This window comes from Pinus tabuliformis, chromosome 3_1 (assembly GCF_031772625.1).
Source record: "Pinus tabuliformis cultivar Carrire ecotype Pingquan chromosome 3_1, CPIR1, whole genome shotgun sequence".
NCBI classification, from domain to species: Eukaryota; Viridiplantae; Streptophyta; class Pinopsida; order Pinales; family Pinaceae; genus Pinus; species Pinus tabuliformis.
This window is the reverse complement of record NC_142301.1, coordinates 762,128,172-762,271,441: the sequence shown is the minus strand read 5'-3', so window position 1 is coordinate 762,271,441 and position 143,270 is coordinate 762,128,172. Positions and strand designations below refer to the sequence as shown.

Genomic DNA, 143,270 nt, shown 5'->3' with positions numbered 1-143,270 from the left:
GAAAAAAGAGGTTGAAGAAATGGATGGAGACAATGACAATGAGGAAGATCCTTTTAGCTTTCCCATTCAAGAAACTAATATCAACGTTCATACAAAAAATATCCCTCCATCCGTACTTCCTAACTTCAAAGGTATGAGATTAGAAGACTTGGAAATTTTTGTTTTTGAATTTGAAGTACTTTGTAGATCTTATGGATACTCAATACACACTCAAAAATTGAATTTGTTTCTAGCAACATTGAAGGATAAAGCTCTTAGATGGTTCATGAATTTAGGAACAAATTCTATAAGGACATGGGATATGAAAAGAGTATTTTGGGAAAATATAAATATTATTGCATACACCATGACCTTAGAAATGAAGTCTTTAAGATGAACCAAAAAGAGGATGAAAGCCTAGAAGATTTAGTGGAGAGATTTACTTATAATGTCAAAAGATCTAAATTGCATAATTCAGGATTAGACACATTAAAAACTCTCCTAATAAATGTTATAATGGATTAATGAATTGATATTCTTAACCTAATCAGAAAAGGAGATGTCTCTCAATTGTCATTTCAAGATATTTGTGAACAGTGCAAGAACATATCAAGAGGAAAAACAAAGTATGTAAGATCCCCTCAGGATCTAGTTATGAAAAGAATAAGTAAGTCGACATAGTATTAGTAAGTCAAACTGAACTTAATAATTTTCTAGACATTATTGGTAATTTAAATGAACAAATTGATATGCTAAGAATGCAAAACAATCCAAAAGTTGAGATTGTTGCTTCATTTATATTTTTCCCTAAATGTAGAAAGAAACATGCTTTTCATTAATGTCCACTTGATAACATTAAAATTTGTGAAATTTTTGCAGGATCACATACTACTAAATATTTTCCATCATTACCAAGGTTAAAGACAATTTATCAAGGAGAAAATCAGACATTGGAACAATATTGTTATGTAGCTCTAAGAAGACCATGGTAGCCTCATCAACCTAGTATGATGCAAGATCTTATTTCATAATTTCAAGGTTATGCACAACAATCTCAAAGTAATTGGCAAACACTCTTGCCTTGGAAACCTTGGACATCTCAATCCCAACCTCAAAACAAACCTTGGCAACCTTGTCCATCTCAATCCCAACCTCAAAACCAATCTTGGAAACAGGGTTGACAAGAGCCTTATAGAGTAAATCCACCATATCCTCAATCTTTTCCTCAATATCTTCAATACCAATATCAATGTTACCCATACCACCTCCACAAAAACACCAATTTCAGCCTCAGTTGACCTCAATTCAACCTTTCCCATTACCCCCCACACAAGCACCCCAAAGATCTATTCCCACTCCACTACCTACACAATCATTTTAGATCCCCAACAATAAAATACCCCAATCCACTTACAATGTTGAGGTATTACAAAATTATTCTCTAGCTATCATTGAAGAACAACAACCAGAAGAATAGATTTAGATAAGGTCCAAGATTCATGGATGCATGTTGATAAAGATTAGTTGTTGGAACCTAAGATTGAAAAGTTTCTTGCATGCGTATCACCAGATTCAATAAATGGAGATCACATCTCTGAAGACTTGCATGGCATGATAGCCGGAAGACAAGATTACATTGAATCTTGGTTCAAGACAACCATTGGATCCCAGTTCTCCATTCTTCAGTATCTTCTGACATCATCTCAATCAAGGAAGTTGGTCTCTCATATACTAGTACATATCAAAGAGTATCTTTCAAACCTGCATATGAGTTTATCTATCATCTTGTTACACACATGGTTCCATTGGAAGTATTCATATACTTGAACAAGATTTATTTTTCAAGTAGAGTAGGACATATATTAAAAAATAAATAAAGAGAAAAATAAGTCTTATTGTGAAAACTTGCTTGCTGGCGTAATTGGACATGAGATTTGCTTGAAAACCAGGCAACTGGCGAGAAAATTTCACAATAAGTTTTTTCAATTTCATGATGGTTTCAATATTTTATTATGATTCTTCAAATAATTTTTAGTTCTATGCTCGAGTTGGCTGATGTGGGATTCCTTAAGGCCCACCTTCCAATATATCTTGTCCCATCGACCTCAACACCTTATCTCGAATCAATATCAAAGATTATTTGGAGTACCTTGGAACTTTCATACATCAATGGCAGGCCTCCTCATTGCAAACAATGGAAATACAACAATTTCTCTTGATTGTCATATCTTGTAGGTGACTCGAGTTCAACACATTCATTCATCCCTATCAAGATGCACTCAGGTACCTTGACACTCATTTACATTATCGGTGAGTTGTCTCACATTGGTTAACGATTTTTATCATTGATCGGTAATCCAATGATTTATTTCCATGCTCAACTTTGGCACATTCATTCGCATGGTAATAATTGTACCATGAATTTTGGTTTTGATGAAGACTATATGGTTTTATGGAATCAAAAACAACTTGCAACAATATATTTTATTAGTTTTTTTGTAGCAGCATGTTCATATTTTTGTCATTCAATAGTAGCATGATGAAGCACTACTACAACTCTTCTTCATTTCATTTCATTTTCCGAGAAAATTACATTAATTTCAGGTCATCATGCATTATGTTTCATGGTTTCCACTTAAACATACATCACATAGTCCAAATTGGAATATTAGACTCAGAGAAAACAATTTTCCAAAGAAAAACAGAGACAACTACAGAAAGTTGCAATTTCTGCAGCTATTGCTATAACAATCTATTTTTGGCTGTAGCATCTTGTTCCAGAGGTAGTTTTGGCACAAATATTACAAGAAATTGGAGAAGAAATTAAAAAAAAAAAAATCCGAGATACTTGTTTTTCTCAGAATATGATAAATTGATAAAGACGCGGACATAATTCAAAAAAGAGCAATTTTGAAGGGAATTTCAAGTGGGTTTCAAGGAAGATTTTCATTTTTCACCACTATGCGCACATCAAGATATCATTTAGTATTTTTGAAAAACGCCTTTTCTTCATCAAAATGGGATTCTGAAGGCTTGTGGCAGTAAAAAAAAGGTAAAAATACACCATTTCCCTTTTGAATCACTCAATTTGGTCTTAAAATGAGTTTGTGGCATATGTTTTTGTTGCAATATTGGGTAGCGTGAAGGGTGAAACAGGGCAGAAATTGATTTGACCGTATATTTCAAATCATGCATCCATTGGTTTTGAAATTTTTATGGTAAATGCATTGAGGTAGGGTAAATAAATAAATAAAATTTCAAGAAATTCCAGTGTGTATTTTTCAAGAAACTTGCAACTTTCACCTACAACCATTTCTCATTTTTCTCGATATCTGTGCACCCATTGGATGTGAGTTTTTGTGGGAAGATGCATAATATTAATGGTAACAACCTCAAAAATTTTCAGGAGAATTTGATTTACCATTTGAGAGAAATTGGAAAAACAAGTCTGCTACATGAAAAAGATACATTTTGTGGAGCAATGTCAAAGTAATGGTCAACGCATCATGGGGCAGAGTACCTAAGCCAAATCAACACCAAATCCGCCATTAGGTAATGTTCTGTTATTCAATTCCAACAAGCAAACTTGAGGTAAAACTATCCTTAAACTTTTTAATTTATTAAAAATTTTGGAAATTGTAATAAGAAAGTTATTGTAAAACACTTGATCTATGTATTTCACCCCATCATATCCACATTCTTCAAATCATTTTCTCAATCCTTCATTCCTATTCTACTTTTCATGCATAATCAATCCCACATAACTATTTCCAGCCCTCATACCTTATTGGATACTCTAGAAACCTTGTTATGGTTGAACTCCATACCATGAATGCATAATATTTTCCTTCATAAGGTCTTATGTTTTCCCTGGTAATAATGTTGTCTCCCACCATTCTCTTGTTTAACTTTCTCTTCTTACTGCAATATAAATTGATTCATACTTCCTTAATGAACATTTTGACCTTTTTGGCCTTCATATGAGACCAATTCAAAATATGGAGATGCTTTTATTCATGAACCATCATAGTACATGTTTGTAGCACATGATCAAAAAATACATGAAGCACTTAAATTATGTGTCATATTATTCATCTTCATATTTTTAATGGAAGCCAAGAAATGATGAGTACAAAGCCACAAGAAGAAGAAGGTTGCAACAAGGCTTTGTTCACACACTCTTGAAATCACTTGGAAGTATATTTTAGGCTTTGATAAATTGTACAACCCTCACCTACAACTCTCATTTTGTGTTCTGAGCAACTCATCTTGTCAAATATTCACAGTGGGAAGTCTTCTTCATTCATTAGTTGGTGAGTTCTTGAAGAAACTATTTGACAACATTGTTGAAGTAGGATTGGTTGCTTTGAAAAACCTTTCTATGCATGAATGATAAGAAGACAATCATTATGGGTTGCAACCTATGATCATTTCCAACCATGCTAATGGGATGAAATTCACAAGGATGGAAAGAAAATTCTATATATGGAGTAAATTTCTTGATGTGCTCTTCACAACATGGTATTCTACCAAGGATTGAACAATTTGAGCACAATTAAGTAGTGATAATATCTCTTGTAAGTTGTTTCCAAGTTATTGAAAGAGTTGTGTGCAAAGGCTTAAAAATAGTGACAAGTACGTAGATATGCTACTATGTGGGCATCCTTTCCTTTCACACAAATTGCATATAATAAATAATGAAGGGATGTTTTTATTAAGAAAAGAACAAATCAACAGGCATCACTTTTGCCTCTACAACATCCATGAGTAGCCTCGTATGTGAAGACTTCAAGATGTTTGACTTTCAAAAGAGGATGGGTAACTCTTCTTTCTTACTCTAATGACACAACAAGAAAATGTGGAAACAAAGAGTTATGCTACCATATCTGTAATTTTGAAAAATAAAGAGAAAAAAAGTGCATCTTATTGAGATAGATTGTCAATATTGATCTCTTAGAGATTTGGTCAAAGATTCAATTGAAATTCCAAAATAAATGAACATCAACAACCAGTTGGATTATGAAAAATATTTATTTGCATGAGGACATACAAAATCTCCAGTGTGGGGGAATGTTCGACCTCCAACTTATCATGATTTTGTTGATGAAATCCTCCATTTTCACATCATTCCATTCACCCATTGTCAACATTTTTAACCATATTTCTCCATAAACGGACCAAATTCCCACATACATGTTTACATGGGTTATTATTATTATTTCCATTATTTAATGAATTAAGAACTTTGTTTGGTTTTACTAATTATAGTTTGGCCAATTTAAGTTTCTACAGTTTAATCAAGTTTCCATAGCTATCTCCATGGTTGAGGTAGTAGCACCACTCTAGAAGGAAATATGACACTTGGACTTGGTTTCTAGAAGCTCCAACATGGATTTGTATTGGTCAAATTCCACCCAAATCAAACGTGTAGACCTCCAACAAAAGATTAAAGGAAAAACATAGCATTTTTGAAAAGTCAACTTCAAACACATTTTCTAAGCAAATAAAAATGAATTTCGAAAAACAAAAACATGAGTTTTTTCCAGCACTGGCCCAATTAGGTTCCAAATGAGATTTTTTCTCAAATTCATTACCATTTGAGCCATTTTTAGGGTTATTTGGAGCCATATTTGCAGATTGCGTGAGCAAATGGTTTGGTAATTTCACAGTCAATGCCCAGTCACCAAAAGGATTGGAACGAAATGTTCTTTAGAAAATTCGTGGCAAGGAGATAAGTGTGATCAAATATGGACTGATATTTGATCCTATAAACCTTCAAAATATATTCTATTTTATTTTCAAATTGATTTACTAAGATCTCATGGCCAGAATTCATGCAATTAAATTCTGAGTTTCTTGTTGCTTCAAAATGTAGGAATTTACAGGGTAAGTTCCACAGAAAGAATACCAAAAGGACACCGCTCACAACCAGATCTCAAATCAATACACCAGTATTTTTGACGTGGTTAAAACCCTCAGAGTGCAAGGAGGGAAACAGTCCACGGCCTGTCCCAACGTGGGTACTACAGGCAATTTATTAATCAAAGAATGAAAATTTACATAATCTTATCTCATGCACGGATTACCCGAACAATGACCCTCCATGCGCTTTAAATAGAACTCATGGACCAATCGGGTGTCAAGCCACGGATCAAGTGTCGGTAATACCGAGGTGAGAGTGAACCGTCGGATCACTACATATCGTGACCGTCGGATTGTAAGTTACAAAATGTACAACGGTAAAGAAACACACTTTACCTAACTCTAACCTAACTCTATACTAGACCAAGTTGAACTTAACTATATCCTATGTGTCGGAATATCCTAACATCCCCCCTTAAGAACAACTTGGGATAGGATTGAAGGATTTACAAATATGACACAATAGGAGAAGGAAGGAGGCACTAGAGCCTATCCCCCCTTAGTGACAACTTCCTGAACTCCAAGCATATATCGAAGTTTAGTGAACTTCGCCTCTGTGAGAGCCTTTGTGAAGATGTCTGCAACCTGATCATCTGTTGGACAATATTGCACTTCAAGAACATGGTCATGAATGAGCTTTCTGATGAAGTGCATCTGTAGTTCAATGTGTTTGCTGCGCTGATGCTGGACTGGATCTTTGCATAGCTGAATGGCACTTTGATTATCACACCAAAGTGTGGTTGGATGCTGCTGCTCAAAGCCAAACTCTGATAGGATCTGACGAAGCCACAAGTCTTCCTTACTAGCTTCCACGGCACCACGATACTCTGCTTCTGCTGACGAAAGAGAAATGGCAGCCTGTTTCTTACAAGCCCATGTAATAGGTCCTGAACCAAGAGTGAAGACATAACCGGCAGTAGACTTCCGATCATCATGGTCACCAGCCCAATCAGAATCAGTGAAACCAACTAACAGAGGAGCTGCTTTGGCACTGTAATGAATCCCAAACTGTACTGTACCTCGAACATAACGAAGTATTCTTTTAGCTGCTTTCCAATGACTTTCACGGGGGTTTTGCATAAAACGAGCAACAAGGCCAACAGCAAAGGAAAGATCAGGACGAGTATGGGTTAAATACAAGAGTTTTCCGACAAGTTGACGGTATAAGGTAGCATCAACTTCAGGAGAAGTACAAGAGACCGAAAGTTTGACTCCAGACTGAAAGGGAGAAGGGGCTGGCTTACAGTCTTCCATGTGAAAATGACGAAGAATATCACAAGCATACTTGGACTGGGAAAGGAAAATACCCTCCTGGGATTGCAAGACTTGAAGACCGAGAAAATAGTGTAAGTGTCCTAAGTCTGTCATTTCAAATTTCTTTTTAAGGCTGGACTTCACATGGTTTATAAGGTTGGGATCACTACCAGTAAGAATAAGATCATCAACATAAAGAACAAGGATGATAAGAGAGTTGCCCACTTTCTTGGTGTAGACAGTATTGTCAGAATGACACCTAGAAAAGCCAGATTCTAAAAGAAAGCTATCCATTTTGGCATACCAAGCCCGAGGAGCTTGCTTGAGGCCATAAAGGGATTTCTTAAGTCGACAAACAAGGCTGGAGTCTGTTTGTATGAAGCCAATGGGTTGTTCCATATAGATTTCTTCCTGCAAGTCCCCATGCAAGAAGGCAGATTTAACATCCATCTGATGGACTTCCCATTTTAAAGAGGCAGCAAGGGAAAGAACAAGGCGGATAGAGTTCATTTTGGCAACAGGGGAGAAGGTTTCAGTGTAGTCAATGCCTTCAACCTGTGAAAAGCCCTTAGCAACGAGACGAGCTTTATGTTTATCAACTTTCCCATCTGGTCCATACTTGGTTCTATAAACCCATTTACATCTAACAAGTTTGCGTCCCTTTGGTAGAGGAACAAGATCCCATGTATCATTTGTCATCAATGAATGATATTCTTCATTCATAGCTGCTTCCCAATGTGGATGGCCTGAAGCTTCTGCAAAAGTGTCAGGATCATGATTTACTGGAGCTTGAGCCAGTAAAGAAGAGGCTCTTTCAAACTGAGAACGTGTACGTCGTTGATCTGTAGGATCACCGGCAAGATCACCTGCTGCATCCCGAGTAGCACGGACCCATCGTGGAAGTTGAGGATCCTGAGAAGGTGGGGGAGGATTATCATCCTCGCTTTCATCATCTGAAGAAGAAATGTTTTCAAAAGTAGAAGAGATAGGAAGAGGTGGCACATCCGCCGGACTAGGCTCGCAGGCCGATTTATTTTCATCAAACTTTACATCTCTTCTAATGATAACATTTTTGGACTTAAATGGAATAAGTCTATAACCTTTTACATCTTCAGAATATCCAACAAAAGTACATTTCTCACTCTTAGGTTCTAAAGCTTTATGCTTTTCATCTGGAATATGGGCCCATGCTTCACTTCCAAACACACGAAAGTGACTTGCATCTGGTTTAATGGAACTCCAAGCTTCTTCTGGAGTGATATTCTCTAGAACCTTAGTAGGAGTGCGATTGATTATATAATTTGCACAATTAATTGCTTCGGCCCAAAAACTAAGACTGAGTCCTTTAGATTGCAGCATACAATTAGCCATTTCCTTTAAGGTGCGATTTTTCCTTTCAGCTACACCATTTTGTTGTGGAGTGTATGGAACAGTATGTTGCATTTGAATTCCATTTTCGGTGCAAAAGTTGATGAATGTGTTTTTAACATATTCTCCACCATTATCAGTTCTTAGCTTAAGAATTTGATGTCCAGATTGTTTTTCAACAAAGGCTTTGAAGGCCAAAAAAGTGTTAAATACTTCGCTCTTGGGTTTTAAGAAGTATACCCAAGTGCGTCTGGAGAAATCATCAATGAAAGTTAAGAAGTACTTGCAGCCAGAGAATGAAGCAACAGGAAGAGGACCACATAAATCACTGTGCACAAGCTGTAAAGGGGCTGAGGCGTGCCAAGAGGCACGTTTGTCAAAACTGTCCCGATGATGTTTTCCGAGTACACATCCGGAACAAACACCATCTCTGCAAGATACCATAGGAAGACCTGTCACCATATTTTCTTTACATAGATGCTGAAGGGAGCGATAGTTTAAGTGACCAAATCGCTCATGCCAAAGTTTGCTCACTTCATCATTATGAGCAACAAATACTGAGGGAAGATTGGATGACCCAAAGTTGTGAAACTTATACAACCTTTTGGAATCATCAGCAAGACCAGTAGCTAGAATCTGTTTAGGATCTTTTAGATCCTTGATTACAACATCATGAGGTGAAAATTCAACAATTTTACCTTCACCTGAATGAGTTATCTGATAGACAGATAGAAGGTTGCAGGATAAGGTTGGAACACATAATACATCATTAAACTGACCATTGTCTAGATGAACAGTTCCAGTCCCTACAACATTAAGAGATCTATCATCACCAATATATATATTTTTGGTGTTACAATCATTTAAAGAAGAAAACATGGCTTGGTTTTTGGCCATGTGACAAGAGGCTCCAGAATCAATGAGCCACTCATGAGAATGAGAAGAAGAAGAAGATACATTTAATGCATAACCAGACTGAGATGATTGACAATGACATGCAGAAAGTGCCATTCCGGAAGTTGAAGTTGAAGTAGGCTCCACATGGATGTTATGTTTCTTCATTGCGGCTTCCAAGGCTTCCATCTTCTTAAAGCATTTAGATTCTAAGTGGCCATCTCGATTACAAAAGTTACAATGTCTATCAGTCTTCTTCCATTTGTTTTTATTGGTCTTATCATTTTGCTGAAATGATCTTTCATTTTGAGGCTGAGATGGTTTAGGACCATTCTTTTGAGGATATGACTTCTTAGGATTCTTTGAATTTGGTTGCTGTTGGGCGGCTAACGCTTTCGTGGAAGAGTTTCCAAGATTAAGAAGACCAAGGTGTAAGAGTTTTTCTTGTTCTCTTATTAAGGAATCACAAAAGGAGTCAAAGGAAGGGGCCTTGTAGTCTTGTCCTTGACAAATGAAAGCTTCCCTTGTAGAATGGAAAGTGGAAACAAATACAGAGTAGGCTGGTCCCAACTTAGTAAGGATGGAATAAATAAGGTTACCATCGTCTTTCTTAACTTTAACACCTTCCAAGAGATATCTAAGGGTCTTGAATTTGGACAAGAAATCTTCAATGCAAGAAAAATTATTAGGATCCAAAGTAAGCAGCTCATTTTCAAGTTGATGGGCTCTAATTTCATTTTTAATCCCAAAAACTTTAGCAAGTTTTTCTAATGCTTCATGAGGAGTCTCAAGTCCTGCAATGTGGAATCTAAGATCAGGAGAAATAGACATCCCTATCAAACCACGTGCTTGATCTTGTCTATTTTCCCATTTTGCCGCCTTGTCTTCATCTTTTGGTTTCTTCTCTTGGTCTGTGGCTATTCTGAAGAGACCTTTACTTCTAAGTAAATCTTCCATGTATTCTACCCATTGGAAGTAGTTAGTGCTGTCAAGAATGACTTGGCATGGACTTTCCATTTTTTTTTTTTAAAACTGAAGCTGAAGATGCTGAAAGTAAGTGTTCCAATGGATAGATCTCGAAAAACTAGGCGGTTTTAAAAAAAACGGCTCTGAAAAAGGCTTCCGGATGAAGAAGTTATGGCTTTTTGAAAAAAAATTGTTGACGTTGCCGGCAAAGTGCGCGAATGTGCGGGAATGAAAAAGTCCGCCCCCACAAAAATGGAGACTTGAACCCAAGACCTCTACTCTCTTAAAATAGCTTTGAACCAATTGATCTATACAAAAAATTTGAGAGAGAGAGAGGGGGGGGGGGGGGCTTGGTTTGCGTGCTTGCCTTGAGAAAGCTCTTTTTCCCTACAAAACACAAAACACAAAACCCAACACAAATATGCAAAGAAAAACGAACCTTGCGGCTCGAAGTTAGCTTTAGCCAAAAAACTAGAAATTTTAAAAAAAAAATCTCAAAGTTAGCTTTAGCCGAAAAACTAAATATTTTTCTCAATGTTTCTGATTTTCCGAGATCACACTAAGGTGCAGGGAAAAGAGCATACGCATGAGAAAAATCCTTCCTTTCTGTTTCTGATTTGCCCAGATCGCACAGAGTCGCAGGGCAAAGAGCATACGCAGAAATGAAAGGTATAGATCCGGTTAAAAAAAAAGGCTAAATAAACTGAGACCGAAATAAGCAGAGAGAAAATAACAGTAAACTGCAAAAAAAAACATTGTATACCTCCCGATCTGAAAAATGACGCAGCTAGGGCTACCGGAAACCTTTTCGCGTGAAACGAAAGGGGTTCCTCACTGGAACAGATGCTCCGAACGCAACAGAGCAGTCCTCTCGGCCCGAAAGCAGTCAGAAAAAGCAGATCTAGGAAACGACAGCCGCATGCAGTTCTACCGGCTTCAGATTTGGATCACCAACGGACGCGGCCCTCAAATAGCTCTGATACCATGTAGGAATTTACAGGGTAAGTTCCACAGAAAGAATACCAAAAGGACACCGCTCACAACCAGATCTCAAATCAATACACCAGTATTTTTGACGTGGTTAAAACCCTCAGAGTGCAAGGAGGGAAACAGTCCACGGCCTGTCCCAACGTGGGTACTACAGGCAATTTATTAATCAAAGAATGAAAATTTACATAATCTTATCTCATGCACGGATTACCCGAACAATGACCCTCCATGCGCTTTAAATAGAACTCATGGACCAATCGGGTGTCAAGCCACGGATCAAGTGTCGGTAATACCGAGGTGAGAGTGAACCGTCAGATCACTACATATCGTGACCGTCGGATTGTAAGTTACAAAATGTACAACGGTAAAGAAACACACTTTACCTAACTCTAACCTAACTCTATACTAGACCAAGTTGAACTTAACTATATCCTATGTGTCGGAATATCCTAACACAAAACTCTATAAATTGCAGTCTCTTTGATGAGGGGGGGATCATATGTCAAGGATGAATATTAATTTGTAATTGTTGTTGCTGATTGAAGAAGAAAACTCTATTTTTTTTATTGAATGCAGTTTATGTTATGACGCAATTCTAAATGTGATTGGTGATTCTAGTCCTATGATATGAGTTTTTAAGCATCTCACACTCACTAGGAAGACCACCTGAGGATGTGTGAGAGATAGTATCGTTGTCTTTTATGATTTTATTTCAATTTATTATGCTTTTCAATTAGATCAAACTTTTCCTCTTTCAATTGTTCAATTTATTTAGATGCTCAGTTTCATGTCAATGCTCTATTGTTTTAAACTAAAATTGCACTCATTTTTCCTTGTTTCATTACAAGTCAAACATTTGATAATAAATCAAAAACACGAAAAGATTTACCTCATATTGCCTTTTTTAAGCTTAAGTCTCAGATTTATGCGTGATAGGATATGATTGACTTTGGTTTAGAGTGCACACATTAGTAATATTTTTGAGGCTTCCATAATTATTATTTCATTTCTCTTTGTTTGCTATACTCTAGAATAGTTTTTGATTTCAAAGTCTTGTAGTCTTTAGATCAACTTTACTTTCATGAATTGATAGACTTAGTTTTCTTTCCAAGTTGATTAGATTAAATTTCTCTTCAAAACAAAATAGAATAATCTTGCTTTTCAAGTTCATAGAATAATCTTGTCTTTCAAGTTCACTAGAATATAGATTTCCATTGTTAGAATAGATCTTGAAGTCCTTTCTTTAGAATAAATTTTCTTTGAATTCATTTCCAAGTCTTGAGTTGGAATTAAAAAAACATGTGCAATTAGTCATAGATAGATTTTCATTACATTTTTGCATCTTTCTTATTTTCTTATTTTCTTTTTCTTTGAATTGAAAGTAAATTGCCTAGAACATACATTGCATGTATACTTCACAAGCTCACATACCTAGATTGACATATAAATGCAAGTAATTTAACAATAAATTAAATTACCCAACACAACCCATAAAAGAATTCAAGTCATCTTCATGAAAAGACATGTCCATTCAACCTAAGGGAAAAACTATATAAGGGGCTTATTTTCTCTCCCATTAAGCCAAGATGTAGCTCACATCTCTTGAAGGTTTGAAGCAAAGAATTGGCTAAGTCCGAGGCAGCATTTGGTATATTTATGAGGCAAGGAGGTTCATAGATTCTAAGGTAGATAGGCTGAATTTATTAGGCTTGTCATGAGGCCATTGAAGGGATGACATGAGGCCAATGAAGGAGGCATGTTCTGAGGCCAACGAAGGGATGTTTCTAAGACATTTTGTGTATCTACTGTGAGGCATCTCACACCTAACTTCCGAGGAAAAACGAAGGCATTACTGAGGCATGCACAGGATAGTATTTGAGACAAGAGAAGGTCATTCTTAAGGTAGATAAGTTCTCTCTAAGGTCAACAGAGGTTGGCTTTTGAAACAGTGAAGAAGCAAGATCAGAGTATACTTGTGGGCCAAGTTGACTTGACTATGAGGATGTGCCAGAGACTATGTTTGGCCTAGTTGTTGACATAGACGTGTCTCTGTTGAATTAAAGAATTCTCTATTGAAAAGGTTGTTTAGTTTTTTCCAAGGTAAATCTTTATTCTCTTTGTGTGGATTGACTCTTTATGAATTAATGTTATATGGTTGATGTCCTTTTGTAAAAATATTGAATGATGGAATGCTAATAAGAATGCAATAAGATAAAAAATAATAACTTGTTTGAAAGACACTTTAAAGCTTAACATGGTATCAAAGCGAGGTTAAGATATGCAGTCCTATGAAGATTATCTCTTGATTGATTCAATTCTAAATTTATTCTTTGTGGTACTGGTCCGAAAGGAATGATCCTATAACTTGAAAATCTGATTCCATTTCTGTTGCAATCCAATCTTGGACTACTCCTATTAAAAGACACAATCCATGTTCAAACTCATGACCGAAGCTTCAATTTCAGAAGTCAAAATACCTTAGTTAAGGAGCCAACCTACCTCAATCAAGGTCTATCTTATAAGTGTTAAAGAAGGCTGAAAAAAATCGAAAGTTTGTATGTAGTATCTCCATAAGATTGAAAATCCATAGATCTAAATCTCTATGGTGTATATTTTGCAAGTATGGAAAAGTCTCAGATTCAAAACACACAATTACTCTTTAAAAGGGGATCAAATATCACAGTCAAAGGGTGTAAGCTAAAATCAAACTAACTCGAAAAATTCAAGGTTTCAAGGCCAAAGTTGTTATCTCATGAGGAAGCCAATAATCTATGGAAGTGTGGTGAAGAAGGGCACCTTCAATTCTTATGTTATTCAAAAAAATGGAAGCATAAATTTATCCACAAATACGAAAAGTTAAAGACACTAAGAAGTGCCAAGTCATCTAAATTTTCCATAGAGTCTACACACCTTGTATTTAAGTTATTGATCTCAGAACTTGTTCAGAAATCAAACTATGTAGAAAGAAGGATGAGATGTGTCGCCACGAACCAGCGTGATATGTTTAGAAGGTTAGAAATCCAATTTTCAATATGAAATTTGTCATACGAGGTATGTATTAATTCTTTTAAAAGCTCTATCTTGATGCAAGATTCCTTGAAGACAAACACGAAAATATTTGGCAAGGTAAAATAACATTTTTGTTGTAGTCACTAAATAATATATGAGACTTGTATAGGAGCTTGTTAAGAAATATTGTATGGAAGAATCGAATCTTTAAGATCCTGAAGTGACAAGTATATCTACCTTGAAAATTATCACAAAGTATTCTTGCAATGAAAAGATACATTTCTTGCATGTTTGAATGAATAAGCCTTGGGTAATTAGCAGAACCTATGTGTTTAAATTGAAAGGGTAGAATCTTGTAATATTGGAGCTATCAAGTATGGGTGGCATTTTGAAATGGTGAAATTTACTCCTTGTTAAATGTATTGAAGAGGTCGAGCTAATGATTTATGAAAACATGTCATATTTAGGGCATGCTAAAGAATTTATGGTATTGGAGTGAGAACTTCGCATCATCACTCAAATTCTTGCTTGAATTATTCTTGGAGGAATTTTGTGTACAAAAGTGCTAAAGGTATAAATCTAAAAAGTCATCAAACTCATTGGTCATGACAAGGTCACATTAGGGGAATTTTGAGGTCTAAAATGGACCTCCTAAGGAAATTATAAATTAATAGTGGAAATAATTAAATAAGATTAGATTACATCATCACATTTTAGAGGGAAAAATGAAAAAACTACTTTTTCAACTCGTATTTTCAACTTATCTCCCTATGATTTTACTCAAATTTCAAGTGGGAACACTCATTGGATGCAAAATTTGATTCATCATCCAAGCAGATCCCATATTGCATACTTTCAATGGACCCTACTACAAGAAAAATGAGAAATACATGAAAAACATTATTGCAATCACATTTTTTCATTATATTTCTCATTTTTCATGTAGCAGGGTCGATTGAAAGTATGCAACATGGGTAATCCTTGGATGAGGAATTAAATTTTACATCCAATGAGTACTCTCGCTCAAAATTTGAGTAAAACCTTAGGGAGATAAGTTGAATATACAAGTAGAAAAAGTAGTTTTATTATTTTATTTTATTTTATATTTTTATTTTTTTACCCCAAAAATGGTGAATCATCCCCAATGGTTGACATCATCATCTTGAATCCTATTAGTTCTTATAAAAATTATTTTGATTGTAAATTTTTCTTAGAAGGCCCATTTTAGACCTAAAAAATTCTCTAATGTTAGGTTGAATCCTTCCACAAGGTTAAGGATATAAGTACCCTCATATCCAGTATTGTCATGGGAAAGAACCTATTGATTGGAAAAATAAGTTGATGACATATGTGTTGATGATATGAGGGATTGATGCATCTCAATTGTAAAAAGGCAGATTTATTTGACAATGACGAGGTTCATCATTCTAGGGTTTTGGTATTTAATAATGATAGACTAGGGTTTATGAACAATATACAAAGAGGGTTGAACAAGAAAGCCCTTGTGTATTGAACATTTCCGTTGAAAAGGATAAAACCTAGCCTCTGCATGGAAGAATTGACGTTAGGATGATAACTTGGATAAGGTGCAAGATGAATGCAAGAAAGGCTAAATCCAAGAGGGAGCTGGCATGTCCTCAAAGATAAGTATTTTACATCTCTCTCATTTGATTATTCTTGTTACTGATTTTACTAGTAGTAGGTCTCTTGTCCTTCAATTATTTTCTTGGTTGTGATTTTTCTTGTATGACCTCCTGATGAGGTGTGCAGGTACATATTGAAGGCTACCAAGGTTTTTGGTAGCAGATGGAAGAACAAGATAAAAGTTGTGAATAAGAGACTCTCTGTGATGAGAGATATTGTAATAAACGAGATCTAGACTCCAAGGGAACACAATGCTTTTGATATAGCAAGAAGTACAAGGCAAAGGATTCCCTCAGCAAGGGAAAGAAGGATATGAAAGGAAATCTTATCAGCTACACTTATGTAGAGATCATGTTTCTTGACGAAAGAAGTAAATGACCTCAAGTTGGTGAGGTACATGAAGAATTCCTACATTTTTAAGCAAGAAATAAGTCTTAATAATAGTTGCACAGAGTTGATACACTTGGACTGATGGATCAAGGTTGATCCTATATGAATTTTTCTCTGACGAAAGAGGAAAAGCACATATGTCAAGGGATTTGCATCGACGGAAATATTTTCTCTAGAGGGTAAGTCAAAGCTTCACCAGGAACTCTTGCTCAACTTCATAGGAAGTTGACCTTGGATAAAGGATCTTGACTTGATTTCTGACAACAACGATGGGAAAGAGATAAAATCTAGATTGGTATAAAAGGACTTGTTTTAGGAGGAATCCTAGATATGATGATGAAAAAAAATCAACTTATGATTAAGCCAAGGAATGTAACTCAACATGTGTTGAAGTACAATGATGGTATGGTCGGTCCATGACATAGTTAGTTCATCTACATGGTAAGGAGTGTTGAAAACTGAGAACTTGTATACCACTTATGAACAAGCTCTAATGAGAAAGAAATGGACATATGTTGCACTATATGTTGTGTCATGGAAGGAAAGTAGTATGATTGTATCATACAAGATTGGTTGATCAGGTGTAGGTGATGAAAATATGACAAGTAAGAATACCTTGAGATAAATTATCACTACGTTTGTGACATGGTGCAGAGGAGAGAAATAAGGCTCAAGTATATCTCCATCAATGACAAGCCAATTGATTTTCTCACAAAGTTGTTTCCCATGGAAAAGTTAATGTATTTCAAAGACAAGTTGGGCCTCATGGAGATTCTCATATAGAGGGAGTGTTGATATGTCTGTAGCACGAATGGACATTATATCAGTAGGAAGAATGGGTCTAAGATGTTGAGAAATCAAGGCATGTAGACATTAGGGTTTGATTCCCCTTTTCTTGATAATTACTTGTGATGTGTGTTGGCTTATTTTAGTTCTTTATTATGTTATCTTTCATCAAGAAATTACCAAATCAAAAGTGCATGAATATCACAAGAACAAGGAACTTCCTCTTGAATTGTAGATTGAACTTGTGAATGAGATGATGCCAAATAGGTCGAGTTCCACTTCTATTTACACTTCTTTTGTTGGGTTGAATAACCCTAATCTGGGACAGCTTCTCTAGAAGGGTTGACTTGGTGACAAGGGAAAAAATGACTAATTTGACTCAAAAATCATTTTCTTTACATGATACAAATGTCCAATAAGGGTCTAATAAATGTGACATCGACTCTTATGACTCAAGGAAAAATCTAGAAGCCTTCAATGGAGGTTATGACCTAGAAAATAAATGAAAGAGCATGAAACCAATGCTTAAAATAATTATTTTACAATAAAAAATTATTTTTACATCACGAATCAATATACAATTATGAAGACCAACACTAGTTACATTCTTCAACGCTCCCTCTTAACTAGGGAGGTATTCATAATTACATATACAAAGGTACATGGATGATCTCAAAATGATATGAAGAGTCACAACACACACAATGCTACATATTAGATACTTGACCAAGTTATCTAATTGGTTATGACTAAGGTGTGTTCCAATATTTAGCCACTATAGTACCATCAAGCTTCAGATCTAACACCAACCCAGGGATCTAGGTATCGTATCTAAGGTCGGAGCTCCATAAGACCAACTTTACCCTCCCTACTTATGGATCTAGACATCATTACAAGCCAGCTAGATTTCCTCTCAAGCATCTTGTCACCCCAGGATGCTTCATCTCTCCCTATACTAAATTTGTAATGTCTGCTAATCCAAGCATGCTTCTGAAATATTGGAACTTCTTATTTGGAAGAGATTCCGTCAATATGTCAGCTACGTGTTCATCAATCAGAATGTATTGTAGCTTCTGTAGATTTTTTGAATAATATAACACTTATTCACAGAAATTATCTTGATTATACACTGTTTTCGGAATGCATGCATAATACATAACCTCCTCTACGTTGATCATCAATTTTGCGGAATTAAAAACATTGAAACATCAATCGCATGCGCACATTAACACAGTATGTATTGGGGAAAGCATACAGCTGAAAACCCCCAACTATCTGTATATTATAATGATACAGAACATGTAACAATACATAATACAATACTCCTCACAAGTACTCAGTACTATCTCCACCTGCTACACACAAACTAGCTCAGATCTGAATCAAGTCACAGGTTCAAATCTCCTCCGCTGTCTGCCTGCCTCTACTGCGCAATCCAAAGTGAGAATAGGAATGATCCAAGCTCGTTTTCCTTGGCTTGTACTATGCAATATTCATTGGCAATCTCAATCATTGATTGTGCAAATATCATGCACAACTATAGTCACAACTGATAGTAGTCTCCACCTCTAACACCTGTCTCCGCTGAACTATCCATGCACTAAGTTAACTTATGTATTCTTTAGTTGCTTTATGAGTTAATAATTAGTGAATTAATTAATAATTAATTCACATCACTCATCACTAGTGTATTTTGCAGTTAGACTAAATACAACTAGTTCAACTAAGTCAAACTGAACACAACTCCATCAACTCCCCAATCAACTCCACCAAACTCAATCACTTGAGTTCTAACTGAAGTCCATCATGCAATAGCTCAAATGACCCATAAGAAAAGCGTATTTCCTTTTGGCAATTGCATGTGCCACATCCGTAGCTCGAACTGAAGTGCTCCAAGAGGATAAGATAATGTTTATAGCCAAATATTATTAAGAGCTAATAATATTCGACTGTTCTATTTTTAGCCTAGCAGTCTAAAAATAGACTCCGCCCATATGTCTAAAAATAGAAGTCCATCTATTTTTACCAAAATGACCAATCATCCACAAATAGCATCATGCAACTCATAGACCATGATCCATATGTCTAAAAATGGACATAGTCTAAAAATAGACTTTGCGCCAAAAATAGCCTATGGGCCCACTTAGTGAAGGTGACTTCTTTTCACTAAGCTCCATCATCTTGTTGAATTTTCAACACTCCTCTCAACAAGATATGGATTATCTGCAACCCCTATCCTACAACTCTGGAATGTTCTGCATGCAACACATTTGCCCGGTCCACTTGCTCCAACAACACTTGGAACAAAAACACTCCCAACTGACCACTCTGTTGGGCTAGGAACATACTCTGATGCTGAAGCTCTACCTGCTGCTGACAAGTTCTCCCTCTCTGACATCTGCGCTACTGCAACATCTCCATGCATCTCGCACCATTGCACACTTCTCTGTGCCACCTAGCACTGTGCAAAACACTTGTGCCCCTCGCATTGATGCAGCCTGCTAGCTATGTGATGTCCTGGGATTCCCTGCACTGTCGCTCTCTCTGCCGCTCCATCCGCATCTGTCTCTACCCAATCAGTCAGTTCTTGCTACTCCACATCGGGGCTCCCGTAGCAAGGTCTCATCCAAGAGGTTGGGTACCTCAAGGATCCTGCCCCTCCTCCTTGGGACGATCAATCCACATCACCCCACCTCCTACCTAGAGGTATGGCTGCATGTGATCCCTATACCCACCTGGCTCGAAGTTTCCCCCTACTGGAGGTCTCTGCATGAGTAGATGTCTCTACTCGATCTCCTCTCTGCTTCCCTTGTTGTGGCTGCTCCACAACCTCCTGAAGCTGCTGCACCAATCGTGGCTCCTCCACAATCGTCTAAGACTTCTTCTGGCTCTGCATGTTGAGAGGTAATATACGCTCCCTCTCAACCACCAATTCTCCATCAGTTGCCTCACTGCTCAAGGCTTTGCATGCATCTTGAACCTCAAGAGCATACAGGTTCTTGACCCGTGAACCAATCTGCTTCACCTGTCTAGTGATGATGTGTCTAAGGAAAACCTTTCCCTTACTGAAGACTACATCATAGCCTCTATCTTCCAGCATCGCGATCGACACCAAGTTTCTCTTCAGTCCTGGTACATACTTGACATCGGTCAAAGTAAGGCAAGCTCCATGCTCTGAAAAATAACTGTGCCTACACCTAAGACACTATACTTCTCATCATTACCCATCGCTATGAGTATCTGGAGATCTTTCTCCTCCAAAGTACTGAAAAAACTCTTGTCACCGGTCATGTGGAAAGAAGCTCCACTGTCAAGAAACCAACCACTTCCCACCATGGATGAAACCATGCAAGCGAAGAGTGTGAAATCCAACTCAAACTGTGAAGCAAGTGCCTCACCTCCATATCCTTCCCCGGATCCCTTCTTGGATTTCCTCTGTGGACAATTTACAGCATAATGGCCCACCGCATGACAATGAAAGCATCGCACTTTTGATTTGTCAACCTTCTTCCCATCATTAGAAGAACTGGATTTAGAAAGAGAACCCTTCTCCTTTCCCTTCTTTGCTTTGGCAGCCAAAGCGCAATTTTCTTCATCAGATGCCTTTGATGAAGATCCGTCCCTGGTATTCCGCCTGATCTCCTCTTACACAAGATCTGACCAAAGTCTCTCCCATCCTGGCAATTTCTCCCAACCATTGACAGAGTCCTGATAGGAATTCCAACTCTTCGAAAGACCAAGGAGAGCCAAGCTCACCAAGTCCTCATCATCGACAGTCACCCCCACACTTCCCAGCGCATCCCGACATTGGGCGAACTTCGTGAGATACTTGGGCATATTGTCTCCATTCTCACACTTAATGTTTCTGAGTTTATCCTTGAGCGCCAACTTCCTTTGGTCGCTCTTGCTTTGGAATAAATCTATCAACGCTTTCCACATCAAGTATGGAGAAGCCTTTCCATGCAGGCTGGATACAATGTGATCCTTCACGCCCTCCAACAGAATCCTTCGACACTTGTTGTCTTCTTTTGCCAAACCTCAACGTGAGCAGCATCAATAGGCTTTGGGACCTCAGCCTTTATGAACTCCTTCAGCCCATTTTCATCTAACACCACCTCCATCATGTCTTTTCATGCAATATAATTCGAGCTGCCCTCAAGAGCATACTCCAATCGCAATCCGTTGAAAGACATTTCAACTTTGACACCAAGAAAACACTGCTGCACATTCGAATTCCACCAGCTCAAAACTCAACTGCTTATGATCTAAAATTCGTGAGAACACAGTATTTCTCGTACAGAGATTGACTGTATGGAATTTTACCAGATATCTCACCTTCCAAAGGAAGGATGAATCCAGAAGCTACCTGGCCTGATTACAGACTTTGCCTGAAGAAATAAAATGTAATCACTTTCTGAATAATAGATCTGATGATCAACTTTGCTCTGATACCATGTAGAAATTTTGAATAATATAACACTTATTCACAGAGATTATCATGATTATACACTGTTTGCGGAATGCATGCATAATACATAACCTCCTCTACGTTGATCATCAATTTTGCGGAATTAAAAATAATGAAACATCAATCGCATGCACACATTAACACAGTATGTACTGGGGAAAGCATACAGCTGAAAACCCCTAACTATCTATATATTATAATGATAGAGAACATGTAACAATACATAGTACAATACTCCTCACAAGTACTCAGTACTATCTCCACCTGCTACACACAAACTAGCTTAGATCTGAATCAAGTCACAGGTTCAAATCTCCTCTGTTGTCTGCCTGCCTCTACTGCGCAATCCAAAGTGAGAATAGGAATGATCCAAGCTCGTTTTCCTTGGCTTGTACTGCGCAATCCTCATTGGCAATCTCAATCATTGATTGTGCAAATCTCATGCACAGCTATAGTCACAACTGATAGTAGTCTCCACCTCTAACACCTGTCTCCACTGAACTGTCCATGCACTGAGTTAACTGATGTATTCTTTAGTTGCTTTATGAGTTAATAATTAGTGAATTAATTAATAATTAATTCACATCACTCATCACTAGTGTATTCTGCAATTAGAATAAATACAACTAGTTCAACGAAGTCAAACTGAACACAACTCCATCAACTCCTCAATCAACTCCACCAAACTCAATCACTTGAGTTCTAACTGAAGTCCATCATGCAATAGCTCAAATGACCCATAAGAAAAGCATATTTCCTTCTGGCAGTTGCATGTGCCACATCCGTAGCTCGAACTGAAGTGCTCCAAGAGGATAAGATAATGTTTATAGTCCAAATATTATTAAGAGCTAATAATATTCGACTATTCTATTTTTAGCCTGCAGTCTAAAAATAGACTTCGCCCATATGTCTAAAAATAGAAGTCCATCTATTTTTACCAACATGACCAATCATCCACAAATAGCATCCTGCAACTCATAGACCATGATCCATATGTCTAAAAATAGACTTTGGGCCAAAAATAGCCTGCGGGCCCACTTAGTGAAGGCGACTTCTTTTCACTAAGCTCCATCATCTTGTTGCATTTTCAACAGCTTCACCACCCCATCCTGCACCAAACTTCTAATATAGTGGTACTTGTTGTTGATATGCTTTGTTTTTGCATGGACCTCAGGGTCTTCAGACATCTTAATCAATAGTACAAATGGGGTGAAAATCTGACGGATATTCATCGGATATGCGACTTATTAGCGTCAACTATCCGACACATTGGAGCTGAGCCACCCATCGCTGGCATTGTGTTAAATAGTTGACACTTTATTAACCGTCGAATATTCAATGAGGCTGACGTTGATTATTTGATGCTAAAAATGGTCTAAATTGTCATTAAAAATATGACACTTTGAAGTTGATTTTGCGACGCTCACATCCATCGGATATCTGACGAAAAAAACATTGGTAGATATACCCACATGTGTCAAATATCTGATAGGACCCATGGTTCATTCTGTCACCCTAGACACCAAAAACTGGGACACTTTTCCATCAAATATGAGAATTTTTGTTAGTCTAGGCCGACGGGAATGTCCGATGGTGTGGCATCAGATAATCAACGGCAGAACAAAATTGTGCGAAGAGTGTTATCTCGTCGACGCTTCCTTCCGTTAGTATGGAGCAACACGTTGAATGTTTCAACGTGAGATAATCAATGTTATATTAAATTATTTCAACAGGAGTTTTAGATCTTAGATGCATCCTTCCGTCAGTATAGAATAGCAAGTGTGACAGTTTAGTGTCGGATATTTGACGGGTTAACAATTTTGTCCTACGAGAATGTTATATGTCTGACACTTCCTTATGTTGGTATGGCGTCGAATATATGATGTTTATCCCGTCAGATAATAATCCGATATGCAATGTATTACATGTACCATCAAATCTCCAATGATGTCTGCACATTAAAAAAAATAGAATTAGGGAGATTTACATGAGTTTTTCCCACCCATAGATAAAAATGGCTTATAAAATATAATATTGCAATAGTTATGTTGTTAAATTTAAATTTAAAAGAAAAAGATTATATAGAATTTATTTCAATCCTATCAAATGATATTTAAGGCCACATTGTAAATAAACAAAGGATTTACATAGATTCTTTGACCAAATTTCTTTACTTAGGATGTTGTGTGATGAATATGGTATACAAGGGTGTGAAGAATGTTTTGTATTTCATTCAAAATGATTTTCATGACATGGATGTTAATGAGTATTTCTAGCAATTTATGTGGAGACAAGAAACCCACAACTATGAACTGGACTGAAGGGTGTGGAAAATCAATGGTGTGTGATGCTATCATCACCAAGGAAATCGTTAGCAAGGTTTTCAAGACAACTATTCTAGTTTTTTTTATAATATGGACTATCTCAAGAACATAACTCGATCTGCACTAGCTAGTGCAATGTAAGACTTCAATGCTCACACATCCAATATTTTCTACTATATTAATTGTAACTAATTTATATATTGGTTGCATTTTCTAATCTATATTAGTCTAACAAAATTATAACATATATTAGTTGTCAATCCACAATAGTTTGTGATTATGATGACAATTTAAGTACATCTTAGTGTAATGTCCATGATGGGATGTATGAATTTTCCTCCCCACATTGCCCATCAATTATTATAACCTTGAATGGTCTAGCACTGGTCTGTCATTATCCTCTTAAAATGACCTGACAGATGAAAATTTACCATGTTTGTCATCTTCACTTCACATTGTCTCATAGATGACCCCTTCCACAGATTATATGCATGAATTTATGGCAAGTCATCCCCTCTACCTAGCCTATGATTAATTGTGACAACAAGTGAATAAAGGATAATTTATAAGTAGGGGATATTGTTAACAAAGATCTGTCAATTGTCCTTTATTCACTTGCTGTCACAATCAATCATAGGATAGGTAGAGGGGATGGGCTTCTATAAATTCATACATATAATCTCTAGAAAGGGTAATATAAGAGATAGTGTGAAGTGAAGATGACAAAAATTGTAAATTTTCATTTGTCAGGTCATTTTGAGATGATGAAATAGACTAGTGCTAGCCCATTCAAGGTTATAATCATTGACGAGTAATGTGGGGAGGACAATTCATATGTCCCATCATGGAAATTACACACATGTACTTAAAATGTCATCATAATCACAAATTGTTGTGATTAGGCATTGAAGAAGGAGTAGTTAGCACCTAAATTAAGGGTGTGATAGTGTATGGTGGAGTGGGATAGGGATGCAAAGTAGTAGATAGTTGAATTATCATGGGCACATATTGTGTAAAGGCTTAGTTTAACATAGGAATATGATTATAGGATCTTGGTGTTCCTAACAAATTTAATTGACTTATACCACGAATTTATCAAATATATGGTATTATACACCCTCTATGATCGACCCATCACACTAATCTGTAACCAAAGCCATGGAAGGATCTAAATGTCAAGAAAGTGTCAAATATTAAAGAGAAATCAAGTTAATATTTAACCTAACTCTCTACCATAGATTTCTCAACATGGTAGTAGAGCCAGGGTTTGAAGTGAGGGATGAAAAGAAGATCTACTTGGCACCATCTCATCTCAAGAAGAGAAATTCCCTAGCTTGAAATTGTAAGGGAAAGAATAACAAAAATATGGGCATAATTACTAGACCTAATTACATAGATAAGGTCGATAGTATACACAGAGAGGAGCAAGGGGTTGAGGGATATAAGCAAGTTTCTTGATGACCTAGAAGACCTTCTCTCCCTGACTGAACCTTTCAAATAAGAAAGTGAAGTTCTGGGATCATTATACTAGCCCTCTTCTCTATGACATAACCTCAAACTTACTTAGGAAAAGTGAGAGCTTAAGGAATATGATCTTGGTGGACCAAAAGGATATTTGAGGAGCTCAAGAAATGCCAAGCATATTGACAAAGTAAGTGAAGATATGAGGTAATTTTATAAGATATTAAGTCTTAAAAATTGCATGCTACTGTAGTCAAGGAAAGATGTCATAAGGTATGCTTATGATCTATCCTCTTGGAAAGGTGTCAAATATTCCTCAAAAGGTTCTGAGTATTATTAAAGTATTCTGAGCATAAACCTTTATTGTAAGTCCTAGAAGAAATTCATCCTTTTTTATTTCAATAGGACCGAGATCCTCTCTCTATACATGTGCATAGAAATTCAAGATCAAGTTTTCCATTGTTACCTTTTCAAACGGGGTTGAAAAAAATATTGAAAGAGGACACACCTGTGCATAAAAGAGATCCAAGATCGAGGGTATTGATGACCTTGTTCAGAAATTAAGTCTTGTTGAAACAATTCCAAAAACCATACTCTACACCTGTTTATCAAGACATTAAAATTTTGAGCACATTTCTTGTTTAGATCTTCACATTGAAAGTGCATATTAGTTCTCTCATTAGTCTCAAAATCAAATCTGGGATAATGGCCTAATTCGAAATTTAGAAAGAGTAATTTCAGCGTTATAAATAAACAAGTCTAGATCTCCTCTTGTTCTAGGTATAAACACACTTAAAAAGGACATAAATTGAAACATCAATCATCTTGAAAATGGATTCGAACCTCCTGTTCTAATTCTAAGCAAAAGAGACCCAGATCGAATCTCTTAAAGGCACATTTGGGTTATCTTCAAAGATATAGTCACCATTTATAAAGATAGAATTCACTGACCTGTGTAAGTGGCATAAGAAGACAAGAATATTTTTGTAGGTTCTGTGACTAGATTGGCATATAAAAATACACAGTCCGAGCTTGTTAAAATCAGTGGACCAACCTTCATTGAAAGGTATATATATCTAAATTTACAGTGGTATTATTTTTAAGATCATTTTTTAGTGTAGCTTTATATAGTTTTCAACAAGAATAAGGGTCTATGTTTGAAAGCCCTAATTCAAGGGTATAACAATCTAATTGGCCATGTTGGAAAGAATCAAGCTACAGGTAGTGGTAATTTCACAACATTCAATGCATGAAAATTTTATTTTTAGTCATTATAATACTCAAGTAAACATTTTGAATAAATTTTCAGGTATAAGGAATACTATTGCACCTGTAGCAGTTAGATCTGTGGGATATGTGCATCATAAAGTTGTAAGCAAAGAAACAAAAATATATTGATTTTGAAGAGATAACAATCGAGAGGGAGTAAGTAAGGTCGCTGTGACAGTTATCTCTTTAAAGAAAGGTTATGTTTTTTGTCATCCTATCACTAAAGATAAGGGTGGGAATGCGTTCCAAGTTTGAAGGTAGAGCCACTTTCAAGTGGTGTTGTGGGAATACATCCCTTACTAAGAGGAAGTGTTGATGTTTTGGGTAGCACTGGGAGTATTCTCACGTGTGGGGAAAGTGGGCTAAGTGATGAGGATTTTCACCTATAGACCCATGGTATTACAATGAACCATGGTATTATACCCTTGGAGTAGTATAAGTAAAAGGGTGAGTGATGCATTATTGTTGTGTTGTGGCTTGGCAAGAGAGTTGAGAGAGTCGAGAGGACTGATAAGGCCAAGAGGGTTGGAAGGACCGAGAAGGCCGAGAAAAGCTGAGAGAGTTGAGACATTCATGTGGTGCCAAAAGGGCTTGTGGTAGGCCTAATATATGTGGAGGGATGAGAGGGATTGTGGTAGGCGTTAGATTTGTAAAAGGGTCAAGTAAGCCTCATATATGTGGAAAGGTTGAGTAAGCCTCAGATCAGTTAAACAAGGCCAAGACAACCAACTGAATAGGACTGAGAGGGCCTATGATAGACCTCAGATATGTGGATGGCCTAGAGGTCTTGTGGTTGGCCTTAGATCTATGGAGATCCTAGAGGGATGAGAGGGCCTATGGTAGGCCTTAGATTTGTGGAAGGGTCAAGTAGGCCTCAAATATATGGAAGGGTTGAGTAGGCCTCATATTAGTGGTTTGTCTAGGAGGGACAAGAGGTTCGAGCGAGCCATGCAGCACTTAGAGGTTTGAGTGAGTCAACAGGGGTAGAGGATGAGGAACAAGAGGCTCCTAAGGTTGAATATGGACTAGAAACACTAACAACAAGGACATAATGTATATATCTGAGCAGGAGTGAGATGTTCTTTCAATATTTACCAAGAGGAGGCTGAGATAGGTCCGAGGAGAAGAGACACCATACAATGACACTAGCCTTAGGAGTAAGAGTATAATAATCTAGTGTGTCTGGTTTGAGGACTGTGCAAGGAGTAACTTAGGAAGATCAAAGGACAATTCTAAGGCTTAATTAGGGAGATAAGTCTAGGTTTACTAATCTATGTAATTCCTCAATTGGGTCATTATCCTTGTAAGGGAGCCCACACAGGTTCTTAGAAGAATTTAATGAAGAACTATTGATTGGGAAGAATGTGTGTGCAATACGTTTAGGGAAAATTTTAAGGATGAAAATTTATGATAAAGTTTAGAAACCTTGGCGAATCTTACTAGTCCTTAATATGCAAATTGAAAAATGCTTGACAAAATTTCTGTAAAATTATTCAAATTTCTAATGATTTTATATAACATCTATAAAATTTGGGCGATATCTAAGGTCAAATAATTTTATAGCATAAAATTTGGACAAATCATAGTTAGTACAAATGGAGATTGGAGAACCAGTTTTTTGGAAAAAGCATGGAAAATTAGCCCACAATGAATATTAGCCCCTAAAATTTTCCCTAAATATGTTTATCGTGCATGATCTATTTGTTGGTTTTATAAGTGTTGTTATGCATAATTTGTTTCGGTAAGGCACATCAGTTCGTTCCAGTTAATTAGATGGATTAAAGTTAACTTCAAATTGTTACCAGATATGCGGTGTGTGTGTGTGCGTGTGTGTGTGTGTGTGTGTGTGCACTGAGTCTAGCGCCCAAAAATCTATGGTATTAGAGCAAGTTTCTGAGAAGGGTAACGAGGTATAATATTTGCACAGGGGACAGTTGTGAGAGGAAGCTATACGAATTTTTGCAAGTAGCAATAGTGTTTTGAATACCCATGCCAAGATAGTTAGTAAAGTATGGCAGACTACTTGTATGCGGAATAAAGGTCAATATCAACAAGCCTAGTGCCATAGAGTAGTTTGAAGGACCATGTCCTGAGTAGAGTGTCGTGTTGGGCATGATCGACCAGTTTCTTGATGCAGTGGCCAGCAGGAGTTGTTTGGAAGAGGATTTTTTGCGACAAGAACAAGCCAACAAAGTTCATAGTAACCAGAGGGCCACTTGTAGATAACATGCAAAATCTACCAAGGTTTTACAGTAGGCTTGGTGGAGGCTAACCCTCAAAAGGGGAGAGAGATACCATATCAATCAAGGGTTTGGAAGCAATGTTAGAGAGACTTGGCACTAGGAGCTACAAGATGGAGAATGAGGCTTGGGATGTTGTGAATGAACCAGAGGGTAAGCATGTTCTAGGTAGTTCTTTCAAAAGTACCTTCCTCACTAAGAGGGAGTGTTAGAGTTTATAGCTTGGGTAGATACTTCTATGTATACTTTTTTTATAGGAGAAGGGTCGAGAAGGAAAGACCGATATGGTTAGAAGGTTGAGATAGCCATTGGAGATCCAAGAGAGAAACTTGGAGTGAAGGGAAAGTAGAGACCTTGAGGGTCGGAAAGGCTTTCGATATGGAGTTAGAGGGAGTGAGAAGGCTTAAGAGGGAGTCAGAATTCATAGGGAGTTAGCAGGCTCATAGGGATTCATCAATTCAAAGGAAGACAACCTTCTGTTTTACGAAGGTAGGTACAAGATGGCCATGCACAATGCTCAGAAGTGGGAGGCTTTTAGGAGTAAGGTGTCTTGGAAAAGGGTCAATACCATATAAAGAGAATTGCTTTTGTATCATATGGAAAGTATGGTAGCAGATCAAAGGTGGAAATGTGTTCTAAGTTCGAAGGTAGAGCCACTTCTAGGTGGTGTTGTGAGAAGACATCCTCTTGAGAGATCTTTCTCGACTAATCTGGATTTGTCTCGTCACTTCTTGCACCTTCCTTAGGCTCGACGCATTAGAGTATCACACTCCACCTCTTGAGGCTATTGTTAAATCCCTAACCCTAATCTCAAAATGTTCATTGCTTTTGAAGCACTATTGCAATTCTTCACTTTAGTTTGAATTTCATTGTTTAAAGTGACAAATTCAAGTGAATTCTTTCCATTCTTCTTTTTGTGTTACTTGCATTGAGATTTATAGTGTAGTAAAAGATTTGTCGAGTAATAATTCTTAATTGATTGAATTTATTTTCCTAATCTACTTGTAAACCATGCATTCTCTCCATTCTTTTTTTTCATTGAGGTTTATATTGTACCAAAAGATATGTCTACTAGTAAATTTTAATTGATTGAATTTCCTTTCTTAATCTGCTTGTAAAACTCAATTTATACTAATATCCCAATTGTTAACATTAAAATCCCAATTAATCTAACTTCATTCAATCATTAAGATCCCAATTAACCTAATACATTTATTTTGCAAATTAAAATGCTACTTGTTTGTAGTATATTGAGTTAATACTCAATTTTAACAAAATCTTAAATTGATTGAATTTCTTTTCTTAATCTGCTTGTAAAACCCAATTTATACTAAGATCCCAATTGTTAACAAAATATTAAAATCACAACTAATCTAACTTCATTCGATCATTATGATCCCAATTAACTTAGTACGTTCATTTTGCAAATTAAAATGCTACTTGTTTGTAGTATATTGAGTTAATACTCAATTTTAACCAAATTTTAAAATCTTGAATAACCTAATAGTTATTGTTTATTCATTAAGATATTAATTAATATAAAACATTCATTTCTTAAAGTCATATTGTTGTTTACTAATGCATTCCATAATAATATGGATACTATCATTTGAAAAGATTAGGTTATTAGTTGTTTATCTATAACTTCATAATAAATTAGATCACCAAATGCAACCCTTTACATCATTTTCAAATAATTTAAAAGGATCACTAGATGCTACCCTTTGCGAATTAAGGTTAAAATTAGTTGCTTGAGGGTATATTGAAAATAATGGATTGTACATGAGAATGTAAAAAATTTCTTAAAAAATGCTTCCTGACAATAATAATACATGAACCTTAACATACTATTTTAAACTATCAAACAAGAGGGGTTGCAAAGACAGAAGTCCCTACCAGCAGGGATATGCATATGGGTGCAGCATAGGGTTCATTAAGAAGTCTAAAGCAAGCAAAGAGGCATTGCTAAAAAATTACGTGAGATCTATTGTTGTTGTAGTGTCACTCAAGACACTAAGATCTGACACACTGTGATTCCACATTACAACATTTAATAACAAATTCCAATTAATTATTTTATTTCGCTAGTGCAGTTTCCCTTAAGCCTATGTAATAATACAATTAATACATTCGTTTCCGTCGTATACCCTAAGATTGCATAATCCCCCTAAGATTGCGTATTTAGATTACAAATAATTACAAGATTGCCCGACCCTTTTTCACTTATTTAATAGGGGGTTATGGGCTATGTCTATTGATCTGGAAGATATGCTTCTAGAGGTTCTCAATCTTGATATGGAAGAGATGCAATTTATGGCTCTGACTTTGCCTCTACTGCCTGCCAAGTTAAATGTAGGTCCAATGCCAACAGAATGGTTGTATAAAATAAAATCCTCCTACTTCACTCCATATTTTGTTGGAGATCATTGATACACCACGTCAATTTCAAGTCCCAATTTGGTAAAAGGAAGATTTGTTGAGAAGCAAGCTAACGTTGCACCTTTTAAGCTAGCCTAGAAAAGGTGGAATTCCTTTGACAGTTCTTTATTCTAGTATACATCCACATAAATAAATTGTAGGTAGCTTGTCTTGGGTAAGGACCTAGAATAACTAGAAAGGAATACATGGAAATAGTTTTGTAGGGATATTCCAGTCAAAGGTAGCTTATTTTCAACAAGTAAGGTTTTAAATTCCCATAGAAATTTGCAATCAGAATTTTTTTAATCGGTGTCCCTGCATTTAGATAACAATACAATAAGAAACCTAAAAGTAATCATCTATTACATGGCAAGAAAAACAATCACAGTAATCAATCATTTTGTTCCTTAGGTGAGGCAATGCTTTGGACAAATAAATGAATTAAACTATCTTATGCATCAACTCTAAGCTATGAATCAGATATTGTAAAAAAAACATATATTGTCTCTCAAATCTTTATACATATTTGTTCTTGGAAACCCATCACTTAGATGCTTAAGAGGTCAACATAGAGTCTTTTACTTTCAAATCAAATATCTACCATAAAAGCGAGAACATGGGTTATTATATTTTCATCCCCTAAAAGAAGAACCATTAGACAAAAATTCCAATATGACCTTGGCTCTTTTCTAAGTTGTTGGCTCCAAACATGCAATGACAAAATTTGAAAAATAAAACTAGAATGACATTGGAAGAAAAAAAATAGTAATTAATCATTTATATGCCCCACAAGAAAGGGTCTAGAGCCTATTGGGCTGATGAAAATGGGTATCATTGCTAATTTAATTCTGAAGAACGTAACTTCAAGTAGAGCGAAACAATAAATATGTTGAACAATAACAGGCATGAGATATGACACAATAATTGTATCAAATTGCTAGTGGTTAGATCCAATGTAATGAATATATGATCCTTCACAACCTTTCAATAAATAACCTTTAGGCTTGATATTAGCCTAACAAGATCCAAGCCATTTTACTAGTTATGAATGAATTTTTGGCATAACCCTAATAAAATATTATATGATGACACATGACAACTAGAAAAAGTTATTGTACTTGCATAATTGATAAAAATAATAGTATGGGGCAACACATGCCTGGTAGAACATGTTATTGTACTTGCACAATAGACAAAAGAAAAATACATTTAAGTTTGAATTCATTAATTTTTTTGTTTGAATTGAATGGAACCTACATATCTCTAAGACACGGACACCTATTAACCTTCCAAATTAGTTAACCTCTATCTAAGCCACAAATTTTGTGCAATTACAACATAAACTAACCTAAGGAGCATCCTCTCCCTAAGAAACTTTGGCATCTATTATTTCCAGCACATAAATATTCACATAAAGTAGCAGTTGACATGTGACATGGGATGAATTATGTGTTATAATATTATCTTTAAATAAAAGGCCGTGAAAATATTAGAAGGATGATACCTACTCTATTATTTCAATGAGAAAAGAACATAGAGATATATATCTCATGAATCTTCACTTCTCTATAAGAAAAATAGACTTCAAAAGTGAAAAATAGACTTAAAACATGAAGCATACATTTTGTTAAGAATATAAGTAGCTTGATAATATGGAAACTAAGAAACCTCCTTGTAAATGAATTTAAAAAATAAAAAACTATGTTTATTTATCTTGTAACATTATGGTTCATAGGAGGGATTGAACCATAATGCAACATTGGAACATTTGATCAAAGGATCCATTTCATTTGCAAGGTTATTAATATCTTTAAATATAGTAACCAGCAATGCAATTGTGTGACTTTCATTAGCATTCATATTGAGTTATGTTGATCAACAGTACAGGATATGTGAAAAGTGGTAGAATTGGTATCACAGTTTAAGTTTTCAAAAGTTAGAACCAAGCCAATTGACAAGGGTCACTAAAATGCTAGTAATGACTTTCATATTTATTGGAAATATCTTAACCCATCCATAACAAGCACAATTGAGTACATGACAAAAATGATATTAACTTTTAAATACAGTATTGGCAATTGTAACACTGATCAAACAAAACGAAACAATCCATCAATAGAATAAATGGTTATTAAACACATTATTGTATAAGCAAGAGAAAATGTATCAAAAGAAGAATTCATCCTTCCATGGCATAAAAGCATGAACTCACCAAGATTATAGGCATGTCCTATGAATGATTTGCATAAAAGAAAATGGAATCCACTCTGAGTGTGTAAAAGAGATGAAAATTTTGAGACATACTTGTACGTAGAATGACATTTCTACCAAGAAGTAACTTATGTTCATCCGTCCAGCAAAGACCTGAAAATAAATTACCTTCAGTTTATTATTTAAAAGAAAAGAATATCTTTAGAATTCATTCTTTGGAAGGTTGATATTAGTCACCATATCAGTACATACCATCAAAAGTGGTCATCTTCCTTATTTATCCAACAATAGTGCACCTATTGATGTCATTGGAACCCTACAAAATTTAAGGACACAAATTTATTAGACCATTATTCAAGCATATGTTACAGGTACAAACAACATAACTCAATGTAGCATATTGAAGTAATCATATGTATTTTCTACTTATCTGGCAGTAGCTTGGATAAAAAATGTGAGAACTTAATATGGAAGAAATACTGTTTCAAAACAAAGCTAGATTCAGAACTATTTCATGTCAAGCATAAAGTTTTAGCTCATACTAAAAAAAAATCTATCTAGAAAATGTGAAGGGGAAGCTAGTCACCTGGAGGGAAGCTACAACAACAAATGTGGAATCACCTGATGAAAATCCTATAATACAATCATAAGTTCATTTAGTAGTGGATCAGAGTGAGAAAAAAAAAAACATGTATTGTTTCGTTTCAGTTGTAGGGGACTTATCTTGAGTTTTGAAATGGTGATATCCAATGGATGTGAAGAAACTATTATATACTCTATGAATTTGTTACATAACTTACTGATCAGAGAATGTATAATGTAATCTTCTTGATAAATTGTAGTGTTTACTTTTGTTGGCAAAACAAACCCATTTGAGTACTAGATCATAGAGTGTTAGTATTGAAGGACTCCAAGATTTGAACATTTTTATTTTGTGGATCATAGACATGGTCTCAATTTTCAAAGTGCCCAAGAGGAATAAATTGATTCATTTAACCAATTATTGCATCTTCTCTTGCAATATGGAAGTTTCCTTTAGGGTACAAGTCCCATGTGTTCCCAGGCTCATCAAAGTAATCATTACTAATGAATCTGTGTCAAATGCTTACTCTAGGTGTGAATGACCCCCGGGGGTGGCTGCAATGGGAAGAGATGCCACTTGTTGTCCTAAACAACAAGAAAACACTCGAACGTGAGAGCGAGGGATCTCCCAACAAATGGAATCTACAAAGATAGGAATCGTTCTTTTGGATGGTTGTTCGGAATACAATGGAGTTGATTCTATAATGATGGGACTAAGAAAATAAATAAAGAGTAAGAATGGGACTACTAGTCCCTTTCGAAACAATTCTCAGTGACTGAAAACCTGAGTGAGGAACTAGTGCATGACAATACTTGGAAACATCATCAGGAAGGCTTAGCAAAAGAGTAGATTCATAATCATGATCATTGTGTAGAATACTCTTTTATATGCATTATTGTTGAGCTGAGAACCTGACACTGGCTCTAGTGGCTTCTCTCTTTGTGATTTCCTTCACTAGTGGAAAGGATTTATTCATTGGTAGGGTTTTCAAAATAGTCTTAAAATCAACATCAAGGGTGTATTTCTCAACTTTCAGATCATGTTTAGATGAATCCTTGCATTTTTTTGTGGCCATACTACATTTTCAACTGATCATGGAAATTTGGTAGATACAATACCATTTATTAAAATGATTCTTCCAGTATCATGCCATGTTCCCATAGGGAAAAATATTCAAAAAGGTTTTCAATGTTGTTATTATCCAACACAAGCATCGCATACTTCTAATCGAACTCTTTGCAAGATTCCAAGTCATTAGGGGAATTTTGAGGTCTAAAATGGGCCTCCTACAAAAAATGTAGTTGTATGGGACTTATCTTGAGTTCTGAAATGGTGTTATCCAATGGATGTGAAGAAACTATTATATACTCTATGAATTTGTTACATAACCTACTGATCAGAGAATGTAGAATGTATTCTTCTTGATAAATTGTAGTGTTTACTTTTGTTAGCAAAACAAACCCATTTGAGTACTAGATCATAGAGTTCTAGTATTGAAGGACTCCAGGATTTGAACATTTTTATTTTGTGGATCATAGACACGGTCTCAATTTTCAGAGTGCAAAAGATGAATAAACTGATTCATTTAACTAATTATTGCATCTTCTCTTGCAATCTGGAAGTTTCCTTTAGGGTACAAGTCCCATGTGTTCCCTCATCAAAGTAATCATTACTAATGAATATGTGTCAAATGCTTACTCTAGGTGTGAATAACCCCCGGGGGTGGCTACAATGGGCAGAGATGCTACTTGTTGGCCTAAACAACGAGCAAACACTCGAACGTGAGAGTGAGGGATCTCCCAACAAATGGACTCTACAAAGATAGGAATCATGCTTTTGGATGGTTGTTCAGAATACAGTGGATTTGATTCTATAGTGATGGGACTAAGAAAATAAATAAAGAGTAAGAATGGGACTACTAGTCCATTTCGAAACAAATCTCAGTGACTGAAAATCTGTGTGAGGAACTAGTGCAAGACAATACTTGGAAACATCATCAGGAAGGCTTAGCAAAAGAGTAGACTCACAATCATGATCATTGTGTTGAATACTTTTTTATATGCATTCCTGCTGAGTTGAGGACCTGACACTACCACTAGTGGCTTCTTTCTTTGTGATTTCCTTCACTATTGGAAAGGATTTAGTCATTGGCAGGGTTTTCAAAATATTCTTAAAATCAACATCAAGGGTGTATTTCTCAACTTTCAGATCATGTTTAGATGAATCCTTGCATTCTTTTTATGGCCATACTAACTGACCATGGAAATTTGGTAGGTACAATACCATTTATTAAAATGATTCGTCCAATATTATGCCATGTCCCCATAGGGAAAAATCTTCAGAAAGGTTTTCTATGTTGTTATTATCTAGCACAAGCATCACATACTTCTAATCGAACTTTTTGTAGTATTCTAAGTCATTAGGGGAATTTTGAGGTCTAAAATGGGTCTCCTAAGAAAAATGTACAACCAAAATAAACTTTATAACAACCAATAGGATTCAAGATGATGATGTCAACCATGGGGGATGATTCACCATTTTTGGAGTAAAAATATTAAAAAATAATAAATAATAGAACTATTTTTTCAACTATTATTTTCAACTTATCTCCCTATAGTTTTACTCAAATTATGAGTGGGAGTACTCATAAGTAACCATGTTGCATACTTTTGATGGACCATGCTACACGAAAAATGATAAATACATGAAAAAACGTTATTGCAATCACGTTTTTCATGTATTTCTCATTTTTCGTGTAGCATGGTCCATAAAAAATATGCAATATGGTACTCCTTTGATGAGTAATCAAATTCTTCATCCAACGAGTGTTGTTGCTTGAAATTTGAGTAAACCTGTTAGCTCTGCTATAACATTGATCCTCAAAGGCTGAAGGCAAGATAGGTCTGCGGCCGTGCTCAGAGAAAGATTTATGGTGGTTACCTTTCCCCCCTCTTCTATCTCCCTCGCCCTCCTCTGATCTTCATTTCTCATGCTTCTTGGTTTAAAAAACCATAGTAAAGTGCCCTCGCTCTCAAGCCCCAAGCGCTAAAGTTAAAGCCACATATAACCTACGCTCATATACTCGCGTGCCTTCATAAACCCTCCGCCGTAATCCCAGCCATTGGTTGTCGCACCCCAATCCAACGGTTCCCGCCGCTCATAACTTGCCCATTGGTTTTCCCGTCGTCCAATCATCTGTCGCGCAATCGAACGGCATTCGCTCCTCCCGCTATCACAAACTGCCCACGCGTTAACTCGCGATCACGGCGGTTTTCCTCCCGTCCCATCCGCCACGTGTCGAGCGCTGATTGTGATCGCGCACCCACGTACGATTACCACCCGACCCTCGTAAGCGATGCAGACAATACCGCTTACCGCCCATCCGTCGTCCCCGCTCGCTAACCCTCGTGCATGTCCTCCGCCCGATCATCGTTGGATCTTCCCATCCGAGATCCAACGGCCTGTGATCGTCCCACGCCCGTATCTCCCGGCATCTCCTGTAAACCGATCTTCGTCGCCCATCTGCAATATCCAACGGCTCACAATCATTTGTGCCTCTGCTTCCTCCCGATGCCTCCCGCCGAGAAATCCCCGCCATTCATTCGTTTAATCCAACGACCAGTATGATCTCCTGACCAGATCATCCGCCTACCATGCAATCCTCACCCCTATTCATGTCGTGCACCCGAAGGACAAAAGCGGCCATCTATCAATGTCTGGTGCATTACTAATTCAACTACTGCATTCAACACATTGTGTACCCAAGAGGAAGAAGGACGACGCCAAAGAAGAAACTTACATTCAGCAGTTAAGGAATTCCATCATTTACGACACTTCACCTGCTCGAGGAGTACAACAGAGTACCAGAGAATGTCAAATTCATTCATTGAAGCATCAGATCGTAGCAGAGGCCCATTTTAGATAATTCATGTGGTTGGTGATCCATTATGACCCCTCCACGCATAGAATAGCAGAGAATTTTGAAATCAACCTCTATATATATCCAGAACACAGATGTAATGGGGGTTGATGGTTGTAATTTTAATGTAAGGTTCAACTTCTAGAGACTGTAACTACTTTGATACTTGCAGCGTCTGGTCTTCATTTTCAGCTAATACAAGCTTCTTTTGTTATTAATTGCTCACTTTCCATTTCTACTCTATTCTAGATTGTTCCTGTTATGAATTTGTTCATGTGCTCTTGATATTTAGCATTAGAGGGGTTGTCATCCCACCTTTGCGTTGAAGTCTAGCATGTATCATTGAATGTGTTATGCAGGTTTCTGTTTACTTAATGCCAGAGAGTTGTCATCCTGTCTGTGCATTAGGAAATAGATTTGCAGACCTCTTTACTGGTTGCAACCGGCCATCACATGGTCTTGTGCATCTGCTGGTGTGGTCAGTATTCTACATGCTCACCTAATCCTCAAACTGTGAGTAATTGGTGGTCTAAAGCCTTGTAGTCTAGGGGTGTTCACCCATGTCTGGAGTCAAGCATAGTAGAAGGGGTTATCTGGATTGAATATGCATCATTCCTTCCATTCATCCATCTCCAACATTTTGTTGAGTTTGTAATGCTCCCGAGCATCTCCGAGATACAACCTAGGAGAGTTTCTTGGGGTGATAACAAAACCCATAGGAAGATAAGTTGAAAAAATAGTTTCTTTTCTTTTTTCCCTCTAAAATTTGATGATGTAATCTAATCTTATTTTATTATTTCCGCTATTATTTTATAATTTCCTTAGGATGCCCATTTTAGACCTCAAAACTCCCCTAATGGTGGCACTCATTGGGAGGAGGCACAGGATCTGGTATGGGAACTCTTCTGATTTCCAAGATCAGAGAATAATACCTGGATAGGATGATGCTCTCATTCTCGATTTTTCCATCTCCCAAGGTATTTGATACAGTTGTTTAGCCTTACAATGCTACTTTGTCGGTCCATCAATTGGTGGAGAATGCAAACAAATGTATGGTTTTGGACAATGAATCCCTTTATGATATTTGTTTTAGATCTTTGAAATTGACAACTCCATGCTGTAAGTATTCTTAACATCTAACTTCATGATTTAGAGCCATGACAGAAGTTTGTGCAATAGACATAAGGGCACAGGACTTGGCAGGGAGGTCAATACATGATGAAATTTCTTATTATGAAGTTGAATGTTCGCTGGATGGGACGGTTGTTCAAGATTGTTGTTGCAAAGCTTGAGAGCCAACTGAAACAATAATATTTGCATGGGCAATCTATCAATGTTTATGGCAAGTTTATTAATAGGTAAGATTGATTCGAAGATTCACAGATGCCCAAATCTTCTGTGAGGGCATTCATGAAGTATATCCCCAATGCCCATGTTGTGGACTCCATCCTTTTGCAATGCATTTCCATAAAATCTTCTATAATCACCTTTGAGATCCATGCCACTGCATTGTATTCTGGACTAAGGAAGAGATCACAATAATGGGATGCCTGGAATGTTAAAACAACCCTCTCAGAAAAGAATTTTTGCATATGCATACTAATGAGGACAACACCAGATGATGATTGGACTGATCAATGTTATGGTGGTGATTAAGGTTATGAAGCCAAACTGGGTTGGTTGCCAATGTGTTTCTAATGAGAGATTTGATCAATGCTAGAGCCTGCAACGCTCATGTTTTCCAAGTGATGGAACGAAATTCACATGTATGGAATCAGTTTTTTCCTCTTTTTCTCTAAATGGATTCCATTCATTCAAATACTACGAGGCTTCATTGAAATGGGCCAATGTTATTGATATTATGAAGATACAAGCTCTAGAATTTTGTTCTTTTCGGATTGTATCAGCTCAAATTTGGGGAATTGATAAAAATGGGAAAAAAGTATATGTTTTTCAGGGTTATTCGCTTAATAAAACCTTCAGTTCTATTAAAAATCTGACAGTTAGAGATTGTTTGGTAATATCTATTCTTAAATTAACTTATGATTTGTAAAATAATTAGTTTGTGTTTCCATTAGGTTTCAAGTTTAAAATTTATAGGGAGGCCTTGAGAATGAAAGTTAGGATAATTAAATTATTGCAGGGGAGATTGAAGCTCGTTTATGTATCCATCAAATTTCAAGTTTAAATCTTATTGGGAGGTATTGAAAATGAAGTTTCAAGTTTAAATCTTATGGAAAGGAAATGAGAATGAAAATTACGGGAATTAAACTCTAACAATTAAGATTCAAGCTCATCCAAGTTTCAACTTTTCACTAGTGAACAAAGATTTTTTCATCTAATATTAACACTAACATAATTACACAATTTTGAAAAAAAAAACATATAAATTATATTAGATAATTTCATTACCAAAAGAACAGTTCATCTAGATTGAAATTCACCTCCAAATCGACCTGCATGTGTTGTTGGTTGAAAGTAGTGTGGGCGATGGTAACTAGTAAGAATGGCTGGTGGGAATGAAATGGCTCACATAGTTTTACCCTGATTTTGTAACTCAGAGCATAGAACAACCCATATGGATACACCAATGGATGGCACAACGGAAACTCAGAGACCATAATGTTGGTCATATGGAATTAATAGTTATAAGAACATAAATGACATAAATTTATTTTTTAATGGGAATAAAATTAAATTATAATTAAAAAAATACTAAATAAAGACAAATAAAAACCGAAAACTCGTTGGTAAACACCCTAAGCTTGCATGCAACACACTTGTCCCTTTGCGAATCTACCATAAAACTATTTATCTAGAACTAAACTCCAGGCATCTAATCATAAAAGCTCCATAATTGAGACTAATCCTAACCCCTCTCTCGTTGGTGTGCAAGTTAGTAGCCTTACAAGAGGTTGTGCCCCTGGATGTAAGAGAAAGAGAAAGAGGGAAGTGGGTTTCTCTAAATGCAATTGTTTTACATTGAACATTCTATGACAGGTTCCTATGAATTTATTCATGTGTTTCTGATGTGCACAATATTTACACAAGTGGTTTACTGTTTTCTTCTATGCAGATACTTAGGGTGGACAAGAATGCTAGTCAACATGATATTTAGAAAGCATTTCATAGGTATGTTGGCATGATATTCAGAAAGCATCAAAGCAAGTATGTTCTGTGAGTGTATGGTAATTTGAGATGCTCTTACTTCTATTAAAATTTATATAAGAATCCATGGTCTTCAAGAAAGAGCACTTTACAATACCTAAAAAGCGTCAAATAAGTTATCAGGCTATTTTTCAGCTTGCCAAATCTGAGCCATGGCCTTTGTTACCTTTCATGGTACATTGGTAATATTTGTGCTATTTAACTGCAAAGTAGGGAATGCGAATTGAGAGCCTAGTCAAAGTTAGGTGGAAAAGAGTGTAGTCACGTGCTTGTCAGTGAACTTTTGAAGGGGAAATGACTAGGATAGGGGATCATTTCCATCTTCAGTGTTAAGCAATAATAAATATAGATAAAATCGTTGTTATCGATGCCCCTTACTAGCTCATTCATGGATCATTTAAGGTTGTCCTAAGCTCCCTAGACAGACTAGCATGGAGCGGTGCATGCAAATTCAATCAATCATGCGAGACTGCAACCTTTGTATGGTGAGGTGAGTTTTCCTTCCAAGCGGAGAGTCTAAAGTGACGAATTAAAAACACTATCAAGTCTGTGCATCAATCTATATTTTGCATTTCTGCTTGAAATAGTAAATATTTTATTTTTTAAAAGCAAGAAGAAAGCAAGAAGAATAGACAAGTGTAGGAAAAGACTAGCACTATGAAATCTTCCTTCTTAGAGAAAGGCACTAGGCTATGATAATGCACCTCCTTATTGTGTTGTTGATTCAGCTACAAACCATTGTCTATGACACTGAATTTTCTTTGCTCCTGCTTTATCTGGTGTTTTTTTTTGTAGCTTGAATGGAGTATACAAATTTGGAGCTTTTTCATAGCTTGAATGGAGTATACATATTTGGAACTAAGGGAAGGGGAACCTAATATGAAAGGATATTGAGGCACAACACTAAAAGCAAAGGTAAGATTGGACCTTCTGGATGGATGGTTCTGAAAAGGAAGTGAAAGCTTCAAGAAAAATGTCAAGGGAGGGCAAAGAAATGGACTTCCTAGCCCTGCGCGTCTTGTCGATCTTACATGAAAACCCTGGCTTGAGGGAATCCAGCCTCGAAGCCATGGCTGGAAGGCTCAAGGGAAGCCATGGACATGAACCAAAGGCTAAAGCAACAGTGTCAGGAAATCAAAGATACGCTAACATGCAAGTGACAACATGGCTAGGCCATGCAGATAGACACGTGTTTACTTGTTTACAAACAAGAATCATCAATGTCTGATTACAAACAAGAATCATCAATGTCTGATTACAAGCAAGAATCGTCACTTTCAAAGCCATAGAATGAAAGGCATTTTCTTAACATAAAATGTTCAGAATTAATGCTATGTTGAAGATAGCATTAGTTCATTTTAACGTAAAATTATTTTGATGACTTATACTTATCCTAATTTTTGGTTTCATTGGTCTCGATATGAGGCCAAATAAAATGAAAATTTCATTGATAAGTGAAATAAATAAATAAAATGGATAGACTTGATTGGTAAAGAGAAAGTGGTAGAGACACCATATATAACCCACTATAATCTAAAAGTTAAAGAGTATATTGATCTATGTGCTTAGTTTACCATTAAGAACCTTATGGATTACAATAGTCAATATCTATATGTTAACATACTATTTTTAACGACTAAATTACAATGGAAAAGTGGCTAGGATTTATACATCTTTCATGATTCTATATTAATATGAATTTAAAATCGGTACCAAGTTCCCATAATTTTGCAATAACATAAAATTCGGAATATTGAAGATACATGTATCTCCGCCACTGATATTTTAGAGCCGCTTCACTTAGTAATTCCAAAGTTTTAATTGCAAGCTTCATTTCGATGAAAGGAAATCGCGAACTCGACCAATTGATGCAAAACCACGGCCCCCTCAGGAACTCCCCGATCTTTGTTAGTATAAAATCACCCTATATTTTTCGTAAGTCTGTTGAGCGTTTTATCATCTCTGTGATTCTGTAAAGCCGCTGGCGACAACAAACTCCTCAGTGGGGATTCATGTAGTAAAAATTTCGAGACTATGCTCAGTGGAAAATGCTACCAAGCTCTGCTCAGAGAAACGCTTGGAAGTCATGTAGTAAAAATTTCGAGACTATGCTCACTGGAAAATGCTGCCACGCTCTGCTCAGAGAAACGCTTGGAAGTCCTGTAGTAAAAATTTCGAGACTATGCTCAGTTGGGATTCCAGCGCGGAGGAATTGGATCATACAGTGCGACGCGTTGAATTCTTCCAGGGGAAGAGAACCTGCTCGCGGGGAGCGAACTCGGGAAGTTAGATTCAGCGTAGAAACAATATATCCCACATTGAAACAGTGACGGTTAGTATTTCAGTGCGAACAAATAACAAAGAAGACACTGCCAATTGTCACAAACCCGAGGGACAGATCTACTGGCTGAAATTATGCCACGTGTCATGAATCTAACGCCCAACTCTAATGGTTGAAATGCCTCCACGTGTTGTGAATCTGACGGCCGGAAATGGCTGTTGTGACGCCGCCACGTGTTGTAAATCGGACGGCCAGATCGGGTGGCTTAGAACCCGCCACGTGTTATAAATCTGACGGACAGATCCGATGGATTAGAGCCCACCACGTGTTGTAAATCGGACGGCCAGATCTGGTGGCTTAGAACCCGCCACGTGTTGTAAATCTGACGGACAGATCCGGTAGATTAGAGCCCGCCACGTGTTGTAAATCGAACGGCCAGATCCAGTAGCTTAGAACCCGCCACGTGTCGTAAATCTAATGACCAGATCCGGTGGCTTAGAGCCCGCCACGTGTTTTAAATATGACGGACAGATCTGGTGGCTTAAAGCCCGCCACGTGTTGTAAATCTGACGGACAGATCTGGTGGCTTAGAGCCCGCCACGTGTTGTAAATCTGACGGACAGATCCGGTAGATTAGAGCCCGCCACGTGTTGTAAATCTGACGGACAGATCCGGTGGCTTAGAACCCGCCACGTGTTGTAAATCGGACGGCCAGATCCGGTGGCTTAGAACCCGCCACGTGTTGTAAATCGGACGGCCAGATCCGGTGGCTTAGAACCCGCCACGTGTTGTAAATCGAACGGCCAGATCTGGTGGCTTAGAGCCCGCCACGTGTTGTAAATCTGACGGACAGATCCGGTGGCTTAGAGCCCACCACGCGTTGTAAATCAGAGGGCCAGATCCGGTGGACTAGAACCCGCCACGTGTTGTAAACCGGACGGCCAGATCCGGTGGCTTAGAACTCGCCACGTGTTGTAAACCGGACGGCCAGATCCGGTGGACTAGAACCCGCCACGTGTTGAAAATCTGACGGCCAGATCTGGTGGCTTAGATCCCGCCATGTGTTGCAAATCTGACGGACAGATCTAGTGGCTTAGAACCCGCCACGTGTTGTAAATCTGACGAACAGATCCGGTGGCTTAGAGCTCGCCACGTGTTACAAATCTGACGGACAGATCTAGTGGCTTAGAACCGGCCACGTGTTGTAAATCTGACAAACAGATCCGGTGGCTTAGAGCCCGCCACGTGTCAGTGAACTGAGGGCCAGATCGGGTGGCTTAGAACCCGCCACGTGTTGTAAATCTGACGAACAGATCCGGTAGCTTAGAGCCCGCCACGTGTCAGTGAACTGAGGGCCAGATCGGGTGGCTTAGAACCCGCCACGTGTCAGTGAACTGAGGGCCAGATTGGGTGGCTTAGAACCCGCCACTTGTTGTAAATCTAACGGACAGATCCAGTGGATTAGAACGCGCCACGTGTCGCTAGAATGACAGCGAGATTTGGCGGCTGAGATGTCGCCACGTGTCGTGAATATGACACAAGATTTGGCGGCTGAGATGTCGCCACGTGTTGCAAATCTGACGCCCAAATCTGGCCGCTGAGATGTCGCCACGTGTCGTGGATCTGACGCCCAAATCTGGCGGCTGAGATGTCGCCACGTGTCGTGAATCTGACGCCCAAAACTGGCGGCTGAGATTTCGCCACTTGTCGTAGATCTGACGCCCAAATCTGGCGGCTAAGATGTAGCCACGTGTCGCAAATATGATGACCAGATTTAGCGGCCGATATGCTTCCACGTGTCAGGAATCTGACGGCCAGATTTGGCGGTCGAGATGCTGCCACGCGTAACGAATCTGACGGCTAAAACGCCGCCGTGTGTCCTAAATCTGACGGGCTGATCTAGAGACTTAGAGGCCGCCCATCCGAGGGCCAGAATTGACGGCTGAGAAGTCTCCGCGTGTCCATCCGGGCCAAATTTTGCAGCTGAGAGGTCGCCATGTGTCGCCATTCCGAAAGCCAGATCTGGCGTCTGAAATGCGCCATGTGTCACCATTCTGAAGGCTAGATCTCGCGGCTGAGATTCCGCCACGTGTCACTAATCCAAGGGCCTGATCTAACGGCTGAGAGGCCTCCATGTGTCGCAAATGCGAGGGCATGATCTAGTGGCTAAGAGGCAGCCACGTGTCGCGAATTCAAGAGCCTGATCTAGCGGCTGAGATTCCACAACGGAAATTTGACTCCAAATTTGGCGGCTGAAAGGCCTCCAAGTGTCGCCAATCTGGGGGCCAGATCAGCCCCACGTCTGCCAGCCCCACGACTACTCGCTTAAAGGCGTCCATGAGCGTCAGGTCCAGAAACTCCCGATTGCTGATAGAGATTGTGGCCGCTGCGTCGCTCAGATTCATCGAATTCAGAGAAGCTCGAACTGTTTATAAGTGAGGTTTTTTTGGCGAATAAGCTCTCTGAGGATAACTCATTTGGCAGATATAAACAGATGAGTTATTTTTCGAAATTATCAGAAGATCACTTATCCACTAAGAAGTTATCCCAAGAACTTATTGGTTGATAACTTATATACTGATAAGTTCTTCGTTATAATTTAGTAGTTAATAAGTTATCTCTCATAACTTATAATTTATTTATGATAACTTATTAGTAGATAAGTTCTAATGAATAACATATAAGAGATAATTTATCAACTGATAAGTTCATTTGGATACAAGATCATTTATCAAAAGAGTATTTATCAATAAATAGCTTATCAGATTAGCACTTATCAACATAGAACTTATAAACTTACAACTTATTAGTTATAACTTATCAACTGATAACTTCTTATGGATATGTTATCAAATGAGAAGTTTATGAGAGCTTATTAGAGATAACTTATCACAAATAATTTATCAGACATAAGTTATCGTCAATTAACAATAACTTATATGGATATGATAACGTATTAACCAATAGGTAATTACAGATAACTTATCTATCTATAAATTATCAATAGATAAGTCATCTGTAAATAAGTTATCACTGAATAAGTTCTCTGCTGATAATTTCCTAGCTTATAGCTTATAGGCATGATCGATGGTGAAGATTGTGGTGTTGCCAAATTCGTTTCAGCAAAGGCAATGGGAGCGGATCGCACTCAGTGAAATTCTGTACAATTTTCTCCACGGGAACTACTTTAATATTCTTCGTAATCGTCAATGTCACTGACATTTTAACATTGTCATGGGGCAGGCACCATTAAAACACATAAGGAGCACCATCACTGCCCAGGTATTCCACTGTATGCGCCTCGAGTGGTCCGCGTTCAAAGTCACTAACCCCGCTAATCGAAACCCCTGAATTCGCTGAATCTGAGATTATGGCTTATATATATATATATATATATATATATATAGCTTATTCACATGGACTTATCGATGGTGAAGATTGTGGTGTTGGCGAATTCGTTTCAGCAGAGGTAATGGGAGGCGAATCGCACTCAGCGGAAATTCTGAACAATTTCCTCATAATCATCTTGCATTATCACTTCGTCATATTCATCGTGAGGGAATTTCACTATAGGCTTCGCTCTGGGTCGAAGTATTTCTCTGTTCCAAACCTGGTGGGCGGAACTGAGGGGCTGGCTGCCATTTCAACAAGGGCTTTCAAAAATTGGGCGATACCACCCCCATCACTCGTGCAGTGATTGGAGCGCAAACCCAATACGAAACCTCCACATCTTAGACACGTTACCAGGAAATTCATACGGTACCAAAAATTCTATCACATTAGTCTACCTACCTAAACCGCTGAATTCGTTGAATCTGCGCGACGTTGTTCATCAACAAGTTGTGGGCGATGGCAAATTCAGTAATTGCTTCCTTGTTTTTGCTGCAAACTCTAGGGGGGGTTACTATATTCGTAATGGCCAGCCCAGAGTTACTATATTCGTAATGGGCAGCCCGACTTCGGAGAGACACAGCTTCTGCGCCATTGCTATAGAAATATTAGAAAGCCAGCTAATGTTCATTTACCTCATTTACCTATACCAATTAGGGTTACTGCCTGTTAGGAGGCAGGCTTCAAATTTCCCCTGCCTCCCGCTTTCTAAATCTCCTCCTTCACTGCCAATTATCCACGATTTTTCTGACGCAGTTTCCTTGATTTCGCTGCGTCATTAAAGAAGTACAACTTTGATTTACAAGTTTTAAAATATTTTTTAAAACTATATTATGTAAACATAATTTTGGTTTGCAGATCTGTTCATGTACACCCTTTTTTTACTTTTTTGAGTGGACAGCCAGTTTCGTCATGAAATTCTCAACTAGTTTGAGAATAGAAGATGGGGTGCATGAAGACTCGCCTATTTCAGACCTCCCCTTCAATACTTTACTATGTTGTCTAGTTTCAGTGGGGTCAGAAGAGACGCTGGTTGGTAATCAATGTATGGGTTTTTCTTATGGCAAACTGTGAATGGTCCATGGTGGTACAATTTTGAGGATTTTTATTCATGGGATAGAAGTTAGAGAGTTGAATGCGATGGAGGAACATAAAGGGGGTGATAATTCTGGTTATTGAGAATTCTTGTAGTATAATTGAAAAGGTTATTGAGAATTCACTCTGTCTGAAAATATGGATGGGACAACTTCTATTTTGTTTCCTTTCGCATTATCATTGCCCCTATTTACGGACCACCACCTTTGGCTGGCTAGAGTCATCCCACCCTGGAAATGAATTTTTTTCATTATTAATCCATCTAATCAATTTCACGGACCACCACCTTTGGCTGGCTGAAGTCATCCCACCCTGGAAATGAATTTTTTTCATTATTAATCCATCTAATCAATTTCATTTGCCGAGGTGAGTAAAAAGTACCGGCTACCCCTTTTCAAGTTCAGGGAAAGGTTCCAACTTAGAGTAAGTTGGAAATTGTGGTAGGAGTTGTTTATAGAGGCAGAGGAATTGTCTTGAAAAACAAAAGTGGTCATAATCATTGTCACAAAATTTTAAAAAATCTTGTAGATATAGTGTTGGTAATGTTTCTATATTGGTTATTGTATTAATTTTTTAATTATTGCATTTTTTATTATTTTGAATCTTATTACAATAGTTTTGAAAGTTAGTTGTTAGAACTAATGTTATATGAAATATTGTTGTCATTGTGAATAGTGAGGTTGAATTGTCATAATGAGTTTTTGACAATTAAATAATGGGATAGAGGTTTAGTTTTCATGCCCATTAATAAAGAGATGATTTAGTATTCATGGGTAGTAGTGATGGAGATATGCTTTAGTATTCATGATGAGTCATAATATTTGTATTGGGTTTGATCTTTCCTCTTTCCATGAGGAAAATTGTAGTGCATGAAATTTGTCTCTTCTTTGCAAAGCATTGAGGTGAGGTCACAAGTGTTGAAGTTTCTTTTGAATTCACCTTATTGTCTTCACCATGGCCGCCTTTTTATCTCTTTTCTTTTGTTGTTACCTCTTTGATTTTATAATTGATGTTTTTCCATCACTTTGGACTATTGTCTAACTAACTTAATCACTTTTGGAAATCACTTGCATCATTTTGGCACCAATTAGTGCTATGGGTGGTTAGAGAATTTTTTTTTTGGGGGGGGGGGGGCGGCAATGAGCACCTCCCATCTTTGGTTTGAATCATTATTTGAATTGTCAAAATGATCACGTTGCCCCCTATTTATTGCTCTTTTAGTGCCCTACATTTTTGTATTGTGATCAACATTCTAATTGGCATAGTTTTGTTGCCAATTCATAGAGCTATGAAACAATGGATCCACTTATCTTGAGTTACTCGTGACACACTCTCCAATTCTGGGGAATACAATTCTTATGAAACAATAACCAACTTCCCTTTATTTGTGGGCTGACAATTTTACTAATCTAAATCTAAATCTTATTGAGTATAAATTGAGCAATTCTTCAAATACTTTTTTTTATGTGTGTTCTCTTTCTAATCTAAATTTCATCTTAAATGCTCTTTAGGCTTTAAGGTTTTGAAACACTTCACACTTACTTTTGTTTTCCTTCTCCATAATTTCCCTCTCAAAGAGGCACCACTACATGTCACCCTTATCTTTATTAATTGTGTTTATTACCTAACAAGTATGTGATATATTTGGTATTTATAAATATATGATATATTACAATTTTTTTTAAACAAATAATATATTATTAACAACGTTTTTCTCAAAAAATAATATATTATTTGATATATATCATAGAATTAAGAATGTTATATGGGATATAAAGAAGAATCAAGATTTCTCCCATTTGGTTTTAAAATGCTATGGACAATTAGGCATTGCAATGAAAGCCTTGATTGTGTTGATAGCAAGGTGAATATAAAGGTGTTTTCCTAGTTTATTGGTGTTGCCTGCAAGGCAATCACTATCATTGTTTTGATGGTCACATTGATGTTAAGATGGAACATGGTCACATTGAAGTTAGATAGAATATCATGATGAAAAGTGAGTTTCCCACACTTATAACTAACACTAATGGTTCACAATAAATTATGGTAGTGGACAAGGTGAACAAGCCAACTCACTATTAATCAATTTCAAACTTCAACCAACACTAATGGTTCACAATAAATTATGGTAGTGGACTAGGTGAAATTCAAACCTCAATTTGGAAGCTAGTAGGGGATGGAAACAATCCTAGTACTTGGATATTTTAATTTGTTAGTTTTGTTTTGTTTTAGTTATATTTTTGGAAGATGGTTGGTATATTGATGATTTGGTTTCTCTAGTTATGAGGGTTAAGGTTCAAATTAAAATAAACTAAGTTAAAATTAAAGTGCCAACACTTGATAATTCATCTCTAAATATCTCAATATTTATTCATATTTTAATTGGAATGGGAATTTCCAGAGAAGCCATAAATTTAAAATATCATTTGCCACTATTACACCAAATATGACTATTTCACAAATGCCACAAACTAGTTAGTTACAACATGTCTATAGAGAGTTCACCAAACCACTAGAGCTAAGATTTGACTATAGTGATTTAGATTATAACTAATAACTTTTTATAGATTGGCACATAGATAAATTTAATCATTTCTTTGGAGTTTTTGAATGGAATATTTAAGTTTTTTATCAACATAAATTAAGATAGTGAAAAGTTTGTAGCAATGAATATTACATAAGCTTTCAAGGATTTGTGAATGCAACTTAAGAAAGTTCTTCTTGAAGTAATTATTTTATATGGAATGCCAAGCATTAGAAATCATTGCCCAAATTGATCTAGAACTTCTATAAGTGAATATATTTTTAATGTTGTAATTTAAGTGGTCACATTGTAAAAACACTCAAATTAAACTTTTTACACTCAAATTAAACTTTCCAACTTCTATGATTTCAATATCCAAAATATGGAACTCTCTATAAATATAAAGAGCAAGACATGTGGAAGTGTGATATTTCTAAAAATATAAAGAGCAAGATATGTGAAAGTGTGATATTTCTAAAAATATAAAGAGCAAGATATATGGAAGTGTGATATTTAAAAATAAAAATGTAGAAAATTAATAGATATTTTCTATCATTAACTTATTATTAATCACTAAAATCAAAACCCAAAATGAAATATCCCTCATCAATACTTTACTTCACCTTCATTTTCTTCAACCCAATGACAATCTCTCTTTCAAAAAATATTAATATGTGAAATTTTTTTTTTACTTAATAAAAAGCAAAAACTTTGTAACACAATGACATATCTCTTCCTACTTTGGCTAAGGTCTTGATCTTTGTGATACATATAATTAAATTTTTTTCCTTAATAAAATGAGAAACTTTTTTTAAGTAATAAAAAGAGAAACCTTGTAACACAATGAGATGTTCATATTTTGGTCAAGATCTTGATACTTGCATTAAATATAGTTGAAACAAAATTTGATGAGTCAATATTATTATGAATATAGTTCATCAATGTCATTTAATGTAAATGAAAGTTCACATATATTTCTTTTAATTAATTAATAGTGATCTATAAGGGAAGTTTATTATTAAATTAACAGAAAGGGAAGTTTATTATTAAAATTAAGATTGATAGGAATTTCCTTGATTGAGTAAAAATAAATAAAAGTTCACATATATTTCTTTTAATTAATTAATAGTGATCTATAAAGGAAGTTTATTATTAATAGAAAAGGAAGTTTATTATTAAAATTAATAGAAATTTCCATGATTGAGTAAAAAAAAAAATAAGAAGATTTATTAAAAATAAGAATTTCATAATCTATTCATAAGTTCATTCTAATTAAAATGCATCATAATTTTAATAGCAACATACGAAAATAATCTATTAATTTATTAAAATATATCATAGTTTTAAAATATATCATAGTTTTGTATATATCATAGTTTTAAAATATATCATAGTTTTGAGAACACGTTGGAGAGAGGCAACAAATAAAATAAACTAAATTAATAACTACATGCATATTGCTTTCTAAAATTATGTTCCAGTACACTTGTCTTATATTTTAATAAAGGAAGCATATAAACTTGTTTTATTACTAACTACTCTATATCCATTTTAACTCTAGATCTACCAAGGCCTAAGAAAAATCAATCTCTTTTAATTCTAAAAAAAAGAAATTTACACCTTAAAAGGATTTTTCAAATCTCTTTTAACTCTAAAAGAAATTTAATTTACACCTTAAAAGAAATTAAATTTACACCTTAAAAAGATTTTTCAAATCTCTTAAAAGAAATTAAATTTACATCTTAAAAAGATTTTTCAAATCTCTTTTAAGTCTAAAAGAAAACTTAGACCTTAAAATATTTAATCCCCAAAGATTTAAAAAAATATACCACCTTAAAAGATTTAAAAGATTTAATGCTTAGAAAAATATATTAATCCTTAGACCTTAAAATATTTAATCCCCAAAGATTTAAAAAAATATACCACCTTAAAAGATTTAAAAGATTTAATGCTTAGAAAAATATATTAATCCTTACAAAAATATATAATATATACCACCTTGAAAGATTTAATCCTCATGAAAGACTTATGAAATACTGATGAAATGTCTTTCCTGAAATACTGATGAAATATTACACCGATGAGAAAAAAATATACCACCTTGAAAGATTTAATCTTTCATCATGAAATACTGATGAAATGTCTAATATTACACTGACGAAAAAAAATATACCACCTTGAAAGATTTAATCTTTCATGAAAGACTTAAATACTGATGAAATATTACACTGATGAAAAAAATGGCCAAAGTTGAAAATAATAAAACCTTTGAAAATAATAAAATCTCGTCAAAAAGTGATGTAACACTGATGACACCCTAATTTTTTTTTAATGTAATACTGAAGTAAAAAATTGATGTAATACTGATAACACCGTAAACAAATGCTACCTAGAGTGGCTAAATCTTCTACAAAATACTTAAGACGTGTAATCCTCAGAACACACAGATGATTTACACCGGTATTTATGAACAAAAATAAAAACAAATTTTCAAATTAAAAACAACAAAAAGGTATTTCACATATATATATATATATATATATATATATATATATATAATGAACCAAAAAAGTATAAAAGATAGATATTTAAGAATCCTCTTCAAGGGTAGGGATTGCACTGAGATCTGCAACCTTCAGTATCATAGAGCTTCTACAGAGATTGCATTGAACTCTGCAGGCTTTAGGGCACATCTCAAATATAACAGCAGAGATTGCACTGAACTCTGCATGCTTTAGGGCACGTTTCGAATATAACAATTTATCCAAGTGGAATACCCAGCTCCATTACCTGTTCTCAGAGTTCTAAGACTAAATGTTTTATAATATTGCTAGTCTCGACAATTTAAATTCCATCCAACTGCTGTATATGCATTGCTGAATTAAGTTACATCCCATCACTGACAGCAGTATATACATTAAAATATATTACAGAGTATTAAAATATATACATTCTCGAACTGAATTAAATTATTTCCCATGTCCGTTAATATTCAGGGAAGTTGTGTCCAACCACAGAATCCCACTCGGCGACCCGTGCCGGCTGGACGACGATCGGCTGGTCATCCAGGAACAGAGAGAGCTTATCACGGGCACCTCCTACTTCGCAAACTTGTTGGCGCCCAGGTAGAGCTTGTGGGAATCGGACTGCACCCGGGTGAAATCGCGCTTCAGACCCTCCTCCTTGCTCTTGCCAATGAAATGCCCATTGTTCTTGCCATGACATAACACCGTCCCCGTCAAGGGAACAGAGCATTTGTCATTGTAGAGGCTCATCACCTCGTCCTCAGCAGAAAAGGAGGCAACGGTTCGAATGCTTCCAACAGCATCGCGGGCATCGTCCCACTCGGCAACCTTATTGGTGCCCAGGTAGAGCTTTTGGGAATCAAACTGCATACCGATGGACTGCACGACTGCACCCAGTTGAATGCGCGCTTCAGACCCTCCTTGCTCTTGCCAATGAATGCCCATTGATATGTAAATTGGTCTCAGAGACAAGGCAGAAATCCCGGTCCTTCTTGCCATGAACTGCACGACTGCACCCAGGTGAAATCGCGCTTCAGACCTCCTTGCTCTTGCCAATGAAATGCCCATTGTTCTTGCCATGACATAACACCGTCCCCGCCAAGGGAGCAGAGCATTTGTCATTGTAGAGGCTCATCACCTCGTCCTCAGTAGAAAAGGAGGCAACGGTTCGCATGCTTCCAACAGCATCGCGGGCATCGTCCCACTCGGCAACCTTATTGGCGACCAGGTAGAGCTTTTGGGAATCGAACTGCATACCGATGGACTGCACCCAGGTGAAAGCGCGCTTCAGACCCTCCTTCTTGCTCTTGCCAATGAAATGCCCATTGATATGTAAATTGGTCTCAGAGACAAGGCAGAAATCCCGGTCCTTCTTGCCATGAAAGAACAAGATAATGCCGTCCCCGTCAAGGGAGCAGAGCATTTTTCATTGTAGAGGCTCATCACCTCATCCTCAGCAGAAAAGGAGGAAACGGTTCGAATGCTTCCAAAAGCATCATTTGCAACCTGACTAGCTTCCTCATACATCACCTGGAATATGATCCCTTTCTATAGTAATAACATCCCAAAATGGTTAAAGCTCTTTAGGAAAGGGAGAATCCTCCTGGTCTACAGTTGAGAGTCCGATTTGTATTAAACCATGAATCACAATTGAAAAAATTGTCCAATTATACATATTCTAATATGATTTATAAACCATGTCTAGCAATATGCAGTCTGTACAGAGCCAATGACATTCCTAACCTTTGCATCAGCAGAAAAACCCTGCAAGAACTTCACTGGAACTCAACCTTAAAGACCTAGCAGATGCAGGAGAGCTAATATCAAAAGTGCCAACTTCTAGTTTGCTGAAAAAGCTATAACAATACCAGCAGTGATTGTTGAAATATTCTGAACAACAAGTGACAAACCATCTCCCACTATACTACGCACTGTCGCAGCATCTGTTGATAATCTTGCACCTATTGCACAAATTTGGAGTTTGGATAATCACCAATATGATATATCTAATGTCTACCCAAGGTGAATACAAAACAATCTTGTTAAATGTCAATGATCGTATAGGTCGCACAAGCCTGCCACCAGCAACAGCAAAACAGTAGATCTGTGTTGGTCCCATGAGGAGGCATGTTGCTTGCAAAACTATATACATAAGTGCCCAGAATCTGGCATCTTTTCGAAGCTTATGTGGAAGTTCGTAAAAACTGGCAATAACACTTGGAAGCAAGAGACTAAAAATAGGAAATGTAACCCCATGAACAACTGCTGCAATGGATCCAAGTATGAACACTAGAGTCTCTGCCTTGTTGAGAGATGCTAGGCGTAAAACAATAACATTTTTTCCATGTTTTAACTGACCATCCTCCACATCTCCCTGATTTTTGGACGAAAACCAATTCATGAAGCCCTTCTTTGGCTTACTTTTGCCTACTTGAACATTTTCCTGGAGACCAACTCCACCAGGCAACGAAAATGAAAAAGAAACAGAGTTACAACTACCACCAATTCCCGATGATCCACTGCTTATGGATCGTCTAAGAGATGACTTTCGACTACTAAGCCTGCTGCCATCGGTACTGGGATCATGCAAATGCATTTCCATATGCCCAGGATGATGGATGCGTTTCCTGCAGACGTATAAGCTGGGAGAATGGCCCAGATGGGTTCATGATGAGCTGGGAGTGTGAACCTGAAATTAACATTTCTCAGATCCATTAATAGCTCTGCATGAGTAATGAAGAAGAGTCACCTCACAAAGCCTGTTGCAAAATATCAAATAATTTTTGTTGTTTGAACAATATTTGTTAATAATGGAATGGAGAAGAAATGTTTTATAAGCAAGTGGATGTTAAATTGTTGCTATGTGTGTTGTTTGTTAATAAAGATTAAAAACTGAAGCATTGTAAAAATTTACCCTTTTCAACAATACAGCCACGCTGGACGACAGCGATCATATCAGCATTTCTGACAGTAGTCAGACGATGTGCAACAATAACTGTTGTTCTATTTATCATAATTCTATCAAGAGCTTCTTGAACCACTCTTTCAGACTCTGCATCCAAGGCACTGGTAGCTTCATCGACGAGGAGAATTCGGGGTCTTTTAAAATAGCCCATGCAATTGCAATCCTTTGCTTTTGACCTCTATATAATTGGGTACCATGCTTTCCGAATTGGGTATCAAACCCCTGGAAAGAGCAGCCATGTCGGTCAGCATACACAAAATCCATGTGCAAAAGAAATGCATTTCCACAAGTTTGCTTTTGACCTCCAGATAATTGGGTACCATGCTCTCCGAATTGGGTATCAAACCCCTGGAAAGAGCAACCATGACTGTCAGCATACACAAAATCCATGTGCAAAAGAAATGCATTTCCACGAGTGAAGATCTATTTCTACAAACCGGAGGCATGTTACTAAGAAATTTTGCTGCATTAGCAAGCTCTGCAGCAGCCTGTATTTCCTATGGCGTTTCCCCGTCTTTACCATAGGCAATATTCTCCTTAATAGTGGTTACAAAGAGACCAGATTCCTGCCTTACAACTCCAGTTTTTTTGCCTTATCCATTTAAGTTGGTTGAAATTGTTTGATATTGACACTATCTATAAGTACTTCACCAGCTTCTGGATCGTAGACTTCCCACTTTCACTCTCTCCAACTAAAGCTGCAGTGATACCTCTGGGTACTTCCAGTGAAAACCCAGAAGATATGTGAACATCAGTCCGCGCTGGATAACTGAAATATACATCTTTAAGCTCAATATCACCCTGAATATCCTCAAGTACCAATCCACTTATATCATATACATCGACCTGTGGCTTTCTATGAATTGTCTCAGACATTTTGTAAGCTGCAACTTATCCAGCTCCAAAGGCATTTAAACATGGTGACGCCTGTCCCAGAGACCTGAAATCCGGCAAAACATTTATCATTGTGTTCTCATTTATTAACTGAATAAGTGCAAATTCCTATAGTCAAATTTCCTGATCAAGTGACAATAATGCATTTCACAATGCAGATTCAACTTACATGCCTCCAGTCAGAACTGCAATGATGACATTAATCACACTGCCACCACAATATCCTTTATGAATAAGGAACTGTTATCCATACGAAAGAGCCAATAAAGACCCAACGCCAAAACCAGCTGCCAGCCCTTGATGAGCAGTAGCCTTGTAAGCAATCGTAAAAAACATTTCATAGTCACAACATTCTTCTCCCAGATAAAAGCAGCAACATGAAATGTAACTAAAATGTGTTATTAATCTGAATAGATTATATACAATAGAACTTGTGCTCATATGAAGACACGGTAACCCTCAATTTCAGATATAAAGAAACCTGGTTTTATGACATGAAAAGGCATGGTTTGTGTTGTTGATCACATACCTAACGTCGTAAATGAACCAATTGTCTGCTCCACAACATTGCCCTCTTCTACACATGCTTGCTGGCCCCAGCTTGACACCATTGATATTATCATAGTCATAGCACTGCCTACCAGTGCAAGAAGGGGAATCGTACATAGCATTACTAGGGTGAGTTGATGAAGTGAACAACAAAACTTCTTTAGAATGCGGACATCAGCTGGATGAATTTCCCAACCTGAACAAACAACGGCAAATATAAACATATGAGAATGTGGTCTGAGGCCTTACAAATTTCTTCTACTCACTTTTTTGCGCCTTAATATGGTAAGTTCCTGTCATTTTATTGCGCCTTAATATGGTAAGTTCCTCTCGAACATGCATTCCTGTGAGATAGGGTGATGGTGGGAGTCCATGATGTTTTTGGCTCATCCAAAATTGAAGTGAAGTTTGAATAAGGGAAGTGCATTTGGGAGCCAAAGAAGGATCTAAGTAATATGAAGAAAGTTGTAGCTGTTTTGGAGCTGAAACAACAAATGCACCATGTTTTAACAAAAATGCACCATGTTTTAACGAAATTGTTGAGATTGAAATACACAAGTGAGAAACCCACACCCTCACATGGCACAAAATACCCAGTCGCAGACCCCCTCCCAACTGTAAATCAAAACTAGTATGTTTATAACTAAGCTTGAAAATTTTGTTTTGTTTCATCCGTATTTACAAATCCTACTCAATTAGAGGCAAAAGTTCACTCCCAATTGTAAATGAAAACACTGAAAACTACTCAAGTTTTAACGAAATTATTGAGATTGAAATACACAAGTGAGAAACCCACACCCTCAAAATACCCAGTCGCAGACCCCCTCCCAATTGTAAATCCAAAATTGTAAATCAAAACTAGTATGTTTATAACTAGGCTTGAAAATTTTGTTTTGTTTCATCCATATCTACAAATTCTACTCAATTAGAGGCAAAAGTTCACTCCCAATTGTAAACGAAAACACTGAAAACTAGGATGGTTATAACTAGGCTTGAAAATTTTGTTTTGTTTCATCCTTATCTACAAATGCTACTTGATTAGAGGCAATTTTTGCTTATGCCCGGACATTCCAATTACCTTCCTTTACCTTATAAATTTACATGAACACACATCATTTAAGAAGCACCAAAATTGTTCACATTATTTAAGAAGCACCAAAAGAGTTTAATTAAAACAACATATAACCATAGCACCAAAAGAGTTCAATTAAAACAACATAGAACCATAAAATTATGTAGCAATAAACAAGTAAATTCTCTCATACATACCTCCTTCACCTTTGCTCATTGCATCCATGAAATCTTCACCTGCCTTAATTTCCGGCATCCATTAAGTCAAAAAAACATGAAACAAAATTAGGAAAAGTAAGAAAAAGAAAACCCAAAAAAACAAAATGTCAATCCATAAATTAGCATGGCCATGGCCATGCTCACAAATGCAACAAAAAACAAGTAAAGTTGTAAAGAAATTTAAAAACAATGGACAATACCAAAAAATACAAACAATGATAGAAAAAAAAGATACAAAAAAAAAAAAAAAAAGACCTAGTTGTAAAAAAATTTAAAAACAATGGACAATACCAAAAAATACAAACAATGATAGAAAAAAAAATACAAACCAAAAAAAAAAGACCTGGACTCTCCTCTATAAGCCCAAAAAAAGCATCCATGGCCAATCAAGGACATCCTGCACACCAGAAAAATAGATAAGTATTAAATTGAGACCATCAAATCTTATGAGGAATATTAAATACACAAAAATATATTATGAGAATATGAAACAAAGGCCATAATGAGGAGGATTTCATAGAAAATCGAGTGGATTTTGACCAAAAGAGAACTCACCCTTATCTCTTTTCAGAGGGAAAATCAACATATGGCCGAGGCCAGCAGATATTTACAACATATGGCCGAAGCCAGCAGATTTTTGACTACATATGACCGAAGCCAGCAGGATTTTCAGAATTTTTACGGCATAGCCATTACAAATCGTTCAAAGGCCGAAGCCAGCAGATAACCAAAGCACGGGTCCACATCCACCGCTGCAGGAACCAAAGCGCGGGGTCCACATCCACCGCTGCTGCAGGAATCGATCGCGGCTGGGGGAGCGAAAGCCATCCGCCCCAGCCGACTTGTCATGCACGTCGCGTGCTACTCACCCTTATCTCTACCTCTTCATTATTATAATATAGTGTTTATGACATATATATTTCAAAAGTTCCATTAGTTTTTCTCCATGCTACTTTCTTTGTATTGTGTTGCATTCAATATTTAAATAGATGATAAATAATGTAAGATGCCTCTAATTAGATGATAAATAATGTAAGATGCCTCTAATTTAAATTAACACAAATAGAACCGTACATACCACATGAACCATCGCCTTCACCCACTAACTTGTGGGAGATGTGCATTAACTCTAGATCCACAACACGGATTATTAAAACCTGCCTTAATTTCCGCACAAACAAATCCCAACATTAACCATATCATAAAAGATTAAATAGAGAATATAAAAAGATTAAATAGAGAATATAAAATTTTATGAAACATTCTAAAAACACCCAAAATCTCATGAAAAAAATAGGAGGATTTCATTTAAAATTGTCTGGATTTTGACCAAAAGAGAACTCACCAAAACCATATCGTATAAGATTACCAAAAACTATATCACATAAGATTAAATAGAGAATATAAAATTTTATGAAACATTCTAAAAATACACAAAATCTCATGAGAAAAATAGGAGGATTTTATTTAAAATTGTCTGGATTTTGACCAAAAGAGAACTCACCTATACCTTTACCATATCATATCATATCATATAAGATTAAATAGAGAATATTATAAAAACATCCAAAATCTCATGAGAAAAATAGGAGGATTTCATTTAAAATTGTCTGGATTTTGACCAAAAGAGAACTCACCTATACCTTTACCTTTTCATTATAATATAGTGTTTTTGACATAGATATTTCAATAGTTTCACTAGTTTTGAACATGCTACTTTCGCTGCATTGTGTTGCACTCAATATTTATCATGTAAATTGTCTCTAATTTAAATTAATACAAATAGAACTATACATACCATGAGCCTTCGCCTTCACCCGCTACACTTGTGGGATGTGCATTAGCCCTATATCCACAACATCCACAACATGTTGTAGGTTTTAACCCTGTACAGAAATTACCTGCAAACGAATTCTTAAAAAACAAAAAATAACGAATTCTTAAAAAACAAAAAATATACAATAGCGAAAAACACAACAAATACACAGAAATTTTCCCTAGATCCAAAAACCGAGACTACCAGATTGATTTTTCATTATTTTCCTTTCAATGTTACAATACATATATACATGCCAAAACATTCATAAACCCCAATCCATTAACCTTACATTAGAACATAACCATAGTTCTCTTGACCGGATCTACAAAATATCATGGGTAGAAAACCATCATGCCCAAAACCATGTGCAAAACCCATGCACAAAACCATAGGTAGGTTCACCCACCTAATATAGGGTCGAAAAAAAAGTTCTCGAGACACTGCCCTGGACCCTGTACAAGGAGGCGGTACCCCCCCTGAAACCCCCCAACAAGGGGGGTTGCACCCAGTGCAGCGAACAAGTAGGGCTTTCGCCCCCTGTGATCCCCGTGCATGCGACTAGTCGTGAAAAGAATATAACACACACCCAACACATAGGTTATTAAGACCTACCTTAATTTTCCCACAAACGAAACCCAACAAAAACCATATCATAAAAGATTAAATACCTTAATTTTCCCACAAACGAAACCCAACAAAAACCATATCATAAAAGATTAAATAGAAAACATAAAATTTTATGAAAAGTTCTAAAAAATTAAACATACATTGAAATATGTCATGAGAAATCTTAAACACTAGCCAAAATTCTTATGCAAAACTAAGTACACTTTATACAAAGACCAAAAATCACAAACCTTAAATAGCTAAGGAGGGAGGAGCATCATTATAATTGAAATGAGCATTTCATAGTAAAACATACATGTGTTTTGCAATGAAAGAGAACTCACCATCTACCTGTGCTTCTACACTAATCTCTCTCTCTCAAATATTTCAGTAGCTTCACCAACTTCAACAATGCTCGCGGTGTGATATATCTCTCTAGTTATACAATTGGGCCTTGCGTTCTCGAAAGATAAAAAGAGGAAGATTTTGTTCATGCATCACCTCAATTGGGTGAGCTCTCTCTAGCTATACAATTGGGCCTTGCGTTCTCGAAAGATAAAAAGAGGAAGATTTTGTTCATGCATCACCTCAATTGGGTGAGTTCTCTCTAGCTATACAATTGGGCCTTGCGTTCTCGAAAGATAAAAGGAGGAAGATTTTGTTCATGCATCAGCTCAATTGGGTGAGTTCTAGGTCATTTTGGAATCAAAACCTACAAAAATAACATAAAAGAGAAACCGAAAATGGTTACAGTATCTCAAACATCAAGATCTTGAGATATGTCATAGTTGGTAGTGGAAGAGCAGTGTTGTAAGGAACTTTCAAGAATTTTGAAGGTGTTAGCTCCAAATCCTCCATCTCAAACCCAAAAAATCAAGGCAAGAACAAAAAATAATGCAAAATGGAAGCAAAATTCAATAAGACGTTACCAAGAAAAAAGAGAATATTATTGGTTGATGAACTGAGCCCACTTCTCCTCGCAAAAAGAAATCCATGAATTTATGTTGACCTTGCTTGTATTCATGACTTTGAAAGGTCAGCCTTAATCTATTTTGAGTTGACTATAAATGAAACGTTAACAGGTGCTTATTTGTGGTAAGCTTATGTTGTGGGTTTCTGTAGTGTGGAAGCTATGCCTATTATAGTCAAAACATAGAAGATTATCTCAAAACAATATTCCTCTCGATATCAAACATCTAAGGTTGCTACAAGACGCAAAACTCTACAAAGGAATCCACACTTGTAGTGCTCTACAATAGTATTATTAGGATACGCTTAGCCCTTGAAATTCACTATCAATGATTCCAATTTCAAAAATGTTGTTCCAAGCCAGACCTATATGCATAAAACTTGCATATAAAACTTGAAAGGGAGGTATAGATCTTGTATCCAATATGTAAAAACATTTCTTATCAAGCTACACCAATAGGTCTGATCTACAACAAACATTTGTCACATTAGTTTAATCTACTTGTAGTAGCCAACATAATAAGTTTGAGCCTTGTTACCCACCAAGAAAAAGGGTAACCTATAGGAGAAAGTAGCCAACATAACAAGTGAGAGCCTTGTTACCCACCAAAAAAAGGTAACCCATAGGAAAAAGTAGCCAACATAATAAGTGAGAGCCTTGTTACCCACCCAAAAAAGGGTAACCCATATAACAAGCCTTGTTACCCACCGAAAAAAGGGTAACCCATAGGAGAAATTTTCCTCCTCCCTATATCCAGGGAGCCAGTCAATGATGCCATGGAACCTCCACATGAGCCAGTCAATGATGCCATGGAACCTCCACATATATGCTCTCATTAGATTTCTTTCTCCCATTTGACATTTCTTCTTAAGGAAGGTGGGTCATCCATTGGTAGGTACTTTTACCATTTTGTAATCATGTGATTTTGCTTATTATTTTGAGGCATACTAATATGAATCAAGGGTGATCCAAATGATTTATTATTCCTGATTGTCTTCTTGTTCCCTCACTTCACCTAGGTCGTTAGTCTTTGATCCCAATCCAATGGGACTTCCTCTAAGGCGTTAGAATTATAGGAAGGAAACTACTTGGGAGGCTCTGATTGAACTAGCATGCATGTGATATTCCATACTTGCCACTTTCCATCATTCCCTCTATTCTATATCCATTCTTCGGGCAGGTGGTCATTGGTCATGGGGATTGGCACACTCTCATCCTCATCTTGTGTTTGGGCCAGGAAACATTTCCTTGGAGGTAAGGAAAAGAATGATAAATCCTAGCATGAGCGCTACCTCCCACCTTGCCCTTTAGCCATCACATGATTCCTAGAGCAAAAGACGCTCCACACATGAAAAGGAACCCCTGTATTGTCCCAACCCTGATGAGCAATAAACCATCTCATCTTAAGAGTTAATAAATTCTAAATCTCTCAAATGCAAGCTTGGCCTCCTGAGCTACACACCCATATAAAAACATTATGATAAAGAAGTAAAAGGCACACCAGAGATGTGGAAAAAGCAAGCCAAGGAAAGGGGTAACTCATGCCTCCACGATTGCTCCCCCTTGCATCTATATACCTAGGATGTTGGACCACCATTAGCTGGTCACTTGGCTATGGCCCTTGGCCCTGAAGTCTTTCCCACTCCATTACCACCATCTACACATGCACCAATGGATTGATGGGTTGACTTGGGGCCTGTCACTTCCCCTTGGGGGTTGGAAACACCTAAGAGGATTATCCATCTAGCCATTTCAAACATAAGAGAGGAAACACCTATATGGGACTTGGTCTAGTTAGATATTTGATGGTGATCTTTGTGTGAAGTATTGGTTATGCCCCTAACTTTAAGTATGGGCCTCTGTTTTAAAAATCCGCCAAACTGACCGAGCCATACCCCTAGCCAGTCCGGCTCGACAAAAAGACCAGTATTGTGGTTCAGTTTGACCGGATCGGTCGGTTCAGTAACAAACCGACCGGTTCGGCCAACGATGCCCAAACACACCTAACAAAACATTTTTGGGGAAAAACGACCCCAAAGTTCATTCTAATTGGGTTTTAGGTTATATTGGGTTTTAGGATATCTTGAAGGCCACTTACCTCTCCGAAGCCTATAAAAGCTAGCCAAACCCCTCACATTTCCTCACAGCTATCTCATTGCTTTTGTGTGAGAATTTGTGAAGAGTTGTGGAGTTTGTTTTTGGAGCAACAGTGAGGAGTCTTGGGCAATCATTGGAGCAACAGTGAGGAGCTTCTTGGGTAGCCATTGGAGCAGCATTGGGGAGTTGGTTTGTTGGAGCAACATTGAGGAGGCGGTTTGTGCCTAGAGGTATTTTTTTTCCACTTCTAAAATTAGTTTTTGCTTCTTTTTTTTATGCAAATCTAGAAATTGAAAAGAATCTTTTTTGTAAAAGAAATGAACATTGAAGCAATGTTTTTTTTTTCATTTTCAGATTTTTTCCTTTCATTTCCAAGTCCAAATATCAGAAAATGGCTCCAAGAGTGAAAGATGTTGCTTGGGCATATGCTGAAATGATTGATTATCAAATACATTGTTAATTTTGTCATAGAAAAATTAAGGGGGGTGGAGGGGGCATTCGTAGGCTAAAACAACACTTGGCTGGTGTTAAAGGCCAAATTACTCCATGTGAAGCACCATCAGCACAAATTGGGGAGATTAAGGAGTCGCTAGATAACTTTGAGAAGTTTGAGCAAGAAAAAGTTAGGCAAAAAGAAATAGAGGCTGAAATTGGGAAGAAGAGGAGTATACAACAAATGATGGCTGCCAACCCCAATTTTGATTATGAGGGCTCTTCATCTATCCCTTGCACTAATGCATCCAACCCCTTTCGCTGTGTTCCTCCCTCTTTGGAGTCTATTCAAGAAAAGGGTAAGGGTAAAATGAAAAAGAAGGGTGATATCAAAAGTTATTTCACACCTTTTCCATCAGATGCACGTGGTCCTCAAGCTAATAGAAGTCACATGCAACCCACTTTAAATGACCATTGGAAGAAAGAATTGAGAGAGACTGCATGTGATTACATAGATAGATGGTGGTACGATTCCGATATCCCCTTCAATGCTTCTCATTCACCATATTATGAACCTACGTTCGATGCCATATTTGTTGCTGGAAAGGGCTTCAAAGGCCTTGACTATGCATGAGTTAAGGGGATCTCTTTTGCAAAAAGAAGTTTCCTCCATTGATGAATATTTGAAAGATTGCAAAAGCTCATGGGAAAAAAAAGATGTACCATCATGTCAGATGGATGGAGTGATCAAAGGAACCGTACCATCATAAACTTTCTTATCTTTTGCCTACAGGGAACCGTGTTTCTAAAATTAGTTGATGCATCTGATAGGGTGAAAGATGCACACTTGTTGTTTCAGCTTTTGGATGAGGTTGTTGAAGAGGCGGGGGTGGCTAATGTTGTTTAAATCATCACAGATAATGCCTCTAACTATGTTCTTGCTGGTAAAATGTTAGAGGAAAAACACAAAACCATCTTTTGGACCCCATGTGTTGCACATTGCATAAACCTCATGCTTGAGGATATTGGCAAAATAGATTGGGTCAAGAACACTGTAGAGCATGCCAAAAGCATAACAAAATATATCTACAATTATTCATGGATTTTGAGCCTGATGAGGAAACACACCGGGGGCAGGGATATTATTAGGCCTGCCATCACTAGATTTGCAACTCATTTTTTGGCATTGCAATCTCTGCTTTCCCAACATAGAAACTTGCAAAGGGTGTTTTCCAGTGAGGAATGGAATGAATGTCAATGGTCTCGCAAACAGGATGGCAAAGATGTGAGGAAGAAAGTTAAGGAAGAAATATTTTGGAAAACGGCAACAAAGGTTAAGATGTTGTGGTTGGTGGATGGAGAAAGATTGGCTATGGGCTTCATTTATGAGACTATGGATCAAGCAAAGGAGCAAACAAAAGCAGTATACAAGGATAGAGTGGCTTAGTATGGGCCCATTTGGGAAATCATTGATGAAAGATGGAACAATCAACTCCATCGCCCTATACATGTAGCCAGATTTTTTCTGAACCCAAGGTATCATTATAAAGCTCTAGAGGCAGAGGCTTTGATTAGGGAGGCTATAAATGGATTGATTAACTAGATCAGTGTTGCACAAAGCGCCCCCCCCCCCCCCCGGTTCCAAGCCCCGAAGCGCGTCCCGTACGGAAGCGCCTAGGAAGCTTGGCTGGAAGCGGCGCTTCCAAATTCGAAAGCGCCGCTTCGGCTTTTTTAGCCGCTTCCTGGAAATTTGGAAGCACTGGCGCTTCCGAAGCGCGCTTCGTACGGCGCTTCCCAGACGCTTCCCAGGCGCTTCCTAGACACTTCCCAGACGCTTCCGTACACTTCCAGAAAAGCTTCCGGAAAAGCATTTAGAAAATCGTTTTTTTTTTCAATTTTTTTTTAAATTTTAGGTGAGTTTGCTTGTTGGGGGTGGGTCCACCTTGGGTTAGGGTGACAAATGAAAGCAAAAAAAAATATAAATATAGCAAATGCTCCCTCATGGTAATGTTAAATTCTTAAAGTAAAAGTGACATTCTCCTTTATTTTTCATTTTCATCCTTTTACTTAAATTTTTAACATTACCAGCACATGACGTGCATGATGTAATGGCTGGGGTGGATGGCTTTCACACCCCCCACCCAAGTTCGAATCCTGTGGAGGTTGTAAAAATTGTAAAATTGGAGAATGAGTGGGTCCTACCGAAGCTTACAAAAAAAAAAAAATTAACATTACCATGAAATGACTCAGAATGTTTGAGAGTGGTTCCAGCCTCATTGGACTTCATATGGAGAAAATAGAATTTCATATCCTATTCAAAATTCAGCAGACTTAACAGTTTTCAGGTATTCAGGATCAATGGGATTGTGGCATTTCATTAGATTATATCAAGTATGAAGGTATGCGATTAGCATTTAATCAAGAGCACCAAGCCCTATATGTACCCTAGTGTTGGTGGTGTTAATTGTTGAACTCCTTTGTCACGCAGCACGCCCTTAGCAAAAAATTACGTTTCAATCAAGTCAAAATCATCGATCAAACATGTTAAGCTTTTTCTACCATATTTTAAGTCTTGAATTAGGTAGTTTGATCAAAATTGGGCAATGTTGACTAATATCCCTAGACAATCGAGGTAGAGGCAAAGGCTAGACAAGAGGAGAAGAATCTAGATTCTAGATCATTAATGTACAATGGATGTTATATCTATCTTGATTTATGCAAAAATATGCATGTTTTCATGTCTTCTACAATTAATTTGGTATTTGGGATGTTTGTTTTGAGTATAAATGCAAAAAAATATAAAATATATATATATATAGCAGACGCTTCCGCGGACGCTTCGCTTCCTAGATTTTTGGAAAATGACGCTTCGGCGTCCCCGCTTCCAAAAAACGCTTCCGCTTCGCTCCTGCTTCGTGCAACATTGAACTAGATTAACCACATGGTCCCTAAGGAGAGTGATCAGATGGAGATACACCGACAGATCACTTGTTTTTGCAGAGCCACGAGTACCTTTGGCAAGAACCTAGCAAGGATTGCAAGGGAAGTAGATGAGCCAGGTAAACAAAAATTTCAATTTTCAAATTCTTATTTTGTTAAATTGCTTATAATTTGAAAGTTGGATATAATTTGTTGAGCTAACTCATTACATTACTATGTTTTTTCCAGCACAATGGTGAGAGGCTTTTGGTAGCCATTGCCCTCAATTGCAGAAGTTTGCAATCCGTATTTTGAGTCGAACTTGCAGTGCTATTGGGCGTGAGCGCAATTGGTTTGTCTTTGAGAGGATTCACACGAAGAAGAGAAACTGTTTGGAACAAAAACAGTTAAATGATATAGTCCATGTCCAATACAACCTCCAACTAAGACACAACAAATTGTTGAACAAAAGACCTAATACAGATCCCATTGTGTTGGAAAATATTGATCTAGCATCAGATTGGGTAGTGGAGAGTCATCTAGCAGAGTTTGAATCTAATGAGGATATTGGTCTTGATTAGGATTTACATATGGAGGCATTAGTTGAACATAATGTTCAGTGGAATGTAGATCCACTTGTACCAGGCCCAGCCCCAAGTCCTCCAGTTGCAGGCACTTCCTGTACTCAACCACGACGGAAGCGCATATCTCGTCTATCTCAACGTGCAGTTGTTGCGCCTGCTAGTGCTACTACTTCTATAGTTGCAGTTGGAGATGGTGATGGGGAGGAGGAGGAGCCATGGGTTTCCTTGTCTGACTCTGATTTAGAGTCTGAGCTAGATGATTTTGAATTCTCTAGTAGTAGCTAGTAGTATTGGTGACTAGTGACGTTTTATAGTTTACTTTTGTTTTAGAGGCCATTTATAGCCTCCTTGGTTGTGTGTTTTGGTTTTGATCTCTATATCATGTATGTATTGGACAATGCACGGGGTGCCATTTTGATATAATGGATATATTCATGAGCCTACTTTGATCATATGTTGTCTTGTCTCTATATTCTAATGCTTTGTGTTTGGAAACATGAATGAAAATCTTTAAAATTATGTTTTTTCATTAAAATATATATATATATATATATATATATATATATATATATATTAATGTATTTTTTACAACAACCGAGTCATTGAAATCAAACCGGTCAAGTCGATACCGAGTCGGAATCGAAGCCGACCCTCAAGCCAGTTTCGAACTCGAATCAGTGTTTTAAAACATTGGTATGGGCCACTATGATGCATCTATGGTTTTTAGTTACCTAATGATTGATTGATTTACACTTGATCTTGACAGCATTTTTCCAAGTGGTCCACATCACGACGACAAAGGCTTCTTGAGGTGATTGCCCCACCCAATGTTATCAGAATCGAACCGGTAATCGAACCGAAAAACCTTGTGGACTGGGAAGCGGTAAAAAACCAAGCAAAAAAAAACCCGGTTGACCAAAAACACATAAAATATTCATATTTTAATGAAAGACATATATATTCATGTGCATCCATATGAATCCAAACCATTTATATACAGATATGCAAAAGTTCTCATCTACATAGCATGTAAGGGTGCACATAACCAAAATAGCATTGAGTGCAGTCCATCTCTGAACTGAAAATACATCAACAAATAGGCTCTAGATGGCGTCTAGCATCCAAAAAAGCTCATGCTACAACAAATTCCTACATATAATCAAAATCATTGCCTATATTGGGGTCTTTGCCATCAATATAACCATTTAGAAATTAAAATAAGGGAGAAAAAGCGTAGCATGTCATGTCAAGATTTTGTTTGAGTGATGGGTACATTTTTAGTAGAGTCGTGGCAGAGGAGTTCAACAACCAATGCCATTATCATCAAAGTACATAGAGGCCTTGGTGCTCTTTATGAAAATACTAGCTCCATACCCTTGTACATGACAAAATCCAACGGAAATGTTGCAATCCCCCCATTCCTGAAATCCTGAAAAACTATTAAGTCTACTGGATTTTGAGTGAAATCTAAAATTCTACTTTCTCCATATGAAATCCAATGAGGTTGGAACCACTCTCAAACATCCTGAGTCATTTCATGGTAATGTTAAAAATTTAAGTAAAAGGATAAAAATGAAAATTTAAGGAAAATGTCATTTTTACTTTAAGAATTTAACATTACCATGAATTGCATAGCAATACTAGGGCCATAGGCTTGATTATTAGGCTAGCCTAGGGGAGAGTAAGAAGTGTGCAAACTAACTAAAAAATTCAAAAACAAGGCAATTTTTTTGCACAAAATCAGTGCTGAACCGGCCTATTCCGGTTCGGACCGGTTTTGGGCCAAAAACGGCCAGACCGGCCAGTTCCACCGGTTCCGGTCCGGTTTTGATAACACTGGCCCCACCTCGTCAACATAACAGTAGAAGCTATACTATCTAGTGGAAAGAGAGAGATCAACTTTGTTGGTGCAACATTGCCTAACTAGAGAAGAGTGTTGGGTTATTTGAGGACTTCACATGATGCTTGACACTCAGAAGGACCCCTAAATGTTCAAACGTTGAGCCCTTGATGCTTAGTGTTGAGGATTGATGATGTGCATAGTGGACCCAGGATGCCCCCAAGTTGGACCTGACACTATTTGATGGGCATCACCTGATTTAGAGCATAAATGATGATGGTCATCCTTAAGATGACACGGGAGGACTTGTACACCACCTGGAGACCCAATGCTTGAGATATTTTGATGTCATGTCACTTAATTTCCTCTTGTAAAGGTGATTTAGAGCACTTTTGTGCATGACATATTGGCATGGAGAATTTTGATGGCTTGCACATGCTTCTTGAGGTAGTTAATGGAGTATGGAGCACTCCTTATCCCTTACCTCACACTTGAGGACTGATTGAGCTCATTTGGAGAGTGACATCACTCTATTAGAGCATTTGTTGCCCTTGTAGGTTAAGGCACTAGGGGTTGAAATCATCTTGTTTTAGTGTTGTTTGCACATATCTAACAGCCCTAAAACGTTTTTACTTGCAAAAGCCTTAGTCTCTAATGGAAACCCACCCTTTGTTCCTCTCTTGTTGAATATCATTTTAAGACATTTTCTAAGGTTGTTATGTCCAATTGCATACCCTAGTATTGAATATCATTCAAACCCTAACTTATAGCAGCCTTGCCATTAGTCTAACCTTAGAGAGCTTGAACCCTAGCTTTGAATATCTTGGTCATATTAGGCCCTACCAAGCCCTCTACCTATCTCGGGACCTCCAAAAAAAAATCATCTTGAGCCATAGTATTAGAATACCTTGTAGGTGGCATAGGGAAGCCTCCCTTGTGGTTGAAATCACTAAATAGCAGGAGGAAGGTTGTTGAGGTAATAGTGGCAACCCTTCCTCATTGTTGCCATAAGCTTTGGCCCTTTCCCAGTGAGTCCATTCATTGGACCAGCTAGATTTTGCAGCAACAAGCAAATGCATACATTTTTACACAAACAAGAAGATCAACCTATTTGAGGAGATTAAAGGTGTCTAAAAGGAAAACGTGGAGCATACCTTAAAGATCCACCTATTTGAGGCTAAGTTGCACGAAACGGGGAAACGGGTACGAGTTTCTGAAACAGGAAGCGATACGAAACGCGACCTCCCCAAATTTTGGAAACGGGGAAAAGCGAATATATATATATATATATTGAAAATATTTAAATATATATATATGTGCAATCATAATGAATAAATGATACATTATAATTTATTACACTTAAACATTAAGATTTAATTTACATCACATTTACTCATGAATGATCACATAATGAACATAAAAATATCAGAATATCCAAAAGAAACCTTTATTATATATCCAAATCTCAAAATCAGCCTTTATTTATATCAATATATGAGGCTACAAGTACAATAAAGACTATAAGGCTGCAAGAGAGAGATCCAATTCAGGATTTTCTGCATCTACATCCCATTCTTTAGAAGGACCACTGTTGTATTGGGAGTCTCCACCTACATAGTCGAACGACCTTAGTGCTCTTGATTAAATACACGTTTCATACCCTAGTACCCTACATAATCTTGATTATTGGGAGTTTCCCCTGCATAGAGGGCTTGGTTCTCTTGATTAAATACAAGTTCCATACCCTAGTACATAAAACAGTGCGAGACACGCATGTAAAAGAATATTGAATCAATTCATCAGAAATGAGCAAACAGCTCAATGATAATACAGAGATATTTACAAGAATAGAAACATCAGGTTTCTATGTAGAATATGGAAACAAACAGTTTCATCTAAGAAACTGCTAAAAGAATAAAAATAGCAACAGCTAAAAGACTGAGCATTAAATACTAAATAGAGATATTCTAATACCCTCCCTTAATGCTCAATCTATTTACAACACCAATAGACCCTCGGAATTTTACAAATTTATCAGGACCAAGAGGCTTGGTGAAAATGTCGGCGGGCTACTCTGTTGTGGGAACATATTGCAACTGAACTGAGCCGTCTTCAACCAGCTGGCGAATGTAGTGGCAATGAGTTTCCACATGCTTTGTTCGTTCATGAAAGACTGGATTCTTGGCAGTAGGAGCAAAAGTCTCCTCATAATCGATGCCTTCCTTCTGTGAGAACCCTCGAGCCACAAGACGAGCTTTATACTTGTCTATGGTTCCATCAGCTTTGTATTTCACTTTATACACCCATTTGCAGCCTATGGGCTTTTTTTCAGCAGGAAGATCAGAAAGTGTCCAGGTGTGATTCTTCTGAAGACTCTGGAATTCGGCTTCCATAGCCTGTTCCCACTCAGATGTACCCTTAGCCTCTGAATAGGTTTGAGGCTCAAAAATACTGTGTAGGTTAACCATAAGAGCAAAATTGACTGTAGACTGTTGTCTGTTCTTATGTCTAGAAGTTCTACCTTCAAGGAGCTCATCATCCCGGAGATCACCTATGGTTTTAGCCCACCATTTAGGCCGAAGAGAAGAAGAACCAATATCAGGAGCAGAGGAACCAATATCAGAAGGAGGTGGAGAAGGCTCAAGAGCAATAGGGACAGCAAGAGGAGGGTTAGTTTCTGGAGGAAGCTCAGATAGAGTATTATCAAATACTGATGCTACATCATCCCTCCCATCAGGTGGACCGACTGGAAGAAGAACACTGTGAGGCTGATCCTCAGAACATTGCTGAAAGAATCCTCTGTCCTCATCAAAGACTACATCCCGACTGAAGCTAAGGTGGCTATATCTATCAGCCTATAGGCCTTGTGATGATCACTGTACCCTGTCATCATGAGTTTTTGGCTTTTGGAATCCAACTTAGAGCGCTTAGCAGCTGGAATCCAAACATATGCAACTGAGCCAAATACTTTGAGATGACTGATCTTAGGCTTACGGCCAGACCAAACCTCTTCAGGAGTCTTCCCTGTAACAGCCTGAGTGGGTGATCGGTTAAGAAGGTAAACAGCAGTAAATACTGCTTCAGCCCAGAATCTGTTTGGAACACTCCTGTGTTGTAACATGGAACGAGCCATTTCAACAACCGTGCGGTTGCGGCGCTCGACAACACTGTTCTGCTGAGGAGTGTAGGGTGCGGTTAACTGATGTTTGATGCCATGAATATCACAGAAATTGGCAAAAGCTGAAGAACAAAATTCCCCCCCATTGTCGGTCCTAAGAGTCATGATGTTACAGCCAGACTCTTTTTCAACTAAGGTTTTAAACTTCTGAAAGGTACTCAGTGCATCAGATTTATTTTTTAGAAAATACACCCACATCTTTCTACTGAAATCATCTACAATAAGTAAAAAATATTTGCAAGCAGTGATAGAAGCTGTATTCATAGGACCACAAATATCAGCATGAAGTAACTGGAGTACCTTAGATGCGCGCCAAGATTCTCCATTCTTGAATGAAGACCGATGTTGCTTTCCCGCTTGACAGGCACCGCATACCCCCAACTGCTGAGTCTGAATATCAGGTAATCCTGACACAAGTCCCTCCCGGGAGAGCTGAGAGAGATATTGCATATTTAGATGCCCATATCGCTGATGCCAAAGAGTACTGATGGGAGAGACACGTGCTGCTAGAGCCACTTCTGGAGAGTCACCGGTGTCAAGTAGCCTATATAGACCATGGTCCTCTAGGCCAACAGCAACTGTTAGACTAGTCTCCCTATCAATAATAGAGCACTTGTGTGCACTGAACACAACATCAAGCTGAGGAGAATTCCTCATAATCTGGCTGACAGACAGCAGATTAATTTCCATACCAGGAACATAGTATACATTCAGAAATATGAGTGTGCGCCCACCAGACTGAATTTGAACTGTACCTCTGCCAGCTACTGTGTACTTTTCACCTCCGCCAAATACCACGGAATCACTGAAAGGGGAGAAGTCAATAAACCAGTCACGCCTGTGAGAGAAATGGCGTGATGCACCAGAATCAATGTACCATGCAGAAGAAGGAACATGATCTGAAGACCTTTTAGCCATAAAGGCGTAAAAGGCTTGATTTCCTTCTAACATCAGATTGGTGAGCGTGGCCATTTTCCCAAAGACAATACAGAAGTCCAGCACACAAAATATATCTCCACAGTCTAAAAAAAATAGCAATAGAGCAGATTCCACTGCTGTAGCTGTACCCTTCTTTCACAAGTCTTACACTGCTGTTTGAAGTGATTTTATTGACTATACAGCTGCCGGTTTAACACAGGCTGCAGAACAAATTCTTCACAGGCAGCCTTGAGCAAACAAATGCCAAACTTCAGAGATCAAGTAACAAGAAATAAGGGCCGAGACTCTTGTATGGCTAGGGCTACAAGATACGTTTTAAAATTCCTCTTTCAGGTGATGCCTTTTCAAATGAAGGAACCACAGATAAATTTCAAGAAAATATCAAGATGACTGTATGAGACTGACACAGAACCTTAACAAATTCTGCCTTGAACAAAGCAAAAAAATAACTCAGATCTGTACCAGATCAAAACACCAGACCAAAGGTCACATGTATCTTTATAAAATTAAAGCTGAAAAAAATACGTAAACTGAAGCTGTCCACGCTGTGCTGTATACGCTGTTCTGGTCCCACCACTTCAAAAGAAAATCACAATAAACTTTTAATCAAACCGCTACACAAACACGTGAATCTGGAAAATGGCGTCACTTGAAAATACCGTCACTGGAAAATCCCTGGAAAATGCGTGATGCCGTTACTATGATCTGGAAACTGCCGTCACGTGATCTGGAGGATCTCTGGAGTATATCGATTTGTTGAAATCGTGAGCCAAAATACGCGAGTGAAAAAAAAAAAAAAAAAAAAAAAAAAAAATTTACTGTATCAATGTTCTTCAACAGGGTTCTGTCGTTCTTCAATGTATCACCGTCACATAAAAAAAAAAACCGTCACGAGAATCTGAAGTGATATATATGCGTGATAGCCGTCACTGGAACTCAAGAAAGCCGTCACGTGATATATATGCGTGATCGAATCTGAACTTGAAAAAAAATGCCGTCACTGTAATGTCGTGTAGCTGGTTATCACGCTAGTCGCACACACTGAAGGTCCACAGTTCGAGTCTGGGCTTCGTTACTATTTCCGTCGATGCCAAACTGTAATCTGAGAAATGCGTGATTGTCTATGGATGCTGATACCCGAAGCCGCTGGAAAGTGCCGTGGTTCTGTCGAACACGTGAGCGAAAATATTCAAACAAAAAACGTATTAACTTTGATTTCTGCTACCGCTTCCAGCTTTATTCACCAAGTCAATAGATTGATATGCGTGCGATTCCAGATATCGTGACAGAAGAAGACTAAGATGCCACGTTCCCGTGGTTATCGTCTCAGCTATGGATTCACCGTGAAAACGCAAGTTGAAGACGAGGGTTGAATACTGAGAATTCACGGGCTACAAAAATAAACAAGACTTCAAAAGGGTTGAATACTGAGAATTCACGGGCTACAAAAATAAACAAGACTTCAAAACAGATAAACTGTTCAACCGATAAATCGACTGCTGCCCCCGGATTCAAAATGCCGGATTTAATTTCAAGAGAATCCCTTTCTGTATCGAGATTGACGACTGTAAGCTTTTATCACAATGAGCAAAGCCGAAGCTAAGACTCAGTGAAGGCTACCTGGCTTACAGAGGGCTCGACCTTAGAAAGGAATGAAGAGGATAGCTGATCAAGAAATCTACAGACCCTGAGAGCAGTTTCGAAATGAACTACTGAATTTTTCAAACTATGAAAAATTATTTCGAAAATCCCTGTGCTCTGATACCATAAAACAGTGCGAGACACGCATGTAAAAGAATATTGAATCAATTCATCAGAAATGAGCAAACAGCTCAATGATAATACAGAGATATTTACAAGAATAGAAACATCAGGTTTCTATGTAGAATATGGAAACAAACAGTTTCATCTAAGAAACTGCTAAAAGAATAAAAATAGCAACAGCTAAAAGACTGAGCATTAAATACTAAATAGAGATATTCTAATAGTACATGATAAAATCCAATGGAAACATTGCAATCCCTCCAATCCTGAAATCCTGAAAAACAAATAAGTTTGCTAGATTTTGAGTGAGATCTAAAATTCTACTTTCTCCATATGAAATCCAATAAGGGCGAAACCACTCTCAAACATCCTGAGTCATTTCATGGTAATGTTAAAAATTTAAGTAAAAGGATGAAAATGAAAAATAAAGGAGAATATCACTTTTACTTTAAGAATTTAACATTACCATGAACTGCATATCAACACTACGGCAAAAATTCACTTTTATAACTTTAGACACGCATCTAGAAGCAACAATAAGTCACTAACATACCCTAAAAGTAAATTAAAAACAAATAAAAATAAAAAATAAAAAAATAAAAAAAAACCCGTTAATGAGGAAACGTGGGTCGTACAGCTCTGAAACGCGTTTTCGGCCGTACTGGCCACGTTTTTGTTTCGGGAAACGTGGCAGTACGGCCGGAAACGCGTTTCACGGCCGTACCAAACACGTTTCCACGTTTCGTACCCGTTTCCGTACGGAAACGGACCTCTATACTACGTTTCCTGCAACATAGATTTGAGGAGATTAAAGGTGTCTAAAAGGAAAACGTGTAGCATACCTTACCTGCAGAATTGAAAAACAACGACTGGTTTGCGGAAGATGGGTTCATGGTACATAGTTTATGCCTATTTTGTCGTTTCCAATTGGCACACTATATTTGGCTACATTAAAGGTGTCTAAAAGGAAAATGTGTAGCATACCTTACCTACAGAATTGAAAAACAACAACTGGTTTGAGGAAGATGGGTTCATGGTACATAGTTTATGCCTATTTTTCCGTTTCCAAATGGCACACTATATCTGGCTACATGTTATTGTCCATCATTCACTATATAATATTCACTACAAAGGGATCATTGGCACATAATTACATACATGCATTAAATTGAAGATTGGCCACTTGAAAGGTTGAAAGACACAAATATGAAGGAGGTTTGACTTGCACATCTTCTCATGCTGGTGAGTTGTCCACATATCTTGTCTATATTGATTGAATAACTCTTCTCGAAGAGCACATTTTAAGTTGATGTTGTTACTGCTATTTGGGATGTTTGACTTGGTTTACAAGGCCATGCTCATAAATGCAAACAAATAAAATCCATGGTAGTGGAAAAACAAAACAAAACAAAAAGAAACTCACCCTCAATCCCAGAAGATCACTTATCTCATCAATACAATAGTAGAAGCTATACTATCTAGTGGAAAGAGAGAGATCAACTTTGTTGGTGCAACATTGCCTAACTAGAGAAGAGTGTTGGGTTATTTGAGGGCTTCACATGATGCCTGACGCTTAGAGGGACCCCTAAATGTTCAAATGTTGAGCCCTTGATGCTTAGTGTTGGGGATATTGATGATGTGCATAGTGGACCCAAGATGCCCCCAAGTTGGCCTTGACACTATTTGATGGGCATCACCTGATTTAGAGCCTAAATGATGATGGTCATCCTTGAGATGACAAGGGAGGGCTTGTACACCACCTTGGAGCCCCAATGCTTGAGATATTTTGATGTCATGTCACTCATTTTCCTCTTGTAAGGGTGATGTAGGGCACTTTTGTGCATGACATATTGGCATGGAGACTTTTGATGGCTTGCACATGATCCTTAAGGCACTTCATGGAGTATGGAGCACTCCTTAACATTACCTCACACTTGAGGGCTTATTGAGCTCATTTGGAGGGTGACATCACACTATTAGAGCATTTGTTGCCCTTGTAGGTTAAGGCACTAGGGGTTGAAATCATCTTTGTTTATTGTTGTTTGCACATATCTAACAGCCCTAAAACGTTTTTACTTGCACTAGCCTTAGTCTCTATTTGAAATCCACCCTTTGTTCCTCTCATGTTGAATATCATTTTAAGGCTTTTTCTAAGGTTGTTATGTCCAATTGCATGTCATAGTATTGAATATCATTCAAACCCCAACTTATAGCAGCCTTGTCATTAGTCTAACCTTAGAGAGCTTGAACCCTAGCTTTGAATATCTTGGTCATATTAGGCCCTACCAAGCCCTCTACATTTCTCGGGACCTCCAAAAAAAGTCATCTTGAACCATTGTATCAGAATACCTTGTAGGTAACATAGATAAGTCTCCCATGTGGTTGAAATCACTAAATAGAAAGGAGGAGGACGTTGAGGTAATAGTGGCAACCCTTGCTCATTTTTGCCATAAGCTTTGGCCCTTGCCAAGTGAGTCCATTCATTAGACCAGCTAGATTTAGATTTTGCAGCAACAAGCAAAGGCAATACATTTTTACACAAACAAGAAGGTCCACCTACCTGAGGAGATTAAAGGTGTCTAAAAGGAAAACGTGTAGCATACCTTAAAGATCCACCTATTTGAGGAGATTAAAGGTGTCTAAAAGGAAAACGTGTAGCATACCTTACCTGCAGAATTGAAAAACAATGACTGGTTTGACGAAGATGGTTCATGGTACATAGTTTATGCCTATTTTGTCGTTTCCAATTGGCACACTATATTTGGCTACATTAAAGGTGCCTAAAAGGAAAATGTGTAGCATACCTTACCTACAGAATTGAAAAACAACGACTGGTTTGAGGAAGATGGGTTCATGGTACATAGTTTATGCCTATTTTGTCGTTTCCAAATGGCAAACTATATTTGGCTACATGTTATTGTCCATCATTCACTATATAATATTCACTACAAACTACATAATATTCACTACAAAGGGATTATTTGCACATAATTGCATGCATTCAATTGAAGATTGGCCACTTGAAAGGTTGAAAGACACATATATGAAGGAGGTTTGACTTGCACATCTTCTCATGCTGGTGAGTTGTCCACATATCTTGTCTATCTTGATTGAATAACTCTTCTAGAAGAGCACATTTTAAGGTGAGGTTGTTACTACTATTTGGGATATTTGACTTGGTTTAGGAGGCCATGCTCACAAATGCAAACAAATAAAAGTCATGGTAGTGGAAAAACAAAAAGAAACTCACCCTCTATCCCAGAAGATAACTTACCCTCTATGACATGGCCACTACCTTTGCTATAGTGTCCCTGTAAAGTTTTGTAGATGTTCTATGCTAAGAGCAATTTCACTTTTCTCACAGCAATCATACAAGTAGATAAGCAGAATGCAGATAGAACATATAAGCAGATCTTACAGAAGACAAATCAGAAACAAGAAAAATGTATGTGTTTGTTTCGGCGGTCAACAGGATGCTTCAACCAGCAAAGTCTCCTTTGGTCAGCCAGCCCAGCATGTGTCACAATAACCCTCCAACCAGTAGATGAGTCAACCCAAGTCAGTTCTACAAAAGTCAACGCTGTCCTGAAAAGTCAACGCAGGGGCAGCAAGCTAAAAGTCAACGCAGCAGCAAAACGGTCAACCCTTTGACCTCGATTTTTGTGCCAAGTAGTATGGCCTTCAAAAATCGAACCTCCCACAAGTTTTCAGCTTGTTTGGACCAAGCGTTGACCAAAGTCAACGCTGGTCAAACTTCTGCGAAACCCTAGCAGCAGAAACCCTAATCCTCTTCGTCCTTCCCACGTGTGGCTGAAATTCGTCCTCCAGGTAGCTCGTACTTTTTAGGATGAGAGAGGAAGATGTGAGTTGTGTTGTGATCAAATTCTCTCCAACTTTTCCTGTATATATATATCCATCAATGAGGGTGTGTGACACATCTATTGGGCATGTGAGCCTACATTACAAAACTGGCTGACCTTTGCACATATAATTTATTAAGAATAATAAATTCAAAATATAAGTTCTGCTCATCGGATTAAGACTATTTTTATATGGATTTTACACCTCTCAGAAAGAGGAATCCAACAAAAATATTAGCCTCTTAATCTGAGCATCAGAACATGGAGTTTGGACCTAGTTGTCCAAATTTAACACTCCCTCTCAACTAGGGAGAACTCCATCTATAGGTGCAATTAACATCGTGAGTCATCCCGCCGAAACTTGCTTTGCTGGCTTCTTTATTTCAGAACAGAAGTGGGTCAGTCACAAAGACATCATTCCCCGACTGACATAATCAGTCCAGAGGTCCCAGACCTCACAAATCTTGATCCCAGATCAAGTGGTTGGACCATGCCATCCTAGATAGAGAGTACGGCAATCTCTGATGCGTCCATCAGTCTTTGCTAATAGTCTCTAGCTTTTCCACACCTCATTGGCCAAATGAGAGGTACTTCCCATGAGCCCTAAACTCAATGGGTAGGATGCATACGGGGCACAGATTAAATGAGTGGCGAACCAGCTCAATAATCACAAGGGTGGGGCAGAAGCATTATGAGTGCTTATAGCTCCGAGAAGCTATCCCCAAAGCCCCCCAGAGCTCCCAGAGCTCATCGTCCAACAGGACCCACATCATAGGGTCTTTCCACGACACCAAGACTCTCACGGAAGGTTAGGAACTTGACCTTCCCCAGGGGCTTAGTGAGAATATCCGCGACCTGCTCATCAGTTCCTATATGATCGAGCCTTACGGCGCCTCGCTGTACCATATCGCGGATAAAGTGGTACCTGATATCAATATGCTTGGATCGGTCGTGGAACACAGGATTCTCAGTCATACGAATCCCACTCTGATTATCACAGAGTATTACAGTGGTATCTAGCACATGTTGGAACAGCGCACTAAAGAGCTTCCTCAACCAAACTGCTTCACAACAGGCCATACTAGCAGCAATGTATTCGGCCTCCGCGGTGCTCAAAGCCACCGACTTCTGCTTCCTGCTCATCCATGAGATCGAAGCAGAACCAAGATTGAAACAGCATCCAGATGTGCTCTTACGATCCACCACACTGCCAGCCCAATCGGCATCAGTATATCCCCGGAGTATCACACTCCCGGCAGTGTATCTCAGCCCATGGTTTATCGTGCCCCGAAGATATCTCAAAAGATTCTTGGCACCAACCCAGTGAAAATGATGAGGCTCAACCATCTGTTGACTCAAAGTATTCACTGCAAAACATATGTCCGGACGGGTGTTCACTAAGAACATCAAAGCTCCTATGAGTTGACGATACTCAATAGGATTGGCCAAGATAGGCCCTGCAGCGCTGCCACTCAACTTCTTAAAGTTGAGTTCCATTGGTGTCGACACGGACTTACAGTCCACCATCCCAAATCTTTCCAGAAGCTTCACAATATACTTTCCTTGAGAAAGGAAAATCTCTCCAGGTCTCTGCCAGACCTCCAGGCCTAGGAAATAGTGTATCAGTCCTAGGTCTTTCATCTCGAACTCAGCAGCAAGCTCCCTCTTACATTGATGAATGAGAGGGTCATCACCTGTCAGGAAGAGGTCGTCCACATACAGCACTAGAATGAGAGGCTTTCCTTCCTCAACCTTAAAGTAAAGGTTTGGATCAGCATTGCTTCGAGTGAAGCCCAGCTTCATCAAGTAACTATCCATCCTCTCATACCAAGCTCTGGGTGCTTGCTTTAACCCATAGAGGGCTTTCTTCAACCTGCAGACATAAGTGTCTCGATCTTGAACTTCAAATCCCAGAGGTTGTTCTACATACACCTCTTCCTTTATTGCACCATGCAAAAAAGCGGTCTTGACATCCATCTGATGAAGACTCCATCCTTGCGTAGCAGCAAGGGCTATGATGGATCGGATGGTGGTATATCGAGCCACAGGTGCAAATATATCGTCATAGTCAATTCCTTCCTTTTGAGAGAAGCCACGGGCAACAAATCTTGCCTTAAACTTTTCAGCACTCCCATCAGATCCATGTTTAATCTTGTAGAGCCATTTAGCGGTGACAACAGATTTGTCCTTCGGTCTCGGGACCACATCCCAGACATCATTCTTCATAATAGCCTCATATTCTTCATGCATAGCATCCTTCCAGACTTGATGCTTGATGGCTTCTTCAAAAGATCCAGGTTCTGATTGTATAATAGTACTCATGGCAGCTAGATACCCTTGGTATCTACACGGCTTCTTGCTTTCTCGGAATGTTCCCCTTGGGGCAGCATGACCCTCAGCATCTTCGAGGGTGTCCCTGAGCCATGATGGCCTCTTTCCTAGAGAAGGGGAAGGATCAATAGGGTCCATTGGCCCTTCAACATCAGGCATAGTCTCATCCTGGGGTTCTTCCAGATTTCCAGGTCTTTCTTCATGGTTTTCTTCAGATCTAGGAAGATCTACTACTTTCTTCAGGGAAGCATCTTCGTCAAAAGTGACATCATGGCTTATCTCTACTTCCCTTTGACCAGGTACATAGACTCTATATGCCTTAGAAGTCTCACTGTAGCCCACAAACATTCCTTTCTTCCCAGTAGCATCCAGCTTACTTCTCTTTTCTTTCGGCACATGAAAATAGACAGGACATCCAAAAATTCTAAAATGTGAGACATCAGGTTTCTTACCAGAGAAAACCTCTTCGGGAGTTTTGGAGTCCAAAGCGGAATGAGGGCATCGGTTTTGAATGTACACAGCAGTATTTGCAGCTTCTCCCCACAGAAACTTTGGAAGACCCTGGTCACATAGCATGGCACGGGCAGCTTCCACAATAGTCCTATTCTTGCGTTCAACAACACCATTCTGCTCAGGAGTATATGCAGTGGTAGTCTCCCTCTTAATGCCAGCTTCTCTGCAAAAGTCTTTGAACTCATTTGACTCATATTCAGTGCCATTGTCAGTCCTCAAAATCTTGATCTTCTTTCCGGTCATATTTTCCACCAAGGCTTTGAAGGTACAGGAACCACATGAAAGCCTCATCCTTCTTCTTCAAGAAGTATATCCAGGTTTTGCGAGAGAAGTCATCAGTAAATGTCATATAGTAAGAACATCCCCCCAGGGATGTTACAGGCAACATACCGGAAAGATCAGAATGGACCAGTTGCAATATCTCAGATGTCTTTGTGACACTTGAGGGGAAAGGTCCCCTTGTATGTTTTCCTTCAGCACAACCCTTACATACACCTTTATGATTATTTCCAAAATCAGGCATCCCTGTCACCACCTTCCTTGCTTCGGGAAGAGCCTTATAATGAAGGTGTCCAAATCTTCGGTGCCATAGTTCGGTTTGACGGATAGTATCACAAGTCATAGCTCCCAACGGACTCCCTCCAACCTGGTAGAGTGTACCAACTCTAAAACCAATTGAGATAGCTTCCTTGAAGCTCTTCTTCCACATGAGTACCTTTCCATCAGAGAAAGTTACATTGAATCCTTTGTCTTCCATGGCAGATACAGACACAAGGTTCTTCTTCAATTTGGGTACATAGAGTACATCTTGTAGATGGAGGACTTGTCCTTGAGACAAGTGGAGGGTCACAGTCCCGGTCCCTTTCACAGGATAAGTGGCATTATCCCCAAGGATAATTTCTAGATTAGTATCCCTTTCAACCATGTCAGAAAGTGCTTCCTTGAATCCGGTGATGTGTCTTGAGGCACCACTATCGATTAGCCAGACATCCATAGTGTCGGGCGGAGATGCAGCTGAGAGAGCAGATATTAGAATATACTTATTTCTTTTATCAACAACATTAGACTCCTCATACCTGGTATTTCTGGTCCTTTTAGAAGGTGGATGGTTTCCTTCAAAGTGAGCCTTCCTCTTTCCTTTGGATTTGTCATTTCTTTGATTCCCATTCCTTCGGTTGTTGTTGTTGTCGTCACTATCGGAGAATTCTTCTGGAAGGGGCATTCTCTAGCATAGTGTCCAGTCCTATGGCAGGTGAAACATTTACCCTTCTTCTTTTGAGTCTTAGTCCTTCCTTTGTCCTTGGAACCACCAGAGTTCTTCTTTCGGGAATGAGCAACATAGGCAGCATTTCTTTCATTATCAAATTCCTTCATCCTTGTTTCTTCTTGCATACATCTAGACAGAAGCTCATCAAATTTAGGGATGGTATTATTGTTGAGAATGGTAGTTGTGAATACTTGCCATTCATATGGAAGTCCTCCAAGTGCGGTGAGAACCATCTCACGATCAGCTATTGTCTCCCCAATAGCTAGCAGATTGTTCCTGGTTTCGGTCAGCTTCATAAAGAAAGTTTGAATAGACTCGTCTCGGCCCTTCTTCATATTCTTCAACTTGTTCTTGAGGAATAGCACTTGGTTCACATTGTTTACTCGGAACATAAGTATCAGTTTGTCATACATCTCCTTGGATGTGCCTAGTTCAGATATGTAGGCAACCAGACTCTTATTTATGGATTCCCTGATCAGCAGTTTTGCTCTGATTTCTCCCTTCTTATACTTGTGTTTAACAGCAGCAGAGGCATTTGATGGAGGTTCTTGAATCTTCCCTGTCACATGATCTAGGAGATCATGATCTTCTAATTTGAGATCTAATAACATCTTCCAGGCATGGAAGTCATCACTTCCAGTCAGCTTGTCATTCTCCCTGAATTCAAGCCTAGAGGAATCCATTTCCTTCGATGATGATTGCTATAGATAGAGTTTGTCTTCACCTCAGCTCTGATACCATGTAAAGTTTTGTAGATGTTCTATGCTAAGAGCAATTTCACTTTTCTCACAGCAATCATACAAGTAGATAAGCAAAATGCAGATAGAACATATAAGCAGATCTTACAGAAGACAAATCAGAAACAAGAAAAATGTATGTGTTTGTTTCGGCGGTCAACAGGATGCTTCAACCAGCAAAGTCTCCTTTGGTCAGCCAGCCCAGCATGTGTCACAACAACCCTCCAACCAGTAGATGAGTCAACCCAAGTCAGTTCTACAAAAGTCAACGCTGTCCTGAAAAGTCAACGCAGGGGCAGCAAGCTAAAAGTCAACGCAGCAGCAAAACGGTCAACCCTTTGACCTCGATTTTTGTGCCAGGTAGTATGGCCTTCAAAAATCGAACCTCCCACAAGTTTTCAGCTTGTTTGGACCAAGCGTTGACCAAAGTCAACGCTGGTCAAACTTCTGCGAAACCCTAGCAGCAGAAACCCTAGCAGCAGAAAAATCCTCTTCGTCCTTCCCACGTGTGGCTGAAATTCGTCCTCCAGGTAGCTCGTACTTTTTAGGATGAGAGAGGAAGATGTGAGTTGTGTTGTGATCAAATTCTCTCCAACTTTTCCTGTATATATATATCCATCAATGAGGGTGTGTGACACATCTGTTGGGCATGTGAGCCTACATTACAAAACTGGCTGACCTTTGCACATATAATTTATTAAGAATAATAAATTCAAAATATAAGTTCTGCTCATCGGATTAAAACTATTTTTATATGGATTTTACACCTCTCAGAAAGAGGAATCCAACAAAAATATTAGCCTCTTAATCTGAGCATCAGAACATGGAGTTTGGACCTAGTTGTCCAAATTTAACAGTCCCAAATCTCTCTCACACAAAGATATCCAATCACTTCATCAGTGGGCCTCCACCTTCCTTAACCTACATTGCATTTAAATTTAAACAAATGATATAATTATAAAGCAACAAATGAGTTAAATTAAAACAAGCATGGAACCATATAATTATGTACTAGCAAACAAGTAAATTCCTCAATACATACCTCCATCGCCTTTGCCCACTACACTTTTGGAACTAGAACCAAAATATAGGTTGTAAAGACCTGTTTAATTTCTCCACCCACTAAAACCCCAAAAAAAGGGAAAGAAGAAAAATAGATGAATAATCATATAAGAAAAATAAAATATCACGTAAGAAAAATAGATGAAAGAGCACATAAGAAAAATAAAATATCAAGTAACAAATTAGCATGGCCATGCTTAAAAAAAAACACGTAAAAGTTATTAAAAAAAACAATAACGAAAGATGCAACCAACAATAGCAAAAAAACAACAAAACTAAACAAACAAACAAAAAGAAACAATAGATGGAGACACTGAGTAGTAATCCCAAAATGCGTCGATGGCCAACCAAGGACACCCTGCACACCAAAAAAATATTATGAATAATATATTTAATACACAAAATATTTTAAGAAACATGAAACAAATATCAAAATATCTTATGAGAAATCTTAATTAGAGACCAACAATATTACAAGTAATCTTATGCACTAGAAAGTACAGGTTATTCAAACACTAAAAATCAACCCTAAATAGATAAAGAGGGAGAAATGTTGTATTTGAAATAAAAAGGATTACTTATCAAATCATATATGGATTTTGCAAAGCACTCACCTCTACCTTTGTATTCTTTGCACTCTACTACAATCTCTATCTCATAAAGATATTTCAGTAGTTTCATTAGTGGTCCTCCACATTCCATTATCTGTATTGCATTACACTCAACAAAACATTATGAAAAAATATTAAATACACACAAAATGTTGTGAGATATTATGAATAAACATTATAAAGTACATCTTGTGTAAAGACTAAAAAGCATTAAACCTAAATAAATAAGGAAGGAGGATCATATATAGGTAAATAGTGAATTGTATGGGTATAAGAGAACTCACCTATTGAATTTAAATGGACACATGTAAGCATACATATCACCTCGACCTTTTCCTCCACCCACTGCACCTATGGAATTATGGGTTGTTAGGGCCAATCCTAATATCTCAATCAATGTACCAAATAGAAATCAAAATATTCACTTAAATAGAAATCAAAATAGTCACTTAAATATATTATGAGAATTTCATAAATGAAAACAAAATGTCTTATGAGTAATATTATGCAAAACCTTATGCAATGACCAAAAATCATAATTCCTCAACAAAAAAGGAAAAGGGAGAACCATTGTATTGAAATGAGAAGATATTTCTAAACTCCCTATTTGGCTCCACACTCTCCTACACACCTGCAAGTCTCTCACACAAAAGTATTTCTATAGTTTCATCAATGCTCCTCCACCTTCCTTTACCTACATTTGCATAGCATTCATTATATAAATAAATCTCAAATAATATAATATGCATTCAATTATACCTTTGCTATGGTGTCTCACATCACAAAAAGATATTTAGTAGTTTCACTAGTGGTCCTTCACCTTTCTTGATCTGCATTGCATCTAAATTTCAACAAATGCACATGATATAACAATGAATCAACAAATGAATTGAATTGAAAATGGCATCAAAATAATATAATTTAGTAACAAACAATTTGCCTCATACATACCTCTTTCGCCTTTGCCCATAAACAAGTAAATTTCCCCATACATACCTCATTCACCTTTGTCCACTACACTTGTGGACTCCTACACATCTACAAGTCTCACACAAAAATATTTATGTAGTTTTATCAATGTTCTTCCACCTTCCTTTACCTACATTTACATAACACTTATTATATAGATAAAACCCAAATAATATAATATGTGCATACAATTAAACATTTTCTATGGTGCCTCAAGTCAGACAAATATATTTGGTAGTCTCACCAGTGATGTTTCACCTTTCTTGATCTGTATTGCACTAAATTTCAAAAGACATACATGATATAATGATAAAGCAACAAATGTGTTCATATAATTTAGTAACAAACCTCATTCGCCTTGACCCATAAAAAAGTAAATTCCTCTATACATACCTCATTCGCATTTGCCCACTAAACTTGCAGATTCTGCATCAACCCTAAACCCACACAATGGGTGGTTAAGGTCTTGCTTAATTTCCCACCCACTGAATCCAAAACAAAATATGAACAAAAGAAATAAGCTTGAAAGACATACAAGAAAAACAAAATACCAAACCATAAGTTAGCATGGCCATGCTCACAAATACAAAGATATAAGAGCCACAACATTTAAAAAAAAAACAATAGAAACAAAAATGACCAACAATAGAAAAATACAAAGGTATAAGAGCCACAAAATAACATAAAAACTCAAATAAGAGATAAACTTTGCACTGCAGCTACAAAATGCATCCATGGCCAACCAAGGGCACCCTGCACACCAAAAAACAAAATAACTATTAAACAGAGACTACAAAATATTCTAAAAATATTAAATACATGTAAAATACTATGAGAAATATGAAATAGATATCAAAATATCTTATGAGAATCTTAAATGCAAATTGAAAATCTTATGACTAAGCATGAGTAATCTTATGCACTATACTTTATGTAAACAACAAAAATCACAAATCCTAAATAAGGAAGGAAAAATTATAGTATTTCCAACAAGAAATATTACATAGCATATCACACATGAATTCCACACCAAAAGAAAATTGACCTTCAACTTTGCTTCTATGCTCTACTACAATGTCTCATGAAAATATATCAATAGCTTCATTAGTGATCCCCCACATTCCTTTACCTACATTGCATTGCATTCAATAATCAAACAAATGGTTAATAATGTAAGATGGCTCAAATTTAAATAAAAACACATATGGGACCATACATACGCCACAACATTCACCTTTACCCACTACAATTATGGAATCATGGGTTGTTAGAACCTACCCTAATTTCTCACTCAATGTACCAAATAGAAATCAAAATAGACACTTAAATATATTATGAGAATATCATGATTGAAAACAAAATGTCTTCTAAGCAATATTATGCAAAAATACATCTTATGCAATCACCAAAAATCATAATTCCTTAACAACAAGGGAGAAAGGAGTACCATTGCATTGAAATGAGAAGATATCCTTGAACTCGCTTTCTAGCTCTACACTCTCCTACACATCTGCAACTTTCTCACACAAAAATATTTATGTAGTTTCATCAATTCTCCTCTGCCTTCCTTTACCTACATTTGCATAGTATTCATTATATAAAAATCCCAAATAATATAATAAGCATTTAGTTATACTTTTGCTATGATGCCTCACATCACAGAAAGTAGTTTCATCGGTGGTCCTTCACCTTTCTTGATTTGTTTTGCATCTAAATTTCAACAAATGCACGTACTATAATAATGAATTAACAAATGAGTTAAATTAAATTAAAATGGGAATCAAACAAGTCATTTCCCTCATACGTATCTCTTTCACCTTTGCCAATAAACAAGTAAATTTCTCCATACATACCTCATTCGCCTTTACCCACTACATTTGTGGACTTTTACACATCCACAAGTCTCTCACACAAAAATATTTATATAGTTTTATCAATGCTCCTCCACATTCCTTTACCTACATTTGCATAGCACTCATTATATAAATAGATGTCAAAAAAAATATAAATAAATATCAAAAATAATATAATATGTATTCAATTATACCTTTGCTATGGTGCCTCACATCACAAACATATTCAGTAGTTTCATTAATGGTCCTTCACCTTTCTTGATCTGTATTGAACTAAATTTCAACAAACATACATGATACAATGATGAAACAACAAATGAGTTCAATTAAAATATGCATGAAACCAAATAATTTAGTAACAAACAACTAAGTTCCCCCATACATACCTCTTTCGCCTTTCCCCATAAACAAGTAAATTCCTCCATACATACCTCATTTGCCTTTGCCCACTACACTTGTAGACTTTGCATCAACCCCAAACCCACACTATGGGTTGTCAAGGTCTTCCATAATTTCTCCACCCACTGAATCCAGGAAAAAATATGTAACAAAAGAAAATAAATTCAAAGGACACCCAAAAAAAAATACCAACCATAAGTTAGCATGGCCATGCTCACAAATAAAATAATATAAGAGTCGCAACATTAAAAACAACAATATAAATATGCAACAAAAACACAAATATATAAGAGCCACAACATTTAAACACCAAAATAAGATATCAATAGAAACAAAAATGACCAACAATAGAAAAATGCAATGAAAATAATGAAAACAAAACATAAAAGAGAAAATAAGAGATAGACTCTGAACTACAACTACAAAAAGCACTCATTGCCAACCAAGGGGGCCCTGCACACCAAAAAATAAATAAGTATTAAATAGACACTAGAAAATATTCTAAAAAATATTAAATACACATGAAATACTATGAAAAATATGAAACATATATCAAAATATCTTATGAGAATCTTAAATATAGACTAAAAATCTTATGAGTAATCTTATGCACTACAAAGTACATCTTATGCAAACACGAAAAACCATAAATACTAAATAAGTAAGGATGGAGAAAACTATATTATTTGAAACAAGAAAGATTAAATAGCATATCATACATGAACAAAACTAACCTCCACCTTTTCCTCTGCACTCTACTACAATGTCTCATGAAAATATTTTAGTAGCTTCATCAATGATCCACCACATTCCTTTACCTACATCACATTCCTTTACCTACATTGCATTGCATTCAATAATTAAACAAATGGCTAATATTGTAACATGCCTCAAATTTAAATAAAAACACAAATGGAACCATACATATGCCACACATTAACCTTTACCCACTACACCTACATAATCATGGGTGGTTAAAACCTCCTCTAATTTTCCACTCAATGTACCACAATATGGGTTTTTAAAACCTCCCATAATTTTCCACTCAATGTACCAAATAGAAATCAAAATAGACACTTAAATATATTGTGAAGATCAAAATAGACGCTTAAATATATTGTGAAATATCATAAATGAAAACAAAATGTCTTCTAAGCAATATTATGCAAAAATACATTTTATGCAATCACAAAAAATCATAATTCCTCAACAAGAAAGGAGAAATGAGAACCATTGTACTGAAATGAAAAGATATCCTTGAACTCACCTTTTGGCTCCAAACTCTCTTACACATCTGCAACTTTTTCACACTCAAAAATATTTCCGTAGTTTCATCAGTTCTGGTCCACCTTTCCTTACCTACATTAGCATTCATTATATAAATTAATCCCAAAAAATGTAATATGCATTTAATTATACCTTTACTATTGTGCCTCATATCACAGAAAGATACTCAATAGTTTCACTAGTGGTCCTTCACCTTTCTTGATCTTTATTGCATCTAAATTTCAACACACACATTATATAATAATGCATCAACAAATGAGTTAACTTAAAATGATAATCAAAACCATATAATTTAGTAACAAACGAGTTAACTTAAAATGATAATCAAAACCATATAATTTAGTAACAAACAAGTAAGTTCTCTTGTACATATATCTTTTGCATTTTCCTATAAACAAATAAATTTCCCCATACATACCTCATTTGTCTTTTCCCACTACACTTCTGGACTCTGACACTTCTACAGGTCCCTCACAAAAAAATATTTCCCTAACACACAAATATTTTTATAGTTTTATCAGTGCTCCTCCACCTCCTCCTACACATTTGCATATAGCACTAATTATATAGAAAAAGCTCAAATAATATAATATGCATTCAATTATCCTACACATTTGCATAGCACTAATTATATAAATAAATCTCAAATAATATAATATGCATTCAACTATACCTTTGTTATGGTGCATCACATCACACTGATATATTTTGTAGTTTCACTAATGGTCATTCACCTTTCTTGATTTGTATTGAACTAAATTTCAACAAACATACATGATATAATGATGAAACAACAAATGAGTTCAATTAAAATGTGCATGAAACCATATAATTTAATAACAAACAAGTAAGCTCCCCATACATACCTCTTTCACCTTTCTCACAAAGGTGGGAATTCCTCCATACATACCTCTTTCACCTTTCCCACAAAGGTTGGAATTCCTCCATACATACCTCATTTGTTTTTGCCCACTGCATTTGACTCCACGTCAGCGCTAAACCCACACCCACACTATGGGTTGTTAACATCTTCCATAATATCTCCATCCACTGAATCGAGGAAAAATATGTAAAAATAAAAAAATAAAACTCAGAGGACAAAAAGTAAATACCAAACCATAAGTTAGCATGGCCATGCTCATCAATACAATGACATAAGAGCCACAACATTAAAAACAAAATAATGCTCATCAATACAATGACATAAGAGCCACAACATTAAAAACAAAATAAAACAAAAATAGAAAAATTCAACGAAAATACAAAGATATAAGAGCCACAACATTTAAAAAACAAAATAAAATAACAATAGAAACAAAATGACCAACCATAGAAAAAAACAACGAAAATAACAAAAGCAAAACATAAAAACTCAAATAAGAAATCAACTCTGCATTGCAACTACAAAACGCATCCATGGCCAACCAAGGGGACCCTGCACACCAAAAAATAAATAAGTATCAAGTAGATACTAGAAAATATTCTAAAAAATATTAAATACACATGAAATATTATGAAAATGAAACAAATATCAAAATGTCTTATGAGAATCATAAATGCAGTAAATCTTATGAACAAATCTTATGCTCTACAAAGTAGATCTTATCCAAAAACCAAAAATCATATACTAAATAAGTAAAGATGGAGAAACTGTATTAACACTAAAAAAAAACTAACCTCCACCTTTTCCTCTACACTCACTACAATGTCTCTCTTGAAAATATTTTGGTAGCATCATTAGTAATTCCCCGCATTCCTCTCCCTGCATGCACTACATTCAATAATTAAACAAATGAATCGTAATATAAGATGGCTCCAATTTAAATTAAAACACATGTGGGACCGTACATATCCCACAACATTCACCTTTGCCCACTACACCTATGGAATCATGGGTTGTTAGGACCTACCTTAATGTTCCACTTAATATACCAAATTGAAATCAAAATAAACACTTAATACATTATGAGAATATTAGTGTTCCTCCACCTCCTCCTACACATTTGCATAGCGTTAATTATATAAATAAATCTCAAATAATATAATATGCATTCAATTATATTTTTGTTATGGTGCGTCACATCACTAATATATTTTGTAGTTTCACTAACAGTCATTCACCTTTCTTGATTTGTATTGAACAAAATTTCAACAAACATACATGATATCCCCATACATACCTCTTTCACCTTTCCCACAAAGGTGGGAATTCCTCCATACATACCTCATTTGTTTTTGCCCATTTGTTTTTGCCCATTGCATTTGACTCCACGTCAGCCCTAAACCCACACCCACACTATGGGTTGTAAACATCTTCCATAATATCTCCATCCACTAAATCGAGGAAAAATATGTAAAAATAAAAAAATAAAACTCAAAGGACAAAACATAAATACCAAACCATAAGTTAGCATAGCCATGCTCATCAATACAATGACATAAGAGCCACAACATTAAAAACAAAAAATAAAACAAAAATAGAAAAATTCAACGAAAATACGAAGATATAAGAGCCACAACATTTAAAAAACAAAATAAAATAACAATAGAAACAAAATGACCAAAAATACAAAAAAACAACAAAAGCAAAACATAAAAACTCAAATAAGAAATCAACTCAACAGGCATCCATGGCATCCATGGTCAACCAAGGGGACCCTGCACACCAAAAAATAAATAAGTATTAAGTAGATACTAGAAAATATTCTAAAAAATATTAAATACACATGAAATATTATGAAAATGAAACAAATATCAAAATATCTTGTGAGAATCATAAATGCATCAAATCTTATGCTCTACAAAGTAGATCTTATCCAAAAACCAAAAATCGTATACTAAATAAGTAAAGATGGAGAAACTATATTAGCACTAAAAGAAAACTAACCTCCACCTTTTCCTCTGCACTCTACTACAATGTCTCTCTTGAAAATATTTTGGTAGCTTCATTAGTGATTCCCCACATTCCTCTACCTACATTGCACTACATTCAATAATTAAACAAATGAATCGTAATGTAAGACGGCTCCAATTTAAATTAAAACATATGTGGGACCATACATATCCCATAACATTCACCTTTGCCATACATATCCCATAACATTCACCTTTGCCCACTACACCTATGGAATCATGGGTTGTTAGGACCTACCTTGATTTCTCACTCAATATACCAAATTGAAATCAAAATAAACACTTGAATATATTATGAGAATATCAATGTTCCTCCACCTCCTCCTCCACATTTGCATAGCACTAATTATATAAATAAATCTCAAATAATATAATATGCATTCAATTATCTTACACATTTGCATATCACTAATTATATCAATAAATCTCAAATAATATAATATGCATTCATCAGATCGCACCAATATATTTTGCAATTTCACTAGTAGTCATTCATGTTTCTTGATTTGTATTCACCTTTCTTGATTGACTAAATTTCAACAAACATACATGATATAATGATGAAACAACAAATGAATTCAAATAAAAAGTGCATGAAACTATATAATTTAATAACAAACAAGTAAACTCCCCATACATACCTCTTTCACCTTTCCCATAAAGGTGGGAATTCCTCCATACATACCTCATTTGTTTTTGCCCACTACATTTGTAGACTGGGAATTCCTCCATACATACCTCATTTGTTTTTGCCCACTACATTTGTAGACTCCAGGTCAACCCTAAACCCACACCCACACCCACACTATGGGTTGTTAACATCTTCCATAATTTCCCCATCCACTAAATCGAGGAAAAATATGTAAAAATAATAAAATAAAAAACTCAAAGGGCAAAAAATAAATACAAACCATAAGTTAGCATGGCCATGCTCATCAATACAATGACATACGAGCCACAACATTAAAAAAAAACAAAATAAAATAACAACAAAAAATTTCAACGAAAATACAAAGATATAAGAGCCACAACATTTAAAAAACAAAATAAAATAACAATAGAAACAAAATGACCAACAATAGAAAAAAACAACAAAAACAAAACATAAAAACTCAAATAAGAAATCGACTCTGCATTGCAACTACAAAAAGCATCCATGGCCAACCAAGGGGACCTTGCACATAAAAACTCAAATAAGAAATTGACTCTGCATTGCAACTGCAAAAAGCATCCATGGCCAACCAAAGAGACCCTGCACACCAAAAAATAAATAAGTATTAAGTAGATACTAGAAAATATTCTAAAAAATATTAAATACACATGAAATATTATGAAAATAAAACAAATATCAAAATATCTTAAGAAAATCATAAATGCAAACTACAAATCTTATGAACAAATCATATGCTCTACAAAGCAGATCTTATCCAAAAACCAAAAAACATATACTAGATAAGTAAAAATAGAGAAACTATATTAGCACTAAAAGAAAACTGACCTCCACCTTTTCCTGTGCACTCAGTACAATGTCTCTCTTGAAAATATTTTGGTAGTTTCATCAGTGATCCCCCACATTCCTCTACCTGCATTGCACTACATTCAATAATTAAACAAATGGATCGTAACGTAAGATGGCTCCAATTTACACTAAAACACGTGGGACCATACATATCCCACAACATTCACCTTTGCCCACTACACCTATGGAATCATGGGCTGTTAGGACCTACCTTAATTTCCCACTTAATGTACCAAATTGAAATCAAAATAAACACTTGAATATATCATTAGAATATCATAAATGAAAGCACTTGAATATATCATTAGAATATCATAAATGAAAGCAAAACGTCTTCTGATTAATACTATGCACAAATACATCTTATGCACTCACCAAAAATCATAATTCTTCACTGAAAAAGGAGAAACAAGAACCATTTTATTGAAATGAGAAGATATCCCTTAACTTGTTTTTTGGTTTTACACTCTCCTACACATCTGCAACTTTCTTACACAAAAATATTTATGTAATTTCATCAATGTTCCTCGACCTTCCTTTACCTACATTTGCATAATATTCATTATATAAATAAATCTCAAATAATATAATATGCATTCAAACTTCAAAGATATTCAGTAATTTCACTGAACATACTTCAACTTTCACTAAACATTCTTCACCTTTCTTCACCTTTCTTAATTTGTATTGCATCTAAATTTCAACAAAGGCAAATGATATTATAAAGAATCAACAAATGAGTTTAATTAAAACGGAATCAAAACCATATAATTTAGTAACAAACAAGCAAATTCTTCATACATACCTCTTTCACCTTTGTCAATAAACAAGTAAATGTCTCCATACATACCTCATCCGCTTTTTCTTACTACACTTGTGGGCTCCTACACAACTGCATGTCCCTCACACAAAAATATTTATGTAGTTTTATCAATGTTCCTCCACCTTCATTTCCCTACATTTGCATAACATTCATTATGTAAATAAATCCCAAATAATATAATATGCATTTATGCATTCAATTTTACCTTTGCTACGGTATCTCACATCACACAAATTTATTTTGTAGTTCTATCAATGCTCATTCACCTTCATTTCCCTACATTTGCATAACATTCATTATATAAATAAATCCCAAATAATATAATATGCATTCAATTATACCTTTGCTACGGTGTCTCACATCACACAAATTTATTCGATAGTAAACGGAAATCAAAACCATATACTTTAGTAACAATCAAGCAAGTTCCATCACACATACCTCTTTCGCATTTGCGAATAAACAACCTCTTTCGCCTTTGCGAATAAACAAGTAAATATCCCATACATACCCCTCATTCATCTTAGACTACTACACTTGTGGGCTCCTACACAATTGCATGTCTTTCATGTAAAAATATTTATATTGTTTTATCAATGCTCCTCCATTATGTTCCTCCACCTTCATTTCCCTACATTTGCATAACATTCATTATATAGGTAAATCCCAAATAATATAATACGCATTCAATTATACCTTTGCTATAAGGTGTCTCACATCAACAAATTTATTCTGTAGTTTAATCAATAATACATCACCTTCATTTCCCTACATTTGCATAACATTCATTATATAAATAAATCCCAAATAATTTAATATGCATACAATTCTACCTTTGCTATACCTTTGATACGGTGTCTCACATCACACAATTTTATTCAATAGTTTGACCACTGGTCCTTCACCTTTTTGAATCTGTATTGAACAAAATGTCAACAAACATGCATGATATAAAGATGAAGCAACGAATGAGTTCAATTAAAATGGGCATGAAACTATATAACTTGGGAGCAATGAATGAGTTCAATTAAAATGGGCATGAAACTATATAACTTATTAACAAATAAGTAAGTTACCCCATACATACCTCTTTCGCCTTTCCCCAGACACGAAGTAAATTCCTCCATTCATACCTCATTCACCTTTTTCCATAAAAAAAGTAAATTCCTCCATACATACCTCATTCATATTTGCCCGCTACACTTGTAGACTTCGCATCAGCCCTAAACCCACACAATGGGTTTTTAAGGTCTTCCTTAATTTCACCACCCATTTGAATCCAAAACGAAATATGAATAAAAGAAAATAAGTTCAAAAAACACACAAGAAAAACAAAATACCAAACCATAAGTTGGCATGGCCATGCTCACAAATACAAAAACATAAAATCCATAACATTTAAAAAAAAAAATGACCAACAATAGAAAAATACAACATAAATAACAAAAGTAAAACATAAAAACTCAAATAAGAGATAAACTCTGCACTATAACAGCGAAAAGAATCCATGGCCAACAAAGGGGACCCTGCACACCAAAAAATAAATAAGTAAATTAGTAATAAATAAAGACTAGAAAATATTCTAAGAAAATATTAAGTACACATGTAATATTATGATGAATATGAAACAAGGAGGGAGAAAATTATAGTAAAAAAATATTAAGTACACATGTAATATTATGATAAATATGAAACAAGGAGGGAGAAAATTATAGTATTCATAACTAGAAATATTACATAGCATATCATACATGAATTTCACACCAAAAGAAAACTGACCTCCACTTTTGCCACAACCTACAATGTCTCTCTCATGAAAATATTTCGATAGTTTCATCAGTGACCCCCCACATTCCTTTACCTACATTGCATTGCATTAAATGATTAAACACATGGCTAATAATGTAAAATGACTCAAATTTAAATAAAAACACATATGGGACCCATTCATTTCCCACAACATTCACCTTTACCCACTACACCTTTGGAATCATGGGTTACCCTAATTTGCCACTCAATGTACCAAATATAAATCAAAATAAACACTTAAATATATTATGAGAATATCATAAATGAAAAAAAATGACTTTTGAGCAATATTATGTAAAAGTACATCTTATGCAATTACCAAAAATCATAATTCTTCAACAAGAAAGGAGAAAGGAGAACCATTGTATTGAAATGAGAAGATATACCTAAACTCACTTTTTGGTTGTACAAAGGAGAACCATTGTATTGAAATGAGAAGATATACCTAAACTCACTTTTTGGTTGTACACTCTCCAACATATCTGCAAGTCTCTCTCACAAAAATATTTTTGTAGTTTCATCAATGCTCCTCCACCTTTCTTTACCTACACTTGCATAGCATTCATTATATAAATAAAACCCAAATAATATAATATGCTCCTCCACCTTTCTCTACCTACACTTGCATAGCATTCATTATATAAATAAAACCCAAATAATATAATATGCACCGAATTATACCTTACACTTGCATAGCATTCATTACATAAATAAAACCCAAATAATATAATATGCACCCAATTATACACTTGCAGAGCATTCATTATATAAATAAAACCCAAATAATATAATATGCACCCAATTATACCTTTGCTATGGTGCTATGGTGTCTCACATCATAGAAAGATATTCAATAGTTTCACCTTTTTCTACCTACACTTGCATAGCATTCATTATATTAATTAAACCCAAATAATATAATATGCACCCAATTATACCTTTCCTATGGTGTCTCACACCATAGAAAGATATTCAGTAGTTTCACCTTTCTCTATCTACACTTGCACAGCATTCATTATATAAATAAAACCCAAATAATATAATATGCACCCAATTATACCTTTGTTATGGTGTCTCACATCATAGAAAGATATTCAATAGTTCTTTGCTATGGTCTCACATCATAGAAAGATATTCAATAGTTCTTTGCTATGGTGTCTCACATCATAGAAAGATATTCAATAGTTTCACCTTTCTTGATTTGTATTGCAACTAAATTTCAACAAACACATATCATTAAAAATCATGAATCAACAAATGAGTTAATTTGTATTGCATCTAAATTTCAACAAACACATCATTAAAAATCATGGATCAACAAATGAGTTAAATGTATGAATCAAAACCATATAATTTAGTAACAAACAAGTAAGTTCCCTCATACATACCTCTTTCACAATTTCCAATAAAGAAGTAAGTTTTCCCATACATCCTCATTTGTCTTTCCCCACTACACTTGTGGAATCCTACACATCTACGAGCCTTCCACAAAAAATATTTTTGTAGTTTTATCAATGCTCCTCCATCTTCCTTTCCCTGCATTTGCATAGCACTCACTATATCAATAAATCTCAAATAATATAATATGCATTCAATTATAAATTTGCCGTAAAAGCATTCAATTATAACAAAATGGACGTCATTTCCATAGCACTTACTATATCAATAAATCCCAAATAATATAATATGCATTCAATTATACTTTTGGCATGAAAGCATTCAATTATAACAAAATGGAAGCATTCAATTATAAAAAAATGGACATCATTTGCATAGCATTCACTATATCAATAAATCCCAAATAATATAATATGCATTCAATTATAATTTTGCGATGAAAGCATTCAACTATAACAAAATGGACGTCATTTCAGTGCATTTTGTATAAACAATGAAAGCATTGAGACAAGTACACGTCATTTCAATGCATTTTGTATAAACAATGAAAGCATTGAGACAAGTACAAGCTCTCTTGACATAGTGAATCATGAAGGCATGGACTGCAGCAATATAAATTCGAATTCATGTATAAGGATGGTTACAATGGTCTAGATATGGTTTGTTTGTTAGTAACATTCAGAGGATTCAGCGAAAATATAGGGAATACAAGCATTATGTGAATAAAATTAGGCTACAGTCAAGATCCAATGTGCAAGAGAAGAGCACTTATTTACTCAAAATTATCTGGTTTAAGATATACCACAATCAAGGTTCAGCCCAACAAAAGGCAGTTATTTTGATTCAATCATGGCATGGAGCTTTGACTCAAAGACGACAATTCGTCAAGAATAAACTAGTTGTAGAGAAGAGCATTTATTTACTCAAAATTATCTAGTTTAAGATATCCCACAATGAAGGTTCAGCCCAACAAAAGGCAGTTATTTTGATTCAATCATGGCATGGAGCTTTGACTCAAAGACGACAATTCCTCAAGAATAAACTAGTTGTAGAGAAGAGCACTTATTTACTCAAAATTATCTAGTTTAAGATATGCCACAATCAAGGTTCAGCCCAACAAAAGGCAGTTATTTTGATTCAATCATGGCATGGAGCTTTGACTCAAAGACGACAATTCCTCAAGAATAAACTAGTTGTTATACATATACAAAGTGTTGCGAGAACTTGGCTCTCAGCCAAGAAACTTCAAGACTCTTTTGCATTCTCTGCAATTTAGGAATAAAAGCTTGGCACCTCAAGGAAAATGGATTTTTGAGCACATGCTCCAGAGTTGAAGATGTGAGGCAAGAGAAGGCTTCCACCGTTATTCAATCTCATTACAGGGCTCTGAATGCAAGGAGGCATTTTTGGAAAAGTAAAGCAACCACTTCATTCTTACAAAGTGTTATAAACAAAATGGACATCATTTCAACACATTTTGTAAAAACGATGAAAGCATTGAGACAAGTGTTATAAAGTCTTGGATGGAAACTACTTGGAGGAAACAAAATGGACATCATTTCAACACATTTTGTAAAAACAATGAAAGCATTAAGACGAGTACAAGCTCAAGAAGCTCTCTTGACACAGTGAATACCATGAAGGCATAGGCCGCAGCAAAAGTAATTTAGAGTCACGTACGAGGTTGGTTGCAAAGTTCTAGATATGTTTTGTTCGTTAGTAACGTTCATAAGATTCAACTGAAATATAGGGAATACAAGCATTATGTGAATGCTCTCTTGACACGGTGAATACCATGAAGGCACAGGCCGTAGCAAAAGTAATTTAGAGTCATGTACGAGGTTGGTTGCAAAGGTCTAGATATGTTTTGTTCGTTAGTAACATTCATAAGGTTCAACTGAAATGTGGGAATACAAGCATTATGTGAATAAAATTAAGGCTACTGTCAAGATCCAATGTATGCCGTCAGCAAAAGTAATTTAGAGTCATGTACGAGGTTGGTTGCAAAGGTATAGATATGTATGCCTTCAGCAAAAGTAATTTAGAGTCATGTACGAGGTTGGTTGCAAAGGTCTAGATATGTTTTGTTCGTTAGTAACGTGTGTAGGGAATACAAGCATTATGTGAATAAAATTAAGGCTACTGTCAAGAGCCAATGTATGCCTTCAGCAAAAGTAATTTAGAGTCATGTACGAGGTTGGTTGCAAAGGTCTAGATATGTTTTGTTCATTAGTAATGTTCATAAGGTTCAACTGAAATGTAGGGAATACAAGCATTATGTGAATAAAATTAAGGTCTAGATATGTTTTGTTCATTAGTAATGTTCATAAGGTTCAACTGAAATGTAGGGAATACAAGCATTATGTGAATAAAATTAAGGCTACTGTCAAGATCCAATGTCCATGTCAAGATCCAATGTGCATGGACTAGAGCACTTATTCAGTCAAAATTTTCAGTTTAAGGTGTTGAAAAGTGTAACTAGGTTCGGTCGACATGTAATTATGATTTTATGTAATGAGATGTAAAAAAGAAAAATAAATTATTGTATTGACTTGCTTCATGGGTTTCATGAGCTCTCGAGATTTTATTTTTGAGTCAAGACTCCCATTGAGAGTCTTTAGGATTTATTTATCATCTAGTCATATGACATGCAATTATGATTTTATGTAATGCGCTGTAAAAAAGAAAAATAAATTATTGTATTGACTTGCTTCATGGGTTTCATGAACAAGAGATTTTATTTTTGAGTCAAGACTCCCATTGAAAGTCTTTAGGATTTATTTATCATTTAGTCATAAAATGTTAGAGTCATTGTCATGTAATGAAGTCATGTTACACTTCGTAAAAGGTCAATCGTGTCTATGTAAAGTATCCTCCAAAAACTTGTCACTTATCCTCTTCAAGTCTACCTACAACGATGGAAGAACATGCTAGAAGAAGTTGGCCCAACCTCTAGTGATCATGTCAGCCTAAAGGACATGAGATGAGGTGTATATAAAGCCTAACTCGGCCTCACTTGAAATAAAAGCAACTCGACAAGCCTTCAATGAAGCAGAAGTGCAAAGAAAGGATCAAGAGAAGTGCGAAGAAGGGGCAGTGAAAGAGTTTTCTTCTGGGGCAGCGAAGGAGTTTTCTTCTAGGGCAGCGAAAGAGATTCTTCTGGGGCAGCAAAGAAGGGTTCTTCTAGATCAACGAAGAAGGTTTCTTCCGGGGCAACGAAAGAGATTCTTTTGGGGCAACGAAGAAGGGTTCCTCTGGATCAGCGAAAGAGAGGTTTATTCTGGGGCAGCGAAAGAGAGGTTTATTCTGGGCAAGCAAAGAAATGTTTCTTCTGGGGCAACAAGAGAAGGATTCTTCTGGGTGACCGAGATCTAGAGACCGAGTTTCTCTAGACGAGACCAATGAAATCCGAGAGACCAAGATTCTCTAGAGGAAGTCGAGAAGGAGCAGTGTGAAGGATAGAGACCGAGTTTCTTTAAAAGAAGCCGAGGAAAGCAGTGCAAGATCAAGAGGAAAGTCGAGAAAGAGAAGAGGCAGAACATCAAGGTTAGTGACAAGGTTCTTGGGAGAATACTAGAGTCAAAGGTTTGTGTTATGGTCTTGGTACTCATCAATTGAAGATCTAGAAGAAGAATTTTGATTGGGTTTTCCTCTCAAAAGGTGAGAGATTTTGGCCTTGGCTAAGAAGCCTACATACTGTGTCATTTGTCTTTTATTGTGCATATTGGTAATTGTCTTGATGAAGAGAACACAATAATAACATAACGAAAAAAAGACTATAAGCTAAGAAGTAAAAGTATATCACAAGCAATTATCAAGTAGAGAAATCTGTTAACTATTCATGCCCTAGATTTCTCAACATAAGGTATGCCACAATCAAGGTTCAGAGCTATCAGCGTGATTACCTGGCCAAAAAGCAATTTAAAGATCAAAAGAATTTTTTGTTGTGATTCAGAGTTGGTATCATAGCTATAAATGTTATAAACAACACAAATTATGTAGAGAGGCTTCAATAAAAATACAGAGCGTTGTTAGAGTAAGACTAACATTACAATCTTATTTAAAGTATCAAGACTCCACATACAAAGTTCAATGTTGTTTCTAAGGTTGACTTGTTAGAAAAGAATTGTAGCGATGCACTAAGGAACAAAAGTTTACTAAGAAGGGTTCAAACAATTGAGGACTCTAAACTCAACCATTCAACTAAAATAATACAGACAACTTTTAGAGGTTGGAGGGAGAGGCAAAGATACAAGATGAAGCTTAAAATGGTAGTTTGGGTCCAAGATATCTTTTGTGGGCTTCGTGTGCGACAAAATTAATTACAAAATAATGTGGTAGGGTGAATATATGGAGATGTTCAATTGTTGTCCAAATCTGCACCATAGAAAACAGATACTGAAGCTACAATAACTATTCAGATATTTTATCGTACTTATGTTGCCCATTCACTGCCCTTCAGGGAGGCAAGAGAACAGATTATCAAGGAACCAAATATTATGGTCACACAAGTGTTTGCTAACGTTTAGCATGTGAATCATGATTTGTATTCTAATGCTTCAAATTCACAGCTGGAACACATTCTTAATAAATCGATTGGATTTGTTAAACAAAAGCAATATTTTCAAAAAGTGAAGACATCAGTAAAATATGGATAGCCTATGGAGTTTATTACAAGCTTACTCCCACCAAGATGGGAATCAATTTCCTACAAGCTTTTGCCAAATTTATTGAAGACTACTACTATGTTGAGAGGAGAAACTTCAACTGACATAGAACTTCCTTCTATAGTAACACACAAATGTACTTTTAGCCCAAATCTCACCTATGATTTGGGAAGTATAAGCAACAACTATTATGTGATGACATCGTCAATCAACAATATGATTTAAGAAGAAGGGAATGTTGGAAGTTTTGTATTCCTGAAGGTTGAAAGGGAAATTATGTCACACCCAAACATGCCATTGCTTGAGGAAAAGCAATGTTGGGAAGGAAGGATTGTAATGTTCCTTATGAATTGATTGGCTACGGAAGGACGAAATAGCATATCCTACCTTGTAGGCTATAGTTTTGATAAGGGGTGAAAAGCAAATTTTTCTTATGTCGGGGCAACCTTGTGCAAAAGTTGGGTTGAATGGAGCAAAAAGACCTAAAGTTGGGTGTTGCACTCACAACCCCTTACATTTGGGAGCCCATGGAAAAATCTATAAATAGAGAACAGTTGAAATCAAATCATCACCATCTATAGGATTGGAATATCTCTAGTTTTCTTGAGCCTAAGGCTCTGAGGGTTTTAATATCCCTTTTCCTCTACTAATTTTAGTGGTGAAAGATTCAACCCTAACTAGTATTTTTCTATTTATCTTCTGTTATCTATTTGGCAAATCGTGGGATCTGGTTTTGTTTGGTATTGCACTAATTCAATGTTATTTCTTGTTGAAGGTGTGGGACAAATTGAAGTTCTGGCACAACATAGCAATTTGGAGCATCTCTTACTTGAATTGGAAGATTACCTAATTATTTAACCGGCAGATCTCTCCTATATAAAATATAGTGGGAAGCTTCTACAACCGTAGGAATGAATTTTTATCTTCTCTCTTTTGTTCTCGCAAAGCAGGGAAACCATCTGTCCGCAGGAAGTGAATTCTTGTGGAGGAAATATCAGGCAAAAACCAAGATTGAAGATTTTTGAGGCTAATAAAATTCTTTTGAAGCATACCACAATCCCCCTGAGGCCAACAAAATGAATCTAACGTAGAGAAATGAAATTTCTTGAGGCAACTGAGGCCTCCAGAAGCCAACAAGATAAAACTATTGAAGCACCTGAAATTCATCCAAGGTAGACAAGTCGAAATCTTTGACATTGATCTTGTGTGAAATCCTCCTGGGACAAAACAATACCATTTTCTAAAGCAGTCCAAGGGTTTTGAGTGAATCTCCCTGAGGCTTTTTTGGTGGGTGGATTAGAGACTGTGCAAACTGAAACTCTTGAGATAATTGCAAATTCTAAGACATGTTTAGAAGGAGATTCCTGAGGCAACTAAGAAGGACGAATCAACAAATCCTAGACATAATAGGTTAGCAGTCTGAGGAATTTGTCCTTGACGAGTGATCCTTGGTTACTCTTCACGTAGCAAATTCGACTTGAGGATATTCATCAATTCTTCTATCCAGAATTCGCAAGGGATTACTAGTGCACTATTTTGTCCGTAAATTTGTACACATAGTCCAGGTCATTGCTAGATTGGACATAAGTTCTCATTGGTTACATTTTATTGTATTTGGAACTTGTTGTTGATTGGTTGAATTACAAATACTGTTGGATGAGTTATTGCATTGTATGTGGTTGAATGATCAATGATATTGTTGTGGTTCTTATCATATTGTACTTAAAAAGATTGTTAGTGTCATTACTGAATGGGCAAAAGAATATTTATTGAGAAACCCTAGTTATCTGAGAGAAAACCCTAGGGAAAAAATCTTCTTAGAATTTTACAGTGGTATCAGAGTTGGCTCACCCTGCCAGCTTGTTAATAATTGGGTTCATGTCACGAACCCAAGACCTTCAGGAAGTTTTCAAAGGAAGATTGGCAAATGCAGCCTTGGGAAAGGACCAAGCAAGTTATGGCTACTCAATGGCAACAAAACCAACAGTTGTTAACTCAGTTTGTTGCACAGTTTGGGAATAATGCAAGTATTCCTATTCAACCTAATAGCTCTAGGATAGCCAATTAGAAGACTCTTGCACCTTGTTTACCAATTCCTAGAAGGGCATGAAACAAGGAATTGCGGACCACCACAATAGAATAACGATACTTCAGGTTAATGGAGGGAGTACCAAATGTAAACTAGGAGATTTGAGCATCCCTAACCTTTCAAGAGTTATGTGACATTAAGTACGATGGTAGGCCCAAAAATTGTGGCATGGGCACACAACAAAATGTAATGGCCAATATACCACAACATGTGACAAAGCCATTTGGCACTCTTCGACAATGCCTCAAATGACCATTGGTCAAAGAAGGGAGTCTCCTCCTTTCGTTCAACATGGGGTGTCTAGTTTGGCAGATAATGAAAAACCTTTGCAAGCAACATCTCTATGGGCTCCGAAGGCAGATGGTAACGTTGAGGCATCTACTCTTAACGAAGAAGAGAGAACAAAATAGCAACACACAAAATCTCTTGCGAAATTGGAAGAGAGTTATGAAGACGAAAGGATTAGAGAATACAACAAGCACAAGGTTTTATATAAGGAAAATAAGCATGTTGATACTTCTCTTGGTTTTCATATTGATACTACTTTTAAAAATCAGTAAATTGATGGCAATGTGTTGGCTAAAAATCATTCATTGGCAATGAGTGTCACTACATCAAATGGCTCTAGTAGTAAAAATAATTTGAATCTATCTGTTGCTCTCCCATAAGGAAAATTCCTCTAAGGTTGTTGCTCCTACCATTACAATTGACAAGAAGGTATGCAAATTTGATTATAATCTGACAGGATTCCACAATATTGATGCGATTATGACTGTCAATAATTTCTGCAATAATGGTGAGCTTGGATCAAAGGATGAAAGCGTAGACTTGGGTAAAAGACTTATGACATTTGATAAGGATGCTTCTATCAGAGGATCTGAATATTTAAATCTAGTGAGGCCTTTAAATAATGCACCTACAATAATTGAGATGATGCTGAAATGGATTCAAGCAATTTGTATGGGGAGCATGTAGACAATTTCAAATCATCATTTGCTGATGGAGAACCAATTTTGTACCTTATAGACTTCTACTTACCAGGATATATGTTTGGTACTCAATGTCTAAAGGAAGCTCAAGTTACGGATCCCTTGGAGTTGGTGGCAACTTCTGCAACTGAGGCTTCTACTCCCAAATATGGGCTAGTACGAAATGTGATTAAACAGTTGGATAATATTCCAGAGTTCATACAAATAATTGATTTTCTTGAAGGGGATCCATCATGTAATGAATAGAATGAAATCATTATGTTGGCATTCCTTTCAGCCAAGCTTCTTGAAGGAAAACCAATGTTTGGGAATTTGTCATGTACTTTACAAAACAAGATGAGCTCTCGCAATTTTGAAAAGACAGTGCTAGCTAGACCTACTGAACAAAAGCATTCTCTGCAATTCTAGAAAGAAAAGCTTGCCACCTCAAGGAAAATGGAAATTTTAGAACATGCTCTAGAGTTGAAGATGTGATGCAAGAAAAGGCGTCCTCTATTATTCAATCTCATTACAAGGGTTTGACTGCAAGGACATAGTTTCAAAAAAGTAAAGTAACCATCTAAGGAATTCGTCCTTGACTAGTGATCCTTGGTTAATCTTCTTGTAGCGAATTCGGCCTGAGGATATTCATTAATTCTTTTGTCCAGAATTCGCAAGGGATTACTGATTTTGCACTATTTTGTCTATGAATTTGTCCAAAATTCGCAAGGGATTACTAGTTGTGCACTATTTTGTCTGTGAATTTATACACACGGTACAAGTCATTGTTAGATAGGACATAAGTTCTCATAAGTTACACATTGTTGGATTTGGAACTTGTTGATTGGTTGAACCACAAATATTGTTGGATGAACTATTGTATTATATGTGGTTAAATTAGCAATGATATTAATGATATTATTGTGGTTATCATCATATTGTACTATTAAAAAGACTGTGTGTCATTACTAAATGGGCAAACGCTAGGGAAAAAATCTTCCTAGAATTTTACACTTTCTTTTTGCCCCTACACCCTCCAAAACATCTGCAACTCTCACACAAAAATATTTCTATAGTTTCATTAATGCTCCTCCAACTTCCTTTACCTATATTTACATTACATTCATTATATAAATAAATTTGAAATAGTATAAAATGCATTCAATTATACCTTTGCTATGATGCCTCACATCACAGAAAGATATCCAGTGGTCCTCCACCTTTCTTGATCTATATTGCATCTAAATTTCAACAAATGCACATGATATAATAATGAATCCACAAATGAGTTAAATTAAAATAAGTATCAAAACCATATAATTTAGTAACAAACAAATTCCCTCATACATACATCTTTCACCTTTGTCCATAAACAAGTAAATTTCCCCATACATATCTCATTCGTCTTTACCTATAAACAACTAAATTTCCCCATACATACCTCAATTCTCTTTTTGTCCACTACACTTGTGGCCTCCTACACATCTGCAAGGATCTCACACAAAAATAATTATGTAGTTTTATCAATGTTCCTCCACCTTCCTTTACCTACATTTGCATAGCATTCATTATATAAATAAATCACAAATAATATAATATGCATTCAATTATACCTTTGCTATGGTGCCTCACATCACACGAATATATTTGATAGTTTCACCAGTGGTCGTTCACCTCTCTAGATCGCTATTGCATAAAATGTTAATAAACATACATGATATAAAGATGAAGCAACAAATGAGTTCAATCAAAATGGGCATGAAACCAAATAATTTAGTAACAAACAAGTAAGTTCTCTCATACATACCTCTTTTGCGTTTCCCTTCACCTTTCCCATAAACAAGTAAATTCCTCCATACATACCTTATTCGTGTTTGCCCACTATGCTTGTAGACTCTGCATCAACCCTAAACCCACATAATGGGTTGTTGAGGTCTTCCTTAATTTCCCCACCCATTGAATCCAGGAAAAATATGAACAAAAGAAAATAAACTCAAAAAACATACAAGAAAAAAAATAAAAAATAAACCATAAGTTAGCATGGCCATGCTCACAAATACAAAGATATAAGAGCCACAACATTAAAAAAAAACAACAATAGAAACAAAAATGACCAACAATAGAAAAATACAACAAAAATAACAAAGTAAAACATAAAAACTCAAATAAGAGGTGGACTTTGCACTACAATTGCAAAAAGCTTCCATGGCCAACAAGGGGACCCTGCACACCAAAAGATAAATAAGTATTAAATAGAAGCTAGAAAATATTTTGAAGAATATTAAATATACATGAAATATTATGAGAAATATGAAACAAAAATCAAAATATCTTATGAGAATCTGAAATGGAAATCTTATTTGTAATCTTATGCACTAGAAAGTACATCTTATGTAAACACCAAAAATCATAAATCCTAAATAAGGAGGGAGAAAACTATAATATTTGCAACAATAAATATTACATAACATATCATACATGAATTTCGCACCAAAAGAAAACTAACCTCCACCTTTGCCTCTGCACTCTACTATAATGTCTCTCATGAAAATATTTAAGTAGTTTCATCAATGATCCCCCGCATTCCTTTACCTACATTGCATTGCATTCAATAATTAAACAAATGGTTGGCTCAAATTTAAATAAAAACACTAAGGGACCATACATATGCCACAACATTCACCTTTATTCACTACAACTAGACCATTAGGACTTGCATTAATGTCCCCATAAAATATTCAATAAAGATTAAAAAAAGTCTAATGAGAAATATTGAACATATACTAAAACATACCATGAATTATCTTAAACAAAGGCCAAAAATATTATGTATAATTAAGTACATTTTATTCAAATATCAAAATCGCAAACCCTAAATAGCTAAGAGAGAAAAACCTTATATTTGAAATGAAGACTATTTCATAGCGAAGCATACGAGTTTTACACCAAAATGGAACTCACATTAGCCTATAAGAGTTTTACACTAGAAAGGAACTCACATTAGCCCACATCTCTCCCACGATATTTCAAGAGTTCTATCAATAGTCCTCCACCTTCAATTACCTACACTATATTGCATATAAATTTAAGCAAATTAGCATGGTCATGCTCACAAATGGAAAAAAAATTACACTAGAAAGGAACTCACATTAGCCCACATCTCTCCCACGGATATTTCAAGAGTTCTATCAATAGTCCTCCACCTTCAATTACCTACACTATATTGCATATAAATTTAAGCAAATTAGCATGGTCATGCTCACAAATGGAAAAAAAAAATAGCATCAATAACAGTTGAAAAACAAACAACGAAAGCAATAGTTAAAAAAAAATTAACAAAAGGAAACAATCATAGAGAAATGGTAGACACAAACTACTTTGCAACCTCAAAAAGCATCCATGGCCCAACAAAAGTTACCCTACATAGCAAAAAATAAAGTATAAAAAGAGGCTAGAAATCTTGTGAGAATCATTAAATACACAAGTATCTTACAACAAATATGACACAAAGACCAAATTATCCTACAAGAAATCTTAAAAAAAAAACAAAAATCTTGTAAATAATCTTATGCAAAAATAAATACATCTTATGCAACATCAAAAATCACAAACCTAGCTAGATAAGGGGGAGGAGAGCCATTGTATTTGAAATAAGAAGGCTTTCACAACTAACTTGGAAATAAAATGTGCACCAAAATAACAAATCTCTTTTTTTCCCTGTATGCTTTACTATGATCTCTCTCACAGAGATATTTTAGAGATCTTTCAGACATCTCTCTGATCACACAAAGATCGTATAGAAACTACTCAAACAATTGATCCACGAATGTTGCCTCCTCACAGTAATATTTGGGTCTACATTAATATCCCCATCCACTAAATTCAACAAAAACAAAAACATAAAATCTTATGAGAAATCTTTAAAAGACACCAAAAATCTCATGAAAAATATTAACATACACTATAATATTATCAAAAAGGGGAGGATGCAATGGAGGAAGAACTAGTGGACTATTTAAAGGAGGGAAAAGATGTCCTCCTCAAGTCCATCTTCAACACTAGGACTGACTTTTAGAAAGTTGGAAAGGATCTAAGGCCTTTAGCGAGGTAAGAAAATGTGAAGGAGAACTTCAAGACAAATCCAAAACGTTAGAAAGAAATAATTTTTGAGTTGAGTATCCTCTGGATTGATTACCCACCAAAATGGGCAACCCATAGAAAGAAAATGCTCTCCTACACTTGACATCCAGTCAGACATCTAGATAGCCAGTAGGCCCCAAAGAGCCACCAGTAGTGAATGATATTCCATGTGCTTCCGCCCATTTCCATCGACCATGTGGCTCTCACTATCTAACATTGACACTTGGAGGAAGGTGCGTTGTTATTCAAAAAGAACTTTGATCATTTTGTAATCAGATGGTTATACTTGTTTGTTTTGTGCATTTAATATAAATGATAGGGTGATCTAGAAGATTGACAAACCTTGACTATAGTTTTTCCTCTCATCTTACTAGGGGAGTTAATCTTTGACCCTAGTCCAATGGGACCTCCCTTAAGGCCCTTGGCTTATAGGAGTGGCACCACTTGGGAAACCATGATTGAGATTGCGTGTTCCATTCTCCATATACCATACTTAACACTTTTCATCCCACATTACAAGCCCCATATCTCACCTCCATTCTTTGGGTACAACTTGTCATCGATTCTTGGGGATTTGGCACTCATATGTCCACATACCTTGAGTAGGGCCTGGAAACTTTTCCGGGAGAGATTGATGCAGCTAAAAGAAAAGAAAAAGCATATCATGGTCACAATGAAACAAAATAAAGAAAATCAAAATGTAAAACATGGCCAAAACATAAAGATTACCACATGGGCAAAAGCTATACCTAACTCATATGGCCATCACCCAGTCCTTGAGCACATGATGCTCCATTGTATCAAAATGGGCCTTTGCTTGTGTTGAATTTTTTACAATAATACACAATAGCACTGATCTTTTGATCTGATAATTACTTATGATTTCCAATCAATTTTTCTTATGCCACATATATCATTGAGCAATTACACACAGAAAATCTCCATAGTAATGTTGTGAAAATAGTAAGATAAAAAAGACATAGCCATGCACAATAGAGACAACAAATTTAAAGGAGACAATGACCTTTGAGTCTGAAGGTACAAGAGTTGTTCAGCCTTTTGATCCATATCAAGGGCCTCGGTTCATGGAACCTATCGATTATATGTTGGAAGTTGATGTTGTTGATCAGGTCTATTATCTAACTGCAAGAAAGAGGGCTGACTTATATTAATCCTACAGCAGATGGGTCAATAAGTTGGAGAAGTATTCAATCTTTGGATGGAGGTTTTGAAACTTTTCTTCTTAGGAGAAATTGTTCTTCAGCAATATTTACAATTCCAAGAATATTTTAGAAATTTGTGCCAAAATCCAAGTCCAAGATACCAGTCAAACCTGGTCAAAATTCCAACTTAGTTAATAGTGGTCAAACCTCCAAACCAATCAATTTTGGTCAAATTTCAGCTTGGTCAACTTATTTCTTGTGGTCAACTTCAGACTTGTGGTTGACCCTTGCGATCAACTCATACGTATGGTTGACTTTCTGTTGTCAAACCCGCAATCAACCCCATGATCAAACCATTCTTCTCTTTGGTCAAACTCGACATGTTTCAATGATCAAAGTCAACTTGTTTTTGCGAGCAAAGTTAGCCTTGTTCTCGGTCAAACACAACCAGATTCTTGGTCAAATAGAGCAGGTCAAAATTCAGTCAAATGGCAGCATCTATAACTTGGTCAAACTTCAAATCTTCCTCTTGACTTCACACGTGTGGATAAGAATAGAGGAGAGAATGATGATAATCACAATTAGTCTAAATGAGGAAATCAACTTGTGTATTTATACTTGCTGAATGGGTGACTTTTGATCAAAGGGCCACACCCTTTCATGGTGGGGCCGACTTGATAGTCTGGGGCTTACATGAAGCCCAAAAATAAAATTGTTATTTTAATTTCCATAATATTTCTAGGCCAACTTAGGAGGCCTCTTGGCATGCGAGAATACCTCCCGATGCTACACAAAAATCAACATGTCCCAACCTCGATGAGCAATAAAATGACTTATCTTAAGGCGTGATAAAACTACTACATCATAAAAAGCAAGCTCTAACTCTTGAGTTATAAGCGGTAATACAAGGAACAATCAAGAAGAAGTAAAAGACGCACAAAACGGTTGGAAAATTAGGAAGAGCTGGTAGATCATGCATCCGCAAATGCTCCCTCCTCACATCTATACAATCAGGATGTGGACCACCCCCATCAGTTGATCCCTTTGACCATGGCACTTGACCATTAAGTCTTCTCCCATCCATTACCACATTATTATACACCAATGTAGCACAACTCTCATAAAACCCACGAGTACTCATGGGTATTGAGGGGTTCTATAGCAAGACGGGTCACTCGCATAAGAACCACGATCTTTACACATACTCGTCCAAACCCACATAGAACCCATCTACTCGTATTGAAATCATGAAGACCCACATGTGACCGGCATAAGACCCGCATAAGACTTGTGGACCCACTCAAAATTCATAATTTTTTAATTTTCTTTTTTTTGGGAGATCATATTTTCTTAAGTTTATTTTTGTATTTTGCCGATTCTTATACAAGTCATTCCCGAGTCTTAAACGGATCGCTGAGTCAATAGCCAAACAAGTCTTATACGAGTATGAGTCATCCAACATTGTTATACACTAACACCTATCAATTGAAGGGTGGAGGGAAATATTACTTAGCTTTTAGCATTGGAAGCACCTAATAGGGTTGACCATTAGTTACCCCTCCCAAGGAAGAAAACACAATTGCGAGAACATGGTCTTGATTTTGGAAAGAGATCTTTGTTCAAAGTATTATCATGCCCTAAACATGCCCTAAATATTATTTACCTTAGTCTCTAATGGATGGTTGCTTTCACTAGAATCTGTTGTCTTTGTCAGGTGAGTCACTACAGCCCAAGCCTTAGGCACCCACGCCACAAGTAGCCAAGCCCTTCAAAGAAGTACATGGCCTAAGTAGGTGCAGCATTGAGCGACTGGAGCCTCCTGATAACGTGGGTAGATGACACATGTCCCAGAGTACCTCTAAGACACAGGATGTTGGTCAATTTTGACCTAGTATTGAGGATTCTTCATAATGACCCAGTATGCCCCCAAGTTGGCCTTGACACAACCTAATGGGTAGGAGTTAATTCTAAGCCCAAACGAGGATGTCCTCCCATTGAGGGACTAGGGAGAGATTGTTGCACCATAGGAAGCCCTAATGCTAGAGAGGAGGTCTTATTTGATAATCAGTGACCCATGGAGACCACTTAATGTCATCCCAACTGGCAATTGGGACCCCACGGGAGATATTGAGGTGGATTTAAGGGCCAACCCTCAAATTTTGAATTATACAAGCATCTACACACATTTGGACACCTCATCACACTTTGGCATGGAATTCTAAGCCCTAATTAGGCATGACGTCAACAATTTAAGAGGCTATGACTCACATGTGTGGGCTAATTTGGCTTGTTTTGTTGTTAGCTAATGGGTTGGCTTGTAACCCAAGGTCATTTGTTGTCAAACTTGATTTTAGGGCCTTCATTAGGCTAAAATAAGAGAGCTAAACCTCATATAAATAAAGGTTAGCCTCAATTCATTTTCATCATCACTTGTGATCTAATTCGACCCTCTTAGAGAACTCAGCCAAGCTGAATTGTATCTTGTATCTTGTGGAGATGTGATCTATTGAGGATTTTTGCTTATGGAGCTATTCTTTGGCTTTGGAGATGTCATTTTGAAGCAATAAAGGATTGATTCATGCATTCTATCTTGTAAGTATGCCTTGTATTTGATAAACCTTTGTATTTTGTGGCTATTGTATGGAATGGTTAATTATCTAAGGTTTCTATGTATTATTTATCGTTGAAAATCATTGTATGAAATATTAGTAATGGTATTGCACGCATTACCCACTTATAGAATTTGTATGACAATCCCACGAGTGAATCCTTCAACTAGCTCTCCCCATTGACTTTGCTCCCTCACAAAAATGATAGCTAGGGTTTCATATTTCCCTTACTATTTGCTAGGATTTAGTTGTTTTCTACTAATTTAATTATCCCATAGACTCCATCACCCAAGATCAAGGCACTGCCCTTAGTCACATTGTTGTTCACCTTGAAAACTCACATTCAATTCTACTTTTCTTCCTCTAACCTAGATTTAGGTCTCTTAAGGAAAGTTGCTAGCTAGGGTTAAGGCATCAATTTCAACTAGGGTTGACCATGTTGCCTTATGGAGGGATTGAACACTTGGTTATGGCGTATTTGCCTCAAAATCAACCTTTTCCTGTGGCTAATTCCTTCATTTTAGGGCTAACAACCTTTGGCCTAGGTAAATTGTTCCCTAGAAAAACCCTAGTTTGCCCTAAGCTTCAACCTGAGGCTTATTGAAGGCTTTTGTGCCACAAATTGAGAGTATACACTTATTGCAAGCCTTTCCATGGCCTAGTGATCCTAAATAGTGTTGTTAACCTTGTTTATTCACTAACCCTAGGTCACATTGTGCCCTAACTAGGCCTTTTGAAGGATGTGCATTGCCCTGATTGTGTTAGTTGAGCCTTGTTCCTAAGTAGGGTATCCTTCCTTATAGCCTATCTTGTCAACGTTTCCCCTTGGACTAGACAAATCTTTAGCTGACCAAATATAGGGAAGCCTCCCTTGTGGTGAAAGCCCAATAAATCCACTTGGCATTGAATCTTTCTCTTCCACACGACATTGAATCTACTCTAACAAACTGCTGCAAATTCTTTGTGCCTAGATTAAGGCTCTGCTTTGTGAAAATTTGAGTTGTTGCTCCCTCTACCTGTGCTGCTCTCGCGGTTGTCCAGTCTATACTCGTTTGATCCGTGCGGTTGTACAAGGAAATCTCACAAGGCTCTCACAACTGTGTTGAACTAACTCGCGCAGCCCTCCGAAAAATTCAACTGTAGCTCCCTCTAAGCCGCGAATTTTTCCTTCTTCGCCTCGAAGCCTCCTATCTATCAAATACACTCTGATACCATGTGAAAATTCCCTTGAAATGCAACAACTAGAAATTATTCTTCTAGCTCGTTAATTATTATGCAGTTTATTTGCTACGACAAACAACGAATAATTCACACAGCAATTTCTTCACCATATAGAAAAACAAAAAAAACAAAAAAAAAATACTGCAAAAGAAAAAATAGGAACTGAGAAATGCTAGCGCACACACATAAAAATGACACAATTATTTTTGGACAAAAGTCCCTGGAAAAACCCAATGAGGAAAAACGTCGCAGCAGTTGAGGGTTTATTTTATTATGTAGGGTTGAAAATCTAAGTACAATATTTGGAAGCCCCGTTGTCTATCCAATCAACAAGAACTTGACAAAAATATTCAGAGAGAAAATTCTCACTCCACAAACAAACCCCGACCTCTGTCTCCCTCTAAAAATTGGTCGTCCAACCTCTGAATAGGCCCTTTCTGCACTGTTTTTGATCAATTCGCATAATTGTGCTAGGAAACCCTGCGTGATCATCGTGGTTGTACTGGGAAAACCCGCGCGACCCTAGTCTGCGACTCGGCACAATAATCCGCACAACCCTTGCGGCTATCCTGGGCTAGTTCATTGTGGAATATTTCTGTCGCTTGTTGTTGCCTCTCCGAAACTGGAAATCTTCCTTTGGATCACTGTCCCTGCCCCTCTTACACTTGCTACTTGATCTCTCATGTTGAAACACCGACATTGGCGAATCGAATTGTCTAGATCACTGAGTATCTACAACTCTATATCCTCCATCTACCCATCGACCTCTTCTTATAATATCCAGTTGAGACTTCAACGGCCACGATTAAAACTTAATCGATGGTTGAGATTATTTTCAAGTCGATCTATGTGAGTTTCTAGAGAATTCTCACCTTTCTCAGTTAATTATTATTAATTAGCCACTTTTCCTAAGTTAGACTTAAGAAAAATTTTGATGATGATCAATTAATTTAATTGAGCTATCTCTAGGTGGAATTTCTTGAAACGATTTATGGGTTTTGGAGAACTCATGTATTTTATCCTCTCCACAAAGTTTCGAGACTAGAATACCATTCGATGCTACAAAAACTAACATCATGTGCCCAATACATCAAGGGAAGTGCATCGTATCCATACAATGCTCTGCCTGGTGGCATACCCATGCCCTCCCATCCGAATAACTCCTCCCTGCAACCCTGCACACAGATGATGTGCCACGGTGTCTCCCAGAGACTACTCATAAACCAACTGGCCATTAGAGTTGCCTGGAACTCCCCTAAAGGATGTGTGCACTCAGTCATTGGGTCAACCATCCCACCAACATCGTACTCATCATGCACCTCTGGTATATGATGGAAAGCCCCACCTGGATCCCAATGCCAACCTAGGCTTCCAGTATCCACTCCACTCATGTCAACTAAACCCGGATCCCAGATGAATGTATCCTCATTAGAAATATACATGTCTCCACATCCCATACGTGCATAATTAGAAACTTATGGGACATACATCCCTGCAAGTGCTAGTTCTTTGGGTGCTCCTTATGCTCAACTATCAAAGGAGGCTCCTTTATCAAATCATGAATGCCCCTAACATCCTCTTGAGTGATAGTTGCCATAGAAGAATGCACACAATTCAACTCCATACAAAGTTACTCGACCTGCAACTTTGATTATTTGTTGAGAAAATCTGGGACAACATAGTTAGGGCTTCTTATAAAATTGATTTCTATATTACTTGATAATTACTTGGGATTAGGTCTTATTTTTTCTTCTTTGTTTTTACATATTCATCATCAAGACAATTGTCAAAACTTCAAAGACATCAAGAGAACACAAGATGTAGGCACTCAGCCAAGGCAAAACCCCTAAGGAGGGGAAAACCCAATCAAACTCTTCTACTAATAGTTGCAAATCAAACTGAGACAACCAAGACCCTTCAACAGAGAGAACTCCTCCACCAAGTGAGCCTTCAATAGAGATACTTCATCAATCATTCCAAAAGTCAAACCAAGTCAAAAGTGCAACTTCACCTAGAAACATCTCGGACCTGTAACATTTCAAATACCTCAGACTTCAGACTTGTAGTAGCCATATTTACCCTGCAATATCTCAAAATATCTCGGCCCTATAGTAGCACGTGTGGCAGAAGTAATATGTTGGATGCTAAAGACTTCGTCCCTTTTCCTTGTTAACTTCGTACTTCTCTTTCTACCCAAACTGCAAACGTGAATATGCTTATCATATCTCTTATCAAATCGGTGGAATGCCCCTTTATTTATAGTCTCTTAGAGTTGACCGAATTCTTCATGAAGCCGACTTGTTCTCTCTTTGGGGCCGACTTGGTGGAGAAGGAAAACATGGCATTTTGACTCCATAAAAAAAATCTTGACTTTGAGGAGCCCAAGAAGGGTCTATAACAAATACTGACTTTGACTTTCACTCAACAAAAAATCCTAGAAGCCTTCAATGGAGGTTTGACCTATTGACCATTGATCCAAGCATGAAACCCATGCTTTAATAAGTCAACATTTCTTTAATAAAAAATTATTTTTTTCTTTTCTTTTAAAGAATACAATTATGAAGACTAACACTAGTTACATTCTTGAACACTCCCTCTAAACTAGGGAGGTATTCAATATTTATAGACAGAGGTACATGGAAGATCTCAAAATGATATGCTCTATGAAGAGTTACAACCCACGTAATGCTAGAGGATAGATACCTGACCTGAGTATCTAACCAGGTGGGACTAAGGTGTGTTCCAAGCTTCAGCCTCTATAAGTACCATCAGGATTTTGCTCTAACACCAACCTAGGGATCTAAGTGTGTATCCAAGGTCAGAGCTCTAAGACCAACGCCACCCTCCCTACTTCAGGATCTAGACATCATCACAGGCTGACCAGATATCCTACCAAGCATCTTGTAACCCCAAGATGCTTCATCTTGTTAATTTTAGGTATGTTCTATGCTTAGAGCAATTTATTTCAATTTTCACAGTTAGCTCCATAGCTTTTCCAAATTAACAATCACATCAACATTAAAGTAAACTGCAGATAGAACATAAACATAAATCACAGAAGACAAGCCAAGACAAGAGGACACAAGATATGGCGCTAGCTAGGGACAAACCCCAATGTGGGGAAACCCTTGATCAATTCTTCTTATATGTTCTTCAATAGTTCAGTAGAGAGAGAGAGAGAAAGTGCATTTACAACAAAAGTCAACACTTTGACTTTCTAAATAAGAAAATAGATCATCTCTCTACATGAGATCAGTTGAAGACATGTTGCTTCAACTGATTCTCCAAGGTGACTCCTTCACCTGTCATTGTGCTACATCTCGTCCATATGCTGCACCTCACCGTGCTGCACCATATTGCAACATCATACCATGTTCCTGAGCTGCACCATGCTCACTGCTGAGTTGTACGTTGTACACAACTTGCTGCTCTTAATCATCATGTTGCACACATCATGCTACTGCTCTAGTTGTTACTGCTTATTAGATAGGTCACCTTAAACTATCCTCATCACTACACTGTCTCCACACTTCTATGACACTGTCTTTGATGCTGTCATGATGACTGGTTGGGGCACTTCTTGGTTGTAGCTTAGGGATCCAAACAGTCCTAAAACAGCAACCTCTAGTTCCTCCTTATTGCAGATTCTACTGCCCCTCAAGAATAACATTAACTTGCCCAAATGGTCCTTAAATAGGCCACGCTGTCACCTACAGCAATGTGGCATTACGATGACTGTAACCGGTCTCTTAGAGCTGCGTATAAGGTCTTCTTGCTGCGGAATAAGGGTTGCACATAGCAGTGGCTCTAAGGCCTTTCCTTGATAGCGTTTAGGAGGAGCTTCTTCAGGCAGTAGGTCCTCCCTAATTTCAGCCAAGATGAGGACTGAGACTAGGGCAGTATAGGCCCTACTTGGACAGCAGTTTGTAGCACAAATGACAGCTGCTAGAGACCCTTTATTTCGATGGTTGTAACCTTCATTTTTCACTGTGGCTAGGGCAGATAGATGCCTATTTGAATTGCGGATTAGACTGTGTATTTGGACAGTGGATGAGAAACCTTTTAGGCAGCATATGGTGGCTCTCTTTGACTGCTAAGGAACTCTTAGAACTGCAGCCAAGTCTTTCCATTATCAGCGGCTAGGTTGAGGCTATAATCCTCCCAATAGGCCTGCGGCTAGGGCTTGTATTTACAGTAGTCAAGGCACATAAGAACCCTCTTTAAATTGTGTCCTTTCTTAGAGAGTTGTCCTCCATGACCGCATAAGACTTCTACCATACCAGCATAGGCTTCTTCTTGGACTGCGTTTAGATCTAGGGCATCATCCTTACTGCGGCTAGGGCATCATCTTTACATAGACCAGCATATACTCTCAGTGTCTCTCCTTCACCAAAACCCAAAGACATGGAGAGGAGGAGATCACATGAAGAGTATGTGAGTATGACAAATGACTTCAAATCCTCTTCTATTTATACTAAAACGTAGAGGTTGAATGGACATGACTGTTGGGCTTCTGAGCCTACATAAGTTGTTGGCCAACTTGTCAATTTGTCCATAATCAAAATAAATTCATATATTCATAAATACTTATCGGAATCGGATGATCTTTTGATCAATCCTACACCTCTCGATGAGAGGGATCCAAGAAAAATATCAGCTGCCATAAATAAGATGACCCACATGGAGTTTGGCCCTAGTTGCCAATTTTAACACATCTCTACTTATCAATTAAACCAGATATACCCACCAATCCAAGCATGCTTCAAGCATTCAACCCTCTTATGGAGAGATTTGCACAAACACAACCCCAATTAATAATAAACTTTCACTATACATATTTAACACAAACCTTTGAGGTTCTTCATCATTCTGATGTTGCTTAGATCATCATCATATCAAACATTCACTCAGAAGGTTTACTTCAACTTTTCAGCAGCACCAAACTCAATCTTAGCACTTTCTTCAAAAAACATCCAGTATTGCTTCAACTATTCTTCGATTTCAAACATCCTCATGGCCTTTTCGTTAGGTCATTTACTTCTTTTCAAGCTCCCTCTCAACTAGGGATATGATCCAAGGACAAGTCCAACAATCATCTTATTCTTCACACAGGCCCTTCCTTTTGCATCAACAATTCATCGGAGAAAATAGATCTTTCATCTATCGAACTTTAATGTCATTGAGGTTCTCACAACTCCCTTTTTCCATCATACTCAACATTATCATCAAATTATCATCAAGTATGAGATAGCATCTTCATCATCTTAAGGACTATGTACCTATAAACCTTCAACAACAAGTATGACCAAACACAAATATTTATGTACAAGAGCATGAAGTCAAAATTATGTCATTACAATGGAAGCATCAAAAATATCTAGACCTAGTTAGGTTCAATGATTACATCTTTTGGACTTCAACAACTTGCTAGGGGTTTTATCATAAACCCTAGATTCCATCATTTAGATTTAAACCCTTGATATCAGCAACTGAAACAAGTTAGCAAATCAATCATAGCATTTTACATTATACCCTAGAATTTTATGTCAAATTCTATTAGGGTTTTGTCACAAACCCTAGATTTCATTAATCAACAATCAAGTTAACATACTAGCATTTCATATCTAGGGATTCATTCTTATATCAAATCTTACTAGGGTTTTTATCGTAAACCCTAGATACACATCAAACTTCAATAATTTGACCAAACTAGGGTTTCCATTATACAGAAGCACATATACCTAGAAATTTATTCCTAGAACCTTATTTTTTACCATTATTGGTCATAAGCCCTAAACCCTAACTCATCAAAGCCTAAAACTCTAGGGTTTCATTATAAGCTCTAAATGTCAATAACAAACCCTAAAAGACTAGGGTTTTACACAATTGAAACCTTAAACATGATAGTAGGATTTCATCATGAGTTCTATTTAAAATCATTCCCTAAGTAGGTTAGGGTTTCATGTAAACATACCCTAAGCTTAAGAGGCTATGGTTTTACAGTGAATCCTAAAGGTTAGGATTTCATCAGAATCACCAAACAAGAGATAGTATGATAAGGGTAGATTCAATCTAATGATTAATCACCCTAACAAGAATCTTTGTGATTCAAGACCCTAGGTATAAGAGAGTTAGTAATACGAAACAAATTTTAAAATGGTCGTGCTCTTTAAATGAAAAGGATTAGTTACCAAATCTCGTGGTCGCATACCTGGAGCTGCTCGATTTACAAACCTTGTAAGCCTTTCTTGTTGAAAGGTTCCCTCTTAGCATCTTCATGGTTCATGTCCAAGGATTCAACTTTATTTACCATGTCTTCATTCTTGAGATCGGCATATCTATTTGCAATATTGATAAGCACAACCAATATACAAGTGCAATAGTGTGATGACTATCTAAGGTTTGATGATTATTTGAGGTTTCCATTACCATTTTGGAGGATGGATTCCAAGGGATTTTAAGTACAAACCCTTACTAGCTTTCAATAAACATTATACAATTATGTTTTGCAAAGAATTATCATATATCATTATATTACGATTTACCTATACACTATTATGAGATAAGATTTCTAATAAGGAACAAATGAACAAGGTTTTCAAATTTATACTATCTAGCTTTTACAATCCTAGATATTCATAACTTTTAATGCAATGAGAACTTGCCAACTTAAACAACCAAACACTTCATTTAAATACCATACATACCTCAAGATTACTTACCTTCGTCCTCCAATATCTGCTACAAGAGTTTCTTCAAGATGCCAAAATGTCGAGGCTAGAGTAAGATAGTTAGTTCTCCTTGTTGTAGATTGTTTCCTTTCAAGACATTGATAATTTTGTAGCCCTGTATAGAATAGGTCTTCCAACTTTGTATGATAGATTGACTGCTACATATCTTTTGGCTTTTATTGCTACTTAGATATGCTTCTCTGGCTAGGGCTTCTTAATTGTAGGAAAATGCTTATAAATCCTATCAGGTCAGCCTATTTCCTTATTTAGGCGTCATTCCCATTAAAGGACTATATTAATGCAGCAATATGGAGCTTGAGTGGGTCCACATCTATAATTCAGATTGTATTGTTATACTCTAGATAGCCCTGTAGCTTCCTTGGATGACACAGTAACTTTGTTTAACCTTGAATCATGTTTCTACAGCTTCGGTGACAATTTTTTCTAAGGTGATTCAGACCTAGACTATAATGCTCAAGACTTTGGTTTCCTCTTTATGATACTCGGCCTTGATAGGGCTATACATTTACTCTGAAATGGTGACACTAGTGCTACTTTAGATGTTTTGTTCCTACGGCCTAATATGTCTAGAATGCCTTATTCAAAATTCAGATAAGACACATAGAATTGCTTTAGATGTGCCTTGGAAAAGGTTCCCAAATTCCTTTTTGCATATTGAAAATTCGGTCTTCGCAGAAGTAGATCAAATGGGGCTAATGCCATCTTAAGATTGCTTCAGGACTTCGGTCTTTTCATCAATGAATTTGGTTTTATATAGGCTATCGGACTAGCCTTTAGGTGCTCCAGAACAAGGCTTATGAGCCTCTCAAAAACCTCAGTCTTTTCTCCTCAAACCTACAGCCTTAACACAGTGACTAGGGTTTCTAGATGTGCCCGAAATTTTGGTTTTGATGCTTCTAGGAGCTCGGTCCTAGGTATTTAGGTTCTCCTTGATGCCTTGTAGCCTTCGTTGACCTTCTTCATACCCTTACACAATCTAACCAAGCTTTGATTCCATGTTGAGAAAATTTGGGTCAACATAGTTAGGGCTTCTTATAAAATTGATTTCTCTAGTACTTGTGATTAGTTCTTATTTCTTCTTCTTTACTATTACATGTTTGTCATCAAGACAATTTTCAAAACTTCAAAGACAACAAGAGAACACAAGATCTAGGTACTCAGCCAGGGCAAAACCCCTAAGGAGGGGAAAACCCAATCAAACTCTTCCACTAATAGTTTCAAATCAAATTAAGACAACCAAGACCCTTCAATAGAGAGATGTCCTCCACCAAGTCATCCTTCAATAGAGATACTTCATCAATCTTTCCAAAAGTCAAACCAAGTCAAAAGTGCAACTTCACCTAGAAACATTTCAGACCTGCAACATTTTAGATACCTCAAACTTCGAACCTATAGTAGCCATATCTAACCTACAACATCTCAAAATATCTTAGCCCTATAGTATCACGTGTGGTAGAAGTAATATGTTGGATGCTAAAGATTTTGTCCCTTTTCCTTCTTAACTTCGTACTTCTCTTTCTACCCGAACAGCAGACTTGAATATGCTTATCATCTCTCTTATCAAATAGGTAGAATGCCTCTTTATTTATAGTCTGTTGAAGCTGGCCAAATTCTTCATGAAGCCAACTTGTTCTCTCTTTGGGGTCGACTTGGTGAAGAAGGAAAACATGACATTTTGACTCAATAAAATTTTCTTTCTTGACTTTGTGGAGCCAAAGAAGTGTCTATTACAAATAATGACTTTGACTCAACAAAATATCCTAGAAGCATTCAATGGAGGATTGACTTTTGAGCCAAGCATGAAATCCATGCTTTAATAAGTCAATCTTTCTTTAATAAAAATTTATCTTTTTCTCTTTTCTTTTGAAAAATACAATTATGAACATCGACACTAGTTACATTCTTCAACATTCTTGAAGGCCCATCTAATTGCTCTTCAAGGACTCTTGGGAAATCTCAAGCTCATAAGTAAGTTTGTCAACTTCCTCCTCTTTCTCTACTAGTGAATCATGATATATCTCAACAAGCATGAGAAGGTGATTTTTGTCTGAAAGGAGGTGTAGGTAGTTGGATTTCATCTCTACCAACATCTTTCTGAGAGACTGAAAATATGCAAGTGAAGGTTCTCCTCCCAAATTATCATGTGTCACTACACTTCTCCAACAATAATCTACCACCAATGCCTGTGTATCATCAAAATGCCTCGTGGTTTCCATAATCTTGTCTTCAATTGGTGTTCCAAGTTGTGGGAACAAGTAGGCTTATGAGCAACACCTACTTCACAAAAGAAGTCAGTGGATGGGTCTACGTTCACACTGTTGATGGGTCTACGTTCACACTGTTGACTACCTGTGTGTTATCATCTTTGCACACCTCTTGGGAATCATCATCAACTAGCGTAGCCTCATGATCTTCTTTGTACCCATCATCTAATTCAACAATTTTGTTAAGTGACAACAAGCATTCTGCAGCAATTTCTAACCCTCCATCCTAAACTCTCATTCCAACCTACTAGGGTGGATCTGTGATAGCTTCATTTTCAATCGATGTCACTTTTCCCAATTTGTCTTCGAAGGTTTGGTCATGGTCTTCACCTCCAATCCTTGCTTCCTAGTCCTTGACCACATTTTCATCTTTGGAACTCCTATTCATTTTTCTTATATTTACTACCTTTGATGACACCCATGCTTCCATGTGCTCTATCACCTTCCCAAAGGTTTTGTCAAAATTTTCAAATTTTTGAGCATACAATTCTTCTTGACTTGGAAGCATTTTTCCCTTGTTATAATTTGCCCTTTAAACCCAATAGTTGTCCAAGAGCATGCTCTGATACCACTGTAAAATTCCCTTTTAGTTAACCCTCAAAGTTTCAACAATTTTCTAAGTTTATATCTAAAATTTTCACTGGTGTCTTTTGTCAAACAATTTGAATGTATTCTGTTGTAGGTGTTTTCTCACAGCGTTAACTTTAGAAAATTCACACAATGAACATAATGTATTCCAAATAAGGCCTTCAAAGCTCTCAACTGATATATTTGATTACTCAGAAAATTGCATGGAGCTAATATATAATTTTTGTCATAATAAAAACAAGCTAAAACAATCCCATTAAATTCATTATGCAAATAAACTAGAATTTAAATGAATCAGAGGAACCTGGTAAATCTAATCCACAAAGTGACCTTCGTTTTAACAGCGTTCCTCAAGGAAATCAACCATGTATATTAGTCCTCTTAATCAGTCATGTTCAACAACTTCTTTCCTTACTAAAATGACCCAGTTAAGAAGGGAAATGTGCCAACAACTCCAACGTGTAACCAGCAAAGAGAAATACATTGTTACCCAACTCGAACCAACATCTAAGTTTTGTCTTTACAGCAAATATGCCCAACTCTCACACCCAGGACCTCAATTGGTTCAAAACACTGCCCCACAATTCCAATAATGATCACGCTCAGCAAAATGAAGGAGAAAACATGCTAGAAATTGTACCAGTTTTATTTGAGGGAACTAGGCCTAGTTATGAGCAAAAAAACTCAACCCAGAATCTATCAAGGACTCATCTAGCTCCAAAGAAGAAGGTCCACGACTCTGATATGGAAAAAATATATATCTCTTTCACACCCAGAATAAGGTTCCCACCATGGTAAGCAACTAACAACTTGTTAACAGGGGTTTCGACCTCCTGCAGCAATTCAACTTCATAAAGAGAGAACTCATCTAGTTACAAGATGGAAGATTCGTCCCTCTCACAAGATGGAACAAGATTCAATCCCTTTGACACTTCTTGAACTTGCAAAATCGGTCTTAGATTCGCTAGGGATCATGTTTCCTTTTTGGGTCTTCTTCAACCTAAAATAATTAGATTGAAATTACCCAAGAAGCTCATAAAATAAACAAATAAGACCTGGGTATCTTAATATCTCTTAAAAATCTCATTCTCCATTGAAGCATAGTGGTGAAATCTGTGTTATTTCACTCTTTGGACCAATTAGAGTGTATAGTTTCAACACTTAAACTAGCTATGGTGGCTAGGGTTTCCAAACCCTACGCTTCTCCTCAAGAAAACTCTCCAAGAGCTCTTTTCTCCAAAAACTCAAATGCACGAATGAATGAGAAGAGACCCTCGCATTTCTCTTTTTATCTCTCACTTACCTTTTCCCTCCAATTAAATATTTAAAAACACTTTCCCTTTATTTAATTAAATGACTTTTATAAACTAATTAAAGTCACTTCTAATGCAAGAAAATGGTCAATTCACCTTCGCCTTTGTGGTCACACTGGCCACCCAAAGCCCATTTTTATCATCCTGCCCTATAAATCTTTTCACCCCAATTCCAATGAGTTATTACACTAAGGTGTTTCTCCAAGTAATCAGCCTAAAGCAACACCTTAAACGTAATTAATTAAAATATCTTTGTTAATAATGTCATTTTATGGAAATCGTCACAATGCAACGGAACCAAGAGCAAACTATGTGAAATTGGTCATAATGATGAAATATGGTATGCAATCCCAATTGAAAACATAAAACCCTTTGGACCCACAAATGGAGTAACCCCGCTCCTATGACCGGGTTGACACAAGCTTTGGGGATTCCTCCTAACCACATCACAAGGTAATCCAAAATTTGGGGACATTACAGGCCTTCTCGTCTTATGGAGGATTTGGATCTATAATGCATTTTGACATTTGAAGTTTATTCATTTGTCTTTAGAGTTATTCTTTGAATCAAATGAATGGATTCTTGTTGCATGTTGTCTTGTAAGTGTACCTATTGTTGAATATTTATTTTTCTATATGTGTAATGTATGGGATATGTTGAATCTAGGGTTTTCTATTGTGCCCTAATTTAATGAAAATGTATGGGATATGTTGAATCAAGGGTTTTTTATTGTGCCCTAATTTATTGAAAATTTATTGAATGTTGTAACTATTGCATGCACTACTCATACATAACATGTGAAGTGAATATCCTAGTAGTGAACTTTAATTAGCTCTTCCATAAAACTCCTTGACGCTTTGCATAGATAATTACTAGGTTTTTTGGTGCTAGGGCATCAAGAATTTGGCCTCCTTAGCAACTTCTTGGCGATCCTATCAAATCATAGACTCCATACTCCCAAGGAACAAGGCACTGGCCTATTTGTTGGTGATCAAATTTATCATTCATCCACAAGGCACTGGCCTATTTGTTGGTGATCAAATTTATCATTCATCCATAAAATTTTCCTTTCTTTAATTCGACCCCTTCAAGGAGAGGGCTTAGTGCGAATTTTTAGGCAAAGGGAGATTTTTGGGATTGGAGAGTGTAAATGCCAAGGTCATGATTGGTTGTCTCAAAATCAATCCTCGAGGGCTTAGTGCGAATTTTTAGGTAAAGGGAGATTTTTGGGATTGGAGAGTGTAAATGCCAAGGTCATGATTGGTTGTCTCAAAATCAATCCTCTTGGTAGGCATTCACATCAATCTTATCCATAAATTTTCTTGCCCTAGTTGTTTTCCCTAGGGTAAAACCCTAGTTTGTGGTCACTACAACTTAGGGGCTTGTTTGAGGGTTTCATGCACCTTTGTCTTGTTGAAAATCATTATTTGAAACCCTTTCTTGGCATCTTAGCCTTGGATCTCTCTAACTCTCAACCAACTAATCAAACCCTAGGTCATAGATGGCTTCCATCAGGGGCTTTATAGGGAAAGTGAATCACCTTATCCCTCGTGTAGAACCTTGTACTTCAGTTGAAACTTTCCTTTGGAAGCCTTTGGATCACTTCACACCTTAACCCTAGAATACCCTTTAAGTGACCTTATTACATACCAGGTCTCCTCTCAATGGTGAAAATCCATAAAGAGCTAGGGTTTTGGCTATGGTGACAGTTGGCCACTGCCCCATTGTTGTCACCTAATCTAGTATTTTCCAAGTAGGGCGTCCCTCTTAGCCTGCTAGATTTTGCGGCAACATTTTTGGTGCCATTGCCAAGGAGGAAGTGAGTTTATCTTATTGTAGAATGAAGCATCTAGCTTCTCTCCTTTGAAGAGGCAAATTCTATAACAACAAGATGAATCCTCTTATGGTGACTACTGAATCAATTCACATTGAATCCCCTAGCACTTCATCTGAAGGATGTCCTCCCCAAACAATTATAGCTCCTAGAACTAGAGGTGTTGCTAGGAGGGCCATTGATATTGGCACTTCACCTATCAAACCTACTACCCTGTAGCTAGGAAACGGTTACCTAATAATCCTAATCTCACCACCAACATGGATATGTGATGGATCCTTGCATCCTTTAGGCATCTAGATTTTAGTAATTATCCTAAGGCTCCACAATTATAGCTCCTAGAACTAGAGGTGCTACTAGGAGGGCCACTAGTATTGGCACTTCACCTATCAAACCTACTACCCTATAGCTAGGAAACGGTTTCCTGATAATCCTAATCTCACCACCAACATGGATATGTGATGGATCCTTGCATCCTTTAGGCATCTAGATTTTAGTAATTATCCTAAGGCTCCTCATCATCTACTTGATAAACACCATGAGTGGATACCTAGGATCGGTGGTAGTGATGTTACCACTGCTGAAAGACATGTTAATCATTCATATCAGCAACACATAGGATTTTCAAAAGGTTACCAGATGCAGGAATCCACCAAGCTCAACATGGATAACAGTAACAAACCGAAAGAATATTAGAATACATGAAATTCTGGAGCTACTCTTGGCAATTCTATTAAAGGATAAGCCTTGTTGTTCATCCATATAATATCATAATCACTAGCAAGTCCAATTCTCTGCAGCCTGAGAGAATATGGATCTACTTAGCTACAACAATACCTATTTTAATTGTCTATTTCAACAACAGCTTCCTCTAAACTTCGCAAGAGTGTGAGATAAATATTGAGAGATGCTTTTTGGTCCGATTGATATAGTTGTGTTAAATTTGGACAACTAAGTCCAAACTCCATGTTCTGATGCTCAGATTAAGAGGCTAATATTTTTGTTGGATTCCTCTTTCTGAGAGGTGTAAAATCCATATAAAAATAGTCTTAATCCGATGAGCAGAACTTATATTTTGAATTTATTATTCTTAATAAATTATATGTGCAAGGTCAGCCAGTTTTGTAATGTAGGCTCACATGCCCAACAGATGTGTCACACACCCTCATTGATGGATATATATACAGGAAAAGTTGGAGAGAATTTGATCACAACACAACTCACATCTTCCTCTCTCATCCTAAAAAGTACGAGCTACCTGGAGGACGAATTTCAGCCACACGTGGGAAGGACGAAGAGGATTTTTTCTGCTGCTAGGGTTTCTGCTGCTAGGGTTTCGCAGAAGTTTGACCAGCGTTGACTTTGGTCAACGCTTGGTCCAAACAAGCTGAAAACTTGTGGGAGGTTCGATTTTTGAAGTCCATACTACCTGGCACAAAAATCGAGGTCAAAGGGTTGACCGTTTTGCTGCTGCGTTGACTTTTAGCTTGCTGCCCCTGCGTTGACTTTTCAGGACAGCGTTGACTTTTGTAGAACTGACTTGGGTTGACTCATCTACTGGTTGGAGGGTTGTTGTGACACATGCTGGGCTGGCTGACCAAAGGAGACTTTGCTGGTTGAAGCATCCTGTTGACCGCCGAATCAAACACATACATTTTTCTTGTTTCTGATTTGTCTTCTGTAAGATCTGCTTATATGTTCTATCTGCATTTTGCTTATCTACTTGTATGATTGCTGTGAGAAAAGTGAAATTGCTCTTAGCATAGAACATCTACAAAACTTTACAAGTTGATCACTCCATAGAGTACATGTCATCTCTTATCATACTATTGACGATAAGATGATGAGCTTTGTTCCAAGTTGAGAACCGGAAACAACTCCATGAACAAGTTGTTTATCTTGATTTTAGTATCCCTAACAGGTATCTTCATGCCATACAGCTTGTTTTCTTATAACCTATGCACATACAATATTTTATTTTTGGCATGATGAACGTAGAGGCCTTGTTATCTATCTATGCATAGGTGACCATTGTAAACTATAAACCAAACTTGGTTAATGATTCCCATTTCCTTAATAGGTGAAGTGGCAAACAGGTGGGAGAGTGTCCCCATCATAGAGACAAAAATAAGCATTTAAGCATGATCTTGTCCTCTTCAATGGTTGGTTTACATTTCTATTGTTGCACTCAAGATTCTACCAACAATATACATATTTTCCCTTTAGAGGAGAACTCCTCTAAACCTTCACCAAAACAAGCTATTTAGTCACAAAAATGATCTTCCATTTTGTTATCCATCATTGTGGCTAATCGTTTTAAGGATCCTATGGGTAACCTTGGACGAGATAAATGTAATTACGTGGTGTTGCTTGTGAGCATTCTTCTAAGATGGTTGGTTTTGTTAAGAAGGTTGTGAAAATTTAAAATCTGAAATCCTATTGCAGCAACTATAAATTATTCTTCTAATTGTTAATTAATTTAACAATTTATTTGCTACGACAAATACTGAATAAATCACACTGCAACCTTCACAAATAAACTGCGGAAAAGTAATAGTGCTGGAAACTGAGAAAATACTAGCACACACACAAAAAAATAACACTGTTATTTTTGGACAAATGTCCCTGGAAAAAACCCAACTTGGGAAACCTGGTGCATCAACTAAGGGTTTTATTATTATGCAACAGTGAGAAATTCTTAGTACAACTGGATGTCGAAATCTGGCAATCCTACAAAGGAAAATATTGGCAAAAACCTAATGAAGAATTTTACTCACCCCACAGACAAATCCAGACTCTGAGTCCAGCTCCAAGTGAGTCGTCCAAATTGCCTCTACGCAAGCCTGCATCACCATAGCGCAGTCCCTTCCCACGCACAGCCTGAATTAGCTGCTCTTGTAGCCGTCTTGTCTGCCATTGGTTGAGAAACCATCTCTCCAGCCTTTTGGAACCCTTTCCCAACCTCTAGAACTAAAACTCGGCTTCTCTCCAGCAAAATCAAATTTCCCTCTAGAGGCTTCTGCGCAACCCCTACATCAGCCTCACTGTGGTTCTTCTGCCTCTCTGTAAATGCACTCGCTAGATCTAGAAGACTTCCTCTAGCCTCATTGTCCCTACCCCTTACTGTCTCTACTTCGATCTCTGACTCTCTGGCAACTGTTGCTGCTCTCTGGAAATCAAACTACTGGTGTGTTTTCAACTTTTCTCCAAGTGGCCATCGACTTCTTCTTATAATCCTTTGTTGGGACTCCAATGGCCAAGATTAAATTTTAATCAAGGGCTATGATCATATCAAAGTCGATCTGTGTGAATTTCTAGAGAATTCTCACCTTGACTTAATTAATTTTGATTAATTAACCATATTCCCTAAGTTTAGACTTAGGAAATATTTAAAAATTGGTTAATAATCTAATTAAGGCATCTCTAGGTGGAATTTCCAAAAACGATTTATGGGTTTTGTAGCTCTCATGTATTCTAGCCTCTCCACCAAATTTCGTGGCTAGAACACATTCGATGCTACAAAAACTAACACTCTCTCTTAGCGAGGATTGTGTTCTAGCGTTGCACACCTTGCCACAACACTTTGTCTCAATATCATACTCTATCACTGATGATGTCTGGTTGCTACTGCCCACCAACCACGACACAATTTTGATGTTGCATCTGTGTTGTTGCTGACACTGGATACTGCTGCCAACCTTGCATCTGCACTGCAACTCCCTCTCGTTTGTTGTTGCTGCAACTGCAACTGAGAAGCATCTGAAATATTGAATCAACTGTGTTTTGAATGATGCATCTGTCTCTCAAGTCTCTGACTGCTACTAGCCTCTACACTGCCTCTGAAGAATTTGCGTTGTTATTGACTCTGCACTATGCCACTCTGCACTGCTGCCAACTCTGGACTACACTCTCTAGCATCTGACTACACCTAGTCTGCAACTATCACTCCGGAATTTGACTGCGTCTTTAACACTAATTCATCCTTCCACCGAATATTGTGGGCCCCCGTAGCCAGGTAATGATCCATGAGGTGGACTCCTCAATGGACCCTTCCCAAGTTTGTAGCTCTATGGAGCTACAACTCCAAGTCACACCACGTTACTCCCGGAGGTATGGCTACCAACATCGCAAAGTCTTCCTCCAACCTAAAGGATAGCTTGTCGATCTGAGTTGATGCTGCCTACTGGTCTTGCTTCTCATGCTTGTCCTTCTTCCTGAGAGGACATTGCGTGTTGTAGTGACCGAGCTCACCACATCTAAAGCACTTGAACTTTGACAAGTCCTTCTTCTTTCTCTGCTCCCCCTACCCCTGACTAGGACCCTTTGATGTGAGGGCCACATTCTCCTCCTCCTTCACTCCCTTCGATCCGCTGCTACTGATGGAGCTCTTTAACAAAGCCTGACTCAACTCCTCTTGTTGCAAATCAGCCCACATTTTGTCCCATCCTAGTAACATGTCTCTACCCAATATACTTTGGACTCCTCTTGTTGCAAGTCAGCCCACATTCTGTCCCATCCTAGTAACATGTCTCTGCCCGATATACTTTGGACGAAGACTTGCCAATCCTCCAAGACACTATTTAGTGCCAACCGTACTAGCTCTAATGGTTGAGTTGTTGCCCCAACAGTTGCAAGACGGTCTCGGCCCTCCTGAACCCTAGTGAGGAAGGGATTTATGCCTTCCCCCTTCTGCATCTTAGCTTTTCTTCGAGAAACATCTTTCATTGCTCGGAAGTACCCTGATATAGCGTGAAGAGAGCATCCCACATCTCTCTGGTTGTTCCCTTGACCGCTATTTGTGAGACTATATGATCCCGGACTCCATCCAAAATCAACCGCTTCGCCCTTGTCATCGAACTTCCACCACATTATTTATGTAAGCTTTAAGGCCATATTCATCTAGAAGGAAGGATATCCTAGGCTTTCAGATGACATAGTTGGAAGTTCCATCCAACCCATCCTAATCTCTAAGCTCAGTTGTGGCCATCTCTAATCTGTCGAAAACTCCCTCTTTCCCTCTGTTTGGTTGTTTCTCTGCTACTCGCACTCCCTTCTAGAATGCGTGGATCTACCAATCTGCCTCAGATAATCGAACTTCTGAGACTCAAAGTTCCCTGAGATAAATTTTTCATCTGTTGTGTGTGCTTTTCTCTTCCACCCGACGCTGATTTTGCTGCTGCAAAACCCTCTACATCCAACCAAGGAACCTACAAAAATCTGAGTTGCAGCTGCTCCCTCTGACTGCTGGAATTACTAACTCAGGCAATTCGACTCTTCTGCAACCCTGCAACTGAAAATCAAATTTCTATCCCAGCAATTCGGTCTGCCTGTCTGGGTACTGCACTGCCTCTCAGAATTTCGACATGCTGCTCCCAGTGAACAGCAAAATTATTGTCTTTGATTCTGAGCTTCCCTATTGATCACTTATGGTCTGATACCATGTGAAAATTTCAAATCTGAAATCCTTTTGTAGCAACTGGAAATTATTCTTTTAATTGTTAATTAATTTAACAATTTATTTGCTAAGACAAATACTGAATAAATCACACTACAACCTTCACAAATAAACTACAGAAAAATAATAGGCTATAGCACTGAAAACTGAGAAAATACTAGCACACACATGAAAATGACACTGTTATTTTTAGACAAATGTCCTCGGAAAAACCCAACTTGGGAAAACCAGTGCAGCAATTGAGGGTTTTATTATTATGTAGCAGTGAGAAATTCTTAGTACAAATGGATGCCAAAATCTGGCAATCCTATAGAAAAAAACACTAGAAAAAATCTATTGAGGAATTTTCCTCACCCCACATGCAAATTTGGGCTCTGGCTGCAGCTCTGAGTCGTCCAAACTGCCTCTACGCAGGCCTGCATCACCCTAGCGCAGTCCCTTCCCACACACAACCTGAATTAGATGCTCATATAGCCGCCCTATCTACCACTGGCTGAGAAACTGTCTCTCCATCCTTTTGGAACCCTTTCCCGACCTCTAGAAATGAAACTCGGCTTCTCTCCAGCAAAATCGAACTGCCCTCTAGAGGCTTTTGCGCAGCCCCTACGTCAACCTCACTGTGGTTCTTCTACCTCTCTACAAATGCGCTCATTGGATCTAGAAGACTTCCTCTAGCCCCACTATCTTTGCTTCGATCTTTGGCCACTGTTGTTGCGCTCTAAAAATCGATCTACCAAGGAAATTGAATTGTTGGTGTGTTTTCTCCAAGTGCCCATCGACTTCTTCTCATAATCCTCCGTTGATACTCCAGCAACAGAGATTAAATCTTAATCAAAGGTCGTGATCATATCGGAGTCAACCCGTGTGAGTTTCTAGAGAATTCTCACCTTGACTTAATTAATTCTGATTGATTAACCATATTTCCTAAGTTTAAACTTTCGAAATATTTAAAAATTGGTTAATAATCTAATAAGCCATCTCTGGGTGGAATTTCCATAAACGATTTCTGGGTTTTGGAGATCTCATGTATCCTAGCATCTCCACCAAATTTCCATAAACGATTTCTGGGTTTTGGAGATCTCATGTATCCTAGCATCTCCACCAAATTTCGTGACTAGAAAACTGACGCTACAAAATATAACAGTGGTAACCCAGGCCAGGGGATGTGGTGTTGAAACTCTTGCTAAATAGGTTGAATTCGATAGCAGAATTTGTAGGGAAGTAAAAACCCAAGAGGAAACAATTACAGGGGGATGTGGTGTTGAAACTCTTGCTAAATAGGTTGAATTTGATAGCAGAATTTGTAGGGAAGTAAAAAACCAAGAGGAAACAATTACAGAGCAATGAAGACTAAAAACAGGATGTGGTGTTGAAACTCTTGCTAAATAGGTTGAATTTGATAGCAGAATTTGTAGGGAAGTAAAAATCCAAGAGGAAACAATTACAGAGCAACGAAGACTAAAAACAGGAAAACGGAGTGGTCTGTCATAATTTTATAATAGATTTGTGATGTTTATAGACTTGTGATGTTTTGGGTTGAACATGATTCCAAGTTGACTAGGAAGCTAGTTCTTTTGTGCAAGGATCGTACTCATTCAAATCCGAAAGGTGCTAATATCGGCAAAATTGATGGCACATTTAATAACAATTCACATCTAATTCTTGGACATATTATAAATCAATGTTAGCATCTCTTTGAATGGTGTCTTTCAATACTTAATGTGACATTGTTTGCAGAGACATTTCAATGATCTTAATTGCCACTTGGTAATTGTGGAATACAAACACCAAAACTCTGGCTATGAAAGTTGGCACTCTTACATGGCTTATTCTAAATATAAAGTTTGAATGGTATAGGTTTGCATTGAGAACAGTGGTAACTTTCATTAGTAGTCATCTGATGATGGCTCCTCATACTATAACACCCAACAAAATAAGAGATTGAAGTGCTCTTTGTACCTAAAGGTACTATATTTTACCCATGTCTTTTTGTCCATTGGCAGCATTCTTTTGAGCAACTTACCACTTTTTATGGTTGTGTAACTATAATTTGATGATATCATGAGTAGTAAAAAGAGTGGCATTGGTCACTTTCAGTCAACGAATTCTTAATCTGTTGAATATATTTTCCCCATGCCTCTTTTGTCCATTGGCAGCATTCTTTTGAGCAACTTACCACTTTTTATGGTTGTGGAACTATAATTTGATGATATCATGAGTAGTAAAATGAGTAGGACTAGTCACTTTCAGTCAACGAATTCTTAATCTGTTGAATATATTTTCCCCATGCCTTTTTGTCCATTGGCAGCATTCTTTTGAGCAACTTACCACTTTTTATGGTTGTGGAACTATAATTTGATGATATGATGAGTAGTAGAATGAGTGGCACTGGTCACTTTCAGTCAACGAATTCTTATTCTGTTGAATATGGCTTGCCCTGTCACAAGTCTCAATTTTTAGTACAAGTCTGTTGAGTACCAAATGTTTTTGGGATTGTTTATCAGTTAAATTTTATTTGAATGATGTTTTGATTTTCAAGGTAAAAGGATCGATGTCCAATGCATCATAGATTAACGCCTTTGACTGTGAACACATACCATCTTTCATTTATTCTCATTGTTTCAGGCTGCACTAATTGTACAGAAAGCTTGGTTAAGGTTCTGTCAAATTGTAATTTAACATAAGGGTGCAAATTTTGTCTACATTATAGGTCCTGAAACTTGGTTCCTGATGGCAAGGGGTGCACACTGCATATGCATGCAATTTTCCAAAGGAAGTTTATTTAGACTATAGATATAGAGTTTGACATTAACTCATGTCTAAATCACTCATAGGACTTGGACAATGGACTCAGAAGTTTCGTGTCTATGGGCCTCAAAGAGGAGGTAAGAAGGATCAAGAGGTGCAACATGAAAACTTGAAGGTAATGGATGTGTGGTTGTTATGGTTTTATCTTTAGAACTTTAAGTGTAAATTTTATCATTCTTTATCTTTGAATCTGTACTTAAAACTCTTCGTTTTATCCTTGGATCTTCCAAGTATCTGTACAAGTGATTGGATTACAAGTGTTGAGGCATCATTTTGCTTTCTCTTCACAGAAGAAGAGCCTTAAGGGACAATTGTGGCCAAGTGAATCTCCATTCCTCCTCAAAACTAGAGGTATGTCAATAGACGATCCTTAGTTGGTGCCCTAAATCAGGATTAGTAGTGCAGCTTTGAGAAAACCTTTCCCGTTGTAGTTAATAATACAAGCATGGATTGCCCGCTACTGAAACAAAAGGCAATATGATACTTACAATGATTAAACAAGGCCTCTTAGAATAGTATAACAAGGCATGGATCTTATTTTTCTTTTGCGATGTTGCTTTTGATTTTGCTGTTGATTTTATAACTCTCTTGATTTATATACTTGGGGGCCTTAGGGCAAGATGGTTGGGTGGCAGGGAAGCCACAGAGTTTTAAGGAAGAGGTAATATGGTTCGCATGGGTAAGAACATGTTGAGGAAAACAGGGTAACATGGAACATCATGATGCAAGATGGCAAGAAACATGGCAACAGGCATATGCAAAAGAAAAGGGTAAGTGGGGGTAAGTAGCATGTGATATGACAGCCAAGTAGGATGGTTGAGTCCATAAGGGTGATGGACAACAAAATGGTAAAAGGGAGTTTTCTTAACCCTAATTTTATTTGCACATGTACATATATATTGTATACATGATTATACTGATATGAAGATACCATCTTGATTGACAGGTTTTGTCAGGAATCATTCTTGTGGAAGAATGAAGGATGCAGGTGGTACAATGAGGAAAAAGACAAGCAGGTGGAGCAAGTGCTCTGGACTCCTACTATGTATTAGATGGAGCTCATGCAGAGTTTCGGATTCCTGTATTGATTTGAGGGTGAAGCATAAGCCTCTGGATGCCCTTATTCTTGTGTATATGTGCATGTGTCATACATGTGTAAATCTATATATGTTGTATCGTGTCTTATGTGTTTTTGTGATATGTGTACATGGAATCATGTTATGTGTACATGGAATCATGTTATGTGTACATGGTATGGTGCCACACGTATATGTATGTGTGTATGTTACTTGTCCGGGATCGGGTACCGTGTATTATTTTTGTTTGGGTGGGGGTAGGATTGCCTCTGGATTCCCAATAATTTTGTCGAGTGCCCATAGTCGCAAATAGGCATCAAGGTGGAGGTGAGCCTATGGATTCCCTTGTTGCTTTGGCATCCAGCATGACTGTGGGGTGGGTACCTAGGCAGTTAGCCTGGAGGGTACCTGGAGCTCTGGAGAAGCATGATTGTTGAGCCGGTACCTGGACGATGGGGTGGGTACCTAGGCAGTTAGCCTGGAGGGTACCTAGAGCCCTGGAGAAGCATGATTGTTGCGCTGGTACCTGGACAAATAGTCTGGAAGGTACCTAGAGCATGGGAGTAGCCACTTTGAATCAGCACTTTGGCCGTGGAGGACATGTTATTGTCTAGGTTCTTACCAGGATAAGTAATCGACCCCATATGTGTACAAGAAAAGAAGAGGCCATCAAATCAAGATAAGTACCAATGCTTTATTGATCTTCTGAATCTTTAAAATTATGGGCATGATTTATGATAGCTTGGATTTTTGAGCTAACCTAATGATATGTTCTAGTTATGATGATTTGATTATGCACTAACATGGTTTGTTGTAGGAATTATGGAAAATCCCACATCCACTACAGGGATAGACTGTTGATAAGGAATAGACATGAGATTTCTCACTTCAGATGAACAAAGTTGGCCACAAGAAGTTATGATGATTTGATTATGCACTAACATGATTTGTTGTAGGAATTATGGAAAATCCCACATCCACTACATGGATAGACTGTTGATAAGGAATAGACATGAGATTTCTCACTTCAGATGAACAAAGTTGGCCACAGGATGGAACAATAGCAATGTGCAAAAGCCAAAGATTTCAGGAAAATGAGGTCACTGTGGGGCACTAGCACCAATGGTGCCAAATGACCGCCATAAAGCATGTTATGACCAGTATGATAGTTTTGAGACAAGGATATGTTTTGGTTTTGAGATCCCTCTGATGCGAGGAAGCACAGAAGGGCGGGGGGGTGTGTGACCGGAGTAACCAAGGGACTAGGAAGCAAAGAAGGGAAGAACAGAACATAAATTGGTTTTGGCCATGAGCATAATTGGATGGAATCGGAAGCACATTGGGGGGTGCCCAGAAACAAAAGTCAGTAACTGTTCGATGAAGGAACAAGGAGTGCAAGGTGGCAGTGCCAAACATTGGAGGTAGGTAGCACTCCAAGGAGAGGGAACAAATCCAAGATTGGAATCACTAAAAAGACAAATAAAGGGGCCATTGGTAAATCGCTAAAAAATAAAGGTTACTAAGGGGTTGGGTGAGCCACTTTAAATAATGTAAAAAATTGAAACGAGTTGTATATATAAAGCTCCTTATTAGTTGTTTTTAGTCGTTCAAGCTTTCATTTTAATATTGTATCTGGTTAATGAACACTGAGGGTGGTGTTCACCCAACAGGGAGGGGTTTATGACAACCCTGGTTACCATTTTTTGTTTTATATTAAATTAAATAAATTAATAGGTCAAGTTGGGGACACAGATTCTAGAGTTAAGGTGGAGGGGGAAGATTGCTTGGCATGTTGACCTATTTTGTAGCGCCCTAATTTCGCATTACAGCAACCATAAAAAGAAATACTCATAAAATTTGAAAACAGTAATGTATGAAACTGTAATCTGTACCTACCTGAGCTGCTGGCTGACTTCCGATTCCGCTGCTGAACTGGTACTCCTGAACTGCTGACTGATTTGATCCAATTTCGGGATGGCCAATACCACCCTACCAGAATGAGCAACCTGGTTGCTCAATCCAGAGAAGCTCTCCACAGAGGCTCTCTGTCCCTCCGTGCCCAGAACTCAGATCACTCAAGACTCTTCCACTGCAAAGTTACTTCTCCTGGTTTCCCGCTGATGAATCCCTAATTCTCTAGTTTTTTTATTTCCCCCTTCTTCAGGTTCAGACCCTTCTATTTAACCCCTGGTCTGGCGGTGACCGCCCTCCCACTTGCAGCCACCGCCTTTCTTGCATTCAAGGTTCTCGGATATTTTCCACTGACTTCTGCGTTTAGCAATCAATGTTCAGCTGATTCCTCGACTTTATTAATGGCTGGGATAAGGTGATTTTTAGGGCAGCCGACATTTATGAATATCACACTTCAGCACACGTTATATGTTTTTAAACTGATACCTTTATAACTTTCATCATGATGTTTATAAAGTTTTAATAACATAATGTATAACGTTTATAATATATATTATACATGCTATAAAGCTTTAAGGTATATATATATATTATAACATTTAAATACTATATGATGTAAAGTATATTTCATAATGTTTAAACTATATATGATATAAGTATATTTTATAATATTTAAATTATGTATGATATAAAATTAATTAATATAATTTATAAATTCATATTATAAGGTTTTAACCACATACTTTATAAATTTTAATACATAGATATATATTTATAAAATTTTAAGGTCCAAAATTTTATTAATGGGTTGTTACATACACTCCCCCTTCTGAAAACTTCGTCCCGAAGTTAGAGCTTTAGGTTCAAGGTTTTAACGGACATGCCCTTTTCTATCCCGGACCCCAAGCTATTCAAAACTCATCCTATCCTCCCTAATCTCTTCTGCTCCCATCCTATCCGTCCTCTACTAGAGTATGCCATGGCGTCAATTTATTGACCTAACCATTCATAACACAAAGGTAACAGCGTCGGCTATACCGACCTGATTCCCAGTAGGCATCCGGCAGTCATCATCACACGTCTAGGGGAGCGTGACTCGCACAGTCCTCCCATGACTCCAGGTTCCGGAGGATAAACGGTGGGTAACACCTCCACCCCTCCAGTAGTATCAGGGCTACTACCCTATCATAGAATCACTTTGAGCTTTAACTGATCTGAGTTCTGTCATCACGTGGTCATCTCGAAAATTGGATCAATTATCTGCAATCATAGTTTATCTGCAATCTTACACTTACCCAGCATTTGTGAAATGTGCATCAGCATATTCGAAATAACTTATGTATTATCTACATATGATACTATAGCATAACAGAATTTTGTTATTTTCTATGCATGTATTCTGACTTTTCTATAGGATGTATTCACTTCCTATCTTTTATTTCAGTTGTTCATTTCTTGACATGCATAAAATAAAACAGATTTATATTGTTTCAATTCCTACCGGAAGTAAAATCATTTGACGGTCTTAACTTTACTTCAACATTTATAATTTAGTAATATAATCACATATATTGCTTTGGTATCCATGTACCAGCAGGAATTAAACACATATTATTTTGGTATCCACGTACCAGCAGGAATTTTAAACATATATTATGCCGCAAAGTTTCATGTTTATCACTAATCATTCAAATGTTTTTGGTTCTCTGACAAAGGTGAAGTAAATATATATACTAAACATAGTGTAAAGTTCTTCAAAATGGACATAAACTAGGGTATCTCTGACATATGTCCTCTGTATCCTCCCAAGTCGCTGATCCAGGACTATACTTGTCCCACTGGACCTTAACTTGGTCCACCAGGCGGTTCCTCAGCTGTCGAACTCTACGTTCCAGTATACGTAACGGTTCGACCGTTATGACTCCCTCGTCCGATACCTGCAATTCTTTCCACTGGATGTTATGAGATAAATCAGCTACATAATGTCGTAACACAGAAACATGAAATACATTATGAATTCTATGCAAGTGAGGTGGCAGGGCAAGACGATAGGCAACAGGTCCAACTCTTTCCACGACTTTAAACGGTCCTATAAATCGGGGTGACAACTTTGTCCCTTTCCCGAATCGAATAGTACTTTTGTTTGGTTTGATGCGGACGAAGACCTGGTCCCCTACTTCATACCTCCTATCAGATCGGTGAGCATCAGCATAACTCTTTTGTCTATCCTGTGCTTCCTTTAATCGCTGTCTAATCTGTCTGACCTGCGCTTCCATTTCATGGATTAATTCTGGTCCTATTATCACTCGATCTTCTAACCTGTCCCAACTTAACGGTGTTCTGCACGGTCTGCCATATAAAGCTTCAAATGGAGGCATCCCAATTGAACTGTGGTAACTGTTGTTGTATGCGAATTCAACCAAGGGTAAATACTTTTCCCAGAGTGATTGCTGATCCATTACATACATTCGCAACATGTCTTCAAGTACTTGATTTACTCTTTCAGTTTGCCCATCAGTCTCAGGATGGTAGGCAGTGCTTAAATTTAGCTGAGTACCTAAGGCTGTCTGCATGCACGTCCAGAATCTGGAAGTGAATCGCGAATCTCTATCGGATATAATCTTCTTAGGTACTCCATGATATCTGATAATTTCGTTTATGAATACTCGAGCCACGTCAGCAACATCATAAGTATCTTTTACCGGAATAAAATGGGCGCTTTTTGTTAATTTATCCACCACTACCAGAATGGCATTGTGTCTCTGAGAAGTAAGAGGTAGTCCAGTGATAAAATCCATAGAGATGGTCTCCCATTTGGACATAGGTATGTCGTGGGGTTGTAAGAGACCCGCTGGGTGACAATGATCTGCCTTTACTTGCTGACATTCCATACATTTTGCAACAAATTGAGCGATATCACGCTTCATGCCTGCCCAAAAGAAGAGTTTCTTGGTATCTGCATACATTTTCCCTACTCCAGGATGAGCACAATATACGGCTTTGTGAGCTTCCCTGAGGATGGTATCTCGAAGATCTTTATCATCAGGAATGTACATCCTTCCATGGAATCGCAAGATCCCATCGCTTTCTAATTCATAACCCTCGAACTTAGATTCTTTTGCCTTAATCCCCTCAAG

General features: G+C 37.2%; 1 pseudogene across 1 annotated transcript; it reads right to left on the bottom strand.

Moving 5' to 3' along the window:
- Window positions 1-54,339: 54,339 nt before the first annotated feature.
- On the bottom strand, window positions 54,340-117,589 carry LOC149189616 (ABC transporter B family member 11-like; annotated as a pseudogene). Its single transcript, XR_016255603.1, has 8 exons — window positions 117,206-117,589; window positions 86,309-86,399; window positions 57,467-57,682; window positions 57,107-57,290; window positions 56,481-56,983; window positions 56,346-56,391; window positions 55,993-56,219; window positions 54,340-55,767 (listed from the first exon to the last, which is right to left on the bottom strand). The product of XR_016255603.1 is annotated as an ABC transporter B family member 11-like (transcript).
- Between the last annotated feature and the right edge of the window lie 25,681 nt (window positions 117,590-143,270).